Raw genomic sequence first — 119,278 nt, 5'->3', positions numbered from 1 at the left:
AAATAAAAAGGATAAATTGTTGTCAAACATGTCATGTCTGTCATCTCTATCTGTAATCCTAACTACTAGGAAGGCAGAAATAAGAGCATTGCTGTTCAAGGTCAGCCCAAAGAAGTTAGCAAAAGTCCTCCCTCAAAACAAGCCATTTATTGTGACATACACATGTGCTTCCATCCACTTGGGAAACAGAAAGACCTAAGTTCAAGGCCACCTATGAAAAGTCAGTGTAAAAGCCAGGTCTAAAAAACTAAAAAAGCAAGAAGGACTAGCAGTGTAGCTCACATGGTAAAGCATTATTTGCATGTCAAGTACAAGGCCCTGAGTTCAATCTAAGACTTGTTTAATTTTTATTTTTACAGCTTCCAGTTTTTTATCCTTACTTTCTAGTTTTATTACATGTGGTTAGAGTTTTTTTGTGAATTTCTTGAGACTTGTTTGTGGCCCTCTGTATGATCTATTCTGAAGAATGTTCTAGGTGACATTGAGAAAAATGTGAATGTGAATTCTAAAGATGTCCCATAGGACCATTGAGCTAAGGTGCAGCTTAACTCTGCTGTTTGTTTGTATCTAAGTAATATATTATTTCATCATAAAACAAAGGAGATGTGATTTGTTTCATAGCAACAATAAAATTAACCCTTTTAAAAATGATTTACTCTTTTGTCAAAGATGCATGCTTTCCATCCTGAATAGTCTTTTTTTTTATTTAATTTTATTTTATTTGTGAACATACTGTACAGAGGGGTTACAATTACATGGGCAGGATAATACGTACATTTCTTACCAAGCATTGCAGCCTCCTCCTTTGTTTACCCTTCACATCCCTTCCCAGCCTCTGCCCTCCCCCCCATCCCAATCCTTCTCCTCCCCCCCCCCACCGACGTTGTAAAGCTCGTTTTGGACATGACAACTTGTACTTCTCATTGTTGCAACAGGTCCACCTGTATCCTTAAACAACTGGTTTTTCCCCATCTCCTCCACAAATTATACTGACATCAAATATAGTGAAAGCAGGGGTTATACTGTGGGAAAAAATTATATTAAGTGAAGTAAGCCAGGCCCAAAGAAACACAGGTCCCATGGTTTCCCTTATTTGCAATATCTAGTATATGTATGAGTCAAGTGGAAAAGGTCAGATAATGTGATGTCAGGAAAATGAACCCTTAGATATGTATTTTAATGTTTTTTTCTTTCATGCATGTGTTTCATCCTGAATAGTCTTATTCAACAATTCTGAAAGTAAGAAACATTCTTTTAGAGTATTTCCTTTTTCTGGTTGTGAAATTAGTTCAAATACTACATATTTTAAGCTTCCTATATTCTAAAATCCTCCTACAGTTCAACATCATTGCCTTTCCATACTTCATACCCAACCTTCAAAGTCTTAAAACTATTTCTTCTCTTAATGAAAGAAGGCAAAGCAATGATTTACTAGCTAATGGAACTTTATATCTAGACTTCTGAAGCAAGAGTACAGGGTTTACAAGATCAGACAAGGAACAGGGCATGCATTCATGTTGGCACAAATACTCCTGAATTGTTTTTCCAAGTTAGTATGTTTGCCAGGAAGGCAGAGATATTTCAACATGAGTCCTAAGGACTTCATATATAAGCATAAAAACATCCTCACACTGATTTTCATGCTGAGTACATGAACTACTTCACTCTTTCTTCTGAAGAGAAAAACAGCCTTCAGTTTTGGTGTTATTTTTCTAATGGCTTAGGAATGTCATCTCCTCAGCACCAATAGCCTCACTATAAAATGTCTAGATTTATATCTCAGCATTTTGTTCAATTTCTTAATTTTTTGTGAACTATTTAACCTTTTGCAATGTTTATTCTACTGAAACTAAATGGTTTAAACTAGCACCTTAAGGAAAATTTTTTATTTGGGGGGTGGGGTCAGCTGTGGGGCTTGAACTCCAGGCCTGGACACTCTCCCTCAGCTCTTCAGCTCAAGGCTAGTGCTCTACCATTTGAGTCACAGCGCCACTTCCATTCCTCTGGTGGTTAATTGGAGATAAGAGTATCACAGACATTCCTGCCTGGGCTGGCTTTTAACCATGATCTTCAGCTCTCAGCCTTCTGAGAAGCTAGGATTACAGGCATGAGCCACCAGCACCCAGCTAGGAAAACTTTATTCCATAGCAGTTTGCACCAATTAGCACTCAACAAGTGAGCAACAAATTCCTAAACTTTTATTTTAGTCTAAAGCAAAAGCTCATATACATGGCAGATAGATAGAAAGATAGACAGACAGACAGACAGACAGACAGACAGACAGACAGACAGACAGACAGACAGACAGACAGACAGACAGGTAGATAGATAGATAGATAGATAGATAGATAGATAGATAGATAGATAGATAGATAGATAGATAGATAGATAGATAGATAGATAGATAGATAGGCCTAAATACACAGTGCTTATGTGAGAGAGGATTTAAAACAACATAAGGATTCTTTGTTAATAATCTTTGGGGTTTTTTTGTTTTTTTTTCATTATTTAGAAAATACTTCATTAGTTTCTATAATCAAACCCACATAGATAAGACCTTACATGTTTAATATAGTGTATTTACCCCTGTACAAATGAGAAAAATTAAGTTTAACATTTCTAGACAATATGGCTATTAATTTCTGTACAATTCCAACTTGCTCATAATCTTTCAAAGAAATTGGAAGTGCAGCTAAAATCGGAGGAAAAGTAGCTTACATTGATTCTGAGAACATCAAAAAAAGACTCTTCTGGTTTCTCCATTCTCCACCAATCTCCATTGCCCTATGCAACTAGCTTCAGATGGCATCAGGAACAATAAGCATCACTAAGTGAGAAGCCCAAAACCCAGATGAATGGTTTGGCTAGACTGTAGCTGCCATATTGACTTGTGATCGCATGAGTCACCCTTTCTGGGGAAGCTCAAGAAACTTAGAAGTGACCCTTCAGGAAGGTGTTGAAAGTGCTACATACGTAGTTAGAGACAAAAGTAGGAGCTTTTGCTTGCTGCTGTCAAGTGACCCTAATTGTACTCGCACGTTGGGGAAATGTGGCTGGGCTGACTTATTACCAGGGAAGAGCACCAAGCTTATGTCAACATTCTTTTTCCCCCAATGCTTCCAAGTTCTAACTCTATCATTTTCTATTCCCCTAGTGGCCCCAAATCTCTTCACCAATCTCTCTCTCTCTCTCTCTCTCTCTCTCACACACACACACACACACACACACACACACACACACACAATCTATGGATAAGAGTCTTGTTTGCAAAGCCTTAGAATCTGTAATATATTCATAACCCAGATGCTCTCTTCTATACAATTCTGATGTAGACCAGAAACACACATAATTGAAACAGTTTAAACTGTGCCAGTTTATAGGATATACAACTGTTTCAATAATTTATTCAAAATAGGGATATTTGGCACGCTAAAAGGCTAAATCCTTTCAACATTATATCAGAACACCATTTGCTAGCCCAGTCAGGATTATTTAGTTTTTTGGGAGCATATACATTTCTTTGATTTGCTATTTGAAATTGATTCTGTAAACAGATTCAAAACTTGTAGGGCTGGGAAGGTGGCTCAGTGGTAGAGCGCTTGCCTTGCACGCATGAAGCCCTGGGTTCAATTCCTCAGCACCACATATGCAGAAAAAAGCCAGAAGTGGTGCTGTGGCTCAAGTGGTAGAGCGCTAGCTCCGAGCTGAAGAGCTGAGAGACAGCACCCAGGCCCACAGTTCAGGCCCCACAACCGACAAAAACAAAAACAAAAAAACTTGTAATCTTTTTCCAGAGATACGAATGATTTCTTTTCAGTAGGAAGAATAACTCCTAATAATACAATTTATTGACTACCAGTCTTTAACCAGTTTGGCTTTTTTTTGTCAGTACCCGGGCTTGAACTCAGGACCTCACACTTGTTAGGCTGGCTCCCTGGAGCCACAGCTACAAGTTGTCTTTTTGCTGGTTAATTGGACATGGAGTCTCATGGCTTTTCTCTTCCAGACTGATTTTGAACCATGACCCTTCAGACCCAGACTCCTGAGTAGCAAGGATTACAGGTGGGAGCAAGCGTAGCTGGCACAGTTTTGCCTCTAACTTAGTCAACTCATTGTAGCATTCCCATTGCCAGCAAACTATATGACAACATGTATGGATCATGTTTAGTTCAAATAATGTTAGTTTAACTTCTGTTTTCCTTTTGGAACATGTATCCAAGGAAAGAAATGGGTAGGAAATATTATTGGTTTGTTCAAAGACTTCAATGTGTTGAAAACGCATTTTAAATTTTTTTCAGAAGACAATACGATTAATGTATCAGAAATCTGTCACATCAGCTTCCTGAAACCACAAATATTATACTCCTCTATGCATCATTATCTTTAAATTGTCTGGATAATGAGAGGGCTCCTGTTCCTCGTTCTTTTCAATGTAAAAGTTTAGCAGCATGGGGATCTCAGTTGAAAGTTCACCTTTGAAAAACCAGTCATCTACAGAACAGTTAGGAAGTAGGAGGACAGATGTTTTAATTTGCCTGATCAGCAACTTCAAACTTAATCTCCAACCCATAGCATTTTCCAACTCATTAAAAATGGCATTACTTGTGTTTATCAACGATGAACAGGGCCAGCTGATACTACAAAAGATAGCAGTCTGCTCAAAGTTTCCTGTTTGGGAATAAAACCACAGCTGCTGTCCAGGCAACACTAGTATTCATTGTATTTGGTTTCTAAAGCCAAAGAAAATAGAGAGTGTTTAAAATAGGTCAGCTAATAAACACCTACTGCTTACTGGTGAAGTACCACCAAGACACACTTTGCAAGAATAGCAAAAAGAAGAAATATTTTACATAGTGAATATTAGTTCTCTGATGTGTTTATTGTTCTAACTAAACACAAGTGAAAACAATAAACTTTTCAATCCATTGGCCTATCAACTCTCATTCCTTCAACTATTTTACAATTTTCTCATGTGTCACATGCTCATCCTTCTTAAAGGAGCCATGTACTTAATATTCATTGAGTTCTAATGTTCTACATTTCAGACCCTCACTTTCACATATGACAGCTTCACATGAACCTTTTTAAGGTTAAGCAGTAGACATGTTCTTAAATTAATGGCTACATTTTAAATCTAATATAAAGGAAGCAAATCCATTTTAAACAAATAGGAATTAGCTCCTATACTATAGCAACACAAATTTCTCTCAGGAATAGCTATCTCTTGAAGTACTTTTTTCAAACCAACCCCCAAAGAAAGCTCCAGAACCAAAAGACTTTTGTCATTTCAAAAACAACTTTGAGGATCTAGGAAGGTGGCTTAGTGGTAGAGTGCTTGACCCCATACACAAGGCCCTGGGTTTGATTCCTCAGCACCACATAAACAGAAAAAGCTGGAAGTGATGTGGTTGCTCAAATGGTAGAGTGCTAGCCTTGAGCTAAAGAGCTCAGGGACAGCATGTAGGCCTAGAGTCCAAGCCCCATGACCGACAAAAACAAAACAAAACTTTGAGGCCCCACTGAGTAATAAGGAATTTGAATAGTTAGTTACACTCTATGAATCACATCAACAACTTTATTAAAACAGGTGTATTTGCCAGTTTGTAAACCAGGTTGCTTATCTGTTTCCTATCTCTGATTTGCTTTGCTTGAAAAGTTTTTGGAAAGGTCAGAATCTAGAGATGACTCAGACAGTGCTGGGAACATGTAGATTTGGAATGGTTTCCAGCTTTTATGTGCAGCATCATAGAGAGCCGTTAACACTGCTCAATTTCAGGAAATTACTAGGAGATGACAACCCAGCCAACACATGATTGGAACATGGGGTACCTAGATTAAATATTATTTTGTGTATATCTGTCAAGGGATTTCCATGGAAGCTCAGTATTTGAATTGGTTGACTCTTTAAGGCTGGTTCACTCCCAACATGGGTGGGAATTATTTCATCTTTCAAGACATAAAGTCAAGATTTAAAATCTCTCAAGACATTGTTCTAAATAGACAAACGAACTAGAAATGTGAACTAGAATGTCAGTCTTCTTCTGCTCTGGCCTGGGACTTACACTATGTTAAATACTATATCTATCCTCTGGTTCCAGGACTATACCATTGGCTTTCCTGAGACTCTAACTTGTAAACAGCAGATTCTGTACTTTCTAACCATACATCATTATGCGAACTAATTCATTATAATAATATAATAATTAAAAACACATACAACACTACACTATAATTGTTTCTCTAGTGTACCCTGATAAAAATTTAATCTGAGGGCTGGGAAGGTGGCTCAGTGGTAGAGCGCTTGCCTTGCATGACTGAGGCCCTGGGTTCGGTTCCTCAGCACCACATAAGAAAAAAGCCAGAAGTGGCACTGTGGCTCAAGTGGTAGAGCGCTAGCCTTGAGCTGAAGAGCTGAGGGACAGCTCCCAGGCCTAGAGTTCAGGCCCCACTACCGGACCAAAAAAAAAAAAAAAATTTAATCTGAACTCAGATTGGCCTTCTGAAAATCATCTTAGAAAAGAAGATAAGCCAGGTGGCTCACACCTGTAATCCTAACTAATCAGGCTGAGCGCTGAGAATTGCAGTTCAAAGCCAGGCCGGGTAGGAAAGTCTGTGAGACTCTTATCTCCAATTAACCACCCCAAAACTGGAAGTGGTGTTGTGGCTCAAAGTGATAGGGTACAAGCCTTGAGCAAAATTGCTGAGGGACAGTGCCCAGGCTCTGAGTTCCAGGCCTGTCAACAAAAAAAAGAAAAAGAAAGAAAAGAAGATAAGACCAATATAAAAACACTTTCCAGTGGTTGGTCAAGGAACTACTTTAGAGATATATCAATATTGAAAGCTCTTATTTCCCCTAACCCCATAGAGTGACAGAGATGACATGATCTCTTACAAGTCTTGGACCAAGCTTGTGTTAAGTTATTATAAAATAAATATGAGTCTTTAAGATCTAGAAAAATGGCACGAGATTACAAGATCAAAAATATTGACTATAGAAGAGGCAGGACAAAGTGGGAAATTAGAAGCATCCATCATTTTGATTATGTGAATGAAAAACTTGGTAACATAGTAGTAACTATATTCTAAAGAGAGAGGAGAGGAAGAACATTGGGAATTATAAAGAAGGAAGCAGAATAGCAGACAAGCATAGAAAAACAGAGAGGAGATGGTAGTGTTCTGGTATGGAAGGTTAGGTTGTCAGAATGACATTCTGTCTGTCATTTTTCCTCATCTTATTATATAGTATATGGCCTGTGACCACTGCAGTGGCTCCTAGTACACAAAGAAGGAAACATCTCTAAGGCAGAAAACCAATCCTTCTACAAGAGTCTAGCTTAATTTCCTCAATCTGGACAGTGTTGGGGATTAGACCTGGTACTATGAGCATGTTGGTGAATGCTTGGCATTCAATCCAGCCTACTACACCATCCTGCTTGAATGTAGACTATTTCAACGCTTGAATGTAGACTATTTCAACAAAAAGACTATCGTTGATTAAAATTTCCAGCCAATGACTTATCTTCAGATGTATAAATCCCAACACAGAAACACAATATGAAAAACACAAGGTATGCTGGGCACCAGTGGCTCACACCTGCAATCCTAACTTCTCAGGAAACTAAGATCTGAGGATCCTTTTCAAAGGCAGCCCAAGGCAAGCAAAGTCCATGAGACACTTACCTCCAATTAACCATCAGAAAACCAGAAGTGGTGCTGTGCCTCAAATGGTAAAGCACTAGCCTTGAGCAGAAGAGCTCAGGGACAGCTTCCAGGCTCAGAGTTCAAGACCCATGACCCTCCCCTCCCAAAAAAGGTAACATGACTCCACCAAAATTCAGCAATTGCAAGTCATAAAGACTAATGAAACTGAAGTGGGTGAAATCTCAAAGACATATTTAAACAACTATAAAAATGATCAATAAAATTAAACACCTAAATAAACACCTAAATTGATTCCAAGAAAAGTAATGCAGGATATGAAAGATAAATTCAATAGACACAGAATTCTGGGAAAAAATTAAATTCTTCAAACAAAAGCTCAATCAGTCAAATAGAAAGCCCAGTTATTTGAAAGGCTTTCCAGGGGAAGGGATCAAATTGAAGACATAATATCATAATATCAGGGCTTGATGAGAAAACAAGTGTATTAAAACATTCAAATTAAGAGAGAGGAAAAAAACTCAAAAAGTGTGAATGGAACCTAGGAAACTTCTAGGACATCATGGACACAAAAAGGAAAAACTGCAAGCTAAATCTCTTCATGTTTGTTCTCTGTAGTTTTTTGTTATAGATTTCTAGTTTTATTCCACTGTGACCTGATAACATACAGAAAATTATTTCAGTTTGCTTGTATTAATTAAGACATGCTCCTTGCCCTTTGGTGTGATCTTTTCTGAAGAAATTGCCACGGGCTGCTGTGTAGAATGTGTATTCTGCCAATAGACATCTTATAGGTGATTTATAGTCATCTGTAGACCCATTTGATCTACACTCATTTATTTCTGAAGTTTTCTGGTTGATCTTTTTCATCTGAATGAATGTTTTTTGAAGAGAGTAGGATATTGAAGTTATTCACTGTTAGTATGTTGAAATGTATTCATGTTTTGTTTTACAGTGTTCAGTTTAGAAAAATGGTGTATTCTGAAACTGGGTGTTTATGTTCACCCAAATGTCCTTCATAAAAAAAGAGAACATATTGGCTTATGTAACTAAAAAGGACAGAGTAAAACTGGTTTGAGGCACATCTAGAAACTACAACTCAAATGCCAGGTCCAATTTCGACTTCATCTTTCTCTGTACTAATTTGACTCTATTCTCCTCCATTCAACCTCCTCCATGATAAGAGTCACTCAAAAGGTTAGTAAACCTAATTAATTTGTAAAATTAATAACTGACATGAATTTTTCCATGCATTCACTGTGAACCAACTATGATCAGGAAAACATCTACTGATGGCGTAACATTTGGTCTTATGACACTTCGGAACAAAATCTGGAATCAAATTCACTTAAAACTTAAACAAGCACTTGCCCATAGTATAGTCAAAATGTTGCTATAATAAAATGAGAGAGGGGCTGGGAAGGTGGCTCAGTGGTAGAGTGCTTGCCTTGCATGCATGAGGCCCTGGGTTCGATTCCTCAGCACCACATAAGCAAAAAGAAAAAAGCCGGAAGTGACACTGTGGCCCAAGTGGTAGAGCGCTAGCCTTGAGCTGAAGAGCTGAGGGACAGCACACCCAGGCCCAGAGTTCAGGCACTACGACCGGACCCAAAAAATAAAAAAATAAATAAAAATAAAATGAGAGAGTAAATGTGGAGTCAGACTAATAAAAATCCTCTCCATAAATCATTTAGCTGTGTTTTCCTTCCCAGAGCTATTTGGATTCAAAAAATGTTTTTTCTTGTACTAATTATTAACCAAACAGTTAACTCACATCACAGAAATTTTACTCTGTGACTAAACTGAAAGCTCTTGGTGGCAAAACCCATGGCATTTCTCCTCCTACATTTTTACCTTCAATGGTACTTGGAAAGTAATTAACTTTGTATCTAGCACTTTATCTTGAGGGTTTCACAAGGGTGATTTCAACTTGTTTAAATCCCACAATTCACCAGTCACAGTAGATAAGTAAAATGATCTAACTTTGACATGAAACAAGACGACATAGGTAGTGACTTACACCTACCTCCTTAAGATCTTCCTCTCAAATATCTTGAAATGACATACTATGAACCTAGAAAGGTGAAGGCTGATGAGACAGATGTTGAAAGTAGACCTAAGCTATTGACAGGAAAAAGAAATTTGACTATGAAAATTAAAACCTGCTGCAAACTCTGAATATAGGAGCTACATTATTCAGTCTGCTTTAATATTTAATAGCACTTCTCCCTACAAAGTCATCAACACACAATAACAACACTAAAAACCCAGACATGTTTGTTTTTCACTTTGTACACTCCAATGTGCTCTACTTTCAGCTTCAAAAAAAAAAAAACAAAATATAGATGATTTTCTACAGGAGTGGCTCAGGGCCAGGTTAACATTCAAAATGTTACCTCAATTTTCATCCTTATTCCTAGTCCCCATTGAGAACCACTGTGCTTGCATATGTAGGGACCAGACCTTATGGAGAGTACCTTCATTTGAAAATGACAGTGGGCGCTAGCTCCTTGGAAATGAATGATTGCTATCCAGTTCCAGTTGCTTGAATTCAGGGTGATTCCAGCCCCAACATATTTCCAGGTCCTGGTGTTTCTATTAAGTAGGAAAAAAAGACTATTATGGCTAGGTATTTCGGGGTGGTTTTTTCCCCCTTCCACATTTAAAATGCTGTATGCTAGCTTTTCCAATAGTACATTTTATGAAGTGACAGGAACAAACTGTTAAATTGGTAGATCATGAATGATGCCAATTGCTTCAGTGACTTGGGTGGGGGACGCAGGTCGCAGCTCCTTTGGTACTTCTTTAATATCCTTGGAATCTTGTTTTCTTTTCTTTTTGTTTTGTTTGAATTTTTTTTATTGTAAAGCTGCAGTACAGAGCAGTTACAGTTACATGAGAAAGGTAATGAGCACATTTCTTCTCTTGTATAGTATGAAGGATAAACTCTTTGGAACCCTGAAAGTGCTACTTAAATGTACTAAGCTGCTTTTTTAAGCATTAACAATGACAGATAACAGATATGGACTCAAAGCGTAGGCTGAGAAATAAGGCATTTGGAAGTTTTAAACTAAGAAGAATGATCTCATATGTATTCCTTTTTTAAAAAGCACTCAGCAAATATTTATTGAATTCCAGCTGAATACTAAGCATTGTGTTAAGTTCTAATGGGTAACAGAGCTAGCCCGATATGTGATGCATTGCCTGTGTGGCAAAGATTTTGCTAAGCATGCCCTAAAAACAGATTCTACTCCCCCACTTCCCCTGTGCACTTGAGCTGGGTAAGCTCACCCTTCATAGATCTACCCCTGCGTTTTTATCAAAAAGACTCCTCTGAGACTATGGAACAATCTTCCTAAGACCCAAGTTCTCAAGGGTAACATCTTTGGTTTCAAATCGAACAAGGCCATCCAGTGGGACATTTCTTGTGGGAGATTAAATTGTCAGGCTGTAATTTTCACAAGACTTGCTTCATTGTTCAGACAGTAGCTAAAAAACATGTTATAGCCTTCAGTGTAAAGTGTAATGTAAATGCCAAAGTTAGGGTGAGATTGTTTTTCCAGTGTGTTTTTCTCAATTTCTTGAATAGTCTTGTTTAAGGTCTTTTGATTTGCATTCTTGCCATTAGTATTTAATCTATCTGCAGATCTGTGTGAAGAGGAGAAAAAGATTACAAAGTCCTAGAAATGGCAGGTCATTTTGTTGTGAGACTGGAGCCCGAATTCTCTGAACCTCAAGATTCCAGTTCCATTATTTGAATTAGAGCAGACTGAATTTGGGGGATTACAGGTGGTTAAAGTATTCTTTCCTGACATCTAAGTTTCCCAAGGGTTAGAGCTGGCATAGGCTCAGCATGATACCAGTCAGGTTCTGAAGTCTAGATCTTTATCCCCATCAGTGAATACAGGAAGCAACAAAGCCTAAGGTGAGTTCAAACACCACTCCAGGCGATGAACCAAAACCCGGAAAGCATCACAATAAGCCATCTACTGTATGTTTCCACTTACTTGAGGTAGTTGGAGTGGTCAAGTCCAGGAGTTGGAAAGTAGAATGATGCTTGTCAGGGCCTGTGGGAAGAGGGTGAAGAAGCCTTCCCTTAAGGAAGCATAGCAGTCTGAAGCCAAGTGTCTAGCATGTGAAATGATGAGAGTCTAGATGCTGAGCATGCAACATGTTTCCAAGAGCAGGAAATACAACCCATAATCTGAGGGGAAAAAATAACCAACCAACAAGTCCGAGAGAGAAGGAGATAGCCAATCAGAAAAAGCCAAACGTATCACACAACAGTCAGCTTCATTCCAAACCAGAGCAGCAGCAGTATTCCTCTCCAGCCGAATTGCCCACCACTCCCTTTAAGAAATAACAAATCTTAATTTCCTCCTATTCACCTTAGTACATTCTGTTATTGTGATTCCAAAATCCTCACAAAGGAGAAATAGGAAGTTGTTCAATGATTACAAGTTTTTTGTTTTGCAAGATGAAGAGTTCTAGAGTTTGGTTGTATCAAGAAGTTCAAATTTTCCCCCCTGGTGGTTCAATGTTTTACTCTGCTGTAACAAACTGGCGCTAAGCAAAGGAAAAGTTGGAGCAAATGTACTAGCTCCTAATTTTGTGTGACAGGAAGCCCTTGGGTTGAGGGTTGAAGGCCCAATGACACAAGAACGAACTGTAGGTTTTGTTGTTTGTTTGATTCGTTTTTTGAAAATCTTGGAACCAGTCATTCTCCTGCCTCCCAACAAAGCAGGGTCAGCCACATAGAAAGACTGGACAAAGCGGGTATGAGCTACTGGTGATCCAGCCAGTCCTATTCAGATTCTTCCTGTCCAGACTCTTTCCTGTCCTCTCTGTGTAGCACCCTGTTCTCCCTCTGGTGCAGGACTATTTCTGGGGGGAGGTTCTTGTGTCCTATAATCAAAAAAAGGTAGATCAGAGAATTTCTTTCTGATCCATTCTCAACTAGAAAGGTGAAGACAAAGTTAGAATGATACTGTTAGGTGTTTTGGCTGGCTTTGAGGAAAAGCAGTTCTAATTTCTATGAACTTGTCCTGGAAAGGGAAATTCTAGTTTCTGTAAGAGAGATGAGAATAGGAGAAGGGGAGGGGGAAACTTTGTTTCTGAGGACTCCATCTTGGGATATCAACTCAAACCGTTATTCAAGTGTGTGAACATGATACTATTGAGCTAGACACTTAAAACCAGTTGTGAGGGTGAATTTTGCCATTATGTTATCTTACTAATTAAAAACAAAGCCAAAAAGACAAGAAAGCTAAGGGCATGCTGGTAGATGAAAACGCTTTAGGGTGCACAAAAATGCAAAGCAAAGCCTCAAAGCAGCTGGGAACCTGGGATTACAGCAGATGCTAGTCCGAAGGGCCAGTGCCCAGGACTGTTTTCAATATTAGGGTTTTCTACTCAAAACCTGCTTTTAATGAGAGTTCATTGTGAAATACCATCTGGTAACCCTGAGTTAGTGACTTGCCACCAGTCTGCACTAGAGGAAAAAAAATGGCATATACCATAGTGATACATGGTTTGGACCTCGGAGTCCAATTTAAAAAACAAAGCAAAACTGAATTAGAAACCTCAGAACACACAGCATTCCTTCCTTGGTTAATGGCCTTCAGGATGCAGAAAGAAGAGAAGGGAAGGATTTAAAGGACATGGCAAAAAAAATGACTCAAAGAAAAAATATTGAGTACTACATTGTACCATAAAAATTTTACTGCTTGTTTAGAAACTCTTTGTAATGTTCACAATTTTGTCACTTGAAAAATACTCTGATCATGCCAAATTTAGATCAAGAAAGATTTTCAGTCTGTAACCCATTATCCTTCCCCAACCCCTCCCTTCAAAATGCCAAAAATGTGTGCCCTGGACATCAAGCTCAACATTAGCTAAATGGAAGACAGAGCTACATGCTTTCCTCCAGAGTGCTCGCCCTCACCTTGCTCTTGCTCCACTCTCTGTAGTAGTACCAGCATCCTTCCCACCACCACGCATGGCCTACTAGAGTAGGAGAGAAGCTCGGTCTTACAGCATTTGGAAAACAGGACCTAAGGTTTGGTACTCAACACTTAGTATTGGGTATTTAATAGAAGTTGAATTTGAACTCATCCCACACCACCTTGGATGCTAAAGCCCTTTTACTTGAAAGATACTTGCCATATCCATCTCCATTCTGCTGCACCTGCCACTGTTTAAATGTAGCTCTTAAAGTCAATCTTTAACTTCACATTCATAGTTCACAGGAGCTTACCAGGTGGTCACAGATACCACTCTCTTCAAATTTTAAGTAGCCACCTGTGTTACAGGCTTATAATATCCACTTACCTGTTTTCAGTGGATCCTGACCTCCACCCATGTCCTGACCTCTCAGTCTCTATTTGATGTTCCCCCACAGTCTCTCCAAGCCTTCTCTTTGCTGCTCATTGCAGTCTTACTTTAGGTACCTACGTTTTACTATATCCAAATACTCATACCAGGAAAAATGTCCACATTTGTGCTTTCATCAGGCAGCTCCCTCTGCCCAGTTGCTCTTCTCTCCCCTGTCTTTCCATTTACTTAATAGTTCATCCCAAATATGGTCTCTCCCCACAAGTCTTCTCATTGGAATGAATTGTTCACTCAACCTCTATTAAATACCATATATTAAGTATGGAATCTCAAACTTTTGGCCTTGTTTTCAGGAAGATAACAGTGATCTATAATGAAACTATACTGTGTCTTTCTTATACTCTTTCCTATATTTACTGTTTATATTTTTATGCCCCAGCAATGTAAGTTTCTTGGGCGGGGCAGTACTGAGGTTTGGACTCAGAGTCCTGAACTTAGGCAAGCATCCACATCCCCAGTTATTTTGCTTTTTTGTTTAGATTTTTTTTAACAGAGTCTCACACTTTTGCCCAAGATTTAACAGAGTCTCACGCTTTTGCCCAAGATAGCCTTAGATGGTAATCCTTCTACCTCTACCTCCTGAGTAACTGGGATAACAAGTATGTACCACAACACTCAAATTGTTTTTAGATAGTCTTGCCTTTTTTATACAAGCTGGCCTCAAATCATGCTCCTCCCAGCTCTGCTGCCCAAGTATCTGTGATTACAGATGTATGTCCGTGCATCCAGCTAACAAGCTTCTTGATGATAGAAAGCACACCTCATTAACTTCGTCAACTACCATTTGACCTACAAATAGTGTTTTGAATTTTCTTTTTCTTTTTTTTTTTAATCGGTCATGGGGCTGGGCTTGGGTACTGTCCCTGAGCTCTTCAGCTCAAGGTGAGTACTCTACCACTTGAGCCACAGTGCCACTTCCGGTTTTCTGGTGTTTAATTTGAGTCTCACAGCCTTTCCTGTCTGGGCTGGCTTGAACTGTGATCCTCAGATGTCAGCCTCCTGCATAGCTAGGATTGCAGACTTGAGCCACCAGCACCTGGCTACTGTTTTGAATTTAACATGTCTGGGCTGGCTTGAACTGTGATCCTCAGATGTCAGCCTCCTGCATAGCTAGGATTGCAGACTTGAGCCACCAGCACCTGGCTACTGTTTTGAATTTAATAGGTACTCAATAAGTCAACTGACTGAATACATTTGTAAGTGAATGGAAGCCTTTGCCAGTTTGTTCTATCATTACTATCATTTACTCTATCACTGTAGTATATAAAAGCAATGGAACACCAGATGGTTCACATTTCTACTGTAGGAAATTCACATTTTCATGCAGGAAACCTAGTTACTCATTTTCATATTTCTAAACACCAGTGGCTCCATGCAGATTAATGTATAATATGTAGCAACTGTTCTCTTTCCAGCATCTACACAGAAATGAGGGAGAAAAATCTCATAGTAGCTATAAAATTACAAAATGCTTGAGAATACATTCAAAACTATTATTTAAGACTATCAGCAAAGTAATTTAATTATCATGCCAAAAAGTTGAAGGCAAATGATTTATTAAAAAAAAAAATTAGCCAGAGCGAGTGGCTCATGCCTATAATCCTAGCTACTCAGGAAGCTAAGATTTGAGGATCATGGTTCAAAGCCAGCTCAGGCAGAAAAATTCCATGAGACTCTTATCTCCAATTAACCACCAAAAAGCCAGAAGCAGAGTTGCAGCTCAACTAGTAGAGCACTAGCTCTAAGCATAAACACTTAGGGACAGTAGCTAGGCCCAAAGTTCAAGCCTAGGACCGGCACAAAAAATAAAAGAAAGAAAGAAAGAAATCATAGGGGAAAATGAAGCCAGTGGGGAAACGTAAATAATTGTTGATAGTACAATTATAATTTTTGTAAAATTAAGGAAAAATCCCCCCCAAATCCCACAAGATACAATATTTTTTTAATTCAAAGATACCAAATTTTTTTTAACAAAACCTTTAGTAAGGCAAAATAGACATGGGAGAAATTTGCAACTAAGGGTCAGCTGCTACTGCTTTACTCTGAATGTTGCTCTTTCTCCATGCCCAACACCACTATGGACACGTGTGACAAGACAGGAGATAGAACCTTACATAAGTGATAAAGTCATAGGCATTCTATGTTCATCAGTGGGATTGTAAAAGCAGCTCCAGTGGGCTCCCTTGTCTACCACAAGAGATTGTAGTGACAAAGATCCAGTTATAGATCTACAGGGCAGAGAGTAATATCTTATCAGTACCCTTTCTACCAGGACCTTGGCCATAGGCTTCCCAGTCTCCAGCAATATAAGAAATACATTTCTAATATTTCCATATTACCCAGGTATTCTATTTTTACAACCTGAACAGACTACAATAGTGATGATAATCCTTTAGTGTACTTACTTGCACACACCAAGAATATACGCTTACCATTAGGCTCACTCCTCATTTCTCTCTTTCATCCCTGCTCTTCACATTCTTCAAATAACTTCAATTGGATTAATGTGAAGTACATTAACTGTAGTCACCTTTTCCATTCACCTTCCAGCCTCAAGATAGGACCTGTTTTACATTCCTATCATGATTTATCTTAATTGTTTAGGAAGGCTTGACCCCCACCCTATTTTCCCAGGTGCATACTGACACCAGGCACAAATCCCAGGGATGAGTGAACTTGTTTGAAGTACCGCAGGGCAAGCCACCTGAGCCCAGCTGTAAACATCCCATTGTGGGCACCGATGAAAGGCACCCACTTTCCTTGACCTAATGGCTTTTTCATTAACCTCTGCCTCCTTGCTCGGACCTCCCATAAAAATCCAATTCCTGTCCCAACTCTTGGGCACAACCTCTAAACTCAAGGGAAGGTCTGGGCCCCTAGCTGTTCCTCCATAAACAGTCCTCACCTGTTGATGATGGAGTCTGGCCTATTCCTTTTCCATTCTCCTCCATTTTCCCAATTATTCAATTATATTCCACAGGATCGAGTTTCCTGTCATTACTTTTTTTATTGTCAAGGTGATGTACAGAGGGGTTACAGTTACATAAGTAAAGTAATAAGTGCATTTCTTGTCAAACTTGTCACCCTTCCTTGTCATTCATTTTTAAAGTGTGGATAAATGAGGCATTACTCACTCACACCAACCAGAGATAAGATGCAACAAGGGCTCCATCAGAGTGAATGAGTATATTAATAGTAGTAAAAAGAACAACTTCTAGACTTGGGCTTCGTCTAATGTAAAATTACCCTTTCTATGCTTCAGTTTCTTCATCTCTCTTTTTTCTTTTTTTTTTTTTTTTTCTTTTTGTAGTTCGTGGGGCCTGAACTCTGGGCCTGAGCGCTCTCCCTCAGCTTTTCAGCTCAAGGCTAGCGCTCTACCACTCGAACCACAGTACCACTTCTGGCTTTTTCTGCTTATGTGGTGCTGAAGAATCAAACCAAGGGCCTCAGGCATGCAAGGCAAGCACTCTACCCTGAGCCACCTTCCCAGCCCCTCTTCGTCTCTTAAATAGAGACAATAAAGATCTATTGTGGCCTTCTTCACTGTTATATTTTGCAAACATTATCTAATTTATTTATACACAAAACATTATAATTAACGGACAGAGCAGACACTTGCGACTAGCTTTATTATTACTTCAATTTTTAGAGAAATATAAAAATACAGCTAAAAGGGGTGACATCAATCAAGATGCATTCTATTCATAAACTGCTTTGTTAAATGGCAGCTCCTTTGTACAGGTAGGTAAAGATAATAAAAAAGAAAATTGCAAGTAAAAATTAAAATGTATAGAGAAAAAAATATAGCAGGGCTGGGAAGGTGGCTCAGTGGTAAAGCGCTTGCCTTGCATGCATCAGGCCCTGGGTTCGATTCCTCAGCACCACATAAGCAAAAAGAAAAAAGCCAGAAGTGGCGCTGTGGCTCAAGTGGTAGAGCGCTAGCCTTGAGCTGAAGAGCTGAGGGACAGCGCCCAGGCCCAGAGTTCAGGCCCCACAACTGGACCAATAAAATATATATATAGATAGATATAGATATAGATATAGATATAGCCAAAACCAAAAATATAAAGGGGACAATATTATTCATTTCCTCATTAGGAACATCTGTATACATAACCATGAAGACTCAAAAGAAGTAAAATCTGAACCTGTACTAGATTTACCTGAAAAAAGATGCAAATGTCTTTATTTGTGAGGGTAAACGTCTTTTTATCTTACCCAGAAGGAAGACTTTTAACAATACCAATTCAGATACTTTCTCTTTTTCTCTATCAAACTTTAAATGGGTTAATATGAGACAGCTGTTTGCCTGACACATTTTCCTCCAGCATCAACAGATTTTTCTGAAAAAGAGAAAGGTCGAGAGGAGATATTGGGGCTCAGAACTGGTGGTCAATTGGGCAACAGACAAATACTCCAAACCAGGGAAAAACAGGAGATGAGCTGCCACTCCACTCCCTCTTTCTTAATAATTTGGCATTAATTTTCATGGAAAGTAAAATGAAGATGCATTTGAAATTAAATGTTTTCAGCAACACAGCATAAAAGGAGATTACTTTAATTTGGTATAGTTGAATTTTTACAGTTCTTGCAATTACAGCTCTATGCCCAAATGGTAAAATAATCAGCAGAGTCCACAAAATAGTATTACAAGAAGTCATTTGACTTCTAGCAAAAAAAAAAAATCTTGGCTCTCATAGTGGTATTGGAAAAGATTGTTTTAAAATAAATTTTATTAGCCTGAAAAGGACAGTAAATGAGCATCCCAGCTGTTACTCCATGAAAGAGAGCAATGTGATTGTCTTTCTTGGGATTTTTTGCCTGCTTCATTTTATATACCTATAGGTATGTATTTCTCTTCCTCTCTTCTCCCTCCCTCCCTCCTCCTCCTCCTCTTCCTCCTCCTCCTTCTTCTTTCTTCTTCTCTCTCTCTCATTCTTCCTCAAATTAAATTTTTTTCATATGTTAACTTTAAAATGAAGGGGAAGTAGGCATTGTTCCTAAAGGAATAAGTTATGTTACTATATTTTAATGACAATTTTGCATGTTTGGCTCATAGACTTACTTTTTTTTCTATTTCTGGAATTCATATCAGCACTGTATCTTCTTTTAAAAAAATGTATTTTTAAGAGGCACAGTCAAACCAGTTGTTTAAGGATACAGGTGGACCTGTTGCAACAATGAGAAGTACAAGTTGTCATGTCCAAAACGAGCTTTACAACATTGGTGTGGGGGAGGGGGGAAGGAGAAGGACTGGGATTGGGTGGAGGGGGGAGGCTGGGAAGGGATGTGAAGGGTAAACCAAAGGAGGAGGCTGCAATGCTTGGTAAGAAATGTACGCATTATCCTGCCCATGTAATTGTAACCCCTCTGTACAGTATGTTCACAAATAAAATTAAATTAAATTTAAAAAAAAGAATTGAAAACCCAGAAATGAACCCACAGACACATAGCCATCTAATCTTGGATAAGAGAGCTAAAATATAGAATGGAAGAAAGACAGTCTCTTCAGTAAATGGTGCTGGCAAAATTGGTTAACTACTTGTAAAAAACTAAAGCTAGATCCTTATATATCACCCTGCACCAGAATCAACTCCAAATGGATCAAAGACCTCGAAGTTAAAACAGACACTCTGAAAACATTACAGGTTGGAATAGGAGAAACCTTAGGTCTCCTTGGCACAGTCCAAAATTTTCTTAATAGAGACCCAGAAACGCAACAAATCAAAGAAAGGTTGGACAAATGGGATGGCATGAAATTGCAGAGCTTCTGCATGGTAAAGGACATAGCTAGTAAGATCAATAGAAAGCCCATGGATTGGGAGAAGATCTTCACCAGCCATACAACAGACAAGGGTCTCATATCTAAAATATACCTGGAACTCAAAAAATTAAATCCCCCAACAACAAATGCTCAAAGAAACAACTGCCCAATAAATAAGTGGGCTAAAGACTTAAAGAGAAACTTCTCTGAAGAGGAAAGAAGGATGGCCAATAGACACATGAAGAAATGCTCAACCTCTCTAGCCATAAAAGAAGTGCAAATCAAAACAACATTGAGATACCACCTCACCCCAGTTGGAATGGCTATAATGAAGAACTCTAATAACAACAGATGCTGGATGGGATGTGGACAGAAGGGAACCCTACTGCATTGTTGGTGGGAATGTAAACTTGTTCAACCACTTTGGAAAGCAGTATGGAGGTTCCTCAAAAGAATCCACATAGAGCTCCCCTATGACCCAGCAATTACACTTGTGGGCATTTACCCAAATGATCACAAACAAGACCACACTAAAGCTACCAGCACAACTATGTTTATTGCAGCATTATTTACCACAGCTAAGGTATGGAACCAACCCAGATGCCCCTCAGTAGATGAATGGATCAAGAAAATGTGGTATATATACACAATGGAATTCTATGCCTCCATCAGAAAGAATGACATTGCCCCATTTGTTAGGAAATGGAAAGACTTTGAAAAAATTCTATTAAGTGAAGTAAGCCAGGCCCAAAGAAACATAGGTCCCATGCTTTCCCTCATTTGCAATAACTAGTATATGTCTGAGACAAGCAGAAAAGGTCAGATAAGTTGATGTTAGGTGAAATGAACCCCAAGATAAGTGTTCAAATGATTTTTCTTTCTTGAGATTTTTTCTAACATATTTAAAAGATGACTTCTTTGTTGCTTTGTATGTCCCTCTCCTACAGTATTTGATGTTGGTATAATTTGTGGAGGGGAAGGGCATAAACAAACCGTTTAAATAGGGATACAGGTAGACCCATTGCAACAATGACATGTACAAGTCATTATGTCGAAAAACAAATTTTACAACTTTGGCCAGGAGGGAGGGTGCGGGGGGGGGGGGATGGGGAGGGAAGATTGTAAGAGATGGGAAGATGGGAAGGGGAAACAAAGGTGGAGGCAACAATGCTTAATAAGAAATGTACTCATTATCTTGCCCATATAATTGTAACTCCTCTGTACGGTATTTTCACAAAAAAAAAAAAAAAAGAGGCACAGTCAAGAAAATTCCTATTGATTATCTAGATGCTTCGGAATCATAACATGGCCACTGCAGTGAAATGAATAATAAAGCAATACCATGCTTTGGTGTCATGGTAATAGGCATGTGATAGGGTTAGAGACGAAGAAACATTATGGAAAAAAGTACTCTAATGCTGTTAGCTCTGTCTTTGATGTACTGTTAGACTTTTGTAAGCTCCACCCCAGAAATCCACAGGAATATGAGTCAAGGAAGTTATGTTCAATTATACTATTCAAGTGAGCATTAATTATATTTCATCTTATAAATATGATATAAATGCCAATGTTTGTAGCGGGACACAGAATTTTTCCATGCCTCTTCTTTTGTGTGTAGTATTTTGGTTCCAACATGCTACCAAGAATATTTACGTTAGCCAAGATCTAGAGTCCTCAAGGAGCTCATGCTAGGCCTCATGCCTTGTCTGGGAATACCTTTCCATACCTTCTCGTGTTCATTGTGTTTCCCATTGTTTTACTTAAACAGGTATACCTATGGCACCCCACAACCTCACTGATATATCCATCCCTAATCTAGAAGAGTCCCTATTGTGTAGCACAAGATGGGTGTGAAGGTTGATGAATGAGTCTTACTAAGCTACCTGGAGAAACCTGCTGTCTGTGGTAGAGCATACTGATAATGCTCTGACTTTCTGCAGACAAGTGAAGCATTGTTCCATTTGGTGTGTGACTGCATCACTGTTCTCATGGTATCTAATATCTGAGTGCAGAGAACACCGTGTTGGGCTTCTGGTGATTAGCAATAGGCACCACTTGCTTCGCAGCCTCCTACTCCCTACAGAGCCTCACTGTCTTAGAAAAAGCCAAATTTAAGAGGCTTTTTGAGTCTGGTAAACATTGTGTGATTAAAAACAGTGAGAAGTGAAAGCTCATTAATTTTTTTCTAACCTTCTAATATCTACCAATATGTAACTAAGCACTTTATTTATGTTTGTCTGGACACTTTTATTTATTCCAGAGGAATATATTAGGAAAGATTGTAAGAGCTAATAAAAGCATGATATTCTACTTAAGAATGTTTATAAACCCTCTATAAATAAAAATATATCACAGGGAGTTCTAATTGTTACATTGCACACAAAATAATTTCTTTAATTAGTACCAGTTTAGTATCTCTGCATATTTTTTAAAACAAACAATTCACATCAACTAATTTGGTGGTCAAATGATTTCGTTGTTATAAACTTTGTTAGCAAATACTTTGAAACAGTCTGAGATCAGAATGTTCACAAATGACCTCCCATCCCGTCCTCTGCTTCTGAGAGAGGATCTATGTGTGTGGATGTGTTCAGAGACTCAACACAATATTTCAATCACATTTAAGAGTCCAAAGTTTCTTACTTGTACTAAAATGTGATGACAATTTAAACAATACGAGGGTGGGAACATAGAATTCAGTTTTACCATTGCTGGTCTTATTAAATGGCATTAAAACTTTATGTTCCTTTATAAAGTAATAAACTCCTGAGGTATAATAATTGCTCTAAATGCTATGAGACTTTCCAAGAAGAAGTAGTAAAGATATTTCAGTAACTCAACATCTTTGACACCCCTAGTAGAAAAAACAACTGGAAAAATCCTGCTGTTGCCAAATATCACACATGGATTTCAGCATTTGTTCTAATGTTAGAGCTGTTTATTGAAACTATAGAATGAAAATGAAACATAGTCCATCCTCTGTATGCAGTTAATCATGTACATGTACCTGATGGTAAAATTCCTAAATATTGTGAACTGAAAATTGCCATATAAAAATTTAAAGCATATATATTGAAAATTATGGGCCAGGTGCTGGTGGCTTCATTCCCATAATCCTAGCTACTCAAGAGGCTGAGATTTAACTAACTGAGATTTAGCTAACTTGAGCTGGAAAATCTTGGAGATCAATTTCCAATTAACCACACACACACACACACACACACACACACACACACACACACACACACACACACACACACACACGAAAAAAAAAATCAAAGCTAGAAGTGGATCTGTGGCTCAACTGGTAAAATAATGTCCTTGAGCAAAAATGGCCAGGGACAGCATCCAGTCCCTGAGACAAGCCCCAAAACTGGCATAAAAATGAAAGAAAGAAGAAAGAAAGAAAGAAAGAAAGAAAGAAAGAAAGAAAGAAAGAAAGAAAGAAAGAAAGAAAGAAAGAAAGAAAGAAAGAAAGAAAGAAAGAAAGAAAGAAAGAAAGGAAGGAAGAAAGAAAGGAAGGAAGGAAGGAAGGAAGGAAGGAAGGAAGGAAGGAAGAAAGAAAGGAAGGAAGAAAGGAAGGAAGAAAGGAAGGAAGAAAGAAAGAAAGAAAGAAAGAAAGAAAGAAAGAAAGAAAGAAAGAAAGAAGAAAGAAAGAAAGAAAGAAAGGAAAGAGAGAGAAAGAAGGAAAGAGAGAGAGAGAAAAAAGAGAGGGGGAAAAAAGAGAGGGGGAAAAAAGAGAGAAAAAAGAGAGAAAGAAAGAGAAAACTTACCTTGTTTTAGTTTATGACAATTTCATGCAACGTTCCACTATTAAACATAGTATGGAGTAGTAATCAATTCAATAAAAAAATTAATTTTCCATCCTCAATTCATTTGTAATTTTTAAAAAATTTTACCATTTGTATTCAATTTTTTTAAATCTATAGTAGGTGCTATATTCTAGCAGAAAACTTTCAGGAAAATAATGTGCAACTTGTAATAAATACTTTGTGAAAACGTAAATGGACACAATCTAAAAATATATTAGAAATAATAAACCTAAAAGTAAAATAAATAGAACCTTTATATTTGCTTTACTAGTTGAGAAAGCAAGAACGTTATGAAAACTTAATATGTCTCCTAACTTACCTCAGTCCCCTCCAGAAGCTGACACAGCGCTGCAGCCAGGGAAGCACAGACAGGTGCAGAGGTAGGCAGCAGGTTAACAAGTCCAGAAAACCAGAGCACGGCATCTGAGAACGTTCCCCCACATCAATGACCACAAACAGAGGCATATATGATTCTAGAAAATTTCTAGAATTGTTAGAACTGCTAGAGATTTCATTAATGGGAAGTACTGATTTGTCATGCCTTTAGAAAGAACAAATTGAGTGCAAAATACAGTAATTCACAATGCATTCCTGCTTCCAATAATGGAGCATTAGCTTAGTACAACGGTTTTGTTTCTTGTTTCCTTCAATTCACAATCCTCCTACCTAAGTTTCTTAAGGTTTAAACATTATTGGTATATACAACAATGCCCAAGCCTACATCTTAATTTCACATTATCAATATAGACTCAAAGTAGCTGGTCAGAAAAAATAGTTAAGACTAGTCACTGTTATTTTATTTCATGTCTCTCAACATTGCAGGAAATAAAAAAGTGGTGCCACAAACCAGCAATAACACATTTGTCCTTGTTGGTCCACAAGCTAGGTTCTAGAATACACACACACATGAGCAGAACCAAAAGTCTTAATCTTGTGGGGTTACCATTTTCACATGGCCAAAATGATTGTCATCCTCATCCAGATCATCCACTCAACATTATGTTTCAGGTTACAACTGAATAAATAATGAAAAAACAATTAAGACCTCAAAAATGCTATTTCGATTAAGATGAAGCCAGAATTAACTAATAGATAATTGGTGGGTAAAAGGAGTGTCTTAGAATTCATTTTTATGGTATTCTTTCACTTGACTGGATGATTAGATCCAATCAGGTGTCTCATGCCTATAATCCTAGTTGTTCTCCGGAATAACTAGGAGATTCAGAGGAAAATTATTTGAGGCTAGCTGGCAGAGAAGTCTGAGAGATTCCATCTCCAAAAATAACCAGCAAAAAGCAGGACTCAAGTTGTAGAGCACAAGCAAGTTAAACAAATGAGAGGCTTCATATTCAAACTGTACAGCAAAGGAGGAGGAGGAGGAGAAGGAGGAAGAGGAGGAGGAGGAGGAGGAGGAGGAGGAGGAGGAGGTGGTGGTGGAGGTGGTGGTAGAGCTAAAGGATGTACTATGCATTTTAAATAATAAATAGCCTGGGTCACCTTTGGTCTCAAACAGCAAGTTTTTCCTGGATCTCCAAGCCTGTTGGCCTGCCCTGCAGATTTGGGGCTTGCCAACTCACCACAATTATGTGGACAAATTCCTTAAAATAAATCTCTCTTTATAAAACAGATTCATTTTTAGAAAGAAAAATGAAGTCTGTGACGACTTAAAGGAAATATTCTTCTAAAGAAACTCTCTCCTTGACAAGCATATCTCAAATTTTAACATGCCTACAAATCACTCAGGAAGCTTGTTAAAATGCAGATTGATCTTCTCAGACACATATCACTTAGCTGAGACTTCCTTTCTAACAAATTTGAGGGGATGTCAATGTGCCAGTCTAAGGTCTTTGACAACTTTTAGTAGTTCCCAAATTACTGTAGGGTCTTTTCAATCACCAATGCAAGGGTCTAAAATTTTCTTTCCAATACCATCAGATATATTTTTACCTACGTGGTCACTTTGGTAATGTGCCAAAAAGACATTAACACATTTAACAGGTCTTCTATTTAAAAATAACAATAGTATGTCAAGCAAAGGATATATTGTACTCTGCTTTATTAATTAGTATTACCAAGAGATTTCTATAACCACAATATTTCATAGAAAAGTAAAAAATAAATGTCATGTGTAGATGTATGTGTTTATATTGCAATGAGTTAGAGTAGACTCTTGAATCCTTTGATGGTATCCCTTGCCAATTGGCTCAGAAGAAGAAATTTTGAACACAAGTCTTGCCAAATTCTACCCCCACAGTCTGGCTGACAACTTTATCAACAACCTGGAGGGGGAAGAGTCCCCAGACTATCCTTTTATCTCTGTAATGCCAATTGTAGTCTGAATGTTTGTTCTTCAGTAGTAAACAGAAGCAGACAGTTAAACAGAAGCAGAAGTGAGCAAATGTGAGTTTAACTAACAATAAAAGTGAGTAAATAAATAACAAGCTAGACCTTCAGCATGTGCATGATTAAGACAGTGATGACTTAAGTAATTGGTAATTTAAATTCATCAGTGATAATTGTTGAGTATTGTAGTCAAATATTAATAATCACATTGCAAATGAAAATTATTTTTTATAATGAGTATACCTGTAAGGCAGCTCACACCAAGAGAACAGAATAATCAACAAAACAATGGCTCGGGTAACATATCAAATCCTTCTTCATCTGTGTGGATAGTCAAACTGATTAGGACAGAATGCCAGAAAAGGTCCCTATAAAGAAACTTGACAGGAAGTTATAATTGATCCTGAACTGTTTAAGTTGAACAATGTAATTTGGTTTCAAACTGTCCAATAAGTTTCTCCTTTAATCACCTATGAATCACACAAAGAGACCACCTAGACGTGATCTAAGGGAAAGGATACCAACATAGTCCTCAGAAGTACAGAACCTCCAGTCTCCTATTTTGCTGGTTAATTGAAGATAGAGTCTTTCAGACGTTTCTTCCAAGGCTTGCCTCAGATTTCAGTCCTCAGACCTCAGCCTTCTGAGTAGTTAGGATCATGGGCATGAGCTACCAGTGCATAGGAGAAAAAAAAAAAAGAAATTTAAAAGGGATGAAAGGAACAAATAACTTTCACCAAGAAGGAAGCATGCACTTCTACATTTGTTGGAGATATTTAAAATAGTATCCTTCAACATATTTTACACACACACATGAAAATAAAACAACAAAACCTGTTAAAATTGTTACAAGAAGGGGAATTGGTCGCAAAGGGAATGACAGGACAGTGATTAGGATGCAGTGTATACATATATTGAAACATCATAGTGAAACCCCTATCTACAACTAATATATGCTAATAAAAAATGGAAAGGAAATCAACAATATGAAATACTCCAAATGTGAGCTTACCATGGGACTAATGGTCATGAGCACCGATGGTCTATCTTAACTTTCAAATAAGAACAAATGTAAGAGAAATATGTTGTAGCAGAGCATAGCGATATTGTAGCTATGAGAGGCTAGACTTGCCATTATCCTAAGGAACAAAAATGGCCAGAACAGATGGTGACAGCAAGTATGAGTAAGAAAAACAGATGGAAGGACAGCTATCAGGTTGAGTAATAGATTGTGGTATACATAGCCTTGCAGGCTGCTCTTTCTTAGCATCATCCTGAGCATCAAACCAAGTAGAAAATAACAGAAAATAAAGATGGTATCACTTCTTCCCATCTATGGCTAAAGGGCAGGCAATTGCAAATAGTAAGCATATTTTCATCACAGCATGAGCTAACACATACTTCAATAGCTGCTAAGAAGTAGAAATTCCTCCAGAATCACCTGTGGACATAGATATTGTGGGAAGTAGTACCATACTTACATCTACCCAGATTTAGTAAAAGAATTTTACAAGTATAACACAGATGGGCCAAGTGGAGTAAACAAGATACTTAAATCAAGACAATCTCAAAGAAAGAATTTTCCATTGACATTGGTTATGAGAGGTCCTTGGGTCTTGAAATCTTTTGGCATCCAAAATTTACTCACCCTGACTTCATACAACCTACCTAAGAAGTAGTAAATGAAGGAACTCAGAGCTATCAAGTTGAAATCAACATTTTCTTTGTGATGGTTTTTGTTGGCAACTGCTTTTAGAACTAGTGCATTTATGAAGTCTATTCACATTCTTTTTTTGTTTTTAACAAAGTAAAAATAAGAGTAAAGAAAAGAAGAACAACATTCATATACTACCACTGGATCAGTCTGGCCATACTAAGCTCTCTTCATGGTTCACACATCTAAGCAAGTACCACTGGCTCTGAGTGGCAGACACAGTGCAAAAAGCTGACTGCATCAAATGAAAATATGCTGACTATTCAAACAATCTTTCCTATGACAAAAATGACTGGTAGCACTGAGGCCTAATCAGATCTCTACGAACTAATTTGTAATCATTTCTATTGTGGTTTTAGAGGTGATATATAGCAAGGTTAACTTTACACATATCTAGTGACATGTACATTTAATTCTTTTTGCTTAGTATCAGCTGTTCCCGCCTTCTCTTTCATTCCTTCCCTCTTATCACCATCCTTTAGTGGCTTAGTTCACATTTATCAATGTCTGGTGCAGCTGATGGACCCTTCTGCTTGTCATCATTTTGATGGACTTAATCTCTATTTTTCAATTCATTCTCAAAAACAAAACATCACACACACACACACACATACACACACACACACACACACACACACACAAACCTTTCATACTTTCTGGTCTTACATTGAGGTTTTTGATGCATTTTGAGTTGATGCAGGTGCAGGGTGATATTCAGGAATCTAGTCTGAGTTTTCTGCATGTGGATGTCCAGTAGCACCATTTGTTGAAAAAGCTGTCTTTCTTCCAGACTGTATTTTTGGCTCCCTTTCCAAATATTAGATGGTTATAGGTCTATGGGCTCATTTTTGGGTTTTTTATTCTCTTCCATAGGTTCTCCAGCCTATTTTTGTGTCAGTACAAAGCTACCAGATATCTTGAAATGTTCAATAATTCTACTAAACAAAATTGTTTCTCCTCAATTTACTATCTCAGTGGGAAAAAGTAGATGTTGGCAATGTAGTCGATGGTAAAGAGAAAAGTACTCCATCTTACAGGAAATCATTAACTCACTGAGCTTCATTTTCCTTAAATTCCCAACAGGAAGAAGGCTCTGCGTTTCCTGGTCTGGGAATCACAAGCTATTTGAATTAGAAGAAAGTGTAAATAATTATCTGAAAAGTCTTTTTCTATTAAAATAGAGAAGAAAATCATTTCTCCTGAAAATACTAGTGAATAACACCCTTCTGTGACACATTCTTATAAACCTGCTTGAATGAGGACAAGGATAGTTTATCAGATTTTCCTCTGCCTCATAAAGTTGTCCACTCCTTCAGAGTCTGTGATTTAATTTCATAGAAAAACTATAAAGTGCCCTGTAGAGTACAGGAGGAAGAATGAGCCATTATCTGTATTTATGAGTGCTCTAAAAAGAGACATGAGAAAATATGAATACAGTCCGTGTTTCTCAGGCCACACCAACCAGAGGGTAAAAATAAAATGACCATATATCAGCAGCAGTGTTTGCTAGCATTATTCTCCATCTACTCTGCTGAAGCTCCAGTCCTCTCAGATACTCAAGGAATTGTTGGTGTCTTGGAAGGTATGGGAACTAACGTCTGTGTTTTCCCCTCCAACTTAATATGGTAATAGTACCCAGTTACCACACACTACAGATGATGGTACAACTAAATCTGAGTGCCAGGACCACACTCCAAAGATGTAGTTTCTACTCCTTCAACAGCTGCTCATTCCAAGCAGATGATAAACTATCTAGGCCTCTCCATATTTGTGTAGTTAAGTAAAGGTTGCCAAAGGAACATTGAAATGAACTCAAAAGAAGTGAGGCATGGGGCTGGGAAGGTGGCTCAGTGGTAGAACGCTTGCCTTGCATGGATGAGGCCCTGGGTTCAATTCCTCAGCACCACATAAGCAAAAAAGAAGCTGGAAGTGGTGCTGTGGCTCAAGTGGTAGAGCGCTAGCCTTGAGCTGAAGAGCTGAGGGACAGTGCCCAGGCCCAGAGTTCAGGCCCCATGACCAGACTCCGCCCCCCAAAAAAGAAGTGAGGCAGGAGGGAGGAGTTGGGGAGGTGGGGAGGGAAGGGATGGTAGGGGGAAAACAAAGGAGTGGGTACAATGCTTCATAGGAAATGTAGTCATTACCTTACTCATGTAACTGTAACCCCTCTATACAGTATCTTTACAATAAAAAATTATCTTAAAGAAGCAAGGCAGGCAAGGCAGAAAGAACCAGAATAAGAGAGGGAGAGGGTTGAGGAAGGGACAATTCCTAGCATAAAGAACACCATGCACAAGCTGGGCACTGGTGGCTCACACCTGTAATCCTATCTACTCAGAACGCTGAGATCTGAGGATTGTGGTTCAAAGCCAGCCCAAGCAAGAAAGCCCATGAGACTCATCTCCAATTAACCACCAGAAAACCAGAAGTGGCTCTGTGGCTCAAGTGGTAAAGTGGCTCTGTGGCTCAAGTGGTAAAGTGCTAGCTTTGAGCTGAAGAGATGAGGGACAGCTCCCAGGCCCAGAATTCAAACCCTACAACCCACACATACAAAACTAAGAACACCATACACAGAGCCTAAAGATTAAGTTGGGCACATCAAATTCCAAATATAAACTCACTTATACCAGAACTTTTACTTTTCTACATCAAAAACTTGTAATCTTCACCAACAGAATAGATGATATGGAAGACCTAGATTCTACGTTTGACAACAAAGGAGATACAGTACAGAGATAAGAAGTAAAAATACAAAAAGTCCAAGAATTATGAAATGAGTTTGCAAGAATTTCAGGATTCAATATAAAGACTTAATTTATGTCTGGAAAGTATTGAAGAAAGAGCAGAGTGGCTAGCTAAAGCAAACATAACCTAAATACAAACAACATTACAGGGAAATAATAAACTAAAACCATTTATCACCACTAAATCAGTACTACAGAAGATACTCAAAAATATCTTACACTCAAGATGAAGATGAATATCTTACACTCAAGATCAAGATGAACATGAAGAAAGTAGAGAAAATATATCCTGCTAGATTAAGTAAATAAACATAGGGAAAGTAGGGATAGATACAAAATAAAAACTGTGAGGAATATGATAGGTCAATTGTATATTTCTCAATTCTATCACTCAATATTAATAGGCTCAATTCCCTAATCAAAAGTCATAAATTGGCAAGATGGATCAAAAAGGCAAGAACTAACCAACCATTGTCTATAAGAGATCTATCTAACTGACAGAAACAAAGCATGAATTATTCCCCTAAATAATTCTAAGTCATAAAAAAGTCTCAAAACTTTTAAGAAAATTGAAATTACTCCTTATATCCTGTCCAATGAAATAAAAGTTAGAGTTTTTCAGCAAAAGAAACCCCAGAAAATATTCAAACTCATGGAGACTGAACAACACATTGCTTTATAATTAGTGGGTCATCAAAGAGATAAGAAAATTCCTGGTAATGGAAAGATAACATGCCAGAAGTTTGTCACAATGTAAAGGTGGTTCTCTAAGGAAAGTGTGAAGCTATGAATGCCTATATTGACAAAATTGAGAGATCCCAGATTAATATTCTCACTATGTACCTCAAGCTCTTAGAAAAACAAGAACAAACCAAAGCAAAACTGGATAGAAAGAAATAAAATAAAGATTAGATTACAAATAAAAGTTTAGAAGAATTATACAAAGAATCAAAAAGATGGTTCTTTGAAAACACAAATCAAATTTATACACCTTTAGCCAATATGACTAAAAGAAGTAGCAAATTAAAATTAGGGTGAAAAAGGAATATCACAACAAAAATGACTGAAATTCAGAGCATTGTAACAGAATACTTAGCAAGCGCTATGCCAACAAAATGGAAAATCTGGTAGAAATGAATGCATCCCTAGATAACCTTAATATACCAAAATTGAGCCAAGAAGATATAAACCATTTAAACAGATTTATAACAAGTAATGAAATTGAAATGGCAATAAAAAAAACTCCTGACAAAGAAAAATCCAAGTCCCAATAGATTCACAGCTGAATACGATAAGACCTTCAAAGAACACCAATACTACTCAATCTTTTCCATAAACTAGAAAAGGAGGGATCATTACCAAACTTATTCTATGAAGCCTGTGTTATTACATTCATCCCAAAACAAGACAGAGACACAACAAAAAGAGAACTGCAAACTAAGCTATTTGATGAACATAGATGAAAAATTACTTAATACAATACTTGGTAACCTAATTCAACAACTAATCAAAGGAGACATACCCTACAATCAAGTTGATTTCATCCCAAAGATGCAAAACTTGATTCAATATATGTAAATCAATAAGCTTAGTCGAGCACATTAACAGAACCAAAGATAGGAGTCATAGGATTATCTCAATAGTTGCATAAAACATTTTTATGATGAAAACTCTAGGTAAGCTAGGAATAGAAGAAATATACCTCAACATAATAAAGGCAGTCTATGACAAGCCTACAGCCAAACACTGAAAAATGGTGAAAAATCTAAAACTATTTTCTCTAAAATCAGGGATAGGACAAGGATGTCTACTCTCCCACCCCACTCCTCTTAAATATACTTCTAGAATTCTCAACCAGAGCAATAAGTCAAAAGAAAGAAATAAAAGGATCCAAATAGGGATGTCAAACTATGCCTATTTGCAGGTGATATGATCCTGTATCTAAAGAACCCTAAGAAAAAAATAATAAAAGACCTTAGAGACTCCACCTCCAAACTCTAAAGCAATCCACAAATCATTATTATAATAATCATTATTATAACAACAATGAGCCAATAAAAAGGAAAATCAGGGAAACAATTTCAATTTCAATAGCCTTTAAAAAAAAATAATGAAGTACCTACCAGTGAACTAACCAAAGAAGTAAAGGAACTCTATAATAAAAACTATAAAACTTTGAAGAAAGAAATTGAAAAAGACCTCAGGAAGTAGGCTTCCTATGTTCCTGGATTGGTAAGTTAATATCATGAAAATTGCCATACTGCCAAACTCAATGCAATGTCCATGAAATCCCAATGTCATTCTTCACAAAGAGCGAGAACATTTTTATGGAGCTAAAAAATGCCTAAGTCACCTAAGCAGTCCTTGGGGGGTGGGGCATGAAAGCATTGATGGAGGTATCACAGTTGAGACTTCAAACATTACTACAGAGCTATAGCAACCAAAACAGCTTTGTAGTGACACAAAAAATAGTTTGTGAACAATGGAACAGATTAGAAGATCCAGAAATAGGCTTATCTTGCATTTCACAAGGGAATCAAGAATATATGTTGGGGAGAAAAAAGTCAGCCTCTTCAATAAGTGTTGTTGGAAACACTAGACATCCACATGTAGAAGATTGAAAATGGATTCTTATCTGTACTCCTGTACTATTATCAACTCAAAATGGATTGAGGACTTCAATGTAAGACCTGAAACCCTGAAACTATGACAGGAAGGCATAAGGAAAGCATTAGAACTTACTGGCATAGGCAGGAACTTCTTGAGTAGAATTCCAAGGGCTCAGCAAATTGAAGAGTGAATTGACAAATGAGATTGTACCAAGCTAAAAAGTATCTGCACAGTAAAGAACATAGTAATTAAGATAAAAAGCCTACAAAATGAGAGAACACTTTTGCTAACTATATCTCAGACAAGAGTCAAATGTTAAAATACAGAAGGTGCTCAAAAATTAAACCCCCAAACAATCATTAACTCAGGTAGTAAATGAGCAAAGACACTAGACACTTTTTTTTTTCTCTTCAAACCCAATTTTTTTTTAATATTATTTTATTTTATTTGAGAACATACTGTACAGAGGGGCTACAATTACATGGGCAGGATAATGCATACATTTCTTACCAAGCATTGCAGCCTCCTCCTTTGTTTACCCTTCACCTCCCTTCCCAGCCTCCCCCCTCCCCCCACCCAATTATACTCCCCCCCCTTAATGTTTTCGTTTCTTTCATGCATATGTTTCTAACGCATTTATAAGATTATTTCTTTGGGGCTGGGAAGTTGGCTCAGTGGTAGAGCGCTTGCCTTGCATGCCTGAGGCACTGGGTTCGATTCCTCAGCACCACATAAGCAAAAAGAAAAAAGCCGGAAGTGGCGCTGTGGCTCAAGTGGTAGAGCACTAGCCTTGAGCTGAAGAGCTGAAGAGCTGAGGGACAGTGCTCAGGCCCAGAGTTCAGGCCCCACAACCGGACCAAAAAAAAAAAAAAAAAAGATTATTTCTTTGTTGCTTTGTATGTCCCTCCCCCACAGTGTAACCCCCCCTTTCACTATATTTGATGTCAGTATAACATGTGGAGGAGATGGGGGCAAACAAGTCGTTTAAGGATTCAGGTGGACCTGTTGCAACAATGAGAAGTACAAAATGTCATGTCAAAACCAGCTTTACAATGACACTAGACACTTTTTAGAAGAGAATTAAAAATGGCACATGAAGAAATGCTCAATGTTTCTGACCATAACGGAAATTCAACTTAAAACAACACCGAAACCATCTTACCCGAGTAAGCATGGCCATCATCAAGAACACAAACAGGAGACTGGGCCCCAGTGGCTCACACTTGTAATCTGAGCTACTCAGGAGGCTGACATCTGATAATCACAGTTCAAAACCAGCCCAGGCAGGAAAATCCATGAGACTCTTATCTCCTATTGGCCACCAGAAAAAACAGAAGGGGAGCTATGGCTCAAAGTGGTAGAGTACTAATCTTAATCAAATATGTTCAGGGATAGTATCCAGGCCCTGAGTGCAAGTCCCATGTCTCACCAGAAAGAGAATACAAACAACAAACTCTGGCAAGGATGTGGGGCGGGGTGGGGGAGGAACCCTATAATGTTGTTGGTGGGAATGTAAACTAGTGCAGCAACTATGGAAGGCAGTTTGGAGATTCTTCAAAAATCTCAACATAGCTGTACCCTATGACCCAGCAAAACCATTCTTCAGCATTTATCCAGAAGATTACAAGTCAGGACACAGTAAAGACATTTGCATACCTGTCTTTATTGTTGCTTTACTCACCAAAACCAATTTATGAAAACAGTCCAGATACCCTTCAAGGGACAAGTGGTTCAGTAAGCTACATAGATAGACAGACGACAGACAGACAGACAGACAGACAGAGACAGAAGCTGAAATGTGTTTTGTGGAAGGGGAGTGAAAATAAACTGAGACAGGACAGCCAAGAGGAGAGAGTAAAGATGAGAAAATACAGTCATCATATTCAATATGCATATGTGAAAATTGACTCAGGTAACTTGACAGGGTTAAGGTCAGGTTGAGAGATACGGGGAAAGCAATTGATGAGGATGCATTGCACTCAGAGTTGACATGCTGAACTGAAAATTCCTTGTACAACTACTTAAAGATAATTTTAAATTTTCTAAAAGAAATACACAACACTAATGTTTCCTTTTAAAGTTCATTTATCAGGTACAAACTGAAGGGTGAAAGTCCTTCAGTGTCACCAGACAAAATACAGAACACCCAGTAAACACTGCATTTCAGATATGCAGCATAGATATGTCTAAAATACTGCAGGGGATATAATTATAGTGAAAATCATTTGCTGTTTATCTGGAATTCTTATTTGAATGGGTGTACTGTGTTTTATTTGCTAAATCTGGCAACCTACCATCATGAATAAGACACAAACTTGGTCACTTACACTGGAAATTCAATTGGAAAAAGAAGAGATAAGATTACAAAAGCAGACATTAGTGGTAAAAAACATAAAAGTGCAACCCACAGGGGAAAAAATATACTACAACAGACAAAACCAAGTCTATTGTCTGAATTCTAAATATTGGAGAACGTTCTCCAATAACAAGTAGAAGGTTGAGGATGATTGCCGAAAAATCACCCCTATACCGGGTCCCCAAGCCAATAGTAACCATATTCTTTGGCAAAGAACCTGATACCAAAGGAAAGGAGCCCTGCATTCATGAAGCATGAATGAACTCATGGTCACATACAGCTAAAAAGGTGACTACATCAGAGTTCTTGAGAGTTCTTCAGGATAGAAGCATGTCCAAATGCATCGTTAGCCTTTGGTCATCTGATCCTGGTGCAGCCCAGGACCCAGATTTCGTGGGTTCAGCTTTGAGTCTCTACTTCATGAAAATGGATGAGAATCAACACATCTTCTAAGAAGACAAAGAAAGATTGAGGCATCTGGAAACAAAGATTAACAATAGAGAGGAGAGAAATTTACTGTTTTTGAATCTTTTTGAAAAAGCTTTTTTTTTTTTTTTTTGGTCGGTCGTGGGGCTTGCACTCTGGGCCTGGGCGCTGTCCCTCAGCTCTTCAGCTCAAGGCTAGCGCTCTACTGCTTGAGCCAAAGAGCCACCGGTTTTCTAGTGGTTTATTGGAGATAAGAGTCTCACGGACTTTCCTGCTTCGGCTGACTTTGATCACCATTCTCAGCCTCCTGAGTAGCTAGGATTACAGGCGTGAGCCAGTGGAGCCCAGCAAAGGTTTTTTTTAAGACAAGTAACATTATTAACTTTCGTGATTTCCTTGTGGTGCTGGGGATCAAATCTAGGGCCTTGTACTTGCTAAACAAGCACTCTACCGCTGAGCTACACTCCCAGTCCCCCTTTTCCTTAATCTTGATCTGAAGAATCGTCATTGAAGAAATTAAGAGGGAAGGAGGGGATTTACAAATTACATTTCCCAAAGTTATAGCAAATCGAAACTGCTAATATCCCTATGCAATTTGTGTGTGTGTGTGTGTGTGTGTGTGTGTGTGTGTGTGTGTGTGTGCATGTGTGTGTTCAGAGAAATGGAAGGAGAGGCAGCCTGAGATGAGTATGGTGGTCATAAAAGAAATGTGAAGAGGATAATATCTTTGTTCTGTTGCAAAGTTCTTTACACTGCTGACATCAGGTAATGGAAATGCACTGAAACTGAGGATCATAGAGAACAAAAGCAGTATGTTTCACAGTCTGCAGTGAATGCCATATGTCAAACAAAGTCTCACCAAACCACACATCTGCTTCTTTTGCTTTAAGAGTATATAAATTTTCTTAAGACACAAAAACAAGAAGCTTAGAGATAGCCAAGTCAAGAAGCAGAGCCCCCAATTTCATTTCATATAGGCAGGTCCTCAGAGACCATGGTTCATTCACTTCTCATGATTGTCTTCAGACCTAGATTCTTTGCAAGGACCCACTGGTCTAGTTCTTCACATGCAGTCTTAAATGAAAAGTATGATTTGCTGTCCATCTTTGGTAAACTCCTTTTGGAGTCTGGGCTGTGGTGACAAAATAGTAGTTCCTACAAAATGTAATTTTACTACTCACAATTCCAGAGACTGGGAAGTCCCAGGTCAAGATGTGAGCAGATTCAGTGCCAAGTGAACATTTGTTCTTCATAGATGGTGACTTTTATGTATCCTCATATAATGGAAGAAGTACATAAGTTCTTAATCCCCTTTTTACAATTTTCTTTCTTTTTTTTAAGCTGCATCTTACTGAGTAGCTTAGGTTGACCTCAAACTCATGGGCTTGCTTCAGTTTCCCAAGGGTTAGGATTACAGGTATGTGCCAACATATCTGGCTCCTTACACCTTTTTTTATTATACTCAGTTGTTTTTTACATTCTCACTTATGTATATAATGCGTCTTATCAGTCACCTCCCTGTGTCCCTCTCTCTCCTCCTCCTTCCTCTTTCCCAAACCAGCCTCACAAAGTGCCTTCATTTCATTTTCATGCATGTGCATCAAGTAAATTGACTATATTCACCCTCCATTCCCATCTCCATCGATCTGTTCTGCTGTTACGAATACACACACCCCAGACATGTTTCAGCTTACTAATGATCACTTTTGTTAGTAGCTCAAAGGCTTTCACCATGGTATCTCACACATGCTTACCACATATATGCACAAAGATGCACAGATAATCCTATGTGCATTCACAGATATGTTTATCTTTTCTACATTTGAAAAAAAATGTAATGCTTTTTCTTCAGAGCCTGACTTACTTCACTCAATATGATGGTTTCCAGATTCATCTATTTCTTGAAATTGACATAAGTTAATTCTTTGTTATTGCTGAATAAATTGTAAGGGCATGAATCTCATTCTTTTTTTGGGGGGGTCCGGTCGTGGGGCCTGAACTCTGGGCCTGGGCGCTGTCCCTCAGCTCTTCAGCTCAAGGCTAGCACTCTACCACTTGAGCCACAGCACCACTTCTGGCTTTTTTCTTTTTGCTTATGTGGTGCTGAGGAATCGAACCCAGGGCCTCAGGCATGCAAGGCAGGCACTCTACCACTGAGCCACCTTCCCAGCCCCATGAACCTGATTCTTGTAGGCTCCAAGCCTTCTCAAGGAATGTGAATGTGAGAGGGCAAAAGTACCCAGACCATCATACACCTCTCCAATTTCTTACCCCTTGCCATCCTCCCTCCAATAAGCCTAACTATAAAATATACTCATTCCCTGGTCCCAACATGGAGATGCCTGCTCCTTTCCAGATGAAGGAGAGCAATGAGTGGACCACATATGATGATCTTTCCATGCAGTTCTTTACATTGTATTAATTTTTTATTTGAAAACACTAAACACAGAGGGGTTGCAGTTGCGTAAGTCAGGCACGGAGTACATTTCCTTTTGGACAATGTCGTCACTTTCCTCACTTTCTCCCAGTTTTTCCCTCCCATCCCATTCACCAGTTGCATAGTTCACTTTTAACATAGTGAGTCCAGTTGCATTTGTTTACCCTTTGTTCCTCCATTTCTGTGTCCCGCCCATACTCCCAAAGACATATAGACCCTAGAGACCTGCTTAATTTATTATGTCACAGTCTGTATTAGCTTCCACGTACAAAAGAAAACATGTACTGTCTCTCTGAGCTTGGCTTGCTTCATTTAACATCATTTGGTCTAAGTCTATCCATTTTCCTGCAAATGACACATTATTCTTTCTAATAGCTATGTAAAATCCCATCATGTATAAGTGCCACATTTTTTTTTTGATCCACTTACCTATTGTAGGGTATCTGGGCTGTTTCCATGACTTGGCTAGTATGAATCGTGCAGCAATAAAAACAGATGTGAAAATATCTTTTAAGGGGCTGGGAAGGTGGTAGAGCACTTGCCTTGCAAGCCAGAGGCCCTGGGTTCGATTCCTCAGCACCACATAAGCAAAAAGAAAAAAGCTGGAGGTGGCGCTGTGGCTCAAGTGGTAGAGCACTAGCCTTGAGCTGAAGAGCTGAAGGACAGCGCCCAGGCCCAGAGTTCAGGCCCCATGACCAGACCCAAAAAAAAAAAAAAAAAAAAGAAAAGAAAAAAGAAAATATCTTTTAAGATATCCAGGCTTGTGATGTTCAGTCGTAGTATGGCTGGGTCATAGGGAAATCACAATGTTGGCCAAGCTAACTGAGATGAGATGGAATCTGAGAGTTGTTTTGATCTGCATTTCCTTTATGCCCAGGGATGTTGAGCATTTCCTCATGAGTTTCTTTGCCATTCCTACTTCTTCTTCTGAGAAGTCTCTCCTTATCTCTTCTGCCCACTTAGTGAGTTGTTCATTAGGTTTGGGAGAGGTTGGTTAGTTCTTGGGCTCCTGGTATATATTGGATATTAGGTCTTTGTCTGATATATTGCTGTTAAGTATTTTCTCTTCTCTTCTAGTGTTTCTCCTACTCTCTTACACAAGTTTCAAAGTTTCAGGCCTTATGTTGAGGTCTTTCATCCACTTTGAGTTGGTATTTGTGGATGATGACAAACAAGGATCCACTTTTTGTTTTCTGCATATGAATGCCCAGTTTTCCCAACACCAATTATTGAGGAGATTATCTTTTTTCTACTGTATATCTCTGGCTCCCATATCAAATATCAGATAATTCAGTATATTCACAGCTGAATTCTATAAGAATTTTAAAGCTGAACTAACACCTGTACTGCTCAATCTTTTCCATGAAATTGAAAAAAGATCAATTCCAAACTGAATTTATGAAGCCATCATCACCCTCATCCTAAAACCAGGTAGGGAGCTAATGAAAAACGAGAACTATAGACCAACCTGTCTGATGAACAAAACTCTTTAATAAAATGAAAACAAAACTAAAATAAAATATCAGTCAACAGAATTCAGCAAATAATCAAAATAATTATACATTATAATCACATAGCTTTCATCCAAGAGATGCAAGACTGGTTTAACATATGTAAATCAATAAACATAATACATCACATCTACAAAGCCAAGGACAAGAACCACATAATCATCTCAGATAGATACAAAAAAAGCCTTAGGCAAAATCCAGCATCTGTTCATGTTAAAATCTCTGGAGAAGCCGGGTGCTGGTGGCTCACACCTATAATCCTAGCTACTCAGGAGGCTGAGATCTGAGGATTGAGGTTCAAAGCCAACCTGCACAGGGAAATCGATGAGACCTTTATCTCCAATTAACCACCAGAAAATGGGAAGTGGTGCCTGTGGCTCAAGTGGTGAGTGCTAGCCTTGAGCTGAAGAGCTCAAGTACAGCACCCAGGCCATGACCAACAACAGAAAAAAAAGAAAAGAAAAAAGCTCTGGAGAAGCTAAGATTTAGAAGGAACATTCCTTAAAATAACAAAGGCTATATATAACATACCAATAGCCAATATCATACTGAATGGTGAAAAGCTAAAACTATTATCTCTAAAATCAGAAACAAGGCAAGGATGTACAGTCTCTACTCCTCTTGAATCTAGTTCTGGAACTCCTAGTCAGAGTAATAAGGCAAGAAAAGACATAAAAGGGATTCACATAGACTAAGAATAAGCCAAACTATCCCATTTGCAGATGACATGATCTTATATCTAAAGAACCCAGAAGACGCTATCCCCAAGCTCCTAGAGCTTACTGATAACTTTGGCAAAGTAGCTAAGTACAAAATTAACCCACAAAAATCAGTAGCCCTTCTGTATGCCAACAACATACAAGCAGAGAGGGAAATCAAGAAAACAATTCCATTTATAATAGCCTCAAGTATATACAAGAATAAACCTACCAAAGAAGTAAAAGATCATTATAGCACAAACTGCAAATTTGAATAAAGAATAAAATTGAAAAACAGAATAAAAATTTGAAGAAAGAAATCAAAGATGACACCAGGAAATGGAAAGACCTTCCATGTTCATGGATACGCAGAATTAATATTGTAAAAATGGCCATACTAACAAGGTTCTACAAATTTAATTCAATCCCCATCAAAACCCCAGTGAAGTTCTTTATTGAGACAGAGAAAACAATAAAAAAAAATCATAGGGAACAACAAAAGACCTCAAATATCCAAAGTAATTCTAGGCAAAACAAAAGAAAACAAAACAAGAAACAATGCAGATAGTGCCACGATTCCAGACCTCAAGCTCTACTACAGAGCTATAATAACAAAAACAGCTTGGTGATGCCACAAAAACAGACCTGGAGATCAGTGGAATAGACGAGAAGACCCAGAAATGTAAAATTTTTTAAATACTTTTTGCACACAAAGTTCATCTGATACACTAGTCTGATTTTGGGGTGGGGGAAAGAGGGCAGGTTTTGGAGGTATCAGTCCAGGACCTTGAACTCAGGGCCTAAGCACTGTCCCTGAGCTTTTAATTTTACTCAAGGCTAGTACTCTACTACTTGAGCCACAGATCCACTTTCAGCTTATGGAAAGTTAATTGGAGACAAGAGTGTCGGCTTTGAACTATAATCCTCAAATCTCAGCCGACTGAGTAGCTATGGTTAAATGTATGAGCCACTAGGTTTTTCTTGTACTGTTCATTTATTTATTTTTTGATTGGTTGATTTGTTTGTTTTGCTTTGGCAGTGCTGGAGTTTAAACCCAAAGCTTTATGCATGCTGGAATGTATATTTTTATAGACTTGGATCATCAGCCACAGACTAAAAGTGCAGGTAAGCTACATGGTTATGTCTTTTCTGCGCATGTACAGACTTTTTTCCTTGTCCATAAACAATACAATATGCTATTTACATAGCATTTTATAATCACAAGTATTTTCAGTAACCTAGAAATGACTTCCAGAACATGGAAGGATTATGTAGGAATGTGCAAATTCCACATTGTTTTATGTCAAGGACCAACCATAGTGGTTACTGGTGTCCTTAGAGGGTCTGAAACAATCATCTGCAGATGCTTATTTGTAGCTGTCTATTACTCTTTTAAAATTAGAACACATATATTTTTCTGGAAACATGAGGATGTCATCATTTACTAATAAATACCACTCACAGGCAGCATTTCACACTACTATAGTCTTCTGAAATGCATAAGAAAAAAATTTAAGCAATGCAAAGAATTTCATTTTTGACCTGAAGTGGAAATCCACTAAATCTTAGGTCAGATGAAGACAATAAATTGGTTATTTTTTTAGTTAGTGTGCCTTAGTTTACTTAACCAAACTTCCTGTCATCACCTTTGCTTACTTCCTTATGTCACCACCATGATATTAGATGTTACACCCTTTGTAGCAAAATTGCATACATTTCTAGTTTTTCCTTAAGATTCATTTCTGAAAATGGAATTGCTGGATCATAGGGAGCATAGTGGGTTTTTTAAACCCAATGTTTCATTTTTCTCCTGAACATTTTCAAAATTCAGCAGAATTCTTCATAGGCCTTTTCAGGGATGTATGCAGTTTGTGTGTAGCTCTTTTCTAGTTTATAATGCCTAATTTCATTCTACCAAATAGAAGATTCAAGACTCTGTGTATCTAATTATATATTTTTCATCATTCATTGCAATCTCCTAGGATGACAGCTCCATCATTTCCAGTTCATAAACATTTTGTCACAAAATCAAATCATTTCCTGGTAGTAATTTATGGAGTAAGACAGAAAGAGAACTAAAAAAAATTTTTATTGTGAAAATACCATACAGAGGGGTTACAATTACATGGGCAAGGTAATGCATGCATTTCTTATCAAGCACTGTTGCCTCCTCCTTTGTTTCCCCTTCCCATCTCTTCCCATCTCCCACCCCCCAAAGTTGTAAAGTTCATTTTTTTGTCATAATGACTTGTATATCTCATTGTTGCAAAGGGTCCACCTATATTGATCCCATTTTTAAAACATTTAAAATAAATAAATGTACAAGTCAAAAAATATATCCTTGTCAAGCCAAACTTTCTAATGTTTGGTTCAGACATTTGGTCATCTTTTTAAAAATCCAGCCAAAGAGAAAAATACATAATGTTTTTAAGTGCAAATGAGGGATAATATCTTAGCCTACTTTGTATTTCTATAACAAGATAACTGAGACTGTGTAGTCCATAAAGAAAAAGGTCGACTTAGCTCACAATTTTGTAGAAGGAACGTCCAACATGGAAGAACTACCTGCACTTTTAAAAGAATTTGTCATACACAAATTAATGCCAGCTTGACCTTTATTCATTTGATTTATTCCTGTTAAGTAGGTTCTTTACTTTAGTATGATTAAATACTTCTGTCACCTGAGGTTTTGAAAGACCATGATTTCTGATCCAAAAGTTACAAAGTCTGATCTGAAAAGGGACATTTGTATTTCCTTATTTGTAAGTTTATTTATGAAAACACATACCTGTAGACTCATAAATGGGGATTAATTGGATTGAATTTATTCATTCTATTTTTTAAAAAAGCATGAAATTGGGCCCAGGATAGGAAGTCCAGGACATATGGTCATGATACAAGGAAAAGTGGGTTTTGGAGAGGAGAAAGAAGCAGTCATCTGGAAACTGTCCCTTACTTCTGGCAGCCCAGGAATTTGGGGAAATTATCATTCTTTGAATGCAGGGTTCAGCTCGGCAGTGAGTGCCAGGGAAGACCTAACTGTCATCTGGTGATGATAATGAAAAGAGAACGAATCCACAGGCCGATTCCACAGCATTTACTGGGATCTAGTTTCCCTTAACTGCATGCATGCAGGACCTGGTCTGCTGTCCATAGTTCCCTACGTGTGTGCCCCATTCCGTCTTAAGCACATTTATGCTATTCCATGGATGTCTGAAGTTTTTTTCCAACAGACTCTTCTGCATGTCTGCCCATTCTGTTAGTTCCATCTTATGCCTCACATTTCAAGTTAATTCATCAACAGGCAAATGTTTTGGCCAGAACTAGACAGTTAATATTTCCATTTCCAAATAGTAGGAAGGCAATACAAAAACTAAATGTGATTTCCATCACTGATGTCCCTCCACTGTATACCTAATGCATTTAAGGTTTTCATAAAGAATAAATAAGCTCATTTCTCAGTTGAGAGTAAAAGTATGAACCCATAACCTTTGGTTGAAGGTAAATCCTTCAAAAATATAATACTATGTTGAGTCTCTACAGGTTCTCTGATAACACCTAACAAGGGATGCCTTTCTATCTTTTGTAGGCTTCCTGCATTCTCTGGCCAGAAAATAGCATTCTCAAAGCCACAGCATAGCAACCTTTTCCTGATAAGGATCCTAGTGATTACAGGGAGCCAACCAGCCCAGGTAATCCAAGACAATCTGTCACTCATAACATCCTTACCTGAATTACATCTGCCATGTGAGGTAACATTATTAACAAGTTGCCACATGAGGTAACTTATTAACAAGTTCCAGACTAGGACATAGACATTATTCTCACCATAACACCATTATCACTTGAATTAATGAATAACCAATGAAGAATGGCTGATCCGACTTATATTGCTGGCAGAATCAAGTAAAAGAATCAAATCGAAGACAAGTCAAAGCTTGTACATTACATTATGCCAAATGATAACTAAATGTCATAAATCTTTGGATCTGGTAATGATTATAGCTTTTATGCAATGACCCTAAAGCCATTCACTGATGAGGGCACATATGGCTAAGAATATTGAAGGGTTTACTCAAGGGTTGCACAACTAATAAGTAGCAAATTTAGGATTAGTGCAACAGTTTTTGAATTCCCATGACAAAACTCTTTCTGTTTGCCATACTTTCTATAATTTGAATTTATAATAAAGAAATGATATACAGGCCAGGCACTAGTAATACTTGTAATCCTAGCTACTCAGGAGCTGAGTCTGAGGATCAGAGTTCAAAGCCAGCCAGGGCTAGAAAGTCCAGGAGACTCTTATCTCCAGATAACCATCAGAAAACCAGAAGTGGCGTTGTGGCTCAAGTGGTGAGCTGAAGAGCTGAGGGACAACACCCAGGCCCAGAGTTCAGGCCCCACAACCGACAAAAAAAAAATGACATACAACAATAGTTAACAAATTTTTGCTATAGAGTAAGATAGTAAAATCTTCTGGCTTTGCAGGTCATATATTCTTCCATTTTTTGCAAGAAATCTGTCATAGACAGAAAAAAAATGGTCCAGTCATTATGGCTATGTTTCAATAAAACTTTATAAAATCAGGCAACAGGCTTGATTTGGTCTGTGGAAACAGTATTTTCATGATCTCATCTAAAATGAAATGATTTATTGCTTCCATTTTATTGAACAAGGCATGAAAGAGAGTTGTGTGTAGAGAGTTGTGTTGTGACTCATATGTCCTAAGCTTCTAGAAAGACCAGAAACCTCTTTCCATGTAGAGTCAAAAGCCATTCAGTTAATCTCTCTCTCTCTCTCTCTTACACACACACACACACACACACACACACACACACACACACACACACACACACACCACATATCAGAAAGTATGTGTAAGTGTGGATACAGGCTAATAGGTAAGCATTCTAGTTATTAATCATGTGCCCCTTCTTCTTCTTCAAACCAAGCTAGAAAATCTTTCTGATATATTTAGTATTTAGGATACTCATTACCTATAAATCTCTACTGCTCTCTGGTGGTAACCTGAAGCCTTAGAAAATATGCCAATGAAGTTAAGAACTGAATTCATGAAATGCTTTGGGACACTGAAGAGCTAAATTAGCTAAATAAGAGTGAGATGAGGTATTTTCAAATATAGTAGACAGAATCAATCAAATCCCTAAACTGCTTCTATAAATAGTTTCCCTTCGTCCTAAATTCTTTATTAATGTCAGTCCTAAGCACTAGTATTCCTGTCACTAGAGAGTTCTGGCTTTTGCCTTCTCTAGAAAGCAGGAACTCATAATTGATGAGCCAGAGCTCAAAAGAAGCTTTAATTCTTCCACAGCTTCTGGCACAAAAAAGACACAGCAGAGTCAGCAGAGATTAAATGTCTACCTGGTAGTTGGCTGACAGCAAAAGAGTTTTTATGCAAATTACAATTCCAAGCATTTTATGCAGCTGAAAACTCAGCAGATTTCCTTTCCCTTTCCCTTCAATGCTGAAAAAAGATCCCTCATTTCTAATCTTTAATCACATTGGAGACAAAGAGAAGCTTGATTTCATTTTCTCATCACTGAAAACTTCCCTTAGAGATGGACTGACTTTTCAAATTGAAGACAAAGTCAAACCACCTTTTTGTATCAGTAGATTTGTGGCTCTTGCTGATTGACACCAAACAAGGATGAGAAAGATTCCAGAAACCAGGGATGAGGAACAGGAGGAACTAATGAAAGGGCCTGAACATCTCATGAGCCCATGGCTAATTCCTTCCAGTTCCTCCCCAAGGCTAACCCACTTGAGAGACTCCGTATCAGCTGTTTGCTTGAGAAATAAGTAAATCCAACATGAGTGTTTATGAGAATGATCTTTAACTATATAGCACTGGTCATTTTATTCCTACTAGATGTAAGAGAGAGGTAAATTCCAAATCTAGGTATAATAGAAGGAAACAGCCTGGGTAATATGAAAAGAGATCTTTTCAAACTCATAATTCCATATTTTCTATCTCAATATTGCAGCATCATTGAACTTTCGGAGGATCCTGAGTCCACGGACAGCAGGGGCCGCCTATCATGACTCTGTCTCAGAAAAGAAAAAAGAAAGAAAGAAAACAAAACAAAACCAAATTTTAAGCTTCACATTATCAATCCACTGGCCAGTAACTGGATCCCAGGGCCTTATTTTGTGACTCTCAATTTAACACAACAGTGTCATATCCTTAGAAGACACTTATGTAGAAACTCAATCTATTTTTATGAAGGAAATCAAAATCCTTATTCTATCATTGGAATCCTGTGCCCTCTCTTCTGATGCCTGTGCCTATATCTTATTTCCTTAGCTGTGAAACAGAAATCATATTTTCTTCTTCTCTCTACCTCCACAGAGTCACAGACTCATTATGAACTTCTTATAATAATATATATTTTTTGTTGTCTTAGAAACAGCATCCAAGAAGAACAAACTTGGCTCAAGAATGGTTAGCTTGTCTGATACCAGTCCAGGTAACAGGTGAGCCGGACAGTTGATAATATCAGAAGTATTACAGCTAAAAACAGGATAGGAAAACAAATGTTTTCAATGGCTCCCTGGTAGCAAAAACACACTGTCATTTTACCAAATTACCATAGCTTAATATGTCAATCACAGGTAATTCTTGAATTGAAAGTGTCTGTGATATTTAGAACAAGAGAAAATTTAAAGTAATACAGTACTGATTCTAGACTTAAAAATACATTTGACTGATTTGGGGAAGGGGGAGCACAGAATCAATAGGACTAAGTGTGAACTAACTCAGTAGTGATACTGACTATACAACTTATGGGGAAGGGAGGTGACACTGTTCAAAAAGAAATGTACTCATTACCTGGCGTATGTAACTGTAACCTCTCATCAGCTTTATAGTAAATATTTTTAAAATACATTTAACTACATTAAAAATTGTTTCAAGCTGGACACCGGTGGCTCACACCTGTAATCCTAGCTACTCAGGAGGCTGAGATCTGAGAATCACTGGCAGAAAAGTCCATGAGACTCTTATCTCCAATCAATCACAGGAAAAGCTGGAAGTAGTGCTGTGGCCAAGTGGTAGAGTGATAGCCTTGAGCAAAAGAAGGTCAAGGGCAGCACCCAGGCCCAGAGTTCAAGCCCCAGGACCGGAAAAAAAATTGTCTCAAGATACAGACAGAGTTCAAGGTGAGCCTGAGCTCACCTGTGGCAAAGCCATAGGGCAGAGCAGGAGTATAACAGAAGAAGCAATTCATGCCACGCCAATACAGAAACACAGAGAGGGAAAGGAAGCAGCCAAGTCCTAATATCCCCATCAAGGGCATGCTCCCAGTGACCTAACTTCCTTCTCCCAAGCCCTGCCTCCCAAAGGGTCCACCACATCACAATGGCACACCAGACTGGGGACCAATCCCTCAATACATGGACTTGGAGCGGGAAGGGGAAGAGGTGGGCATTCATGATCCAAACTGCACCTGGGGTCAAGAAATGAAAGAATATCCAGAGAAACTCTAGATGTCTCTTCACCTCTCTTCTAGCTATGTGAAGATTAAATATTTCTGTATCTCCTTTAAGATATGAGTTAATAATGATATTAACTGAGTCCATCCTCCTCCCCAAAAAAGGCTTTAAGTAATGTATATAATTACTAAAGGAGAAAAAGAAGTTAGAGAAGAAAAACAGGCCTGTAAATTGTATTGACAAAAGGGGAAGTGCCAATAATGTGATGCTCTGTGGCTATAAAAAATAGTATGTTTTGAATAAAGAAATGTCGCACCCATTTTACTCAATGATAGATCACCTCTGAAATAATGTGTGGATGCTGTTAGTTGAGAAAGGCATCCACAAACAGAGGAGGCATCAGAGATGGCTAAATGGTGAGGGTTTGAAAAGCATTGTTTTGCTGAACACTGGAAGGAGTGTAGAGGTAATGACTAGAGAAGAATTGGATATGGAAGGTAAAGAGCACATAGTCCTGAGAATGTTCTCGTGCAATCTTTGAAAAGTTGAGAGAAAGAAATTCAACTATCTCCTGTTCTCTGTATATGACAGGATATGAATTTATGGGAGAATGAGGGAAAACATACACCAAGCTTCCAAACCAGATGACAGATCAACTGACGCCATTGTTCGATGTGTAAACTCAAACACACTTTCGTGAGCTATCGATATTTATCTGAAAAAGAGTTATAAATATCCTTACTTAGGTATGTATTCAATGAGATAAGTAAGAACAAAGTTTGACAACCATTCCAATGCTTCTAGTTTGAATCAATTGAATAGAGAAGCCTGAAAATGCAATGAGCTATCTCTATACTGGTATTTTAACACAGGCTAAATGATCATCTTCCCAGGGTGCTATGACAACTGTCCCAGATTGGGTAAAGAACTAAGTAGCCTGTAAAACCCAACTCAAGAATCCTTCACTGTTGTTAACCAGCTCTTAATTCTCCCTCTTCTCTGTATTCACAATACTTCATTCATACCATTATTGAAGGACTCATTACACTTTGTTATTATTAATTATGAACACATCTGTCCTCCATTCAGTGAGCTCTTCAAGGTCAAATGATGCCTCCTCCATCTTTATTTCTTCTTGCACCTTCCCAGTCCTAACACACAGTAGGTGTTCAACCAAAACTTAGTAATGAAATGAGACATTTTGGATCCTAACTACACTTCAGTCTATGGAGGTTCAGAATTATGTCAATTATGCTAGAAATACTGCCTACTAGAAATTAATTTTCTGGATGAACAACCATTCTAATTTTGCACTGACAAGGTTAGACAAACTCCTGATTACCAACATGTGAATTTGCCTCCTAGCCATAGGCTGTGGCTCTTTGAAGTACCTACTCTTCACAGTCCTGTTCTCTAGTTGATGAGGTGGTCCAGTTCACATTTATGGAAATGTTTATGTGTACAATTCCCTTTTCTGTACCAGAAGGTTCTAAAAGTATCAAGAGACATATCACAGTCCAGGCATGTTTTTCAAAGCTAGTAAGACACTTGCTCATCTACCAAAACTGTATGCTTATATGATGACCAACTCTGATTTTCCCAGTAACTCAAATTTTTCCTGGGTAAAACTGAGACATCCTCCAGGTCCCTAGACTTATTAATCTTTAATATGTTTGTTCAACTACTTAGCAAGATGTGAATGTTCCTCTGGCAACTCAATAAATACTTCATGAGTAACGAAAGAGGATCCTACTGGCATGGCAGAGGTAATAAAACAGCTCTCAGTCTTACTTGTTATACCAACTATGGCTTAGGCAGCTAAAGAAAGTGATCAACTACAGTTCAATACAGAAACAATTCTACTACTTTGGACTGTGGATTAAACCTGTTCTTAAAGAACCAGAACTCCCTCATGCTATCTAAAAACTTAGAGTGGGATAGGGATAAAAAGTAGCTAGTCCCAGTAACCCAGGACATACTGCCCTCTGATCCTAAACAGTTTCAAGAACACAGCTCTGTTCTGGAATGCAGTGAAGGAAAAGTTTGGAAGGAAAGTCAATCTTGGCAAAAAAAAAAAAACAAAAAAACAAAAAAACAAAAAACCTCCTGTGTTTTCACATATTCCAAAGATGTGAGGTTCAGGGAGCACTCAAGTCTTCAGCCCAAGGCATGACTAAATAGGACTTTTACTGAGAGCACAGAATCTACCAAGTCTGCAAAACACAAGGATGGCACATGTTTTCTATCAGGAATAATTTCCTCAGTAATAATCTGTTGTTTTTGATGATATACTTAAAGCCTATTCTCTTTCTTTCTTTCATCCATGTAGGAGGCTTTTGCTGCAGAGAATAAAAGCAAGTGGTTCTACCAATGGTTCTAATTAGTTTGGTGATTTTTTGTGTGTGTGCTCATTAGGCCAAATCCCCGTGAGAGTTCAGATATTTATATATCTAGCTCATTAACTACAGCCACAGATGCTCATCTGATAATTATCAAGAGAATGGGTGAAGAAATGTGTGACCCAATGGTAGCCATCTAGTACCTATTGATTCGTATTGCTGCTTATTACTTGTTACTGTGATTCATCCCAGGAATTCTTTTTAGACTTAACAGTTTTGTGTCCCTGTTCCTTTATACAAAGATTTTGAAATAAGTAACTTTTGCAAAACTAAAAACAAGCATTGTAAGAGGATTATCTTGTATACAGAGTTCCTCGATCAGAGTCACTTGACTAAACCAATGGGACATTGGTAATGACCCCCAAAAAAGCCTAAGCCACCTTTATAGTTCACAGGGATTGAAGGGGAAGGACCTCAAATAAATGATATCCACCAAAGTCAGGTTAAGTTTTCTCCTAAAGATGAATGTAGGAACTGTAGGGTATCTGAAAATGAATTGTGAAATATTAAACACTCTCCAAACTGAACAAGACTTAAGACATATGCAAGCAAGTTTAAAACAAGAAAAAAGACCACCTTCAGAGAGTTACAGCCCTGATAGTCACCAAATAAATGTTTTCATAGCCATTCACCTGGCAGTCAGTAACCTCATAGGTAGCGAAGCAGACTGCTCAGTATGAAGCTGAGTTAGCAACAGAACTCATAAACATCCCTGAAGAAATGAGAAGTCACTCCAGCAGTAGTAAAACCACACTCATAACTTTCACAAAGACCCTTTTTACAAGAAGACATCAAAGATGTTAAGACCACCATTCTTCATGATTATAAAGTGTTTATTGTTCATGCCCAAGACCTGTATGATTACACAGTGTGGCTCCTCCAGATGAATAAAAACCTCATATAAGGCGGGCCCCCATGGCTCACACCTGTAATCCTAGCTACTCAGGAGACTGAGATCTGAAGACCGAAGCTCAAAGCCAGCCTGGGCAAGATGTCTGTGAGACTCTTATCTCCAATTAACCACCAGAAAACGGGAAGCGGTGTTGTGGCTCAAGTGATAGAGCACAAGCCTTGAGCCCCGAGTTCAAGTCCCATGACTGACAAAAAGTAAAATAAAAATCTCTTATAAGGGACATTTTCAAACCTCTCCCACCCCCTTGAAAAGAAATAATTTCACAATAACATGTAGGTGCTGGTGTGGTAATTCTGCTACAGAAAAATAATAACCAATTCCCCAAGACCTCCTAGAAGGAATCCCAAACACACAGAGGAAATAAGCCAGGCATGGTGGTACATACCAGTAGTTCTAGGAGGTTGAAATGGGAAATACCTCTTTTTATGTTGGTTTTTTTGTTGTTGTTTTTTTTTGTCAGTCATGGGGCTAGAACTGTGGGTCTGGGCACTGATCCTGAGCTCTTCAGCTCAAGGCTAGCACTCTACCACTTGAGCCACAGCGCCATTTCCAAGACAGGAAATATCTTGAACTCACAATTCTGGAACTAGCCTGGTCAACATAATGAGATCATGTTAAAAAGACAGAAAAAGAGAAGAAGATGATGTCAGCCCACTGAAATCAAGCTTTTTCTTCAACTTACTTAATTTTCTTTAAAAAGGAGAAAGGGGGGGAAAGACTTAAATGAAACCTGAACAGTTATATGCACTCAGAAGCTCTATTGGTCACACTATCAACAAATAATGGTAGCAAGACTGAAGGATGAGATGTTCTCTGGGAATGAGGACTTTATAGGTGGAATACCTTCCCAACGTTCCAAATCTCTAGATTGTTCTTCCTGAGATCTTACAAATTCTGACCTACCCTAACAGATAACAAACACAGACATTATACTTAATATAACACTTCTTAGTCTATGAAGAGCACAAGTGAGACTTATTGTAAAGCTTAGAAATTTGTCCCTTAAATATTCCATTGCTTTATAGAGACCTCGTTATTAAGATTTCAGATCTACTGGTTAATAGTAATTATTAATATATGGACTGCATAGTGTATTCAAATGATCTCATTTAATACATGTGGGATCAGAGAGAGCATTTATTCCCACTTAATAAGGGAGAACATAGGGGCGCTGAGAGGCAATTTATCCTCTCCAGCATGACACAGGTAATAAGGAGATTAGAATTTGAACTCTTACTTTCTAAGATTCTTTGGCCTTTCCTTTAAACTATATCATCTCTGATCAATGGTGGGATGGTAGAAAAATTTTAAAAGAAGCAATTTAGAAGCAGCCACACAGTATTTCAAAATCCAGGTGAAAGCAAGAAATACATAGCACTATGGAAATGGAACTTGTACTCATTCCATAAAACCAAATAGTAGTGTTTAGGGTTCTTAATGTTACTTTATTTCTATTGTGTGTTCCTTTCACCAAAAATAGCTATTATCAAGCCACTATCACTAACAGGAAAAAGCTGTCATTGGCAGGCCTCTACCTGCCTGATTTTTTTTTTACTTCAAATTCTACACTAGTATTTTAGCATAAATACAAATTTCTATTTCTTACCAATAATATTTCATCTTAATATTAAAATTGAAGTTAGCCGAAAACTACCAGCTGTTGGGGAATAAAACATACTTATTACTCATAAATAATGTATCCTTAAAGAAAAAGAATTGTACTCAAATAGAGACATTCATGTGGTTATCATAGAAGGCAAAATGACCAAAATTATCTATAAATGAAGTCATGACAGCTTCTTTTCTATCATCAAACCGTTGGTAGACTGTTTTTCTTCAAACATATAAACCTCTTGTGACTAATGTTACATCATTAAATATGTATTTGTTGGAAGATTTTATGTAAGAAAAACTATTGAATTTACCATTGCAAATTGAACAAATGATTGCTTACTTATCTCACATCTTAAGTTAGATTTGGTTGAAGAGTTCAATAGAAACATTAGTGGAAAGATTTAATTTGTTATTTATTTATATTTATTGTAAGGGTCATATACAGAGGGGTTACCATTATATAGGTGAGGCAGTGAGTACATTTCTTTCTGAACATCACACCACTTCCCTTGTTTTCTTCCCAGACTTTTCCCTCCTGACCCCCTTCTCCCACAACTTGTGTAGTTCATTTTCAACATAGAGTCTAGCAAGTATCACTGCTAAATTGTCAACTCTTTGTCATTTTTGTGCTCCATCTTACCCTCTCCAAAACAGATGAACTTGCATACAAAAGGTACAGAAATCAAAAACAGCAACAATAGGGGGAAAACAGAGCAAAAAAAAGTACAAAAAAAGTAAATAAAAATCCTGTTTTCATTTCATGGAGTTCATTTCATTAAACATCATTTTATATATGATATGCACGTAAGTATTGAGCCTTTGTGATCCTCTCTTAAGAAAAGGAAGATTTAAATTCTCACCAATAGTAAGCATGAATCCTCTGTCCATAAAGGATACTTCCTATGGAAAATCTTATGGAAAATTTTACTGAAAGTACTGTTATTCTCAACCCACTCTGGAATTGTTCACATGGACGCATTTTCTTCAAAGTATATCTGGGAAGCTGTTATTGATTTTATATGAAAAGGTAGGTAGGACCTACAGTATAGTTCCATGTAAATTGACTAAGAATACACTATTTAAGAATGTACTATTGATTTCAAAAAAATTCATTCTGGCAGAATAAATTTTCAATTGTATAGATTCCTTAAAACAGCTTGAAATAATCCAAGCTCCATCCTGGAGAAATCCAAAATGTATCATAGCAGAGAGAAAAATGATGCATGTTCTCCCTGATATGTGGAAGTTAGATCTAAAACACTCTGGAATATGACAAATTACACAGGATTCTAGATACTCACATACAGCGGGACTAAAAGAAGATAGTCTTAGGAGAGAATCAGAAAGGTGCAATACCCAAGCACCTCTTCATATGCATATAAAATAATATTCATACTGAAACAAACTCCAAAGATATGGAAACAAAGGACTTTTTCTTAGTTTTTTTCTTTTTCTGATGACTCTGTATTCTTTAGATGTGGTATATTCATGTGAACATCTAATGGGAGGGTGGTGGAAAGGCACAGAATCTAAGGAAAGGGGGTGAAAAATTGCTGCAGTGGAGTGCACTGGACACTGATGAAAATGACCTATCTAACTCTGGGTGTGGAGATGAGAGGAGGGAATGGGAGAGAACAGATGACATTGTATGAAAGAAAATGTACTTATTGCCTATGTATGAAAATGTAACCCCACTGTATATCACCTCTAAAATAACAAAGTAAATTTTTTAAAAATTCATTTTGAAATAAAGAGAGCTTCTCAATTTTTAGGTGAAGTGTTATAACATTTATGATCTTAACTTATCCGACACTCCATGATAATTTTCAACACCATCCATTTTTTCTGCAAATAACATAACTTCATTTCTTCGTGATTAAGTAATATTTAATGGTATATATATACATTTTTTCTTTAGCCATCCATTGGTTTTAAGGAACCTGGCTAATTATAGAGTTTAGCTGTGGTAGTCAAAGCTACAATAAACATGGGTATGCAACTATCTTTCTTGACTTGCACTCTTTTGGAAATATTCCCAAGAATGAAATGGTGAAGTCATAAGTTAGATTTTTTTGAGAAATTTCTATAGTAGTAGCACTAGGTTACAATCCCTGCAGTGTATGAGAATAACTTTTCCCCCCATCCTCACTAGAATTTGGTTTGTTGGGGGGTTTTTTTGCAAATTCTTTATTGTGATTAAGTGATTACATAATTTCACAAATTTCACAGTATTGTGGGATAGTGATGCTTAGTTAAAGTCACAAACACATTCTAACTTTCATGGGGCAAATCAACTATGGTGGTTTATAACGTTTATGAGTTCTATGAGCTTTGACAATACAGTTATTTCTTCCACATCAGGTGATACGTACATTTCTTACCTTTTGCATAGCATCAGCTGTTGTTTTCTTTGTTGTTGTTTTCTTGATGACTGCCAATATGACAGTAGTTAGAATTTTATTATAGTTTTGGTCCACATTTCTTTTATGGATAAGGATGTTGAACATTTCTTATGTATCTATTAGCCACTTGTGTTTCTTCCTCTAAAGGCCACCTGTTTAATTCATTTGCCCCTTATTAAATTATTTGTTATTTTACTATTTAATCTTTGAGCTTGTTGTATATATTGGATATTAATCCTTTGTTGGATATCAAAGATTTTGCTCCCAATCTGTGAGTTGTCTCTTGGTTCTGGTAATTGTTCCTTTTGTTGTGTAAAACTTTTTAACTTCAAGCAGTCCCAATTGTCACTCCTGGCTCTTTTTCTGGGCAATTGGGGTCCTATTTAGAAGCCCCAGGCCATAACACTCTATCATAACACTTGGTATACATCACAATGGACCCTTTCCTTTATCTCCTCCCATCCCCCCTGCTTTACAGTGTTTGAAGCATTCTAATCACATGAAAAAAGGGCAAGCATCTCAGGGAAGCCTGAATTATCCTACGGATTTCAGGAATAGCCTAGTTCCTTCAAGTCTCCCTCCCACCCCCACCCCACCATCTCCCCCCACCCTCCCATCATTTCAAACCTGTCTGCAAATCTCTATCATCTCCTGGCCAATAGACTTTTGTCATACATTGTTGGGGCATTATTTGTTTACTACTTGTTGCCTGGCAATCACAAGGGACCTCTGAACTCTGTCTCTCATTGCTGAAGAGACCACACACAAAGAGACTACCACATTTATTGCATGTAAGTAGACATTTAATCTCAAGCCCCAGCATGGGTTTGTTGATATCATGAATTGTATGAATGACTAACACCACACAGAGTTCCATTTCCCTCCTACTGTTCAATTTGAAACCTAGATATGTTACCTCCTGCATGGATTCTCAAACTATGCCTTGACTCTGCTGTTCAGGCTGGATCTCTAGAAACAAACTCAATTGCTTGATTTTTCGAACTATTCAGTGCTTTCTTATTTAATTACCCACATGCTGACATAATCTTGATGTTCTGAAACTTGACAAAATGTAAAATCTTTCACCTCAATAGTATTTACCTTTTGTATTCTGCTTTGTCCTATTACTGTCTAAGAACTGGAAACAATCTGATTCATATAATTTTAGAATCATATGGAAGAATTTATCAAGGTTGTACTATCCTTGTGTTTCAAGACCATAATCAGTTATAAAAGTGATTTACACCACTACTCATTAGTTGATAGACTCCTCCACTTAGATTTCTCACAATCCAATATAAATATAACTCCTGTGGGAAACGTTGGCCTGAAGTGTTAAAGTATGTGCTCATCACTGCTAATATCCCCTCTGATTATCCTGCTTCCTAGTTAAAGTTTATTAGCTAATTCCAATCTATTTTCCACTCTACACTGCTCTAGAACTCTTAAGTACTGGTACTTAAGTACTCTAGAACTCTTAAGTACTGGAACTTAGCAAAATATGCTCTCTTATGTAAATATTCAAATCAAGTACTGAAATGATATACTGGATAAACCCTGAGACAATCAGGTGATGTTTAATAATCCATGTTCATTCCTATCTATTTTTATGTTTTTATTATCTAACTATAGATATTATTCTGTATTCCCCAAACCCAGATTAGATAACAATAAGAGGAAGATACAAATTTTATCATGGGTGGAAGTAGTATGGCTGCTGTCATATTTTAAATAATTTCAGAATCATACAGGATACTCAAATAGTGGACAGAAATATAAGCATATGAAAAAGGACAACCATGTCCTTATAAAAAGTGGATTCCTTGGAAATATAAAATTGATGGCACCATTCACATATGTGCATACAGATTTTATTTAGTTCACCTAAACAAGACTGTATAACTTCTGGGCTAGAAACTTATAATATGATTGAACTGCCAAATTCCACCAGCCACTTTAATAATATTATATGCTCAGACTCTGTTTGTAGTCTTGTGGCCCAAAATGCTCTCCCATCCACCCCACACTGCATTGCACAACCGCAGACACAAGCCCTCTGTGAAGGTGATGACTTTGAAACCCAGACACTGAGCTCACCTGGTAACCATGAGTACACACAGATCTCCATGGTCAGAAGAGAAGAGGATGCCAGAGCTATGGACAACTCACAACATGCAGATGACAAAAAAATCACATCAAAGGAAAGGTGAAAGTATATTACCTGTACCTGTTAGCACAAAAGCATTTTCTATTCCAGTGGAGCTGAAACAGAGGGTAATTCTCCAGAATTCATTGAGTTTCTGAGTTCTATACTATTATGCTCTAGGCTTTGGCAAGTAGATGAGAACTAGAAAATAGAGTCTTACAAGACCACTGATGTTGGCTAGAGTTAGTGTATTTTTCCATCCTTCTAAACAATAAAAGGAAACCTAAAGTGGAAAAGTTTGCAAGATATTCAACTTCCTGTTTCTGCCTCTGAAAAAGAGTGCTATAACCTGGGAATATGTAACACTTTCTCCTCCAGTCAGGATGAAAGTTAAGCTTAAACATATTGCATTTGCAATTTACACAATTTGGCCTCAACAATGACTATATTAGGTAACAATTTAACTCAACTTTCTATTTTAAATCAAACAGTACTGGGGACAAAATTAGCTAAGGCAATTAGATAAAAAGACTGAATGAAGTAACAACATTGTTCATCTCTATAAGTTGCCATGTGATAATCCTCTCTTTTCCTCCGGGGTTCTGGGAACAGATAGCAAAGGCTTCTTTTTCTGTGATGATGTGACATTCCATGTAGAAGTAAGTGTCAGGTCCTGCTTTAAATATGTCCATGAAGAAAAGCACAGAATACCACAGGCCAAAACCAAAAAGAATTTACTAAATGCTACCAGTACATATGGCTCCTGGATGAGTGTCACAAAGATGCTGGCAAAATTAGTACTGTTATAACACGATCATTAACATTTCTCTTAAGTATGGTTTAGTAAAGCTGAGAAAAACTACCTGGTTATATTGATTTCTCCAAATTATCAATTTTATGTTTTAAGTCAAAATTAATTCAACACTGCTTTCAAAATAGAATTCATTAATTATAAATGAATGAATGAAAAGCCCATTAATGGAAAGTGCACTTAAGTCTACAGCTTTACATTCCAAGTTAAATTCTGGCTTTGAAATATCACTGATGAATCTGAAAGTAAAATAAGAAAAAATGAAGCAATGGAAAATACTTCCCTGGCTCACTGTGTTGAACAGAAGGGATTTCTAGTTCTCAACATGTGTTTTACAGCTTTCTTTTATGAAGAAGGAAGATCATTCCACTACCATGTCACAGAGATCAAATCATAAGGAAAATATATTTCTCTAGAAGTGTTACCTTCACTTTTACATTTTTAAAAAGAATAGGCAATACTGAAGCAATTTTAACTGCTTACATTCATACTTTGGAATATATTTTCATACATTCCCTTTCTTGGTACCTTTAATTTATTCTGTTCTATATAAAATAGAAATAAAGCAATAAAATCATATTTATTAAACTCTTTAGGATTAAATAAATGCTTTCTTTTTTTTTTAATTGTATTTTATTTTATTTGAGAACATACTGTACAGAGGGGCTACAATTACATGGGCAGGATAATGCATACATTTCTTACCAAGCATTGCAGCCTCCTCCTTTGTTTACCCTTCACTTCCCTTCCCCGCCTCCCCCCTCCCCCCACCCAATAAATGCTTTCTGTATACATAAAAAAGACTTATTTCTATTGTTCATTTCCTTATCTACTGTCTTGCACTCAGAGGCCTTTTTTCTTTTTTACTCTCTTTCTCTCTCTCCCTTTCTTTCTCTCTCTGTCTGTCTGTCCTCTCTCTCTCTCCTCTCTCCTCTCTCTCCTCTCTCCTCCCTCTCTCTCCTCTTTCTCCTCTCTCTCTCTCTCTCTCTCTCTCCTCTCTCTCTCTCTCTCTCTCTTACCAATCCTAGAGTTTGAACTTAGGGCTAGGTGCTATCTCTGAGATTTTTTTTTTGCCAGTCCTGGGGCTTTTGCCAATCAGGGCCTGGGCACTGTCTCTGAGCTTCTTTTGCTAAACGCTAGCACTCTACCACTTAGTCATAGTGCCACTTCTGGCTTTTTCTGTTTATGTGGTACTGAAGAATCAAACCCAGGGCTTCATGCATGTTAGGCAAGCACTCTACCACTGAGCCACCTTCCCAACCACACAGTCTTGTTGAATAACCAAAAGGAGGCATGTAAATAGGATAGAAAAAGACACAAACCAAGAAGCAATTCCAGAAGTTCTGAGACTGTACACTCCCCATTCCCCAAAATAAATTAGTTATTTTTGCCAAAAAAAAAAACAAAAAATGAAAGTTTTGGTATTTTTTTCTTATTTGAGGCTTACTGAATCATTTTCTAAAAACATGCTATTCTTTCCTCTTTCTTACCATGGTGCAGTGCCAGATTGACAAGAAGTCACTCATTTAGGGTAATGAACTGTTTTCTGAAATCCCATAAACAACTTGGTATTCCTTGGAAAATATTATTTAACATGTATTAATATATTAACATGAATTCATTTGTTCTAATTAGGAAGGAGAAGATATAAATATACTGTTTTGGTGAAAAGATAAAAGTAAACAACACAGTCCACCATGGGCTAATGAGATAGACATAAATTCACAGTCTAGACCATTATGGTGAAGTTATGAATTAAGGATGACTAGGACTTGTCCAGACCTTAATCATGGCCTAAAAACAGGCTATTACTCACTGTTTCTCCTAAAATTAGGTTACTAATTAAGCAAACAAGAAGATGTTTATTAGACATGTTTCTCCTATATTTTACAGTATTTTTAGTCAAAGCAAAACTATTTCTCTCCCCTCTTTTCTAAGACTGATTTATGATTCCCTTGTGTGTGGTTGCTAGTAAGATATCATGGAAATAATAAGGAAATAACTAAAATTGAGGCTTATGTTGTTAATCTATTGGAAATTTCCTGTTCAGTAACTGTTAGCTGATATTCCTCCTACCCTTCTTCTGCATGATGGGTTTGAATTACTGTTGCCATATTTATGCCTTCTCTTCACTTTTGATGGATCACCGATTTTTCTCTCTCCTTACAAGACAGCTGGTGCCAGCTACCCCACCTAATATTTCTTTAATCAACTTCAGTTTTTCTTCCATTGCTGCCTTAAGCACATGAGAAAAAACTGAAAGTGTTTAAAAGAGTAAAGTTCAGAGGAGGTCAAATAATGATTCAGTTTCACCAACTATCAACAAAATCTAAGGCCACAATTTGGCTACAGACTTATCTAAGATTCTCCTAATCCTCACTACACCAAGATCAACTGAAGAATGATTTTACTTTTCCAGTCATGTTCGTATATTTATCTTTGGATTATGATTACAATTCAACCATTGCCAAATTTTTAATTGGCAAAAAAATGTAGACAAGTTCATGAAAGATACGTTTATTACTAATGAAAGTAACATTATTGTATGCATTATTATATATACATAAAGACAATGTTTTACAGCTAATTAGCTAACATTGAATAAAAATAGTATAGTTACATAAATTTATTTGATCACACTTTGGTTAAAATGCCATTATAGACAAAAAAAGTTTTTCATTAACTATACTCCATATTAAACATATGCTGTGGTATGTACACTATTACATAGGAGTCATCGTAGTCTGGATTATATAACTATATATTTGTATTCCCTGATATTTTCCTATGCATATCCTTTATCTCCAAAGAATTAATTAAATATAACATGGAGAAAATGAGGATAAAGAATCATTCGATCCAAACTGAAATTATAATTTTGTTGAGGGGAGTATTTTAATCTGTGTCTTATTCTCCCCGAGGGGAGTGGCTTAATCTGTCTCATTAACTCTAAGAGTAGTGTAAGATTTTACAAAACACATGAGTCAAGGAAATTTCCAGGCAAATTCTTTACATCATCAATTATATCATGGTAGCCACCCATCTTCCTACCTCTAGCCAGGATCCTTTGTGGGACACAATGCAATGGACTTGAGGATTGTGACCTTCACATAATTTTACTGCCTTTATTGTCCACTTGGGAATAAAATGAACTAGGATCCTGACTCACTGCAGCTGGATGGTAAATGAAGAAGATTGGCCTCACCCATTTCCACTGAGAATCATTAGAAACATCTTAGGGGGAAAAAAAAAGCTTGACCCATATTTTTCTTGGATAAAATATCTCAATTTATAAAGATAGGTCATTCTCCTAAATCATCTGCTTTTTTAAAAAATAAATTTGTGTATTCATTTCCTCCTGTGAAATAAAAAGTTAGTTCAGAGACAGTAAATATCTGACCACATGAAAATGACACCAAGGTAAACTAACTGCTTAAACATGAAAAGGAAGGAAAACTATAAAACAAGTATATTATAGCTAGTTCAAGTATCATATTTAATCCAACATAGTTTAGTACCTATAAAGAATAATTGTGCAGTTTCCATCATTTTGTCAGAAGTAATATTAAGTTAGGGTTGTCTAACTACATTATAATTCACTATGTGGTCAGATGGGAAGGAAAAGTATTGGAGAAGGAAGAACCAACCCATGGTGACTAGATATTTCAAAAGTAAAAACATAGGTGGAGCCAGGAGCCAGTGGCTCATGACTATAATCCTAGCTACTCAGGAGGCTGAGATCTGAGAATCACAGTTCAAAGTCAACCAAGGCAGGAACGTTCATGAGACACATATCTCCAATAAACTACTCATGCACAATAAACTACTTGCATACACAAAGCCCTGGGTTTGATTCCTCAGTACCATATAAGCAGGAAAAAAAAGCTGGAAGTGGCACTGTGGCTCAAGTGGTAGAGTGCTAGCCTTGAACTGAAGAGCTGAGGGACAGCGCCCAGGCCCAGAGTTCAGGCCCCACGACCGGACCAAAAAAAAAAGAAAAAGCGAGAAGTGGTGTTGTAGTTCAAGTGGTAGTACACTAACCTGAGGAAAAGAAGCTCAGGAACAAGCCCAAAACAAAGAAAAAAAATAGGTGTAATAAAATCTAACAAAACCTACACTCATATTTTTATGTAAGTAAGTGGGATGTTAAGCTACATAAATGTGAACAAATATCTTTAAACTATTATAATAATAAAAATGGATCTATTTATCAAATAACACATCTATAAGACTCACTGTACCTTATGAATCCAGGAGACAGAAAAAGCTTGAGTTATTTACCATGCATTTTATAATACTCTGTTTTATTACTTTTGAATAACATGATATTGAATATTACGTTGCTAGGTTAATGGCAATGTTTTAATATTCAGAAAATTTCATTCCTTAATGAAATGAGAGTCCCTAAATAGGAATTTGGCCTAAGACTTCTCAATGACAACATACCATTAAATTGCCTTGAGAAAATATCTTTTTAAGAGATGCTCTTTAGGGCTGGCTTTTCCCCCATAGATTAGCTACAGTCACTGACTGGCTCATGCAGCAGTGGATGGTCACTCACTGCAGAACCTGAATTCTTTCATTTTTTTTCCCATAATAGAAAAGGTAGAATGGAAGTATAGACTGAGACCTCCTGTCCTTACTGTGATGGAGATTTCTTTTTCATTTCATTGCTGTGAAGCAGATGCTCTTACAGAGCTCAGTAAATTGCCCCTTCATGAAAAGGTCATTCAAAAGTAAATCAGTGACAGTGACATGTGTCAAAAATTCCCAACTTCCCCCTTCATTGCTTGTCTCTTGGAAAACAACTGTCCTCCTTTGGCTCAGTCTGTGCTTCTCCTGAGTATTTTTCATGGCGATGTGCCCTAGACAACCTTTATAGCCACCTAGAACTCTTCCAGCAAGCACCCATTTAAAGAGCTGCCTTTTGGTGTTAATTTGTGATTTATAAACAATTTGTTTTTCATCCAACACATATGAGCTTAGGAAAATAAAGTTTTGAATCTTAAATCCTTTGAAAGTTTTACAAATAAAACCAAGCATTTATGACAAATACCCTTAACATTTATAATGTTTTAAAATAATTATCAATTACTTTTTAAATTAAAAACCAAACAAAATGTAATGTTTTATGTAGATAATTACTTTAAGCTATATTAAAATTACTTCCCAGACTCCCTCCGTCTATCCAACATTAAAAAATCAGCTACATAATAGAGACTTACTTAACTTCTCCTTGCCATACTCTTAACATTATTCTCCATCTGGGAAACTTGAGGCACAATTCTTTCTTAAGAGAAATCTCAAGACTCAGGAGCAGACAGAAATTGCAGCACTAACTCCGGGAACTGGATTTTTATTTCTCACTCACACTCTTTCTCTCTCTTTCTGTCCTCTCTGTTCTCTCTCTCTCTCATACTCTCTCCCCCCGTCTCTCTCTCCCTCCTCTCTGTCTCGCTCTCTCTCTTCCCCACCTCTTCCTCATCCCCCTTCTTTTGTAGTAGAATACTTCCCAAAACTTATGATTTTGAATTTTCTTTAACACAAGCTCTTAGTCTTTGCAGAAATAAAATGTTTAAGCTAGGGAAATTGTGTGTTCCACATTCATGTATTTTTTAATGGAAGATTCTTCTTCCAGTGGTATTCAAAGTAAAGTCCAAATTAATTACATGACATGGATAACCGGTGGTCGGCATCTTCACACTTCTAATCCATGTCAGAGATAGGCATTTGTGTTAAAGCTCCTCCCTGCCATGAAAAACAAAAAAACAGAGAACATAAAGACTAATACAGTGGAAAGGCACGAATGTACTACATCACCAAAATCACCAGTGCTTTCTCTTTGCTTCCACTGGAGTAAAGGGTGTCTGGGGTGGGAGTGAGGGGTTGTATATAACTTATTCATAACTTTGTTGTGCTAAGTTAAACAAAACATAAAGACCATGTAATGCTTTTCCTACATCTTAAGTCTGTTAACATTTTTAGGCTACATGGTAAATGAGAACACTAAGTACACCAAGTACAGACTGAAAATGCTCTGTAGATTAGGTGCTTAGATCTTTAACAGGCCTACAGTTTTTTCAATACGTCTTCCCTCTACATGCATCCCTCTGAAGGCTATATGTGCTGCCTTTTGTATTATAGAATCTTAAATCTTGTTTCATAGATGGTTTCTGTTATTTTCATTCCTTATCAGATGCCTTTTTTTGGATGCCTTTGGGTTTTATGTTTTTTGTTTTTTTGAGACAGGGTATTACTGACATAGCCCAGGGAAATCTAGGTCAAAACAGATAGTTTAGAATCTGCTCTGCTGCTTTTTATCACTATCACCTTACGTAAGTTTCTTTGCTTTTCCAAGTTTTCCTTTCCTCGACTAAGAAACATCCAACTTATAAAGCCATTATAAGGAAAACATGAAATAATCTGTTAGAACATGCATAAACTTTCAAGAACCCAATAAATTTTGGTCATCACTACAACTTTTGTCACATGAACAGGAATGACATGCTTGCGCTGGTGACACTTCTATAAGACAAACTATAAAGTTGGTAGGTTACAAAAGGCCTTCTGGAATGCTTACATTTGATGCTCTCTCACAAAAGCTGCAAACTCTGGATCATTAGCATACAGTTCCAATATCCTCATTCTCTCTTGAATTTCCTTAAACAAAAAGGAAGAAGATACAAACGGTGTTTGAAAAACTTCAACAGAATTTTAGGAGTTCTGTATGTTAGGCAGAATTGGCAGTTTGGGAGTTTCCCAAAGGAGAGCTTGTCTCTAGAGAAATAGAAGATTCTACATTTATTGCTGTGGACACTGCAAGATACTTTAACTGATATGCAGTTCCAAGAAAAGGGAAAAGAAGGAGGATTTGTTAATAATGAAAGTAGCCGCCACTCAATGGAAAAGAAAGTAAAGCTCACACATGCATGCTCCTTGCCTACTACACTTTGGGGGAGATAAGAATTAACCATTCAAGGGATGGGAAGGGGAAACAAAGGAGGAGGCAACAATGCTTGATAAGAAATGTACTCATTATCTTGCCCATGTAATCGTAACTTCTCTGTACGGAATTTTCACAATTAAAAAAAAAGAATTAACCATGCACATGGACACACACAAACACATACACACACACACACACACACACACACACACACACACACACACACACACACACACACACACACACACACCGCAGCAGCAGCAACAACAATAACAACAACAAGAGGAAAAAGAGGAAGATGAGGAAGAGGAGAAGAAGAAGGAAGAAAAGGAGAGAAATACAGAAACAAAAAGTAGTCCTTACCTCTTTGGAAAGGCCACTGCTCTCATACATCTGTCTGATTTCTTCTCTACTCAGACCACCAATCACCTCTTCACTGGCAGAACTGTAGAAAGGATACTGAGCTCCACCATACTGCTCACATCCAGCCACCTGGCTTTCATAAACAGGGTTGTACTTCACAGCATTCTCGATGGATGACAGGTTGTCAGGATGCCTTTTGAAGGCACAAAAAGAAAGATACTGATTCAAGATTGCTCTAATAGTTGATAACTGTTTATCTAGACAAGGTTTCTGAAAAAAAGAGGGGAAATGGATACAAATGGAGCAGGGAGAAAGGTAATCATGAGAATATCCAGATGAATCTCAAAAACTGTCACGTGGCATCACTATTCCATGTTTCATTCATCTTATTTTCCCACAGTGCCTGACACTCAATAAATTTTGATTAGGAACCAAGTCTTCATGGGCAGCATTTCATTAAACAAAGACAGCTCTAGCACTCTCAGAGTTATACATATGGAAAAATCAGTGGATAGCACAAGAGAATATGATTTAAACAAACACAAATATTAGGAAATGGGATGATCTGGGCCTCAGTTAAGTTCAATTCACGTCTACAAATACTGAGATTAGCCATGTGCCTAGGGTTTTTCTAGATGCCTGTGATACAAATAATCCATAGGAATCTCTGCCATAAATGAGGTTGCAGTTTGTTGAAAACTGAGATTCAATACAAAGCATAAGAATCATGCTGGATGAAGGTATGTCCTAGGTGGTGTTGGACCAGGAAGAGGGGCACCTCTGCCAGCTGGTGAAGGAAGTAGACTGACCAGAAGTAACTCCAACTGCCACTTCACCATCGTAAAACCACCAAAGGAGTCCTTAGATCCTTAGTCTACTAAGTATTTTCCCTCATTAATAAAGTCACATTTAACCTAACAGAGAATCAGATTTGATTTCTTATCCGATCCTTACCCAACTTTCTAATTGCCTCTATTAGGAGCCAAAGAGAAATAAACTGACACACATCTAACCCTCAACAGGGAAACTCACCATTTCCATCTCCTATCAACCCCTCACTATATCCTCCCTGACCACATTCAATAAAGACTTTCCTCCAGAGCATGCCCCTCTGACTTGGCTTATACTCAATTATCTGGAAAGAGCCCCACCCAACTCCCAAAAAATATTTACTCCTCTGTTTGTAAAATATCACAACTATTGCTAAAACTTTTAAGACTCTCTTCCCTAGCAAGTCTTTCCTAGGGAGAACTAGTTCATTCTTTATCTGGGCTCCTTAGCATATCATCATAGTGCTGCTTACATTGTTTTCCAAAAGATACCACTGTAAAGAGCCACGCCTTTATCAACTTTGTATCTCTGTCTTTCATTCAGCTCTTTGCTATTTGGTACATATTAAGTACTAGATGAATGAGCAACAAAACATATTCCATCAGCGTGCTTTTCCCTTATTTACCTGCTAGGCCTTTCTCTTTCTCTCCTGTTATTCTGAGCTTGAAGAGTCTTGACAAAGAAGAAGATGACAACAGAAGAGATGAAGAGAAGGCCAACCACTGAAGCTATGGTGATGCCTATGACCAAGGGCTCAGACACAAACTCCTCACAGTGCTCACCTCGGTACCACCAGTTTTCACCCACTCGGCATCTGTAAAGAACATCACCAAACCCAAGATTTGAATCACTTGGCTCAAAGTGATAATGAACAGAAAAACCTTTGGTGGGAAAGAGGAAAGGTAGAAATACAAACTTTGACCATGTAAACCTTCATTAAATAGTTGAATATAGTCCTTTGGGGTATAGCTCTCTGTCAATGTGTAGCATTCATGTGACCCTGGGTTCCATCTCCAGCAAAGAAAAAAAGAAGGGAGGAAGGAAGGGAAGAGAGATAGAGACAAAGAAACAGAGAGACAGAGAGAGAAAAGGGAGGGAAGGAAGGGAGAAAGGAAGGAAAAGAAGAGGGAGGAGAGCAGGGAAGGGAAAGAAGGGAGGGAAGCAAAAGGAGGGGAAAGAAGAAAGGAGAGGGGAGGGGAAGCGAGGGGAAGAAAGACACCAGGAATTGATATACAAGTTAAACTAGCATATGGCCTAATGCTAAGCATAATGCTTGGCGCAGACTCAGAAGATCCTTAATAACTGCTTATAATTGACTTATACTAGACTTCAACAAATGATTCCATTCAACCTCTTTATTTATGGGTAACTAAACACACACCCAAGAAGAAAAGTGACTGGCAATAGATTATGCAATCAGAGCAGGGCAAAGCTGGGTCTAGAACCCAGTTCTCCATATCCCACACTAAAGAAACCCTTTCATCATTAAGGCCACAACATTGTGTAAAAATGTCTTTAGTCCCCAGAGCAGCAAAGAAGTATAAATTTCCTCAGGCATTAAGAATTCCAATTAACCAGCAAAAAGCTAACAGTGGAACTGTGACTCAAGTGATAGAATGCTAGTCTTGAGCAAAAAAGCTCAGGGACAGTACCCAGGACCTGAGTTCAAACACCAAGAGCAGTACAAAAAAATGGGGATTCAGATGCACTTAAAGGAAAATATATTTGTCATCCTTTCAAAAATGTCAAGTATACCTTGTTGGTGAAAATGCAGTAGGAATTGAGGAAACTCAAAGTTATTAAGAATTACTCCAAGGGGAAAATGATGGAAAGGATAACACTGATCAAGAGACATTGTCCTCATAATATGACTTCTAAGTTGAAACCCCTTTGTAAACTACTTAATACAAATATGAAAAAAAGAATTCAGGCAGAACAATAAAAATCCTTTGCTTTCACCTTCAGATAGAGTATCGATGTCTAAACCTTGTTTGGAACACTGTGTTTTTTATCATCACCACTAAAAATATAATACAAAGATCTCAAGTTACTCTAAGTACTCTTTGTTGGAAAATTTTTCAGAGCTCTCCAATGGCATAATATAACCAATTGTACTGGATTTATAATTCAAGTCTGCTAAATGGCTCAATCTTCACATGAGAAATGGACAGCATCTACCTTCTGCCTACATATAACAAATGTATAATGATTGCCCTAAATTATAGTATCCATCCATTTTCTTCAGAAGAAATATCTATAAGGTTATAGCTAAGGTTATCTCTAATTACAACATACCTACAAATGGCCCCATGCCCAGGCATGATGTCACATTTTCCATCATTCAAGCAGAAGTCTGGCTGTAGGTCACAGAGACTCTGACAAGGCAGATCATCTACACTCAGGTACCCAGGGAAGCATCTGCACTTTGCTTCTCCACTCCAGGAGTTGACCAAACATTCAGAAAATTCATTACAGGCCTGAAACTTACAAGGGTTGGCCTCATCACCTAAAATATCAAACAAACCAGAGAATATAGAAAGGCAGTTGGGGTACAGGAAGTCTTTAAAGTTCTTTCCTTAAAGTACCATGGGACAACCATCTTGAGCTAATGAAGTACACAAATACTAAGAGCAGAATCATAAAACCCTATAACCTGGTAAGTTTCTGTATGTCCTATTTAGGATTATGCAGAAGCTTTAAAGTCATGTCATGTAAGTGTCTATCTACAGCATATATCATATGCCATTCATTTCCACAAGGGCTTGCTATAGGCCACCTCTACTTTGCATTTACTACTATGTCACTTTCCACAATGAGACCATGAGATGAAGAGAGAGCCCAGGGAAAAAATGGCAGGAGCCTCAGAGCTTGGTATAGGAGCAGTCTTTGGAGCAGTCTAGATTTGGGGAAGCCAGTATTAGAAAAAGAAATCATCTCTGCCTCCTCTTTAGGCTACTCTGAACAGTAACTTCATTTTTCATTGGTGGGCTAGGAGAAAATGACCAAAAAGTGAATGAGGGCAGTAACTAGTCAAAACTGATGTAATGCATTAACCATGGATGAGCCTTCCAGGAAAACAGACTATGTATCGACACAGGCAGATGCTGAAATGACAAGTCAGGGAATGTCAGGAGATTTCCAGAAGAAACCAGAAGCTGGGAAAGGACAAGGGAAGATTCTTTGATAGAACTTTTGGAAAGAGCATGACATTGAGCTTTGATTTTAGATTTCTAGGCTCAAAAAACATGAAAGGATAAATTGTTGTTGTTATAAGCCAACTAGTAATGGCACCTTGTTAAAACAGCCTTAGGAAACCAAGATAGGAGACAACTGCCAAGATGATGCTCTTATAACAAGAAGAGCATACAAATGTACTACTGATAGACAGGTAGCTTCAAGAAGGGGACTGCACAGCAGGATTTCATTATGTAGTTCTGACTTCTTTGCACCAATGGCCTAGTAGTCATTAGGCATCATAATCTTGACCTGGAATGAGAAATAGAGTATATATGGTGGGTGAGAAGGAAAACATTTCCTCATTCTCCTTTGTTGATGAAAGTGAAATTTTCTAAGATACTCCACATGAAAAACTTAGACAAACAAGTCAGTCTTGTCTGAGCCAGTCTTGACATAAAATGATCACTTTTAATCTTTCATAATATACACATGTAGGGAAATTCTCTTTTAAAAAAACTTAAAGCCGGGCGCCAGTGGCTCACACCTATAATCCTAGCTACTCAGGAGGCTGAGATCTGAGGATCACAGTTCAAAGCCAGCCGGGGCAGAAAAGTCCATGGGACTCTTATCTCCAATAAACCACTAGAAAACCGAAAGTGGTGCTGTGGCTCAAGCGGTAGAGCACTTGCCTTGAGCTGAAGAGCTGAGGGACAGCACCCAAGCCCAGAGTTCAAGCCCTATGACCAACAAAAACAAAAACAAAAACTTAAAACTTTGTGGCCATTCTACGGTTATGAGTGGGAGGAAGAACAGAATTAATATTTTCTATTATAGATTAGGAAAAACATACTAAGATAGAAAAAATAAATGCTATTCCACTTTTCTTCAAAAACATAAGCCTAATAGTTTAATCATGGAAATAAAGCACTATGGTCTTAAAGTTTTGTTCCAATCCCTTCTGCTAGCTCATGGTGAAAGCTCAGAAGAGTTTAGAAAATTACCTAAATGACTTTATGAAGAAACAAAGTTTGGAATGGGAAGCAGGAATCTAACTTCTAGAATGAATTATACACATTCTGGCTATCCAGTAGTAGCCTAAGTGAAGGATTTATGGGCTTTGGAAAATGAGAGGAGAGGAAAGAACAGGATCTGGAAAGAAAACTTCATGGCCAGAACAACATGGTAGCTGGCTGAGTTCTGGGGAAAAGTGGGTAAGTCAGATAATGCCCTTGGGAAGATGACTGAGGAATTTAAGAATGGTTATGCTTAACAATAATATTTTTAAACCATCTGCTATGCTTAAAAAAAAAGCTTTCCCCATTACTCTTAAACCACAAGCAAATATCTGATACAATCAATTATGTTATATTATGGATGTTTGTGGAACATTTAAAAATGAGACTAATATCTATACTAAGTTGACATAAAGAATAATCAGAATGTTCAAGATATATGTGAAACTAAAAATTGGGAAGGAACTTAGAACTGGAGGTGATTAAGACAAAGGTTTTATACTGCACATGGACAGGACTCCTGCCAGTTCATTGAACATAGAAGGAAAAAGTCACTCAAAAAACCTGGGTGGCTTGACCTGCAACTGATAGGTGAGTTACACAAAAATCTGAAAAATGTATTATGTAATTCCTTTAAAAAGAAGTTGATTAGGGACTGAGACTATAGTTCAGTTGTTAACTGCTTATACGATATATGTGAGGTGATACATGTGATCTGCAGTGCCATACAACAACCAAAAAAGTGGATCAAGTTTTGCAAAACTTTTAGAAATTATAACTGCTTACATTTGTGGAGCTAGTCAAGTGCTTTTATATATGTTATTTGTTTAATGCTTAGACCAGACACATAAACTACACAGGCCAGGTAATTTTCTCATATAATATATGAGAAACTAAAGCTTAGAGATAAAATAGTTCATCTAAAGTCACACAGATGATAAATGGCAGAGAAAAGCCAAAATTCTTGCCTTTCAACTTACAACTAATTGCTTCTTCGCCTAAATCACAAGGCAGTGTGTGCAAAGAGCCTTAGCGCAGGAAAGTGTCAAGGGATTTGCATGTTGGCAAATTAGCAAAATCAGTTCCCCCACTTTCAATGAATAATTGTCCTTCAAGGATTCCAAATAAAAGTATCTTTGTTTCTTTCCTGGTTAAAAAAAATAGAGCTGATTTTCAAACTAGTTTGAGTGTGAAGGCACTGGAAAGTATGAACCTAGACATTCCACCTTACTCTGACTCAAAGCCACTATCCTCTGATAGGAAAAAGGAAAAAGGAATAAAACTTCCCTGCACTGAAGTCTGCAAAATTAAAATAAGAATTTTTAATTGTAGGTATGTGAGAGGGAGGCAGAGAATAGGGTTGCATTCAAGACCAGTTTGAAGGGGAGAGTTCAGGAGATCCCTGAATACAGTAGCACACACCCCAAGCTTTGTGGGAGGCTGAGTTTGGAGGATCACAGTTCCATACCAGCCCAGGACGAAAACTCCTGCAAGACTCCATCTCGATACAGAAACTAGACATGGTGACATATGCCTGTGAACCCAGAAAGAAACAGAAAGCCTAAAGTAGGCAGAGCACAGCTTAAGTACTCACCCAGTGGGAAGTGAGACCTTATCCTAAAAATAATTAGCAGCAAACAGGGCTAGAGATGTAGCTCCGTAAAAAGGGCCTGACATGCATAAGTCCCTGAGTTCAAATCCCAGTTCCACCAAAAAAAAATTTTTTAATAAAACCAAAATAAGTACAATACTTCATGTTACTTATTCACAGTATTTCTGAGTACATTCTGTGTTCAAAGCACTATGCTAAATTCTGGCTAGAAAGTTCTTAGTTAAAAAAAAAAAAAAAGCTAGTTTGACCAGATGGTTTTGGGAAAGAAGTTGGGGGTCAGGTCATAGCTGCTGAACCAAGCAATCATTGATAGGTATCAAGCAGCAAAGAGAAACATTCTGATCACTGTTGTTTTTTTAAGGCATAATGGCTGCTTCCTGGAGAATGATTTGAAGTGAGAGCAAGGAAGGAAATAGGAAAAGTGGTAAAAATGAGAGGTAACAGTGATATGGATAGAGTAGTTGCAGTGGCAATACAGATAAGAGCCTAGATTTGAAGTATAGCCAGAATTCAGAATCAATATAACCTTGCTGAGTAGTTGAAAATTGAGGGTTAGGGAGTGTGATGAAAAATACGCAACTGGGAATAAGTCTTCAATTTCCCACTTAAATAGTTGAATAGATAACTCTTCCATTTATGGAAATAGGCAAGTTAAGATGAGTAGAGATAACTGGAAAGTGAGTAAATGAAGAAAACAAGAGTTCACTCTGAAACATTTTTAGCTTGCTATATGCAGAATACATCAAATATATCCAAGTAGAGATAGTGAAATAGGTAATTAAATAATGATTCTAGAGCTCAGAAGCAATTTTTATATGCATTTAACATATGGAAAGGAGCTGGGTGTAAGCCAGTTTATGGCTTACGGCTACAATCCTAGCTACCCAAGAGGCTGAGATCTGAGGATCAAAGTTTGTTACAACACAAATAAATTCAGGAGACTCTTATTTCCAGTTAACCAGCAAAAAGTCAGAACTACAAGTATGGTTCAAATGATAGAGTGCCAGACATGAGCAAAAAAGGGAGCAAGAATGTGAGGCTCTGAGTTCAAGATTCAGGACCCACACACAAAATTTTTATGGGTATATATATACATATGTGGATATATGTATAATACACATGTGCATACATATATAAAAGTTAAATGGATGAGGACAAATACAAAACCTTAAAATATATGTGTATATGTATATATATATATATACACACATCTACGATACATGAAAATGGTAAGCTTACTGACAAGATATTGTGTGTGTGTGTATGTGTGTGTGTGTGTGTGTGTGTGCGTGTGTGTGTGTATGAAGTTTGTTTTGTTTTGTTTTTTGGTGGGGGACATGGCAAGATAAAGACATAGTAAAAACAGATTCAGTAGATAAGTAAGAAAGAGGGTTGGAAAGAATGTTTAGAAGAGGGAATGGGAGGTGAATCAGTAAAGTTAACAGTCGTGGAGACCCCTGAGAAGAGATGATACTGTTGTCTTTGGAAAAATATTTGATTCTTAAGATGTTTAAAATTAATCTTGAGCTAACTAACCTTGAACTGAAGAGCTGAGGGACAGCACCCAGGCCCACAATTCAAGCCCTAGGACCAACAAAAAAAATTGTCTAACATAGTACTCTATTAAGTATTAGATTCACCTTAACTCAATGAAAAATAAAACACACAAGAATAATCACTGGATTCTACTAAGAATTCACCATGGTAAGCAATATCATTACCTGATTCCACATCCAAGGAGTATTTATCAATATCCAAGTTCATGGTTTGGTAGGCTGTAGTGCAGAAGTCTTCCAGAATCAGGTATACAGCATTATTGACATTAGGAGGTACAGACTTGGCAAACCTCATTCGACTGTTCACCACAATGCTGCCATTTCTGAAGTTTAGGATTTCTAAATTCTGGAACCCTGTGAGGTTTGACTGGAGATAGGGAACCAACTACAATAACAGGAAAAGTGATGTTTATTAATAAGGTTCTGCATTTTGTTGAATATACACCAAAGAGACAAAAAGAACAGGCATGAATCCCTCTCCCCCTTTTCCTAGTTGTATTTTATCCACATTTAAACTGTTAACAAGAAATGGTTACTGAGAGAATAATTTAGGAAAGCCATGAGATTGTCACAGTGACATTGAGGAATTCTATGAAACTCGTAAACCATTTCAGATACCTAGAGTGTTTATGCTCTCTGTTTCACTAAAGAATCACAGCAGTGAAGGCATGAGTACCTCCAAAGACAATGATACCATATTAACATTATGCCTTCGCATTTCATTTCAGTACCAGCCTTCTCTTCAGTATCTAGCCTATCATAGCACCCCCAATCCACATTTGTGTTTTCCATTTCTTGTTTTCCATTTCCACCTATCTTACTGTCCTCCTACCAGCCCTAGGTCATGGTGGTATTTGCGAATGACAGGAAATGAATACTTACAGATCACACTTCCCTGGGTGTGCTGAGAATGTGGGAGAGTCATACATGATTATTCCCTAATGCCAACTTTTTGAGCTTACCAATTCTAAGAATCTTTGCTCCAGGGCTTTATATTCCAAAGAGTTTTTATTAAACAAGTCTTCTGAAAACATCATATTAGTCACTCGAAGGCTGAAGAAAACCACCAAAGCTCCTGTGGTCTGAGCGTCACCTTTGTCACCTCCTTTGGTGGGCTGAGCCACAATAGGTTTCTCTGTAGATATTTCCACATAGCTACCAAGCTTGCCATTTTGCTCTTGGATTAGCTCAGGCTGATAGTAATCTGTGCCTACCCGGTCCAGTTCTAATGAAATATCCTGTACACCCATTATTACTTCATCCTCTAGCAGGGTGGAACTTGTGGTTGAAGGCAATTTAGTGGACTGTGTCATGGAAGATTTCAACCAGGGTCTATCAGTACTCATCAGTGTACTTGCCACTGTATCTCTGGAGAGTTTCTCCGGGGAAGTTCTTGTCCAAACGATATCTGCTTCTGGCAATACGGTCCACACACGTTGCATATCTGCCTTCACCTCTGAAAGCTTGCTGTCAAGCAATTCATGGCCCGATGAATCTGTTGTTTGTTCTATGTGCTCCTGTAGGAAGACATCCACTTGCTCTGTTTTCTCAGCAGAAGCAGAACTTGCTATAGATGTCTGTAGAAGTGGTGCTTTTGTAACTGAGTAATGCTCAATGTCAGATACTTCTGATATGTGCTTGGAAAATGTGAGAGATGCAGACTGAGTAACAGACTCTACAAAGGTGGGTATGGTGGTAGGTCCACTGAGGTCCTCTGTTTCTGCAAAATGTATGTGTCTATCATCCTCACTGTGTTTTGACTGTTCAATAATTAAATCTGTGGAATCCATTTTTCCATCTGTATGTAGTTTCTCACCTCTACCTTTAATTGGCAAAAGTGAATCCTCATCCTCAAACCATGGCTTGGACAGTGGTTCAGTGCTCTTGTCTAATGAAGTCTCACTCCAGGGCCAAGTTATCAGATCCTCCTTTTGCCCAGACCCAGAACCTAAACCACTCTCAAATATGACCTCTTTTTCCACAGATGTATCAGGAAACAAAGGCCCCACTTCTAATTGGTCTGTGACTTTGGAGGCCAAGGAGTCCAATTCAAAAGTCATTTCTTTATCAAGAAGATCTAATGTAACAGATGAGGTTAGATATGGTGAGGATGTCAGGGACACAACCGAGTCTTCTATAGATGGTATTGTTCCTTTTGGCACAGGTTGAATGAATGCACTTGAAGGTAATGAATCTGTAGAAAGAACATTTGACTCTTCAATATTGGCTAATTATAAAAATAATTTTTTTCTTAATCTACAAAGTAGCCAATATATTCTCCTACTGTTCTTAATAAAACTAGCTATTTTTATAGTTATCAAGGACAGTTGTTGGCTTGTGTGCTATATTTAGCATGCAAGAAGTTATATATCTATAATGTGAGATAATCACACATGAATATAATCCCCTTTCTATGAGCATAAGACTTTGATTATTGAACAAAATAATCTTCAAACTTCCCATTTCTTTTTCAGGGAAATTAACTGCCATATTGATCACTCAAGATTGAATTCACCAGAAATTTAGGGAGAAAGTTTCCTGGAAATTGTGTTTTTCTCTGAATTCTTATTTTCACAATTGTGCTTATTGTGCATTTTCCTTCAGATTCCCCCCTGTGTTCAAAATCCTAGATTCATTGTTTGTTTATAACTTTGTTTGTCTTTCTCTTTCATATACATTCTTTACCTTGACGTCACATTGATGGTTTCCTTTCCTCAACAACATAAGATCATTCATTTCATTCTCATTCTCTTCCAAAGCTCCTCTAGTTCAGATTCTCCCCTTTTCTATACTACTATAACCTTAAATATTTAACTGAATCTGATAATTAATACATAATTAATACTACTAATTGGAAAGTACTGGAATAATCATCTTGGGTACTGTCATGTGCCCTCATACGTAAGTAAGTGAAGTTCTTTACTTACAGTAACTTAATTATATATATATCAATACGATCTTCAAAATATCTATTAATTGATCTTCTCATTGCCTTACTCACGTAACTGTAACCCCTCTTTACAGCATCTTTACAATAAAATAAAAAGAATATCTATTCATTGATCTTTACACCACCTCCCCAAGTTTATTTTTTATTACTATATCAATTTGGATTCTCCATTTTGCCCAGTGAAATCTGATAGTTTATTCTTTCAGATACATTTCCTAAGATATTTTCCCCTAATAAATGCTACTATGCTTTTCTCTTCATAATATGGTTCCTTCTTCTCTTCAAAATTCTTGTCATTCTGATACAATTAAGAAGTACAAGAAGTGCTTAAAACTCCTCACCATCTTCTAATAAGTGAGATCCAGAAGTTCCCTCCTGAGAAGCCACAGGCAAACCAGTCTGAAGCACTGCTGGGGTGACAGAATGAAGAGTCAAGCGGCTAACATCTAATACCTCTGGGGAAGAACTGAGGCCCAATTCCGAGGGGAAGACTAATTTAGATGTAGACACTAAATCACTCAATGTACTTTCTGACCACAGTTCCCTGCCAGTGGTTGAGGGAGGACCAGAGCTGAAACCAAGTGGTGAAATTTTGCTGGAGGTAGATTCATCTGCTGAGGGCCATTCAGCTGGAATGGTATTATCCTGGGGGCAGGGAGGGGGAGAAAAAGGTTAAATCATATCATAGATAACAGAGACACAAAAGGACTTTAAATTTCACCACCTAATACCTGGATTTTCCAGGGAAAGTGAGCTGATACAGTAGTAGGGGGTGGGGAGAGGACAACTATTCCAGAGTTAAACAGATCTGAGTCAAATGCCAATTCAGCCACTTGCTCAATCGAGAATCTAGAGAATATAATCTATGTAACCTCTCAAAACTCATCTGTAAAAAGGGGACCGATGAAATAAGATATTTGAAAGACCTACACAAAAGTGAAATTCCAGGAGAAAAATACTGTTTCTTTTACTTTAGATGGCTTACTTCTATTATTTTTGCTTAACTGACTTTAATATGCAGAAGTTGTTAATAACTTGTTGACAAAGACCTACACACAAAGCACAGTGCACATAGCAGGAAGGGACAATTATCAATTTTATCATTATGAAAGAGAAGTGATTGATTAAAGTCTCCCATTTTCATCAAAAATGTCTCTTTACAACTACTTAATAATAATAAAAATATAAATAATAGGGGCTGGGAAGGTGGCTCAGTGGTAGAGCACTTGCCTTGCATGCTTGAGGCCCTGGGTTCAATTCCTCAGCACCACATGAGCAAAAAATAAAAAAAAAATGGAAGTGGTGCTGTGGCTCAAGTGGTAGAACACTAGCCTTGAGCTGAAGAGCTGAGGGACAGCGCCCAGGCCCAAAGTTCAAGCACCACAACCGGACCCAAAAAAAAAAAAATATATATATATATATATATATATATAAAATAAAATTTTAAAGGGTGGTCTAATTATCTCAAACATATAGCCATGCCTTGAAATACAATTTTCTTTTTCTAGTGACTAATGTAATAGCCACTAGACTATAAAATCAATGTACTTAGTTTTTACTTATAATAATCTGTTTTTAAGTATTTTCTATTGGTAAGAATTTTAATTTCTGATTGTATATTTTTATTTGTTTTAAATTTTAATTAATATACATTTTTAATGAGTTTCATTTCCATACATAAACAGATATGCTTTAAACAAATTTATTCCTTCTCCCATATTCCAATTGCTTCTTTCCCTCTGTATTCCTTCTTCAAATCCAATTTCAGTAACAGTCTTATATCAACATTTAAGTTCAAGAACAGAGCAGATGTGAACCCAAAAGTAAGAATTAGCTCATGAGTCAGACCAATAAGAATGATCTAACTAGAGAGACAACTTTCAACAGTTATCTAGTAATCTTTTAATACATTAGAAGGATGCAGTCACTAGGAGCTGAGTCAACCTTACATAACTGTATACAGTGGAGGCACTTGTGATCACTGGCCTGTGTACAGGGTATCATACATCACCCAGACACACAAAAGCTGCCTACAAGGTCAATGTTATTTTGAGTACTTAGAATGGACCAGATAGAAAGAGTAAAAGTCCAGATAAATAAAAATATAATAGATGCTGGAGGGGATGTGGACAGAAGGGAACCTCACTGCATTGTTGGTGGGAATGTAAACTTGTTCAACCACTTTGGAAAGCAGTATGGAGGTTCCTCAAAAGACTCCACATAGAGCTCCCCTATGACCCAGCAATCCCACTTTTGGGCATTTGCCCAAATGTTCACAAACAAATCCACACGAAAGCTACCAGCATGACTATGTTTATTGCAACATTATTTACCATAGCTAAGATATGGAACCAACCCAGATGCCCCTCAGTAGATGAATGGATCAAGAAAATGTGGTATATATTCACAATGGAATTCTATGCCTCCATCAAAAAGAATGACATTGCCCCATTGTAAGGAAATGGAAAGACTTGGAAAAAATTCTATTAAGTGAAGTAAGCCAGGCCCAAAGAAACATAGGTCCCATGGTTTCTCTTATTTGCAATAACTAGTATATGTCTGAGTCAAGCAGAAAAGGTCAGATAAGTTGATGTTAGGGAAATGAACCCTAAGATAAGTATTCAAATGTTTTTTTCTTTCATACGATTGTTTCTAACACATTTATAAGATGATTTCTGTGTTGCTTTGTATGTCCCTCCCCCACGGTATAACCCCTGTTTTCATAGTATTTGATGTTGTTATAATTTGTGGAAGGGAAGGGAAAAAACAAATCGTTTAACTAGGGATACAGGTGGACCCATTGCAACAATGAGATGTACAAGTTGTTATGTCGAAAACGAACTTTACAACTTTGGTGTGGGGGAGGGGAGGATTGGGTGGGGGGAGGATAGGAAGGGATGGGAAGGGGAAACAAAGGAGGAGGCTACAATACTTGATAAGAAATGTACTCATTATCTTGCCCGTGTAATTGTAACCCCTCTGTACAGTATCACAATAAAAAAAAAGAATATAATGAATTGAAGTCCTAAATGTAAAAGGGAAGAAAAATGTAAATGAATACAACCTGCCTTAGCAGTCTCAGAGGCTTTGTAAAGCTATTCTTTGGTTGTTGTTGTTGTTGTTTTTAATCTTGTGGTGGAAGAACTGAGTGTGTACATTGTGTGAGCAAAACAAATTTTATAAGATCAACTTTTATCAAAATCGTTTTCTAAGCAAGGTTAGCTTCATTTGTTCTGTCAAAATCTAACCTAAAAAGACAAAAAAATTATTTTTTAGTTGTCATTCTAAATAATCTGACTTTTCAAATTCCAAGTAAACACCCCTAAAAAATTACATCATACGATGCTTTCTTATACATTTTTAAAGGTGAGCATATTATGCCAGGAATAGCACTTCGTTTATTTTTCTACCAATAATGTTCCCATAGCAACAAATTCAACTCATAAGTTCTTTTTTAATTCAGTGTAGTAAACTGACAAGTTTAAATTATATCTGCCAGTTTCACTTCTCCTAGTGCCCCCTTGAAGGGCTTTCTAGTACTATAGAAAGTTTACTACATCACAGCATTTTAACCTCTAAAGTAATTTTTAAAAATCAAATCTAGTTAATAAAATTCTATGGTAATCTTATTAAAAAGGGAAAAAGGGAGGGAGGGAAGGAAAGGAGGGAGGGAAGAAGGAAGGAAGGAAGGAAGGAAGGAAGGAAGGAAGGAAGAAAGGAAGGAAGGGAGGGAGGAAGGGAGGGAGGAAGGGAGGGAAAGAGGAAGAAAGGAACTATTGGTTGAGCTATAGTGCCTAATCTTTTTGCTTTTTAGTTATTTTTCAAATAGGGGCCTGTGTTTATGACCTAGCTGGCTTAGATAGTGATCCTCCTATTTTCGCTTCCAGTAAAGCTGGTATAACAGACACATGCCACGTGAACAGCAAGATGGAGTCCCAGAAAGTTTTTACTCATGGTCCTCTTGACATCCACTCCCTGAATAGATGGTATTAAGCCAGCTGACATTCTTTTTTATACTGTGTTTCTAAAATGTTGTCCTAGATCTCCAGTGATTAGAGACACTTCAGATTGAATGTGGTTAGAAGATGCAGAAACAAGTGGTTCCACAGAGTAGTGGTTCCATTGTTTCTCTCTGCCATTGCAACCTGGGTAGACTTCCAGGATAATATCTTCATTGTTCTATTTGTTTAGAAGTCTGCTTACTAAGGAGGCTGGAAAATTCCCCAACACTTTTTGGCACATGAAAAGCACAAAATAAATATTTGAATGAATGGATAAATCAATGAATAAAATAACTACCCAGTTCATATAATCTCTGAGGTCAATAACCTGAACCTTTTTTTTCTCCAACATGAAACTCAGTGAAAAGACTGTATGTAACCAGTGATTCCATGTTTCAAAACCAAGTTGTTTTATCTGTGTAGAAGAAATAGCTGCAAAACAAACTATTAAATGAATTTGGGGCAGTCTTTCTAAATTTCCATTGCTCAATGAATGCCAAAAAACAAGTCTTGCTAATTGCTGATAGGAGAAAAAAAGGAAGCCCTAAGGAATGAGGATTGTAAATAAGAAGGGAGGTCCCCTTCTGTGTCTGTGAGATAATAAGAGATTCATGTACTCATTGCAGACAGGGAAATCTCTTGTTATGGTTGTAGATGATATTATTTTAATGTCATTTTCCTTTCTACTGGAGGGCCCCTACACATGAGGGGAAAGTGAAAAACAGAGATGTAGAGGGGGAAGACAAATTTTTGATGCAGTTGAATGATAAAAAAGGGAAGTGTATTCCATGTTATTATATACAAATGAGCTGTTTTCATTCCAATTTAAAAGAAGGCTTGATTTTAAAGTCTATCATTTGTCAGCTAGTAGATATTTTTATTCTGCCTTTTCTTCTTTCCATACCCACTGTTCTAATGCTTTGATTTCTAAACTGTCTTACATATAATCCCTGAAATAAAAATGTATACTATGTATATCAATTTACAGTTACCCCATAACTATTTTTGTGTAGTTTAGAAAACAGCTCAGTGGGCATGTATACTTAAATTATCACCACACAAGTCTGAACTATAAATAATAAGTTTTCTACCATGCGTGGAGTTTGGCAGATGCAGGCATCATTTAACCAGTGCGGAAGGCTTACATTTTCTGAACCAACACTTGGTACTCTTAAACTGACAACCATGAGTAATATTTATGGGATGATGCATGAGAATATCTGAAATTGGAACAACTTGAGAAAATCATGATGCTAAAGCAAGCAGGTTGAGTGAGGATGCAAAGGAGAGTAGTTTAAGGGTCTGGTTCTAGGCATAAAACATCGAAACATACCAGAATAGATGGTGGCGTTGACTGAAAACTTGAACTTTGGGTGTTTAAAACTGAGTCTTCTGTTTGTGGAAGCAAAACTCCTCTCACTGAGGAAGAAATATTAAAGAACATCTTTAGTTGAGACATTGGTTTATTTGAGGTACAAGAACAATGGAAAACTAATTTTTTTCTTCATTGTAAGTTAGATTTATGCAGAACAGATGAGGAAGACTCACCTAGAAAAATGTTTATGATGTTTAAATATTTTATGTATTTTAGCAAAGTCAGTCTGAATTATAAGAATCCCACATAAGATAAAGATTCATGTCAATGAATCAAAAAAAGGTTTTTTTCTAAAGGCACAGTTTTCACTCTTTAATTTCTATAAAATTTTTAGTTTCTATAAAATCTTTAGTTTCTATAAAACTGTTATTTTCAATTTGATTTTTTTCATTTTAGGGAAGAAAGCTGAACCAAATTTTAACTCATTTAGTCAATACAAAACTGGTAGAAAAGTATATAAAATTATTCCTTTCCTTGGCAAAAAGAGTCATTGAAAAATGATGAAGGAAACCGAAAGCTTTTGTCACTATGATAATGTTAAAGATGAATAACGAAAAGCAAGTAGTCGATATAATCTAGTTCAACAAACATTTACTGAATCGTAACTAATTACCAAAACTTTACCAAAGTTGGAACTATAAACATGAACAATATCAAGTTTCTTGTCTGGAAGCAGTGCCTCTGTTAGAAAGATAGCTTCTGCACACAATCTAAAACCTAACATATATACCTGCAGCCTAATTCAGTATGTGAACAAGATGAAAACTTAAGAACGTGCTTAGTAATATACAAGTGAATGCCATTCTATCACAACAGCTCAGGTCATCAAGCTAGGTATAAATAAGCCAAGTGATCTGTCTCTGTATCTCATTCTCATTTTCTCAGTACAAGTATTACGCAGCCACCTAGTAGCCTCAGATTCTTCCAGAGACAGCATGACTTACAAATTAGTCTTTGCTCAATTAAACTGTTCAATTTAATTAAAGTTGTCTTGCTGGGTGCTAGTGGCTCACAACTATAATCCTAGCTACTCAGGAGCCTGAGATCTGAGGACTGCAGATCCAAGCCAGCCAGAGCAAGAAAGTCCTTTAGACTCTTATCTCCAATTAACCACCAGAAAGCTGGAAGTGGCACTGTGGCTCAAAGTAGTAGGATGCTAGCCTTGAGCAAAAGAGCTCAGGGAGATTGCTCAGGCCCTGTGTTCAAACCCCACAGCCAACAAAAAAAGAAAAAGAAAAAAGTTTTCCTTTAAACAAAGAATAGGAACTTTTTCCTCTTAAGAATATGTGGGTGGGTGATTAAGAAACTAAAAACCTCACGTTGCTAGGCTTGCCTCTTACATTTGTAGCAGCTGGTATTTCTCTCCTACCCTCACATTAGTAAAATATATTGTGCTGGAGTTTTAAAAGCTAACCTACAAGTACATGAAGAAGTCATAGAAAAGTCAACACAAAGTAGCAAGTACCTTGGGGTACTGTGTTCCTGAAGAGTTAAAATGTGCCCCAGTAGTGCAGCAATATGCAAGCCTTAGTCATGGGTTGACTGGAAACCCTTTTACTCTCCAAATTCAGAAATCACCATCTTGATAGCTCCAGACCTAACTGTTCATCATGAACCATAAGTAGGTCAACACAGCTATGTGAATTCATACTTAGTACTTTGGAATTCCACCCTGCACCCAATTCTTTGATCAAGACCATCCATCTGCTTTCTGCAGCTGTTCTTCCTCTGTGCTCTTGGGCTTTTAACCCATAAGCAGCTGACTTTCCTCTAGAATTTGTGTCTTGGTTGCTTGATGCAAAATAGCCGTTTCAGTTCACACTTCAGGCTCCAGTTTCTTTCTCTTATACTTTTCTCTTGCTTCTTCAAACTATTTCTCAATGCCATGATATTCTCCACCTTTCCCACTCTGTCTACAAATATTCCAAGAGCCCAAAATAGCTTTATGTATGAAGCTCCACATATATCAGGCAGGTTCCTGTCTCTTACAGTCCAGGGATGCTCAGGGCCACATAGGGAATTAAGGAAATTAGTTTTTGTTTGTTTTTGTTTTTGTTTTTGTTTTACCATAGCATATTAGAAAAGAAACTTCAGGGCTGGGAAGGTGGCTCAGTGCTAGAGCGCTTGCCTTGCATGCCTGAGGCCCTGGGTTCGATTCCTCAGCACCACATAAGCAAAAAGAAAAAAGCCGGAAGTGGCGCTGTAGCTCAAGTGGTAGATCATTAGCCTTGAGCTAAGAGCTGAGGGACAGCGCCCAGGCCCAGAGTTCTGGCCCCACAACTGGACCCAAAAAAAAAAAAAAAAGAAACTTCAATGATACCAGGACTTCATGATGGATCTCAAACTCACCATTAATAAGCTGAAGAGACTCAGGATCAGGATTCAAGGAGGAATTCCCCAGCAAAAAGTTCTGGTGCAGTGTCTCAGCAATATAATCTCTGAAGTTACTAATTGTATAAACAGCAGTGGGTTTATCATTCATTTCCACAAGGCCGTGGTTTTCCACCTTGTTGGAGTGAAGGCTAATTAGGTCCCATGTGGTATTGCTGATGGCCTCAGCATTGAAGGTAACTGTGTAGAGAACATCTATACCACTGTGAATGAAAATGGAAAGATGAGGTCCAACTAAGAAAGCACAAAGAAAGTAGTTTGACATCTATAGACATCCAACATTAGACCTAGACTGGGAGTCTTAAAAGGCCTGGATTCCATCTACATTCTCTGAAAACTCTAGGAGGCCTTTTTCCATCTCCTCCTCCTTCCCAGAGAACAGGGAGTCGTAGCTCAAACATATAGTAACTCTACGGAAGCCACAGTCAACCCAAAAAAGACGCAGAACTATCTGAATCTTTTGGTCCCCCACATTCGCACCTCTTCGTTCCTCTTTCAAAGCTAACTCCTTTCTCTTCCTTAACAGCCTTCTTTCTTCTTTCTCCATTATTATTTTTCCTATCTGATTTAAAATCTGAGAAATCTGCTCATATTTGTGTATTACTCTAGTTGGAAGTGTCATGAGGTATAGTTAAAAGATTTGTTTTTCCATAATAAAGATGTGGTAGACCAGGATTTAAACACAAATCTGACCCCAGCACCTGTATTCTGAACTACTATCAGACATTTCTATTCATTTAAATTAAACTGTTATCAGAAACAGTCATTACGATGACAGCTCTGTGCTTTGGTCTGTCTCGACACACAGCCATCATAGGCAACAGCCCGCCAGGCACACCAAATCCCTCCACAGGAAAGGATAGGCAGATGAGAAACGGAAGCAATTTGCTTTTTCAGTCATTTCACAGCAAATATGTAATCCTAAAAGTATTAAAAGCATCTTTTTTTGGACATATATATTCTGATTACTACTGCCATCCTGAAATACCTCTAAGAGATACCTAGTATCCAGTAGATAAATAGACATCTATACTTGCCTGAGTATAAAAAGACAACTCAGACTAATCAAATTATTGGTGACATCTAAAGAACAAGTATCCACAAAATAAGGATGAAATCTTGGACTCGAACGAAAAAATAAGTCTGGTCAATAATTTATGTTACTGTCTAGTAAAAGTGTATTGGGCTTTTTTGTGAGCTAAATCCCTAGGCTGAAGACAGATAACATCAAGCTTCCCTGTTTTAATGAGAAGGGTCACTGAGATCATCTATCTTCCTTTTCTAATTTCAAGCTTTCCAAGGTGACTTTTGATTATAACACCTTACAGACTCATCCATGGAGAGAGAATGCATGAGTCAGCCAATGCAGTAATTGAACATTTGACAGATGGATTTTTCATTTTAAATAGATCAATGGGTATCCTTTATGCTATTTTATAGTCTGGGAAGCCAGAATTTGTCATAAAAGAGCCCCCCCCACACACACACACACACTTTTTTAAAAAATTATTTTTTTTTTTTGGCCAGTTGTGGGGCCTGAACTCTGGGCCTGGGCGCTATCCCTCAGCTCTTCAGCTCAAGGCTAGCACTCTACCACTTGAGCCAACCACAGCACCACTTCCGGCCTTTTCTGCTTATGTGGTGCTGAGGAATTGAACCCAGGGTCTCATGCATGCAAGGCAAGCACTCTACCACTGAGCCACCTTCCCAGCCCCCCACACACTTTTTTTGTTCCTGGGAACATAGGCTAGTTTTTATCTGGCCTCGCCTGCATTGGCAGATAACACTGAACTATAGGTGATTCCATGAAGGTAACACATCTAACAGCTATATACACAACCACATTCTCTTATGCTCCTGTCCCTATTAGCATAGAAAGGCTTTTATTTAAATCAGACAGGACACTGAGTCACTTCAACATTGCTTTCCTCCTAGGGGTGGGGCTTAGAGTTATTAAAAGTAATTGGCTGGTATTCTGACAATCTGATGCTTTGGGTGGTAAAAACATCTTCTTGTGGTCTAGAACTTTTCCCAGTCTCTTAAGCAATGAAAGCCTTTTCATTGTGTATGCTAAAGTACTAGGTATAATTTTCCATTTTTCTTATGAGGAAAGAAGTTTGGTAAAGTTTGCTAATATAATTTATGGGTGGCTTCAAGATGAAATAAACAGTAAGAGGGACACCTACTGGTCAGAACTTACCTTGCCGTGCCACCTTGCCCAATGAGAGCTTTGGGTCATTCTGATGACCTGAAACCACAGGCCCCACACATTGCTGTCTCTGGATCTTTGCCTGTCCACAGGCTTCTTTCTGCTATTCACATAACATATATCCTCACATGCACATGCACACATTTATGCACACTTTCTTCGCCTATTTCTTTTTTTAACCTCAGCTCAGATAACTTTTCCTCTAGGAGCACTGAAGATACAGTTAGTTCATGGTCAAGTTCTATCTCCTCTACCAGTAAGAGCATAACAGCACAAATATTATTCAGTTCTATGTCCTAATCATCTAAAATACTTTTTGAAAACTACTATGGAGGGGGGAGGGAGATAGTCAAGTTTGTTCACTTAATGCAGATAGACAAGACAATTGAACATGTTTTGCTTAAATGACATTATGCAGCATTCCTGAATTAATCAGAAGCATTGTCTGTATCTAAAAAGAATGGTTTAGAACAAGTATATGATGCTCATATATTTTTATTCTTCATAACCATTTAGAGGCAACGTACATGCTCTTTCCAATCAAGATAGATCATATCTCCATCTCTACAAAGTTGGTCTTTTCACATAAACTTAAAAATTGCTTGTAGTGTTAACATGACTCCCACAGAGGGGAAGTAGTAATTTTAAAAAGTTGGACAAAGAGAGGAAGAAAGGGAGGAATTGAAGAAGAAAAAGAAAAAGAAAGGAAAGGTTGTATAATTAGCATCTGAATTGGTTACTCTTTATGCAGAAAATCAGACAAGGAAAGAGATTGTATGCCTCAAATGGTTTTTAAATATATGGGAAAAATATACTAATATTCATAATATTCATAATATTCATAATAAAATTCATAATATTCAATGTATATATGTAAAACAGGAACCAACCAGTTAACTTGAAGGGATTGGCAGGGTTAGGATAGATGGGGAGAGGGGGCAGGAGGGAATGATGGAAGAGTGACACTGTTCCATATGCATTGTAATCATTAATTGAAATGTTGAATTGCAACCTCTTTGTACAACTATTTAAAGATAATACAAAGTTAAGTTTTAAAAAAAGAAAAGATCCAGTTATGCACCAGTGGCTCACAACTGTAATCCTAGCTACTCAGGAGGTTGAGACGAGACTACTACTGCAAGTCAAAGCCAGCCTGGGCAGGAAAGTCCATGAGACTCTTATCTCCAGTTAGCCACCAGAAAACCAGAAGTGGTGCTATGGCTCAAGTGGAAGAGCACTAGCCTTGAGCTAAAGAGCTGGGGGACAGCACCTAGGTCCAGAGTTCAAGCCCCATGGCCAACAAAAGAAAGAAAGGAAGGAAGGAAGGAAGGAAGGAAAGAAGGAAGGAAGGAAGGGAGGAAGGGAGGGAGGGAGGGAGGGAAAGAGATGAGCATTCTTCCCTTCATTTACCATTTGAAGTGCACTTGATTATAATATTAAATGACACCATACACTTAAAAATACTTTTGGGGCTAGGAAGGTGGCTCAGTGGTAGAGCGCTTGCCTTGCATGCATGAGGCCCTGGGTTCGATTCCTCAGCACCACATAAGCAAAAAAGAAAAAAGCCGGAAGTGGCGCTGTGGCTCAAGTGGTAGAGCGCTAGCCTTGAGCTGAAGAGCTAAGGGACAGTGCCCAGGTCCAGAGATCAGGCGCCACGAAAAAAATACTTTTCACTTATGTGAGTCATTATTTCTATCATAAATTAAGCAAAACTCAATATTAAAAGTATTTGTCAGTTAGCTGTCTAACAAGTAGTCTACAAACAGCTGGTGAATTAAATTCAGCCTACTGTCTGTGACTAAGTGAATTTTGCATTCTAAATAGTTGGAAAAATCAAAAGAATAATTATTTTGTGACATAGAAAGTTCATATTTCAGTATACACAAAGTTTGGGGAGTATTTTTTTTTCCTGGATGGAGTCTCACTACGTAACTCAAAATCAAAATCACAATCTTCCTACCATGTTCTCCCAAGCTCTGGAATTATAATCATAGATTCCCACACCTGTGCTAATAAGTAATGTTTATTGGAACACAGTAACACTCTTCACAGCAACATCTTTAGTTTAGAATAGTTTCTATGTCTACTTCACCTTATAGAGCTGGGTGGTGACTGAAAGGACTATATTTCTATGAGGTTTAAAATTTACCACTGATCTTTAGTAGAAAAAGTTCATCAATTCCTGCAAGGTATTAATGATGGAAATGACAAAATAACTGAATCATACTGCTCTGGTCTTAAGCTCTTTATATTCAAACTACCTCATTCAGTGGAAGTGATCTAAGAACTGAGTCATGCTCCCCTGAACTTCAGCTCCATGTTTTCTATCTCCTCATTCAATGTTATTAATTAAAGACTTGAGTTATGCTCCCTCCCTTGGATGTTGGCTCCATATTTTCTATTTACCTCCACATTTAATAGATAATATAGAAAATATTTTTTAAAAAATACTTTACCTGCCATTTTCCTTAGGAGACCTGAAAATTTTTTTAAAAAAGCAAATGTCAATTAGAGTTCAAGACATTCATAATGATTACATTGCTTAAAAAGAGTTCTGTCAAGCTGGTGGCTCACACCTGTAATTTTAGATACTCAGGAAGCTGAGATTTAAGGATCATTGGTTCAAACCCAACCCAGGCAAGAAAGTCCAGGAGACTTTTATCTATGATTACTCACCAAAATGTGGGAAATGAAGCTATAGTCATGTGGTAGAGTACTAGCCTTAAACTAGTACTCTAATCTAGTACAAAATTTCAAGGACAGCACCCAACACACACACACACACACACACACACACACACACACACACACACACACACACACACACACACACACACACACAAGTTCTTTATATGTTTCTTCTGATTTCCTTTAAAATTCCTTCTTCAATGAAATGCTTATAGACTATCAGATATCAAAAAGGTCCTTCAGACTGAGAAAAGTGAATAAAGATGGAAAAAGTCTGAGATCTGAGGATCACAGTTCAAAGCCAGCCCGGGCAGGAAAGTCCTTGAGACTCTTATCTCCAATAAACCACTAGAAAACCAGAAGTGGTGCTGTGGCTCAAGTGGTAAAGCGCTCGCCTTGAGCTGAAAAGCTAAGGGACAGCGCCCAAGCCCCTAGTTCAAGCTCCACAACCGGCAAAAAAAAAAAAAAAAAAAAAAAAAAAAAAAAATATATATATATATATATATATATATATATATGGAAAAAGTATTCAGAATCAATGATTTTTTAGTATTTAAACTTTGCTTTAAAATGATTTTGAAGCACAATGTCTGTATATATGGAAATAGAACAATAAAAATTCCTTTGTGGTAAAAATTTATGTCACCTCAAAAGAAATAAGTTAAAATACTAGCTTTATCTTGTTTATTGCAATTAAAATGAATCAACAGACTTATTTATTTGTTGCAAACTTCTTGCTAGCAAAAATATTTTTAAAACCAAAAACAGTATTTCATTTACAGTTATTCCCTAGGTCCATAAATCAACAGAATGTGTGCATGTATGTATTTTTAAAAATCTAATTTAACTAAGGCAGGAAAAATGCTTTTTAAATATGAAGATGTGGCTTATCTCTTTATAAAGCAGATTGGTAGACCACTACAGTTGTTGACATTAAAATTGTGATCCTTCTCTTTGGAAATGCAGTGTGTTGCACAATATTAAAAAAAGATGAAAAGAAAAAAAATAGATGAAAAGAAAATCAAATACATAGTTCCCAACTCAAATAAGACATGAGAAATTCCAGAACACTGCTAAAAAAAAGCAGGGGTAAAGGATTAGTAAAAACTTTTTTCTAAAATAACACAGAAAATAGAGCAAAAACTCAAAACTCTAAAGGAAATTATTTCCCAACCAGAATTCCATCCTTAATCAAACTATTTAAACAGTTTAGGGGGATCAAATAAAACATGCTAGAAAACAATGAAATTATCTGCCATACATTCTGTTGTCTCCATCAAAGTTTGAAGAAGTTCATCAGAAGTTTCCTAGGCCACAGCAGAGAACAGAGGAATCTCCAACTGGCCCCCTGAGACCCAGGCTTGGGGATATATTAGTTCAGATACAGGAAACATTCTGTAACGAAGTGGTCTCTAACACAGTGGCTAAAGAAGGCAGAAAAGTATTTCTCACATTAAGCAATAAAAGTTGGTGGGATATTTGTGCTTTAGAAAATCATCCAGGGAAAGTTTAAATTTTTGAGGCAAAAGATTTGTCAACAAATGACAGAGAAGCTTTACTCATCTTTGAATAGTTTTCTAAGATGTATTTTTCTGTATTGCATGTTATTATTTCTGTATTGCATGGTTTTTAAATCTAGTTTATAAAGGTGATCTACAGAGGGATTACAACTTAGATGTATTTTGTATTTGAAATATAAGAGCCATGGGCTGGGAAGGTGGCTCAGTGGTAGAGTGCTTGCCTTGCAATGCATGAGGCCCTGGGTTCGATTCCTCAGCACCACAGAAGCAAAAAGAAAAAAGCCGGAAGTGGCGCTGTGGCTCAAGTGGTAGAGCACTAGCCTTGAGCTGAAGCGCTGAGGGACAGTGCCCAGGCCTAGAGTTCAGGCCCCACCACCCGACCCAAAAAAAAGAAATATAAGAGCCATTTTCCTTTTATCGAAAGAAAATCATCCAGGGGCCCAAGTTTCTTTTGTCTTGATTGCTCATACAAATTGTTGTATTTCTCTGCATATTTAAAATCAGGGGCTTATCTGTGGTCTGGTATGTGGTAAAAAGATGTACACAAATTCAGAGAAAGCAATTAAAGCAGAAGTGTATAGTACACACATCATTTCTACTCTTGCAATGATGGATACATTAGTTATATGGTCAAGCTAATGGGAAGAGAGGTTTGAAACAGAGTTCCTATATATTCAATCATGAGCCAAACTTAAATTGACATAATACAAAAAAAAAAGAAATTCAGATTTTGTGATACAATATAGTTCAACTAGAGAGGGTGGGCAATTAGTCCACAATGGGCCATATTTTAAACTTGTGGCTACAACCTGGCTCAAGAGGCAGAGTGCCACTTAGCAAGCATGAAGCCTAGAGTAAAAATCCTACTGATGTCAAAAGAATAATCTATTTTGTAGGCTGGGCACAATGGCTCATTCTGTAATCAAAGTTACTATGGAAAATCAAGATGGTGGTTCAGAGTCAGCTCACAAACAAGCCAGGAATGATAGTACACGTCTGTGAGCCCAGCTACATAGGAAGCAGAGATAACTAAAGCCAAAAATTGCTGGAGGTATGGCTCAAGTGGTGTAATGCTTGCTTACCACACATGAGGAGTTGGATTTTAAAGATTCAGTATTAAAACAAACTCTTGTTTGAGATGTGACTCAAGTGGTAGAGCACTTGTTTAGCAAACATAAGATCCTGAGTTCAAACCCTAGTACCACCAAAAAAAGAAAAAAGAGGGCTGAGAAGGTGGCTCAGTGGTAGAGTGCTTGCCTTGCATGTACAAGGCCCTGGGTTCAATTCCTCAGCACCACATAAGCAGAAAAAGCCAGAAGTGGTGCTGCGGCTCAAGTGTAGAGCGCTAGCCTTGAGCTGAAGAGCTGAGGGGACAAAGCCCAGGCCCAGAGTTTAAGCTCCACAACCAACAATAAAAAGAAAAAACAACAACAACAACAAAAACCAATTTGTTATCACGAAGGTCATGGTAGTACAACCCTATACAGATGACATAAGCTCAGAAAGGTGGAGTTCCCAATACAACCTACTCAGTTAATGTTTACAAGTATTTTGTCATGAGTCTTAAGCAAGGAAAAATACCTTTGACAAAGGATTCTGTTTTAAAAGTACTCTGTTTAAGCCAGGTGCCAGTGGCTCATTCCTACCATTTTAGCTACTTAGGAGGCTGAGATTGAGGATTGCAGTTTGAAGTCTGCCAAGGCAGGAAAATCTCCTACATCTAATAAATTACTCAGCAAAAGCCAAAAGTGGAACTGTGACTCAGTGGAACAGCATTAGCCTAGAGCCAAAAGAGCTCAGGGAAAGTGCCCGGACCCTGAGTTCAAGCCCCAGAACTGAAATAGAGAAAAAAAAAGTCCTGTTTTTAAAATGAGGACTGTTGCATCCCTACAAGCGTGGCCTTACACCAAGCTATCCAAGTTTACCTCAGTAGAGTAACAATATGCTCTAAGGAAAATCCCAAGGCCCCAGCCAATCTAACTCCAGGGTCCCCTCAGCACCAAATCAGAAGTGTATAACTTGACTTAATTTGACAAACTTAAATTGATATATTCTGGAAAAAAGAAATTCAGATTTTATGATACAATATCGTCCTACTATAGAGAGAGGAAACCGGAGACCCAAATTCTGAAGTCTAACCCTGGCCCAACTATAGATCTACTATACCTCCTTAAACATATATTTTTCCTGTCTCTAATACATTGTCACCTGAAAAACTAGCATTAAAAATACTGATTAATCAGAAATAGCAGTGAATTACAAAATTTGTTGTTAGTTTACATATAATAAACACAAAGGATTTTCCATTTGAAACCAAGGATGCTACTGAGCACATGAGTTTTAGAATAAATGTGTTTACCTAAATTCAAGAACATGAATCTCTCTGTAGCCTGGTAATCCAGCAAATGCATTTTCAACCTGTTAAAAACAAAATGAGAGACAATAATGATATAGAAATATGCGAAAGTACAAATGAAATGCTTTTATAAACAGAATTTAAAAGTATACTAATTTTAACTCTAAGAAGCTTGTACATACACATATATAATTCCACATTTATAAAAATAGTTACAATATTGGAAAACAGTTTGGCTAAACTTTGTCACATTTTTTTCATTTTCATTTTGCCTCTTATGGATTTCATTTGCTTTACTATTTTTTTGACAATGCACTGTGGATTTCCTTATGTGATAAAATGTTAAAGGTATCATTTCCAAAAAGACTATAACAACATTTTTAAATGTTATTGTTTAGATTTGAAATCTAGCCCCAGCACACATGCTGACAGAGTCAAGTGCCTGTTTTCTCTGAGTATGAAAGTGTCTAGTAGAATCTATTTCCTGTTCCTTCAATAATTGACAGCTATGAACACTTACCATTTGAAAAAGAGCATATACCTCCTGAATCAACAAGGATTCATGAAGAAGGTTAAGAAGCAGTGGCAGGTGATGCAATTATCAAAATATCACCTTCACAGGAGCTGGTCTTATTTTTTTCATTGGCACTGGAGATTGAACAAGGACCTGTGCATACTAAGCAAGTGTTTTACCATATAAATCATCCCTCCAGCTAGCATTAGTTCTAATACTGAGTCTTTAAAAATCTGACTTTTCTCTTTGAGCTGAAGAGCTGAGGTAGAGCGCCCAGGCCTAGAGAGTTCAAGCCCCATGGCCAACAAAATAAATAAATAAATAAATAATAAACTAAAATAAATTTTAAAATCTAGCTTTGGCATCTAAACATATGTAGGCATTCTAATTCACTTCCTGTTAGCCACTGTTTTGGAGTCTGGTGGAAGAAGGAATTCTACTTAACAGAAATTATTAACAAAAGATATAATTATTGAGAGATTACTATATCTAGTGCTTTGTGATTTTACTTCTTATCTTTGTAATATTCTGAATATATCTGCACATATTGTCCTGATGGTATAAATGAAAAAACTGAGACTGTAAGATGTCAACTAATTTGGTCCAAACTACACACTCGGTGACAGTATCATAATTTAACCTCAAATCTTTTTAACATTGACTGTCATTGTCTTTTCAGCTTTCTCCTGCCACGGGCTGGGAAGGTGGCTCAGTAGTAGAGCGCTTGCCTTGCATGCATGAGGCCCTGGGTTTGATTCCTCAGCACCACATAAGCAAAAAAGAAAAAAGCCGGAAGTGGTACTGTGGCTCAAGTGGTACAGCACTCGCCTTGAGCTGAAGACCTGAGGGATAGCGCCCAGGCCCAGAGTTCAAGCCCCACAACCGGACCCCCTCTCCCCCAAAAAAGAAAGATCTAGCCAGCTTTCTCCTGCCTTGTGATGTTTTAAAATTAGGATCAGGACTGAAGATACAATAAAATTCACTACAACTTCTACTTTAAATTATGGAGGGAATGCATATAAACACAGGAGTAGAAGGCAGAAAGAGACCTGATTATACTTTCTGCCCATGGAGAGGCTGAAATTACCACTAACAAATAATTTGGCTTCCTGAGCCTCATCTGTAAAATAAAACTGTTTTTCAAGAAGCTTACTAGAAGCAATCATACAGAAAGCAGCCTATAGAAGCACTGTGTCCTTGCATTAAACCAGGATGGAAGGATACTACATCCATCTCATGACCGCCTTCAGGTTACAGATCTTCATAATCTTATCATATTCTTTCCCTCTTGACACCATAGTTGGTATTGTCCCAAGATTATCATGGCGCTCCTGCGTCTTACCTTTCTCCTCATAAAGTCTTGTGAAGTCTCTGCAGGAGATGTTTTTCAGAGTACTCACTAGACTTTTGCTAAACCTGAAGTCATTCCATGCACTTGTTTACCCAAACACTGAGACATTTTAGAGGTTACTTAATCCAAGGGCAGAAACACCAGACAGCCAAGTCAAGACTATCTGATGCCAGGTGGCCACTGGCCTGGCTGACATTTCTTCCACATACCATACAGCCTTGCAACTTGGCCCATAGCTAGGAAAATTAATTGTCTGGCCTACATTCCCCATGTCTGATGGGTGAAATGATGCTGTTTGGCTGAAAGATGCATATTTTTATTTCCCATCTGGACACAGTGTTTGGGGAGGAAATTAATCCCAAGTAACGGAACTGACAAACTTGGCCAAAAAGAACCAAATTAAGAGGGAATGGAAAAGAAATAAACAGGACTCATCTACCCTGTCATCAGACAGAGAAGAGTAGATGGTATTCAATGCCTTACTATACAAAAACAAAGACATACTACAAGAAGGCCCAGAATGGGCTATTTCTAACTGGAAGAATATTGTAGTATGGTCTAACTCATGGTTCACTGAAGGAATGCCTTTAAAAAATACCTAACAAAAAAACCCACATTATTTGATTTTCTTGATTCTGGGATTTTGGAAGAAACTATATTCTATCATGCAGCTATCGCGCATTAAAAAAAAAAATCATAGGCATCCTTTCCCATACCTTGGTACTCAGTATTTGAGACATGTCTATTTGTCCATCAGAAACATACCCATGCCTTCTCCAGCAAGTATGAAAATGATTTGAAAGAACTGAAATAGTAATAAATAATATGAGTATAAAAGTTTTATACTTATTTGAAATGATTTTGAATCCTACTGTTGAGAATATTACACATTTTAGAGTTTTTGGATCGTGCATGAGGTAATGATCCTTCTATAATTTAACTTTTTATTTAATAAGTTCACAAAATAGAAATGCTCTAAATTTGATAATTTAATAAAAATTGAGAGATATTTTAAATAAATAAAATACCTCTTACCACAAAACAGAGATAGTGGGGAAGTTTTATTTACTATATATCTTTTTGTGCTTCTAATGTTTGTTCTAGATATTTATAACTTATGTGATAATTGCTCCAAATTTTTCAATTTAAGACAAAATACTAAAGTTGAAATTTAAAGAAATAAAATTCAATAAACCTTCAAATCAGACAATGAGTAACAGAGTTGTTCAGAGAAACTCATCTCTGCACACACTGTCAAGTCAAAACTATGCCACAAAATTCATTCTTCTTTGCCTACACAGTCTCAATTTGAAAGAACATTTGTTTTTTAGCAGATGGCAATATTTTGTTTCTAGGAAAGAATTTCTCTTTCTGTGAACTTTTACAAAGCGTTCTGGAGAAATGGTTAAAGCCATCACCCTACGCACCAACTAGATAGTCAACTTGAGTCCTAAGCCTACCATTAAGTCATGTTGTGAATATAAGGAATGGACATCTCCAGAAAACTGCCCTGTTCACCACAACAAACAAAATTACCTACCTCTGCAATAAACTCTTCTGCAAGATGCTGGTGATGGAAACTGGCAGGGTCCTTCAGTTCTTCTCTATATTGTCTCCCCAAAAGGTGAATACTGAATTCTGCAATCTGTTCAGTTGCTGGTTTTGTGGGCTCTTCTACCACATTCTCAATTTCATTGCTAATCTAGATTTTTTTAGATAAATGGTAACGTTTATTCATTCAATCAATAAGTTTATTAATTGCCCATGGAGTTTCAGATACTGTACCAAGGCAACCTAGGATGATGATTTTTACAAAGTATTTGAGCTTGGAACAAACTAGATATACTTAGAAATAGGATAATTGAGTTGCCATTCAACAAAGTAGTATATGAATTCAATAAATCTTGGCAACTCCTTCACACAATGACTTAAAACTAAAAATAAAATTTTAAAATAAATAAAAGTATAATAACTTCAAAATAGGATATATTAAAATGGCTGTGCAGTTATACATTCTTTTGAACACACATTGACTAGTTCAAGAGAAGATAGAAAGCTTTCCACAAAAAACTATCAAAGTGAGTAAAAAAATGAGTTGCCTCTGCTGTGAGTTGTATTAGTTATACTATTTGAAAAAAATCTTCATGATACACACATATATGTATTTGTGAAGGGAAGAATATATTAATCACTTTTTCATATACCAGATTTTTTGTTTTTTTTGGTCGGTCATGGGGCTTGAACTCTGGGCCTGGGCACTGTCTCTCAGCTTTTCAGCTGGAGGCAAGGAATCTACCACTTGAGCCACAGTGCCACTTCCGGTTTTCTGGTGGTTAATTGGAGATAAGAATCTCATGAACTTTCCTGCCAACGCTGGCTTTGAACTGTGATCCTCAGATCTCAGCCTCCTGAGTAGCTAGGATTAGAAGTGTGAGCCACCAGCACCTAGCCAGAATATTTTTTTGAAACAACAGCTCAAAAGAAAAAAAAAAAGGACAAGGATCTCAAATAGTAGAGCACTAGCCTTGAGCCAAAAAAAAAAAAAGCTCAAGGACAGTGTCCAGATCTGAGTTCAAGCCTCAGGACCTGCACCCAAAACAAAACAAAACAAACAAAAACACAAAAACAAAAAGGGGGGAAGCTGAGTGGGAGGAGGGAGGGAAGATGGGAAAAAAAACAAAAACAAAAGGAAAGTTCTTCAGTTTCTATGTGGAGTCACAACTATATTAAAGGCTAGGTATGGTAATGCACACCAGTAATCCTAGGGGGAAAGTAGAAAATGAGTGAACATTGAGCAGATTTGCCAGCTGTGCAAGACATTACCAAGACCTCATCTCAACCAACAAGCCTAACTAACCAACAAGTTCATTATCTCTATATTATTTATCTTCTTATGGTTCTATAAATAGGCTCAAAATATCATCTTTGTTTTTGAATATTAATGTTCTAATTGGTTAAATATAATTTTATCATTTTACTATAATAAATTCTGTATCAGTTTATAAATGTTTGCAGATCGAAATCATGGCTATCTTACTTCAAGTTCAGAACTACATCATTACTTTCCTAAGTCATTTATTCACAATTAACTTATTGAATGACCAAATATGGTAATATCACATACTTCGGACAAAGTTGTGCTTAGGGTGCAAGTACTGATTTAGGCATGCACTCTATAGATCCCAAGTTACCACCAAACTTGTCCAGTGACAGAGAAGACAAGGAGACAAAGTGGAAGGATTTAACCTGATGTCACATTAAAATACCAAAATTTGGAAGAGATTGTACAACATAAATTATATGCTTCTAGGCAATATTTTAAGACAGAATCTACTCTATGTTATGTAATAGCATATATGAACAAATAAAGTTTTTAATGCAGACCTTAACAGAACTTCTAATAAAATACAGCATGTAATTTTTTAGTTTGGTTTGATGGCTATTTTTGAGACACACAACTATAGGGTACAATGTTGTTCACTATTATTGATAGGACCAATTAATTTTTGAGTATTTTTAAATATTTTAATTAATTTTATGAATATTTTAAAATCATTATTCTTTTTATTTTAAACTACATAAAATCTATATCCTTTCGCTCTAAGGAGAAGAGGTTATCATCTACCAAGGGATAAAATGTATATAAGCCTATTATAGGATAGGCTTATCACAGTGAGAACTCCCCAAATTACAAACCATTTCATTTACAATTGAACACCTTCTCTCCTCAAAAACTTGCCAGTATAACAGATTCTTTGACTCTTAAAGATTAGGAGTTTGTTTTTTTTAATGTGCTGCTTTTAGAATCCACGATATTTTCATAACAGGACACAAAGGAAGTTCTGTATTCTCAGCAATGGACTATAAACTGCATCTTTACTCCTCGTTAGAAACTAACAAAACAGCATGACTCACAGTCTCCTGTGGGGGCTCCAAGCTACTCTCTGAGGCACCTTCAGAGGAGGCCACCCTGGAATATGGAACACTGAGAGCAGCACCTAAAAAGAAAAACAAAAATACAGTCCCAAAAGAAGTCAGAATTCCTATCAGAAAATAAGGAACTGACTTTGAAAGCTGTTCTTACAAGTCCTTTGTTTTTCCGTATTGAAAATTCAGTCCATCTAAACAGACAACAAACATTTGTGAGATTTTATGTGTAGCAACCTTATGCCAAGTTCTATGCTAGATGCTGGGGATTCAAACAAAATGTCTATACCTATGGAACTATACAACAAAGAGTAGAAAGGGATACTGTTCATGATTTGACAATCATTGAAACTTGACTATATCATGGTATTCGATTTTCTATATGTTTGAAATTTCTAAAACTAAAAAGGTTGTATTTCTTGAATTAAAAATAAAGGGGGCTGGGAAGGTGGCTCAGTGGTAGAGCCCTTGCCTTGCATGCATGAGGCCCTGGGTTTGATTCCTCAGCACCACATAAGCAGAAAAAAAAAAAAAGCCAGAAGTGGCGCTGTGGCGCTGAAGAGCGCCCAGGCCCGTAGTTCAGACCCCACGACCGGACCAAAAAAAATCTAAATTTATTATATTAAGTGAAGTAAGCCAGGCCCAAAGAAACATAGGTCCCACGGTTTCCCTTATTTGCAATATCTAGTATATGTCTGAGTCAAACAGAAAAGGTCAGATAAGGTGATGTTAGGGAAATGAACCCTAAAATATGTATTCAAATTTTTTTTCTTTCATGCGATTGTTTCTAACACATTTATAAGATTATTTCTTTGTTGCTTTGTATGTCCCTCCCCCACAGTATAACCCCTGCTTTCACTGATTTGATGTCGGTATAATTTGTGGAGGGGAAGGGGAAAAACAAATCGTTTAAATAGGGATACAAGTGGATCTACTGCAACAATGAGATGTACAAGTCCTTTTGTCGAAAACAAACTTTACAACTTTCCTGGGGTGGCGGGGGAGGGGAGGGCGGGGGAGGATGGGAAGGGATGGGAAGGGGAAACAAAGGAGGAGGCTACAATGCTTGATAAGAAATGTATTCATTATCTTGCCCATGTAATTGTAACTCCTCTGTACAGTATTTTCACAATAAAAAAAAAAAAGAAAAAGAAAAAAGAAATGTACTCATTATCTTGCCCATGAAATTGTAACCCCTCTGTACGGTATTTTCACAATAAAAAAAGCAAATAAATAAATAATAAAGGACATAGGCTAGAAGTGAAGTTCAATGGTAGAGTGCTTCCCTAGCATGTATGAGGCCTTGAGTTCTATCACTAACAATTCAGGAAGGAAGGGAAGGAAGGAAGGAAGGAAGGAAGGAAGGAAGGAAGGAAGGAAGGAAGGAAGGAGAAAAAGAGAAAGTGAGAACTACCATCAATTTACAAGAAATACACAGGTAAAAAGAACATGTTCAACTATACACAAAATGCTTTCAGAAAGGTCCTTACTCTGGGAAACTAGAGGACAAATTACAAGTAGAGGAGCTAGAAAGTTTCTTTTTTTTTTTTTTTTTTCTTTTTTTCTTTTTTTTTGCTGGTCCTAGGGCTTGAACTCAGGGCCTGTGCACTGTCCCTGAGTCTCTTTGTGTTCAAGGCTAGCACTCTACTACTTGAGCACAGCACCACTTCTGGCCTTTTCTGAGTAGTTTATTGGAGATAAGAGTCTCACAGACTTTCCTGCCTAGGCTGGCTTAGAACCAGGATCCTCAGATCTCAGCCTTCTGAGTAGCTAATATTACAAGTGTGAGCCACCAGTACCTTGCTGAAAATTTCTACCTTTTAAGAGTATTTGCTATAAAATAATTTATTGTACCATACTTTTGTCTTAAGTTGTGGTCCAATCTATATTAAACTAACAGAGTTTTAGGTATCCCAACATAATATCATAACATCATAAAGCAAGTGAAAAAGTAATTACTTTTTCTTGAGACTGATGAATAAGAGAGAGAAACTTGGTATGTGAAAATTTTGAACATAAAGAACCTTAAAAGAAAAGTGAATAAAGATACAGGAGCATACCTATCAATGTTGAGGTATCATCAGCAGGAACTGGAGATGACAATTCAGGGCTAGAAAATAATGTTTACAGTTTAAAAATAATAAAAACATAAAGGTTTACTGTGAGTTCTTGGTGTTGTTTTCCAAAAGAAAACCATTACATCAATAAGTAAGCATTCTAAAGCCAAAGTACGAAATAACACAGTTTCTAAAAGTTCTTTCATTAATTCATTTATTGAGTTCCCCACAAGTATTTTCCCAGATATATCTCATCACTGATTTTCTTGCTTTTCAGTTCAAATTACTATATGAAATTATTCTTCTTTATTTACCAACTTTGTCTCTGTCTCCAATCTCTTAATCTGGTAAATAGGTAGTATCAATATGACATCCACTGCACATATGTAGTAATTTGAATTATCTAAAATTAAGCAGCTAAAAATTCAGTTCTTTATTAATATGAGCTGCATTACAAGTATTCAGTGACCACATATGGGTAATGGCCATCACATTGGACAAGACAGTGAAGAACAGTTTTATCATCATAGAAAGTTCTGTTGAACAGCACTGCATTGATCATTTTGTTTTCAGTTGTGGGGCCTGAACTCTGGACCTGGGCAAAGTCCCTGAGCTCTTCAGCTCAAGGCTAGTGCTCTACCACTTGAGCCACAGCACCACTTCCGGCTTTTTCTGCTTATGTGGTGCTAAGGAATCGAACCCAGGGCCTCATGCATGCAAGGCAAGCACTCTACCACTAAGACACCATGAATTGATAATTTAAACATTAGGATGACAAGACAGCTCCCTGGTAGAATATTTTCTGGATTCTCCTATATATTATAATAACAAAAAAATGAATTTCAACTCTATGAGGGCTCAGGATATTAATTTGGTAGAAAAATGATTGCCTAGCATGTGTAAAGTCCTAGATTCAATCCCTAGACAACACACACACACACACACACACACACACACACACACACACACACACACACACACACACACACACACACACACACACATATGCACGCACACATGCACATATACACACACCCCACAAAATAATAAAAAATAAACTCCAAGCCGGGCGCTGGTGGCTCACGCCTGTAATTCTAGCTACTCAGGAGGCTGAGATCTGAGGGTCGCGGTTCAAAGCCAGCCCGGGCAGGAGAGACCGTGAGACTCCTATCTCCAATAAACCACCAGAAAACCGGAAGTGGCGCTGTAGCTCAAGTGGTAGAGCGCTCGCCTTGAGCTGAAGAGCTGAGGGACAGCGCCCAGGCCCAGAGTTCAAGCCCCACGGCCGACAAAAAAATAAATAAATAAATAAATAAAATAAATAAACTCCAGTACATAGGGAACCTTTCCTGCCATGTATCTATTATACTTCAAGAATTTAAAAAGAAAAAGCACTTTCTACTTAGTAACCGCTATGTTTTTGAAAACAAACGAATACATGAATGAATACTATATGCCAAGCAATATAAAAGGCCCTTGATACAAAGCTATAAGCAAAACACATATGGCCCATGAAAGTTATAGCTTCATAGAAAATACAGATCCCATAAAAATGGTTATAAATGGAACAATTAGTACAGATAGAAAAATATTGGTTAGAGATGCAATCATATAATGAATCTATTCTCACTTGAAAGATCATCATTATCGTATTATTCTATGTAAAGAAAGTCAAAGCTGGGAGAAATTACTTGCTGTAAGCCATATTGCTAACAGATTTCAGGTCTCCTCATTGACCTTGCCACGCTGCAACTACAAGCAAAGGTCAGAAGATACTCTTGAGAAAGCCCCTGCTTAAAGATAAGAAAGCAGATACCCACATGTCCAAACTTCCAAAGGTAAACCAAAGGTATGAAAGTTAAATTATAGTAACTTGGGAACATTTCAGAACCTCAAACTTGCTATATGTGTCCTAAGAAGAAAGAACTGTCCATTAACTTTTTCCAAAAGAGTTGGTCAATGGTGACTGTTTTTAACTCAGCAATTGAAAACTCTCTCCAATGTCTCACAAATCAGATACCTAAAGTGACTTGATCACAGTCAAAACTGTCTCACAGATATGCTCAGGTGCCAATAGGTTCTATGTTCAGAACCACTTCTTTAGATACCTTGCTGCTCTAAGCTTAAATGAAATATGTTAAGCCATCAAATAGATACAAATAGCATATATATGTATATATATCACTGCATTGGTAATTTATACATATTTATGTAATTTATATATATATAAAACATTGTGTGTGTGTGTGTGTGTGTGTGTGTGTGTGTGTGTGTGGTGTGTGTGTGTGTGTATGCTGGTCCTGGGGCTTGAACTTGAGCTTTTGTGTACAAGGCTAATACTATACCACTTTGAGCCGCAGCTCCACTTCTGACTTTTTGGTGATTAATTGGAGATAAGAGTCTCATGGACTTTCTACTCCAGCTGCTGCTTCAGACTGTGATCCTCAGCTCTCAGCCTTCTAAGTAGCTAGGATTACAGGTATGAGTCAGCAGTGCCTAGCTCACATGGCATACATCTTAAAGGATCAATTTTCCTGAAAGCTCAATTAAATAGGGAATTCAATAATTTAAAATAATAAATTATTTTAAATAACTCAATAATTTTAAATATTAATATAAAGTCTAAATGAATCTTTCAGTGAAATATACTAAATCAAAGGAATTTTATAATTGAAGCTACACTGGAAAGGTCAATTATGGGCATGTTCTCAACTCCACAGACTTTAATAAAAGATTTGAGAAACACAGGTTTAAAAAACATCTCACCAGTAGATGGAGGCAGGGAGGAGATAGTGGAAATGATGACATTAGTCACGATGTATTGTACACATAAATTGTCATGTTGGATTAATTCTTTTGTATAATTACTTAAAGATAATAAGAATAAAATAAAATTTTAATAGACTAAATATATCTCATGAAAAAGATTCTTCTATAAGAAAATTAAAATATTGTCTGAATAATAACATATTAAACCTTTAGACCAAACTGATCATCATTAGTTATTGAGCGTGTATCTGCAAGAAATTGCTAAGTGACTTGTCATTTAGAAGAACCTAAAGGAATATATCTGAACATGTCACTTTGATGGGCTGAGTAAGGCCTGATTAATGAGAAAATATCATTAAGAGTTTTAGGAGGAAGAGATTTTAAAAATGAGATTCAGCTAAACTGAAATACATTTTAACATAATCAAGTCTGAAGTGTCTATCAGTTATCCACAAAACAATCATTTCCTTCTCAGTATCTTCATCTCATAAACTGAAAAAATGAAGGCCTATTGGGTAAGCAAATTTCCAAGATCACACAATAATTCCAAGCAATATCCAGTTCCTTTATGATAATAATAAAAATAAAAATAATTATAACTAAATTTACTAATCCCTTACTTTGTATCAAGCACTATGTTAGGTGCTTTTTATCTTGGTTAACTGGCTTAATTTTGGTAACTACTGTAAGAGGGCAATAGTACTAACCCCATTCAGAGAGACTAATTCTAGAAGTTAAGAATTTCCTCCAAATCACAGAAACAGCCAATGAGGATCTGTGATATAAAAGAGATCCATTTAATCCCACAAATCCTACTTTTCTCAACCTTAATTCATAAAGCTTCAGGGTTGGTCTATAATAACATGTAATTTTTAGTAGAATAACACTTGGTCATAATGATAGTGACTCATATAAACTAAATGACTTAAAAGTCAAAGTGTGTAAAGGTACCAGGAGGAAAAGGAAGCTGACCAGGGTTGACGACCTCTGGAGAGCAATTGGATATAAAAAGCACAGTAAATCAAAGGAACACCAAAGCACAACATGACAGCTAGACCAGGATGCTGGCAACTACAGGAGGATGTTTGGATGAAATGAGAGAGAAATAAAACCTCATCTGAGGTGGGTCAAATTGTTCCTCAAAATCAAATTATCCCTCAAAATCAGACCTCATCATCTAAGATGGGTCAGATTGTTCCTGAAAATCAAATTAGCAAGCATGAAGAAGTAGAAAAGTCTGCTAACTTGAGGAGAAGCTTTTACCTTACTGAATATAAACAACATCTTAATGAAAGTAATTAGGAAACTCAGTGCTTCAAATTGCTTGTCTAACACTCCAACACCTTATCCTTCACCCTCCTACTCATTCTCCTTTCAAAAGGCAGTAAAGGACACTGAACAACACGAATTCTTTCATACATTCTTATTAGTTAAACCTCCTATAGGGATCCCTTAAAATGTCACTCACCATAGCACTAGAACACAGAGGTATATTGAGCTTAGAAGAGGAAATTTTTCTTCATTTCTAGGCCAAACTACAAACTTAAAGTTGTTTCGCTAAGATCTTTAGTATAATACAACCCCCCTCTCACTTCATACAGCCTATTATTCATTCTTTACAGTCATTACTTAATCAAGTCAGTGGAAATCAGGTAGGGAAGTGAAAAAATACGCTCCTAGTCACATGGAATATAAGTTTGGAAACAATGCAGACTTATGCTATAGCTTTAGTGGTAGAGTATGTGCTTAGCACACACAAGGACCCAAGAGTTTTAAAAATTGTAAAACAAGCCAAACAATGGTTCATACTCAGATTGATTACTACTCCCCTTGATAATTTTCTTTTTTTGTTTTCATGAGTTTTTTTTTGTTTTTTTGTTTTTTGTTTTTGGTGTAGGGCCTAGTGTTGAACTTGGGGCCTGAGCTCTATCCCTGGGCTCTTTTGCTCAATGATAGCACTTTACCTTTTCACCACAACTCTACTTTTGGCTTTTGGGGGAGTAGTTAACTGGGGATAAGTCTCACAAACTTTTCTACCTGGGCTGGCTTTGAACTGCAATCTTCAGATCACAGCCTCCTGAGTAGCTGAGATTCCAAGTGTACACTACCAGCATCCAGCTGCCTTGATAACTTTCTATACTTTGCTCTTGAATTCATTATTATAACCAGCATATAATAGCAAAAGAATTCAAGATGGTGCTAGTCTCATCTGTATCTTTAACATTGTATATGACTTGGAAAAACACTTTATTTGGCCTAGATCTGAAATTTTAATTAATTTAAAATAAGAGTACCTCCTTATTTAACCAATTTCACAAAAGTGTTGAGGAAAATTAAATAAAATAATATACAGAAGAACTACCAAAAGTATTAAACGGTAAACAAATATGAGTAAATAATACAGAAAAGTATCATTCCAAACAGAATAAAACATGTACTGAAAACTGTGGTTTTGTTATCCCTGATGATTATCATCAACTATAAATGTAAGTTAATTAGGGAATCATGAAGAAAATCCCAAAGAACAAATCTTACATGAAAATATGACCAGAGACCTGATAATGAACAGACTCAGACATTTAATAACATGTTTATTGACCCATATGCACTTTGCACTTGTTGAGAATATGACAGAAAAAAAAGCAAACAGCAGGAGATTCAGCAGGGGCTAGTGCTAAAAGGAGATAAAGGTTGTCTGGCAATGATGGAGAAAAGAGCTGGCACAGACTCCTCATAGAAAAGATTTGAGTACAATGGGACACAGGGTTAACCAATTCAGCAGGGATGGGATACTAGACACTGTATTGGAAATGGGACTATACAACTTGTGGGAGAGAGGGGTCAGGAGGGGAAAAACTGGGAGAAAATGAGGGAGGAGGTGACACTGTTCAAAAAGAAAGGTATTCATTACCTGACTTATGTATCTGTACCCCTCTGTACAACAAACTTTTTTACAAAAGAAAAGAACTTGGACATGTTTACTAATGAGGAGTTAATAAAAGAGATATTGAAGACTTGGGAAAAAGAAGCAATTACGGGCAGAGGTTTCCAAGCCCAAGATGGGAGGTGAGGTGAAGAGTCTTGGCAAATGATAGAGAAGCTTAAAATTGGAATAAAGCAGTATTTACCAAAATCATGCATCATTAAGTAGGCTATAGTTCACATAGAAGAAGCAATTTAATGTACAGAAAAGTAGTAGTAATGGATGTCAACCTCAGAAGAACAGAGTAGAATAGTGTGATTTCTAATGTTTAGATGGTAGTGGCCATAAAGATTACTTAAACATCTGCTAAGTCAATTTTTGGAGGACACATTACAGCAAATACTTTAAGCTACTGGCCTAAAACTTCCTTAATGAGTGTCAACAAATACGGTGAGGGCAATACCAAGCAGTCCAACAAATTCACTAACCTAATGATACTGACACCAATGTCTAAAGACAGGTCTCAAAGTAGAACCCCTCAGACCCAGAATACTCCATCATAATACCTGATAGAATCATAGTGGACCCTTCCCAGCCCCCATGCTTTATAGTTTTTGAATTATTCTAATCACTTAAAAAAGGGGTAAGCATCCCAGGGAACCCTGATACTACTATCATGAGGATTTTAGGAATAGCTTATTTCTTCCAAGCCCCACTTCCATCATTTCAAACCTGTATTCAAATCTGTCATATCCTGACCAACAGAGAACTCTTCATCATACTTTTCATATAAGTGTGAAAATTTAGGGGGCTGATAGGACTCTCCAATGTATTTAGTTCACTAATTGTTGCATTGTCAATCACAAAAGAGCTTTAAACTCTCCCTCTCAGTAGTGAAGAAGCCATACAATTGACCCCGATTTACAAAATCTCAAGCCACAGCATAGATTTGATGATATCATGAATTGAATGAATGACTAACACCACACAGAATACACTGAATGACTAAAACTATACAGATACATTACTTCCTGTATGAATTCTAAACTATGCCTTTACCTTGACTCTCTGCTCTTCAGGCTAGATCTCTAGAAACTGACTCAATCACTTGATTTTTCAACCTACACAATGCTTTCCTATGTAATAATCTACACGCTGGCATAATCTTGATATTCTGATAATTGACAGAATGTAAAATCTTTTACCTCAATAGCACTACCTTTTATATTCCTTGTCCTACTACTGTTTAAGTACTGAAAACAATCTGATTCCTAGATTCATATGATTCCCAAGTCATAATGTGGCTTCATCAAGGTCGTATGTACTATTCCTTCATTTCAAGACCATAATCATAGTTTATGAAAGTGATCCACATCACCCCCCATTATTTGACAGATTCTCTTCTACTATAGTATGTCATTTCTAAACAATATCATCATTAGATTTTAATTTTCAATAGCAGTAGATAATTCCATATAAACTATCAATTTTTTTTCTTATTGGAGAGAGGAACAAGTCTGTCAGCTGGTCAAGTCAGACAGTAAGCAAGCAGTGGGTATAATAGTGTTCTGACAAAGAAGATAGAGGCAAGAAGAATAAGAACTGTTGGTACTTACCCACAGGTCTGGTCCTTGCAAGAACTGGAAGGAAAACAGAAAAGGAACCATCAAAAAGGGTGAGTCTCAGAATAGTACAATACATCTCTATTGTCAAAGGCAAATTTAGGAGAAAAATAACAACATAGTTACCTGCTTATAGTTTCCTTTGTATAAGTCAGTTTCTAAGAAAAAACAAATATAAAAATAACTCAATCGGTAACAGTTGTGAAGCAGTGAATAAAACTTATTCTACAGAGAACACTAATGTCCTAACATGATAGACTGTATGTCACAGTTTTTGTGATACAGTTTTCTGTGACATACAAATAATAAATGCAGATACTATTAATGCCAACTTGGTTTTGTGTCTGTGGGCATTTCTCAACATTTAGTGTTTCTATGTGTCCCACAGTTGCTGAGTGTCTCAGAATAGGTACAAATTAACAGAGTTTACTTGCTAGTCATTTGATAAAGGTCTAAAGTTGGAAACTGGTAGAGTTTTACATTTATATGCTATAAACTCAGAATCAAAGAATTTTGTGATATAATAAACTGACATCCTGTAACACTATATACATGAACATAAAATAGCCAATAAATCTGTTTCTCTAAAATTCAGACAAAAGACAAATCATATCAGTAATTGGATTTTTTTTTTCAACTCGGAATTCCAAACAAATTTTCCTAAGTTTCTTCTAAATTGCAGTTTTAAGATCAACATGACGTAAAGAACAGACTTCCAACTCAGAAGGTCTAGTTTCAAATCCTTGTTTCCTACTTCTAGTTCCAAATGGATTAACCCGTGTGTGTGTGTGTGTGTGTGTGTGTGTGTGTGTGTGTGTGTGTGTGTTTGTATGTGCACACACATCTTTCTTCATTTAGTCTTAGCGGTATGTGCATGCTACTACAACACATGATTCCTTTCCTCCTCATAACACTTACCTTCATGAGTAAGCTTCTGTGTTCCACTGACTGACTAAAATTGGTACCCATTTCAAATATACTTGTAATTCCATCCTCACACAAATCCATCCAGTGACGATATTCCTCACGCCCAGGAAGTCGATCCCAAAAAGTCCTGAATGCTTCCCAGACGGCTTCCTGGCACACTGGAAAAGGGACAGAAAAATGTTTTTAGGGAAAACTAGCCTGGCCTAACATAGCCTGGAGGTCGGGTAGGGGGGGGGGGGAGTTTCACAATGAATGGAACAATCATTCAGATTTCCATGAGAGACTCTCACCCACAGTGTCCTTTCTGGAGGTATATGAGAGTAGTACTCAGTTAAAGTTCTCTGTATGTCTGTAAGTCCTTTCAGTTCTAAAGATAATTTGTTGTATGCTTCATTCTTTTCCTTTAAAAAGGGATTTAGTCATCTCTTAATGAGCTGGAGTTTGGTCCTTAAAAAAATTCCATGAGCTGGGCGCTGGTGGCTCACGCCTGTAATTCTAGCTACTCAGGAGGCTGAGATCTGAGGATCACGGTTCAAAGCCAGCCCGGGCAGGAAAGACTGTGAGACTCCTATCTCCAATAAACCACCAGAAAACCGGAAGTGGCGCTGTAGCTCAAGTGGTAGAGCGCTTGCCTTGAGCTGAAGAGCTGAGGGACAGCGCCCAGGCCCAGAGTTCAAGCCCCAAGACCAACAACAACAACAAAAAATTCCATGTTTATGCTCTGCAAAAGTATAGCTGATGTTAAGTTTACTGTATTTAACCAGGTGTTTTCTGAATAGATACTGATTTTAAGTTTCCTTAATGTTTACAGATGTCTTTCTTAAATTGTACCTTTAAACGTCAGTTCTTTGACCTTTCTGAATGGCTCTGGAACTTTAAAATGTCTGGAATATTTTTTTTGGCAAAATAGAGTGGCATAAGTGAAATAGCATCCACCCCTTTGAATTTTTTTTCTCAAGAAAGCCCTTTTTGTAAACTTTTATTATAAAGATGCTGTACAGAGGGGTCACAGTTTCATGAGTAAGGCAATGAGTACATTACTTGTCCATCATTGTTACCCCTGCCCTTCCTTGTTGTTGTCCCGTTATCCCTCCTCCCCTCCCCTTCCCATCCCCTACCTCCCACCCTCCCACCCCTGCCCAAAGTTGTAAAGTTCGTTTCCAATATACTGTCCTGTGGGTGTCCTTGTTGCAATGAGTCATCCTGTGTCCTTGTTTCAGCGTTTTGTTATTCCCCATCCTCTTCCCAGATTAGACAAATATATCGATACCCACACACAAGATGCAGGGTAAGTGAAATGAACCCAAGATATGGCCACAAGAGGTCTGTCTTTATTGTTATTGTTTTAAATGTGCCATGTGATTTTATTTTTTGTTGTTGTTGTTTCCTTTGTATGTTCTTTCCCCATGGCATATCCTCTGTTGTCATTGTACTCCTTTGAAATTTTATCACTTATTTTTAATTTCAAACAGAGTATCTGGAACTCCTCAAAGTTTATAGGAAGTTGAATGTACTTCATAAACTTAGAAAGAAGATGTTTGTCTGGTGTTACCATTCTTAGGCTACTAAATCTCTTATCTAAAAACACAACATGAAGATTAGTCCTTTTATACCTATCAGTAATTGTGCTCCTTAATATTTAACGAAACGGACTGAAAACCTATACCCACAAAAATATTTATACACAGATGTTGAAAGTACCCTTATTTATAATTGCCAAAACTGGGTGGTGAAGAAGCTGTTCTTTGATAGATGAATGAATAAATTAACTCTGGCAAGCCTATATAAGAGAGTGTTATTCAATGAGGATGCAAGCAAGTGAAAGAAAGAGAGGGGGAGAGGAGAGGGAGAAAAGGAAGGAAGGAAGGAAGGAAGAGAGGGAAGGAGGAATGTGTGGAGGGAAGGAGGAATTGAGGGAGGGACAGAGAAAAAGAAGAAAAAAGAAATGAATGTTCAAGCCATGAAAAGCATGAATAAACTCAAATGCATATTGCAAAGTAAAGAAGCCAATCTGAAATGGCTACATATGGTATGATCCTAGTGACAGCTGGGAAAGAGAAAACTATGGAGATAATAAAAAGATCAGTAGTTACCAGAAATTAGAGAGAGAAGCAGATAAGTAAGTGGAACACAGAGGACTTTTATGACAATGGAATTACTATTTTACATTATCATGATATAGATAGATAGATGGAGATATATACATTTGCTTAAGCAAATACAACAAATGTGCATCACAATGGACCCTAATGTATATGATGAACTTTAGGTAATAATCTGTAAATGCTGGCACATCAACTATAAAAAATGCTATATTAATATAATAATACTAATATAAATTTTATATTAATATGTTAATGCTGGGTGATGGAAATTTCCTCTGGCATGGCCCACTGACCACCACACCTTCATCTAGGGGACTTTCCTGTAATTGTCCAGCCTATTCTCCAGCCACTAATCTTAATCTAAATATGAAAGCCCAATTACCACTTCTACCCCTTAGGTGTCATGCACCTGAGTCCTAAGTCCCTCCACCCCAGCTTTCATGATGTCATGCCTCCTGTCTCCTAATTCTCCTCAGGTCACCTTGGTGTCCCTCTTCAACTTTCCATTAAAGTTGATCTGTTCTGTTGAAGTTGGTATCTTTGTCCACTTTCATTCTCCCTACCTTTTTGAATCCATCCTTTTCCCTCACACTAGAGAATTTGAGGAGTATATGGTAGCACTCTGGATATTCGGCTAAAATTTTAGGCTTTTATCTAAGCCTAGAACTGTCTAAAAATAAAGTCTATTAATTTTAGAAATAATATGTGAAAATTAAAAAAGAAAAATGCTATTCAAGAAGAATATACTGCTTCATTAAGATAAAACTAATTCAACCTACTTGCTGTTTTCCAAAACCATCAGTTCTTAAAAGCTCCTAAACAATGTCTGCCCATTTTATTTAGCACCGAGTGTGTTGCAATCCATTTCAGATGGACATGACATGACAAGTAAAAGACAAACCAATGAGAAGAGAGACCCAAGAGAATAATTAATTTGCCATTACACGAAGATTTAATATTCATAGCACCCTTCTAAAGAGAAGTCTCTGGACTTACAGAGTCTGAAGATCTAAGTTCTAACCCTAGTTTTACCACATACTAACGCAATAAGTATGGGTAAATTACATAGATATTCAAAGCTTTAATGTACTTTACTCCTTTTCAAAGGAATGAATAATTATTGCCTTACAAACTTTATCTGGGGAAGCATTTTTGCAAACTGTGAAGTGCTACAAGAGTTTCATGTTATTACAGGTTGTATATCTCCTACTCAAAATTCTGGAAGTGGAAAACCATGTACATTTGCAGCATTGTTTACCATAGTCAAGATATGGAATCAATCCAGATGCTACTCAATGGACAAATAGATCAAGAAAATGTGGTGTATATACACAATGGAATTCTACTTGTCCATCAGAAAGAATGATACTGTATCATTCATAAGGAAATGGAAAGACTTAGAAGCTAGCGAAGTAAGCCAGACCTAAAGAAACATAGGTTGCATGGTTTCTTTCATTTGTGGTAACTAGAATGTCTCTACAAACCTACAAATACGCACACTGGATAGTAAATACACACACATATACACAGGGACATGATAAGCTATACAAGTCTCTAGACAGTCATACAGTAAGACTAAAGAAATATCTTCACAGGAGCAGCTCACTAAGGCTCAATAACTATGTGCATATGATCATAGAAAGTAATATCTTTCAAAATGACTCCAAGAAATGGAAAGGAGCTTTTTGCTGCTGTTGTTGCTGCTTTTGTTGTCTTTTCCTTTTGTATTATTTATTAGTTTATTTGTCTTTGGGCGGGTAAGGGGGCGCAGAAAAGGGGGGACAAAGGGTAAACAAATACGGCAGTGGTACTCACTAGACAGTATGTTGGAAATGAGCTATACAACTTGTGGGTGGAAACGAGAGGGCAAAACTGGGATAGAGCCAGGGAAGAGTTCAAAAAGAAAATGTACTTATTATCTGACCTAGGTAACTGTAAGCCCTCTGTACATTACCTCTACAATAATAATATAATTATTTTTTAAAATGCTGGAGATGGGGACATGTAGTTGTGTGATAGAGCACATGGCTTATTGATAGAACATTTTCCTAATGTATGCAAAGCACTGGATTAAATCTCCACAGCACCCCTAACATATAAACACACACAAACTAAACAAACAGTGGTGTCTCAGATTTATAATCCCAGCTACTTGGGAAATGGAGGATCATGGGTTGAAGACAACCAGACAAAACCTTTTTGAGACTCCCATCTCAACTAATAAAAATCTAGGTGGGTGGTTTATACTTGTCCTCCTAGCTACTTAGGAAGTATTAGTAGGAAGCTAACAGTTCAGGCCACTTCAGGAAATAAAAAATGCGAGACTCTCTCCCAAAAGTAAAAGAAAAAAGGAATGTGGTGTGACTCGGATAGTTTTAGGATAAAACTCCTAATTTAAAGCAAAATAAAATAAAATTTGAGTGTGTTGCTTCAAATACCACTGTAAGAAGTACTATCATTTTAAACAGTGTCTTCAATAATTTTGGAATAACTGAATAGTCATATGTAAAAGACTGACACTAGATTCCTGTGTTTTTCCCTTAACTAAGATCAAAGTGGATTGAAGTCCTTAATGTAAGACCTGAAAATTTAAAATTATAGTATAAAAGCAAAGGAAAAATACTAGAAGATAAAAGAATAAGCAACAGTTTTCTGAATAGACTCTAATAACAACAAATAAGGGTAAGAATTAGCACATGAGATTGTATCAAATGAAAAGTCTTCTGTACTTGAAAGTAAACTTTTAGAATCAACTAATAGCCCTGGAAGAGTGTGAGGGAAGGGATGACATTGTCCAAAAAGAATTATACTCTTACTTGAATTGCAACTATAATCCCTCTGTATATCACCTTTATAATAACCATTTTTTAGAGACGATCCACAGAACATGAAAAAAAATCTTTACAAGCTATTTATTGTACAAAAAGTTAACATATAAAATACATAAAGAGCTCAAATAATCAAATATCCCTCCCCCAAAAAATTAACTAATAAATACGCAATCGAACTGGACAGTTCTCAAAAGAAGTATAAATGGCTAATAAATGAAGAAATGTTCATCATCCTTAACATAAACCAAACGCAAATGAAAACAACATAGATTCTATCTTACCCAGTCAGAATGGAAGTCATCAAGAAAAAAAAATACTGATTAAGCATGTAGGACAAGGGAAAGAATACTCTTACACTGTTGGTAGGAATGAAAATTGGTCTAGCCATTATGATCCTGCGATACCATTCTTGAATATAGATCGAAAGGAACATACAAAAGAGATAACCTACCCGCACACCACTAAAACAGCACTGTTTACTATAGCCAAGATATGGAACACAGAGTTTAGGCATAAAGGAGAATGAAATTATGTTACTTGCAAAAAAATGGATGGAACTGGAGATCATCATGTTAAGAAAGATAATCCAAGTTTGGGAAAACAAATAATACACATTTGTTCTTGTATGTGGAATCTATACTTTTAAAAGTAATAATAATGACATGATTATAAAAAATATAAAACCAACATTCTGGCAGAGGGAGAAAGGAAACAGTGATAGAGGTTGAATGTTACAGAAGTTCATTATTATATATGTGTATGAAAATAGACAAATAGAACTCACCAAAAAGGAGGGAAAAGGAGAGAGTGGCTAAGAAAGGCAACTATAGATAGGTAAATGTGATCATCATACATTATATTATGCTAGAAATATCACAAGACCCCTTTGTACAATTAGGATAATAATAATTATTGTTGCAATGTTACAAATGGATTTTATGTTTCTGCTTGCTAAAAAGTCTGTATGGTAAATACGCTTCCAATTGTTCCCCAAATTTCCATTTTTATCCAAGAAAAATTACTAAATAAAAAATTACACTTTCAAAATTAAAAAATAATTATTGTTGATATTATAATAACTACATAAAAATAAAATAAGGAACCATTAGAAGGGATCCAATAGACAAGAGGAAAAGACAAGGTGGCAATGGTGAATATTATAGAAGTATATAAAAATAACACAGTAAAACTCAACAAAAAACTGTTAAAAAGGAGGGGCAAATAGAAAAGGATTCAGAAAGTTTCGTACAGATGGGGTGAGTTTGATCAAAGTACATTATATACATAGTGCAAATATTACAATGAAGTACTTTCTACAATTCATTTATGCTTATATTTTAAAATAAGCACATGGATCCTTATATTTGACTTAAAATTCTTCATGAGCATCAAATATATTGTAATACCTTCCTAATTAAACATTGATCCTGAGGGAAAAGAATAATATACTTCACAGATTTTTTCTCTTCAATTTACATTTACAAATAAATGTTTTTAAAGGAAAAGTTTAATTGAATAATAGTTTTAATTTGTGCTAGGGAAAAAACTGAATGGGTGGGTTAAATAATATTTATAAATTCATAATCAGAATATCTGCATTCTTTCACTGCACAGACTAACTCAAATTTTCCACTATACATTATGCCTATTTCTTTTTTCTCATTTTATTTCTTTATTTATATATTTACTTGGCAGTAGAATTTACTAGTCAATACTCTTTGAGGATAAAATAATCCATTTTTCTTTTCTTGAAAGTATAAAATATATTCAGCTTTGTGCCCATTAAAGTTAGAGTTTTAAAAAGTTCTACCAGTTTATGAACATATTAGCCAGATCAATATTTATTTTGTAGATATTTTTTGACAATGTGATATATGTGTGGACCCAGAATCTAGCTAATAGGGGTGCTATTTGGATTTAAATTTTAATATTATAACTTGAAATTTGTAGATCTGAAAAAAATTATTTAATAAAAATAAATTATTCTTTACCTTAAAAAATAAATTTTACAAGATCACAAAAAGGAAGTACCATTATTTTAAACACAAAAACTTTTTTTTTTGGGGGGGGGTCCGGTTGTGGGGCCTGAACTCTGGGCCTGAGCGCTGTCCCTCAGCTCTTCACCTCAAGGCTAGCGCTCTACCACTTGAGCCACAGCGCCACTTCCGGCTTTTTTCTTTTTGCTTATATGGTGCTGAGGAATCGAACTCAGGGCCTCAGGCTTGCAAGGCAAGCGCTCTACCACTGAGCCACCTTCCCAGCCCCTAAACACAAAAACTTTTTTAGCAACCCTAGAAACCTGTGGAATGTTCAAACTACAAAATGAAGTGGTTTCATATATATATATAAACTATTCCAGCGGGTGAGTATGCCTTGGTAAATATGTATTATGAGTATACTTAGGTAAATTACTGCAGTGCAGAGACTAAAAATTATAATTTTTCCAATCATATAAACGTATTTTTGACGTGCTTACAAAGTCTTGTAATATTGACTTACCTACACTAATATAACATCTTTCTGAATTATGTTAATACTATATTTTCATCAAGTCCTTTTTGCTTCATTAATATAAAATTTTGTCTAAATTGCCACACTTTTTTTCTTTTTCTTTTTTGCCCGTCGTGGGGCCTGAATTCTGGGCCTGGGCACTGTCCCTCAGCTCTTCAGCTCAAGGTTAGTGCTCTATACTACACTTGAGCCACAGTGCCACTTCTGACTTTAATGCTTATGTGGTGCTAAGGAATCGAACCCAGGGCCTCATGCATGCAAGGCAAGCGGTCTACCACTGAGCCACCTTCCCAGCCCCCTGCCACACTTTTTTTTATTGTAAAGATACTGTACAGAGGGGTTACAGTTACATGAGTAATGAGTACATTTCCTATCGAGCATTATTAACCCCTCTTTTGTTTTCCCCAACTATCTCTTCCCTCCCCACCTCCCCAATTCCTCCTTCCTCCCCCGCCCCGAAGTTGTAAATTTCATTTTCAACATAGTGTCTTGTACATCTCATTGTTACAATGGATCAACCTGTATCCTTGTTTTAGCATTTTGTTATTTCCCTTCCTCTCCCCAAATTAGAAAAATGAACATACAAGATGCAGGGCACCAGAATAATCAGCCCAACAAATGGACCATAAATTTCATCAGGGAACCCAGGTTTTGTATATTGGCTTACCTCGGACTTTAAAATACCTCATATGGTTTGCCACAGCTTCTGTAACACTTTCATTTGGACAGATTTTTACTCCGTCAGGAAACAGAATAGATCGCCGGTGCCTTCTAAGTAACCACTGTCTCTCAGTTTCTCGGTGATCTAGAATCTGTTTTTTTTCAGTAAGTAGAAGAGCATCTGTAGATTCTTCAGGCAGGAGAAAAGCAATTGTACTCTTGGGTTCTTGGTTTTCTTCTAAAGATACAAAGTTTTGTATTACAAAGTCAAAGCATATCAAGGCTCAGAATAAAAGTAACAAAAATTGACATTAGGCCACATTTAGACTTTGAATCTAAAAGTCAATGCTCAGTGTAGACAGAAGTATAAATCTAAAAAGGGGAATAAAATATTCAATCTCTCCAAAATCCCCACTCCTTTAATTCAAGATTTTTTTAAAATCAGGTATATGCCCAATTTCATCACAAGAAATAAAAGTAAGGTTTGAACCCAGATTTATTAAAGATAAAATGCAAAATACTGAAGATATTTTTAAACAATTTATAAAAATCAGTATCAAAGATTGAGTTATATTTGAGCAACTTCTCATAGCAATCACATCAAATAATTTCTGGAGAATATGCTACAGATACATAAGAAGATGAAAAACATACCTGTTAAGGATGTAACAATGCCTTCTATCAGGAAAAATATCAAAATATGCAGAGAAATCTTCCCAAAGAGAGGAAACATAATCGTTTGGGCCAAAATCAAAGAAACAAGAGGCAAAATCTTAACTGAGCATTCAAAGACTTGAAATTTCCAGTAACAAATTCTTACACAAAAGGCCCAACATTTAAAAGTTTATTTTTGAGAACAGACGACCACGCCAAAACCATTATAAATTTTTAAAATGTCCTTTCAGAGTAGCTCTCACTTCTACCTTGAAATTATCAGCATGATAGGAAAGCAGGGGAGATTAGCTAATTAGAACAGATGGGAGAGACAATTTCTTTAATCTAGCTAGCTAAGCTCTTTACTGACACACTCTTGCTGTTAATAAGCAGTTCATTTACAAATAGTATGTTTCATTTCTAATTCAGTGTTTTCTTCTCCCCCAAAGTGTTTTTAATCCATTTGTCAAGTTTGATAGATTAACAGGTTCTCTGGGTTTTCCAGACCAAAGATTTACCAGCATAAAATGTCCAGATAGCTGTACCGGTATATCACATACAGAAATGTATACTAAACAAAACCCATTTTTTCAATAAAGTTAATGTCTTGTAAATTTCCCTTCATGCTAGAAAAATTGTTCACTGTAAAAACCAGTTATTTTGTCTTCTTCCTTATGTATCAAATGGGGGGAGGGTCAGAATAGTAAAGCAAACTTCTGAGTATTAACAAATGAACTAATTGAATCCTCAACCATTGCTTAGATTAATGCCTGCCCTGCAGAAGCATGAAGTATAAAGGACAGTATAAAGCTTTGTCCCTTCATTTAGGTTCAAATGTGAGGCCCAGAGTGTTTATCGACAAGAGGAATTTTTAATTCTTAATCAAGAAAGGGTTTCCATCCCATAATTGTTTTTATCAGATAAATCTAGTAACTGGGAAATTAGTCATAATCCCTGTGGAGGCAAACTTGTTTATCAAATAATTTATACTTTATTTTATGCACATATTTGGAGTTCTGGGGGGGGGGGAAGTGTCTTGTAAAAGATATAGCAAATTTCTCTTGTCAATCCCGGTTAGCAAAGTAATGTTGTATTATGCTTTAGAAAAAGTTCGCCAATTAGATTCTTCAAAATAACCTCAAATAAATCACATATTTAGCCCTTATAAAAAGCTAACACAATGCTTGATAAGAAATGTACTCATTACCTTGCTCATGTAACTGTAACCCCTCTGTACA

The 119,278-nt window shown here is 37.1% G+C and overlaps 1 protein-coding gene across 1 annotated transcript; it reads right to left on the bottom strand.

Annotated features, from left to right (window-relative positions):
• Positions 1 to 63,733: 63,733 nt before the first annotated feature.
• Impg2 (interphotoreceptor matrix proteoglycan 2) lies at positions 63,734 to 118,119 on the bottom strand. Its single transcript, XM_070030357.1, has 20 exons — positions 118,041 to 118,119; positions 117,394 to 117,624; positions 109,271 to 109,437; positions 108,479 to 108,510; positions 108,347 to 108,370; positions 101,032 to 101,091; positions 98,970 to 99,024; positions 96,595 to 96,756; positions 93,193 to 93,251; positions 89,082 to 89,102; positions 84,375 to 84,619; positions 81,984 to 82,069; positions 76,991 to 77,294; positions 74,662 to 75,926; positions 73,865 to 74,084; positions 68,637 to 68,847; positions 66,967 to 67,155; positions 65,511 to 65,703; positions 64,782 to 64,861; positions 63,734 to 63,949 (listed from the first exon to the last, which is right to left on the bottom strand). Exons 1-20 carry the CDS (start codon positions 118,117 to 118,119, stop codon positions 63,937 to 63,939), a joined length of 3,696 nt encoding a protein of 1,231 aa, XP_069886458.1. The 3' UTR covers positions 63,734 to 63,936.
• Between the last annotated feature and the right edge of the window lie 1,159 nt (positions 118,120 to 119,278).

The sequence above is a fragment of the Dipodomys merriami genome, unplaced genomic scaffold, assembly GCF_024711535.1.
Source record: "Dipodomys merriami isolate MVZ:Mamm:240054 unplaced genomic scaffold, mDipMer1.0.p SCAF_2, whole genome shotgun sequence".
In the NCBI taxonomy this organism is placed as follows: domain Eukaryota; kingdom Metazoa; phylum Chordata; class Mammalia; order Rodentia; family Heteromyidae; genus Dipodomys; species Dipodomys merriami.
Note: the sequence above shows the minus strand (reverse complement) of the source record. Positions and strands in the feature narration are given on the sequence as shown.

Bases quoted from the DNA above. Each gene is read 5' to 3' on its own strand.
- Impg2 (XM_070030357.1), bottom strand. From the start codon at position 118,119: ATGTTTCCTCTCTTTGGGAAGATTTCTCTGCATATTTTGATATTTTTC. The intron at 96,757-98,969 runs GTGAGTCATGCT...AAAAAAATCTAG, and splicing joins TGGAGCCCCCACAGGAGACT to ATTAGCAATGAAATTGAGAA. The intron at 74,085-74,661 runs GTAAGCTCAAAA...CTGTTATTGTAG, and splicing joins AGCAAAGATTCTTAGAATTG to TTGGTTCCCTATCTCCAGTC.